The 107772-nt window shown below is 37.6% G+C and overlaps 2 protein-coding genes across 10 annotated transcripts in view; one reads left to right on the forward strand and one right to left on the reverse strand.

Annotated features, from left to right (window-relative positions):
* SEC24D (SEC24 homolog D, COPII coat complex component) overlaps window positions 1-6837 on the reverse strand; it is a 51215-nt gene extending 44378 nt beyond the window's left edge. For 3 of the 8 annotated variants that reach the window (XM_042812507.1, XM_042812503.1, XM_042812510.1), the window contains exons 1-3: window positions 6750-6837; window positions 3693-3890; window positions 2071-2188 (exon numbers count right to left, since the gene is read on the reverse strand). In XM_042812507.1, the coding sequence (XP_042668441.1) occupies window positions 2071-2188; window positions 3693-3846 (272 nt within the window). In that variant the 5' untranslated portion in view covers window positions 3847-3890; window positions 6750-6837. Of the gene's footprint in view, window positions 1-1995; window positions 2189-3234; window positions 3343-3692; window positions 3891-6341; window positions 6362-6491; window positions 6564-6749 lie in introns of those variants that run through there. The other 5 variants (XM_042812504.1, XM_042812506.1, XM_042812509.1 and 2 more) reach the window with 5 other exon arrangements.
* Window positions 6838-21157: 14320 nt separating this feature from the next.
* On the forward strand, window positions 21158-107421 carry SYNPO2 (synaptopodin 2). Of its 2 annotated transcripts, none has more exons than XM_042811915.1 (5): window positions 21158-21392; window positions 76361-76512; window positions 82317-83110; window positions 86274-88450; window positions 103041-107421. In XM_042811915.1, the coding sequence occupies exons 1-5, from the start codon at window positions 21264-21266 to the stop codon at window positions 103602-103604; spliced, it is 3816 nt and encodes a 1271-aa protein (XP_042667849.1). In that variant the 5' UTR covers window positions 21158-21263; the 3' UTR covers window positions 103605-107421. The 2 variants fall into 2 exon arrangements, with proteins under 2 accessions (XP_042667849.1, XP_042667851.1); XM_042811917.1 differs by lacking the exon at window positions 103041-107421 and adding an exon at window positions 93671-97786.
* The last annotated feature ends 351 nt before the right edge of the window (window positions 107422-107772 follow it).

Consider the following 107772-nt stretch of genomic DNA (forward strand, 5'->3'; position numbering starts at 1 on the left):
TGGATGTGTTTAAGGCCAGGTTGGACGGGGTCCTGGGCAACCTGATCTGAATGTGTGTGTTTGGTGGCCCTGCTAGGCAGCGGGGTTGGAACTACATGATCCTTGAGGTCCCTTCCAACCCGGGTGATTCTGTGATTCTGTGATTCTGTGATATTCAATGGAGGAGAGAACAACTGTATGAAAACTTGAAAAGTAAGGAACTTAAGTTTCTGAACACTCTCTCTTCACCCCTTCATAGAAAGGAAACTTCCTTCCTGAGGATGAATGAAGTCTACTCAGAAAACACATATTCAGTATCTCTGCAAAGAGAGAGCAATTAACAGAGAAACCGCTAAGGAGTTCCCTGCTGTAGAGAGAAAAGGAAGGTGCAGGTGGGAAAACCTGCTGCACGGTTATCAGACATGGGAAAAAATGAGGTACTGAAGAAAAGGAGGAGGCAATACACGTGATGCTGCTTTATTCTGGACAAATGAGATTTCAGGCTCTCTCTCTACAGTTTTACCTACAACCATTTCTAAAACTGAGGTGCGGACGTCCTAGGTATATCAAAAGAAAACTTCGATGTGGATATTCCCTTTGCCAGAAGAACACCACTCAGCAATCTGTGAATTAAACAAGATCTGGGTAAAAGAAGAAAAATTAAAAGCTTCAGAACAATGACTGGAAGGAAAATAGGAAAGAATCAGCATTTTTCTGGGCTGGTCGTGTCAACTTGATTCTCTCTTCCTTGTTTTCAGGTCTTCAGAACAACAGACACTTCTCCCTGTTCATTAGTACATTGTCTTTTACAATGGATCACCAGTCTCTGCAGGTCCTTTTCACACAGTGATAACACACAAACAAGCTTTCACATTTATACGCCTCATGAAACACACGTGCCTTTACTTAAACACAAGTAACTATGTCACAGCTAAAAAAATACAGAAGTAGAGCAGGAGTTCAAACAATTAGCTCACCCACTTAGAACCCTCTGAAAGACATACATTTTGTAATCAAGCTTATCCACCCAATCTCTTCAACTCCTCATACCACAATTTTTATAGCCCCCACTGTCCCTAGCATTCTCCCTTTACCCACTCCTGTCTTCTACATTTCTTTCTGTAAGCTCTGGAGATAGGAAAACAACACTTAAAGCATTGTCATTAATCTCAGGCCTGAGCAAAAAAGCAACAGTCATTAACTTGAAAGGCAAACCTGTATTATAAAATGTCTTTAAAGTAACCTGCAGAACTTCAGCGGAGCTCCCACAACAATGAAGCAAAGATACCCTAAAAAGGGGGGAAAAACCTACAGCTATACAGACATGATTACAGCGAGAGCGGGGTTGGTCTCTTCTCACTGGTGACAGGTGACAGGACGAGGGGAAATGGTCTCAAGTTGCACCACGGTAAGTTTAGGTTGGATATCAGGAAAATCTTAAAGAGTTGTTAAGCACTGAAATAGGCTCTCAGGGAGGTGGTTGAGGCACCATCCCTGGATGTGTTTAAAATCGTTTGGATGTGGTGCTCAGGGACATGATGAAGTGGAGGGTTGTTAGAGTTAGGTAGTATGGTCAGGTTGCAGTTGGACTTGATGATTTTGAGGGGCTTTTCCAATCTGAGCAATTCTATGATCCTATGTACCAGACTCTGGTCCAAACTCACTGACAACTATTAATTTTTTACAAACTTTCTGGTGCCTCACAACAAAGGAGAATTAAGACACCAAAAAATGACAAAAAAAGCAGCTTCTACATATTAAAAAAAATAGTAATAATCATAACATCTTACTGCTGCTTATGGACAATAAATCGAAAGTTGAAGGATGAAAAATAATTGAAAATAAAAAGCAACTCATGATAAAGACATGACTTTCTCTGACTTTTAAAAACTGAATTAATGGAATTATGGGTTATAATCTATGATCAGGCATCTTAACATCACAGGAACTAAACTACGAGATCCAGTTCAGAAGCAGAATGAGTAAGAACTGCCAAATATAAAAGAGGTGCCATACCTAAATGGCAGTGAAGCAGCCAAAGAGAGGAAACAGAGGTCAAACAAATCTCATGTACTAATTCTTGAAAGTCACCTATGTGGCTGTTGTCCTGCTGCACTTTGGAAGTTGTTCTGGCTGACTTGATGTGTACCAGGTGGTAGAGGCCCAAGAGGAGTTGAAGATCCAAGAGGCACAGTTGATTTCGACATACCTGCCAAACAAGAAGTACTTTTATGGAAGAATCCTGTAAAAAATGCACAAGATCACCAAGAAATACAAGTGTACAGCCCTGATCTGGCAATGAGAATATCAGCTATAGGTGGCCCTGCATGTGCAAGTGTGATCAGACAAGATAACCTCAAGAGGCTCTTTCCAAACTCAGCCATCTTCTAATTCTGTAAGAATAGGCAGATTTTTTATCAGCTACAGAAGCAGACATGAAAAGGGACAGTAAAAAGCAACTATATAGCAGTTGCTAAATTTCCAAAAAAAGAACACAAGGGGGACAGTAAGAAGGAAGTAAAGATGGAGGAACAGACCCTTTGATTCACTTTGGGTTACTGGAAATTCCCTATTACCCCGTTACCTTTGCAGAGAAAGCAAGAGGCCCCTTTGCTTTAAAAGACTTTTGCCAATAAGACTGCTTGGAACAGCCTTTAAAAAACGCCTCCATATGCAGATCCAGTAAAACTATGCTAAAAAGGTGCTATAACCCTCTTTCGTAATTCAGAACTTGAACATCAACTTATTATAATTTATGTTATTGTCAGAAGTAATTCTGACTGTATTCAGCATTGGGCTAGAGTCACAACTCCTGCTGGTTTTAATAAGAATTTTTAGAGAAACCGGATAAAGCTTTTTCTGTAATTTAATGATACCACAAAAATCAAGCAGACCACACTATTTAATATAGTGGATCTTTAGTTCTGTTATTACTGTATTCCAACAGTACACAACTTACGTTGAGTTTAATTTAAGTATCACCATATGTCTGGTATTAAAAAATTATTCAGTCTTTTTTATTGTTTTAATTGTAATTTTCTTCCGCAATACCATATGGATAACAAGAGAAATTAATGTTGCGTGAAGGACAGATGATAATAGGTTTACCTTCTGGCCATCAACTACATCATCTGCAGCACAATTACATTGGTAGAGATAAAAAGAACCCATTTACTTGTAAAAGCTACCCAATTCCCCTCCCAGTAGAAAGTAATTGTCCCCTAAGTGGTTAGAAAGCAGATGGGCTCCACTTACCATACATTATCCAAGCACATCACCAAGCATGCAAGACTAAGTAGGAAAATATCAACTTGTATTCATAGGCAAGTTTGTGCTCAAGAACTTGGTTGGGCACAGGTCCTACTGCGAAAAATACAACATATTTCTGAGAGCCTGCTTGCCATTAACATATCAGTTCAGAATTGCTGCTCTATTTCCAGAAATCACTTCTTTCTACTTTTCCGTACTAGGAGTTAACCACAGCACTGCTACACACTGCTTCTTGGACAAGAGTTCACACACAAGGGTCAGAGTTCCACTACCAGGCACCTTATATTAGCATTTGAACAACAACAATGCAGGCAAATGTAGCACAAGAGCCTGTTACACTAGCAGTGTAAAACTGAGCAGTGTGCTGACCTAAGTAAGATGAAGAGACACAAAACACCACAGAAATGTACAGTCTGAAGAGACATTCTAAGACAGTTATGTACCTGGTTGAGGTGCTGCTGCATGTGAGGAGTTCGGGTCTCCATAATGCCCATAATGAAGTGAAGAATTAGGTGGTCCAAAACCTGCAGAAAAGCCTCCCATTCTTGGCTGGGATTGGGAATATGGAGGAGCTGTAACATAACCCTGTTGACTCATGATGGCAATATTCTCATTCCAAGTTTGGAGTACTCTTCAGGAATCTGCAAAAAAGAAAGTGACACCTGCTATTACTCTTCATTCTTTGGAATATTTTAGAAGGCTGAGAATTACATTCCCAAAAAGACAGAAGACACATTAGAAGGTAAAAATTGACCTAGCAAGATAAACAATCCTCTCGTTTGTCAGGTTGCTTAGTTTCCTCAACAATGTGAACTTAAACAAATCACTGAAATTATCTGAACAAGATTAACCTCTCCCTGGCCCATGGAGAGAAAAACTCTAAGGACGCGTATGTGGAAGAAAAGTAAAAAGAAAAGTCTAAAACTGTTCCCTTTAACAGGAAAATCTAAACTTCTAATACAACCAAAAAAAAAAAAAAAAAAAAAAAAGACGGTAAGTCTAATACTCTAAATACTAATTATTCCAAAGAACAGATTGGAACATCAAAAAAAGCAGAGTAACTGGACTACCAAATTCCTCTAGTCAATCTGTCTCCTATCCCAGCAGACCTGTCTTAGATGACAAAGTATTCCACAGTGAAACTGTTATGGCCTCAACAGTATCATATGTTGCCCTTGCTGCTTCCATGCACCTTTTTCCTAAGCTTTCATATCTTGATTTTGTTGTTTTCAGAGAAAGGGAGAACAAACAATTGATTAACATATTTTCCCACCATGAGATTTGTTCTAAAAGATACTTTCAGAAAGCTTTCAAAAACAGGGAAAGCTGATGAATGCTAAACCAGATGATTCTATTTCACATGATCAGTTTTCAAATACAGAGCATTTTCCATCAAAGGTTTTAAAAAATTACTGAGGTAATATCCAATGAAGTCTTGACTGCTAACTTCCACTTTACCAGATAAAAGAATTTACTTTGATTTCATGTTGAATTAAAAACAACAAAACAAACAAACAAACAAAAACCAACCAAACCACAAAAGCAACAGAATTCCACTGATTTTATTTACGCCTAATTTAAAACTGTTTTGACAACTGATTAGGATCTGACCCAGTGAAGTACTTCCGTAAAAACCCAAGTACACAGGAGAACTAGAGATCAATTAAATAAACTAGTATTTCAGATGTTAAACATTCTTTTCATATAGCTTTCCCAACCATCTGTATTTCATGTTTTCTGAGTTGCAGAATGGGGTGGTCTCAGAGCACGCAAACACCTTAAGGAGTTGTGTTTCAGAAGCATGTATGAAGGCACTTCAGAATTAGATACACCTCCAAGATCACAACATATTCAAGCTGTGCTATCACATGGCAGTAGACAAAAAGTAGACAAAAAGTAGACAGAAAACCCATCTCTTGGAATCTCTGATTAACCATACTGGAGGGAAAAAAAAAAAAAAAAAAAAGGTTCTACTAATCTTACCCATCAGACAAGAAATCACTTTGAGCTGGGTACCCTCCTCACAACCTGGCCATAGTACTAAGTCTCACTTGTCAGCATGGCACTAAGTTGCTTTGGATGGGTAAGCCTGGGGGACTGCCTCCTATTTCTTAGTTAAGAAGGTAAGATAAGAATAGGAAGAAGAAAAAAAATGAATATGTTTATACAGAGAGGCTTCTTGCTGTCAGCCATACTTTTTTTCCTTTCCCCACCCCCATCTGAGAAGAAGTGTGTTTTAGTTACTCCAAAAGACAATAAATTAGTACTAAATTACCTACACAGTGGTGTAAACATATACATATTTTAAACCTATAAAGAGATTTTCACACTGAGCAACAGCCAACACCTTCAGCTATGACAACATCCAGGGGAAACGACTTCCTCCACTGCTTACTCACACAAAATCTTGCCACGTCGAACTTCCCACAGACAGCATAAACACATGCAGGCTGTGCTGACGAGAGGCAGCAACCAAACATAAAAAAAGCTTATAGAGCACAGTTCCAGATTCTATTTACAAGCAAGCACATTTAATCACTTCCAAAGATACGGACATAGAGAAACTCAAGATGTAACTAGCTTCAGCAACACCTATGATATCAAGAACTGACTGCCTAAGTTTTATCAAGTTCTAACAAGAGACATACAGATTCTGTCTGGAAATCAAACAAGAAAGATCAGAGAATCTGCTAAACTGAAAGCTCTCGCTGGGTTTATTCACTACAAGTATCAGTGCACAGGACAAAAGTTCTTGTCTCTCTTAGCCCCAGTTTACTTTGTTCCCCCAGGCCTATACACCACTAAAACAAACACTTCTCACAACAAACTGCTACTAGAAGACTGGTTGTCATCTTTTTATCCAGAGGGTTGCTCTATTTACGCAATGCTCTGCTGCACCAATACCACTATGAAGATGTAACACTACATTAAGTACACGTAGCATCATGATCTCAGCTACCTGCAGGGGATCTGTTAACTTCATATTATTTTCAAGATGCTGTGCTTGGCAATGTAATATCTGGAAAGAGGTACTGCTCCTCCCCAGGGCACTCTACAACATCATTTTTGCAAATAACGTTTGCTACGCATACCTGTACACATACAGACGTATAAAAGGAGGACAGCTACATGCACTGCGCTTACTTTTTATAACATACATTCTGGAAAGAGAAAGCAGAAGGCATCACTGACCCCAGCTCCGTGCCCAAACGGCACTCAGTTAGCACCTGTCTCCCCATTACCTGAGGCCGCACGTCAGTCAGCGCTGTACCAGGTGCTGCTCCGAGCCCAGAGTGAGAGACGCCCGCCCGCCGTGCCCCCACACACGGTCTGCCAGAAGCTCCCCCGACCTCCCGCCCTCGGGCCAGCTCGCAGGGCGACCCCTAAGCACCCCGGCACCGGTACGAAGCATCCGCTGCTCCCCACACGGGGCGCAGCCACGATCTTCCCTCCCTTGCCCCCAGCAAAAAGCAACGGCCGCGAGCCGGGACAGGCGTTACCTGGGCGCGGTGCGCAGCCCTCACCCGATAGAGCGCGCGCCACCAGCTCACCAGAGTGCCACGTCTGAGCCCGCCGCGCGCCACCGCCACGCGGCCCCCCCCTACTCGAGAGCGCGCCCGGCAGCGCCTGCGCAGTGCCCGCAGCGACGCCATGCCCTTAGCGGCTGGGAGGGAAACGCCGGGAAAGGGCGCCCACCTCACGTTTCATGACTTTTTTTTTTTGTCGCGTCTGCCGGCCTGAGGCGGGGCCTGGCCGCGAGCTGCCGGCTTTGAGGAACATCGGGAAGGGGCCCTTCCGACCCGAAGTGAAGTCCTAGAAGTGTGATAGGGAGGTCGTTCCGAAAGTAATGCCTCCTGCTTATTTCCATTGAAACTACAGCAGACACAAAGACCGCAGTAACACTATTTGATAGAGCAAATTTTCAGCTACACTGCTTTTGTTGCCACTTCTGAGCTGAAACGCCGGGCCCCACACCGGGCTCACATCCACTGTTTGGTCTCCACAAACATTCAGCAAGGGTCACTAAGTATCACTGAGTGCCACTGTTTCCTTATGGAGAAATTCAGTGACACGCCTTGGCTTCATATGCGCTTCCATGTCAGACACCATTTTGTCAGACTGCCCCTCTGCTGCCATCTGTCACACAGCAACAAGATGTAATGGAGTACTGTTGGGAACGTTCAGCCTCTACTGCCACACCACCACCATCTGCCTCTGATGCTGTGGGCCAGCAACATAAAACAGGAGGCATTACTTCTGGAGTGAACCTTATACTTGTTCTCAGATGCTTTTAAAACATATATCTCTGACATTACACGCATATACAAGAAATTATGCCACCTGGATATCTAGAGTAAAATGCAATATAGGAACATCACATATTTTCCTACCCCAGTTTCAGTTCCTGCCTTGGTTGCAGGATAAAAGAAATGTTTTTCTAATTAACAAATTAGAAACATGAGAGTAAATGAGAGAGATGTGTTGGTCCAAGTTAAAAAATATTTTTTGTGGGGTTAAGAGTAACAAAAGGCAGACAGACAAAAAGAAAAAAGGAAAGGGAGGGGAAGAGGTGAGAGGAGAGGAAAGGGAAGACCAACAAACCCAACACCTCATTCTGCTAAAGGCAGCTTCACAATTCAGATGCACCTGGAATTCAGGGTCTACTGGCTTTCTCATCCTTTGAATGCTTGTTCTACAGCCCCAGTAAAGCTTTTGAAAGGCAGATTTGGGGGCTGAACAGTTTTACATGCAGCTAAATCTCAGTAACATGTCAGGGCAAGACTGTCAAAAACATTTATTACTATACAAAAGAATTATGAAAAAACATCCAGTGCCTTTGAAATAGATGTCAAAAGAAGTCTACAGGAGTATCGTTGCCATGAATGAATTGACTGAAGCCTCAAGAGGCAACACAAAGTGACAAGAATAAGTCTTGACCTGTCTTCATACACTACTGAATGACAGAAGCGATTCTCTAGCCATTACTGGAACCAAGACTATTGGACATGTCAATAAAAATCTGCTGAAACTTTCCGATCTCTCAATCTGTCTAACCAGAATGGAAATGTAGACCAGGAGGTGGCAATCATCATCTGCATATGGTTTTGGCTCCAGAGTATCGGTGACTCTTCCATAAGCAGGATGCAAAACAGTGCCTTTCAGCACCGCTATGCTGCCATTTCACCAGTCGTCCCTCCCTCTTTTGCTGGTAATATGGACACATATAATTACCTTATGCAAAATTCTTTTGAAATCTCAAGCTACTGAGAGGAAAATAATGATGTTAAGTTTGGATGTCCCCTATTTTGCCGTGGAGACAGGCTCTCTTGTACTACCAGCCCTGTTGTGTCTAGCCTGCAGCTATTAACAGTAAGCAGCTGTGGATAATTCAGCACAGAAGAGCATTGCACTTACTTTGCCACTGAATACTTACTATCAGATTTCTCCTCTGTGAAATCAGCTTTAGTTAAGTTGATCAGCAAGAGATAGCAAGGAGAAGCAATGCTATGGTCAGTTCTTCCCCTGCTTCAGGATGACTCAGGATGCCTCTTTTCTGGAGAACACAGCTTTCCTTCCATCTGCATGGAATGCTGAGACAAAAGGCATCCAGTTTGCCATGATCTTGACATTCTGAAGCTACAAATAATACTCATCTACAGTTTCCACTTGTAAATATTAAAAGTAATTTAAGGTCTTCTATTTCAGAAATGTGGAAACATCATTAAAGATTTAAGTGCATTACTGATCCGGAAAGTAATTTCATAAAAAAAATGACACTGCAGGATTGCTAAACTGGTGTCACTTCATTTTAGTTAAATCATTTTAATTAAACTCTATCATAAAATCTGAGTCAGATTTTTCTTCTCTATAGGTGCTGAAGGTTTTGTAGGTTTTTAACCTACAAAGGTGTTGAAGGTTTTTGTAGGTTTCTTTAAAATCAGTTCATCCTCAAGTTGTACCTACGTAACCAATGCTATTGAAAAAGAATATGATTTCAGATACTTGAGATCTAATTTAGAGTTATCACAATTAAAGTAAAGAGAATAATTTTTCTAAATCTAGATGCTTTTCTTTTTCATTCTGATAAAAAAAAATAGCAAATTCTCTGCTTCCAAAACCTTGAATTTAAAGTTCTCATTATATTTTTTTCTAACAGATCTGAAATAAAGAAAACAGTCTTCCATCACTATAGGAGATATTGGTTACAGAATCAACAAGAGTACTCTAGAAGACTAACTCCGATCCTTCAGTGAGCAATATTTTTTTTTCTTTTTTTACTTCCCCCTCCCCCCCGATGACTTTAATCATTTGAGACTGATCTGTTCCCTGAAATTACTACCAGCAGCCAAGAAAAGCCCCTCATGGGCAAACAGACTCCATGTCTCTATGTTATAACACACTGCATTAAGACAATGTATGATTCAGCGAAACCTAAATCCTAACCTAATCTTCCCATTTAGAGGATGTCTTTAAAAAATGTCCTTAGCTGAAGCTGCCAAGAAGAATGAGAACTATATGATGCATTGGAGATACAGACATGTATCTCTCCGGGTGATAGCTACAGTAACACAGTTAACATTTATTGTGTTAATATACAGCTGTTCAGTTAACATCTGCAGTTTAGTGTTGTATCATTTCTTTTCTATCAAAATATATTCTAAACCCTTTCCTTAAGGCAGGATGAAGACAATCTCAAGTATGTTCTTTAAGAAAAGTGTTTTATCACAAGGAATGGCTCATAAAACTCCCAAAGTTCTACATATCCAAAGGCTTTTTTTTTGGTGGTGATAGTGGTACCAGCTTTCTCTTAATTTCATGTGTATGTTCTGCAGACATAACAACAGGTTTATTTTTGCATAGCATCTAAAACTCCTAAAAGGTGCTTACATGTTCTTTTCCTATGTTGCTTACAATAAATCACAAAAGACTTTAATGTTTTGTTTTCTGTATAGTTATGGACAGCAGTTTACTGTGAAGTGTTTTACTTTAGAAGTAAAATGGAAATGAAAATTTACAATTTTGTTAAAACAAAAGAAAAGGCAACTTTTTTTTTTTTTTTATTTTTTTTTTTTTTTTTTTTTTTTAAAAAGCAATTGAAGGGATCTTGTTTGGGTTGTTTTTTTTTTTTTAAAAAAAAAAAAGTGTGACTGAGGTCAGACCAAAAAATGTGAAAAAGAGGAAAGATTAGTATTTCAGGAAACAGCTCCCTACTGAAAGAAGAAACACATCAGTACTTTGACTTGTAGCATTTCTCATATAACAAACTAGGCACCTCATAATCACAAATAGGGTCACAATAGAAGTGAATACTGATCTCTCAGTTAAACAACTTCAGTAGCATTTAGAAAATATTACTGAAAGTACACCCTTTAATGACTGGCCTATATAAAACAAAAGCAGAGGCAGAAAAGGGATTTTAGAATACGAGGCTGATGTAGCTGCTGTTATTTGGGGGAAATAACACAGGCGATGTTAAAATCTTATATGCATACAGTTACTTATATACATACAGGCATACAGTTATTGGTACATAATTTTCTCTTAAATAATTGGTCTTAATTAGATACTTCCTGTGATAGTGACTATCCACATTAGTCCTATTTCACATTAAAGGACAAACTAACTTTTTTTCTTTTTTTTTTTTCCCTCCCATGATCAGACAATAATGAAGCAGTTGATTAGTCAGAGTACCTAGACCCAAAATCAAGCCTGGCCAAACAGAGGGGCCACAGGGACATAAGAGTTGTTGAGCACACAGATCACAAAAGAGATCCTCCTTTACTCCCTATCTGACTGAGGACATCTCGCTCCATAGTGATGGAAAACACAGTTCTACCTCAGGCTGCTCGCAGCATACCATATGCAAAGAGGTCCTGACCCCTCACACTCATTAAAGTTTCCCAAATATTTTAAAGATGTAAAGCTGTAAATCTGAGCACCCTGCTGAAATTCCAGTTCACAAAATTATAGCCTGTCTGTCTGAATTCCTCTGCAAATTCATTTAACTGAATATTAATCTCTGTTCCCTGTTGTGAACTGAAGACTTGCTGCACTTGTACAGTTGCTGGTGGCCTTTGAACAGCTGCATTGTTCCACCCTAGATATGGCTGCATTTTGTTACAATCTGTATTGGCAGAGGAGAGGAAGGGCTGGGAATGTGTCATTCTCTCTCAGTCTCAATCACCTTTAAACAACGGTGGCAAATGGTAAATCCCCAGTGATAAACCCTTTTGCTTTTACAGTCCCCAGCATAGGACAAAAACCAACCTCCGCAGAGTACAGTCCAATCCTTGCCTACCTCAAAAAACATCTGTAAAGTTTACTGGCACATTTGCAAACATAAAGTTACGTTTATAGATAAAGCATAATATGTAAGTGAAATGGTGTTTAATGCCATTATTTGCCTAAGAGACTCTCTTTGGGTCTTGTGAATAGGGCACCTGCTTTAAAGCTAAGTTTCTGATTTCTTGTTAACTTGGCCTCTTAGGTAAAACCACTCTTTCCCTGAAACTTGGCAAACCAGAAATGATTATAAATGTTCTAAGGACCACAAGATCTATGCAAGTCAAATATTATAACAGCAAATGTGCTTTTGAAAACTCACTGTGGCTGCTTTTCTAGGAAAGATTTTCTGGCTAGTTTAAGCCTCTGGATTTTTCAGTGTCTGCAAACTGCAAGGCTCATCTGCTTACTCTCAGTGGCTGTTGCTATTTTGGTTTTCTAATGAAATCAACATTCTTGCAACTTGATCTGGAACATTTACAGGAGATAGATTCAGTGTTCTGAGAAAACTGCTGTGATGTTTCAGTTGGGGAATTTCAATTATCATTTCCAATTAGTTCAGTACTGTCGAAGATGCATGAGAGTGGAAGACTGCATTGCTAGTTCTTAAGGAAAAGAACACAAGACTTGATTATCCTGCTGTAACTGCTACATAACAAGCTGTAACATAAAAACACAGGTGAGAACTTCTCATTATAACCTGATGAATAATGTATGATATATAAAGCACAGTGAATAAACATTAAGCCACTGCTGACAGTCTGAGAAAGGACAGCAGAAAGCTATGTGATCCTTTCCATGTTTGCTTGATTAAAGTATGGAATTTCTGAAACTTAGATACATTTCACTTTTAGGTTCAAAAGCATCTGAAGTAGCCTTTCTTTCATTGGCTTTCCTGTTATATCTCCTGCCAACGTATAAAATTTCTGTGTTAGTGGAGTCTTGCTAGAGAAGAGTACTCAAGTGTACTGTCAAACAAAACAAAACAAAACAAAACAAAACAGCAAACTATATCTGAGCGAGAAGCTGCCAAACACTTCATAGAAAACTATTTGATTAATTTTCTCTGCTCTCTCATTGGAAAACATGGGATGAGTTTATAAAGTGTCTTTTCCTTTTGCCCAGTTAATAACTCACTTTGTTTTCAGACAGTTCTAGTGACCATTCAACACAACTGCTGTTATTAAAGACGTTTCTGTGTCATATAATTGATTGCTGATGGCATCTCATATAATTTTATTCCCTTCCTCTTCCTGGTTGATATCATGAGAAGGGTTAAGTTGTTTTCTACTTGTTAGTACTCAGAAATATTCCTAACTGCTGAATGAATCTACTATATAAGAAAGACAGCTTTTCAAAATTGCTAAGAAAGCACTTGAGATGCTGATGGTTTTGTGTTTATCCATACTCATCTTCACTGTGCTTCTGCCCTACACCACTCTTAATGTAAGAGTAAGAAATCTAATACTTGAGCATGGAAAAGTAATGTAAGTACTAGGCAGCAGTAAAGGAAATCAATCATTTGTAAAAAATATCAGCATTCGTTACAGAAGTTTTGTTTTGTTTTTCTTTCCAAAACGCTGTTTTGAGGCTACTTAGATCTCTTATATCAACTATGTGATTCCTTCCCCGTCACCAGTGAAGAAATCTGTATCAGAATTAAATAAAAAAGAAATCAGGATTACAATTTAAAAATCCTTCACATTGTCTGTATACGATAGATCCAACAAAGGGATGGCAGCTGGCATGAAAATAGGAAAGGGCAGGACCAAAATGTACACTAGATTTGCCAACTTGTCCGATTTGCAGACATTTGGCAGTTGTCTGGAAACGCAGCAGGTCCATGCCAATACCAGCTAAGCGGCAGATTATCACCAAAAGCAGAAGCCTGCGTCAAAGGCAGAAGGAACTATGAAATCTGGAAACTGGTTCTTGGAAAGAAGATGTAGCGCAGCAGGAAAGGATGTAGGATCAGCAGGGGTTAAACATCAAGGTGTTTTTTGAGGGCTGACTTTTCTAATACGCTCCATTTGGCAAGGAGTTAGCTATCAAAGCAGAGAGCTGGGTTCTTGATCCTATAGCCATGAATGAAGATATCTGAATTGCTTTTTAATCTGTTTGCATGTTGGGTAAGATTTCATGCTGGGCGGTGCTTGCCGTATCCTCTTTGATGTTACTGTTTCTCTGGTAAAAATCTACACAGAACCATCCAGATGCAGAGAAAAAGAGAAGCTGGTAGCCTTACGCAGCTGTAACTTGATGCTGCAGCAACTCTGTGCGCTTCCCCCCTTGCTAGATGCTGCAGTTAGAACCACCAACATCAGGCTCACTGGGGAAGACTGAACAAGATGTTATACAACATTTGGGTAGTGCCAAATATTATTAAGTGCTTTGCAAACCTTAGAACTTATCCTATGCATGGAAAGAGGGAAGAATGGGGTACTATAGAAGGATAAAAACTCTCAAACCATTCATTGACATTTTCTGAAGTTCAAGCAGATTTCTCAAAGTTATACTGTAGATTGGCTATTTTCCCCATTTAAAAGGCCCAGACCATAACTTAGATGTTATCTCACTACTGTAAAAAATGAACCCAAGTTTCTTGAGACCCATACTATATTATAACACAATTTTCCTCTGATTCTCCTGTTCTTATTTTGATAAATGCATTCTTACGGGACTTCCAAGTAGAAAACAATGTGCACTTTAAACTGCAGTACAAAAGCAGTTGATTTTTTTGCTGGACGTGAGCCATGCATGCAATCACTTCTGCTTTTTAAAAGCAACTAGTCAAAGGGAATGAATCACTTTTATGCTACCTAACACGAAAAAAAAAAACCCTTCAAAAAAAGATGAAATTTGAGAAGTCAGCAGATTAATTCTAAATCTTCAAGATCTTCAATCTTCAGTGTCATGATAAACCATCCTTTCAAATTTTAACACACCATTGAAGCCTAATTATTAGCTCATGTGGTTAAAATCTATTTTTCAACTGAATATGACATGGTTGCTCTTGATTTATGCTACTGTAGCACATGAGAGAAGTGTTCAATATACCTGTTTAGTCCAATTAGTAGGTAAGAAATATCGTATACTTAGGTAAGGAAGAAAGGAGGTAAAAAAGCTGACTGCCTAAGGTGAAGTAATAGACAGAAATTGATGTATTAATTAACACTCATCTTTAAATGACATCTTTAAGAGCAGGGTGAAGTATTATGGCAGAGTTGATGGATTAAGATAAGCATACAACATCTACTTACATTTAAATTACATTCAAATTACATTCAAGAAACACTCTGTATGAACTGCTGCTATTCACTGTGTTATCAATCAGTAATCCTCAAGGATATTAACTTAGTTTCCATTCTCCATTATCAACTTCAGCACATGGCTGAAGTTACGATTGTGTAACTATTACTCATTCCACAAAGAACAAGACAGGGAAAGAAGAGGTAGTGGCCAGATAAACGGGCAGAGGTTTGACCTTTCCTCAATGTCTAAAACTTTGTTAACCTTAACTGAGGTGGAATGGAGGTGAGGTAATTTGTTTCCAGCAGAGAATAAAAACAAATCAGTTTTCCACCTTTGAGAGAGGTATGGCTGAGCACTATTCTTCATTGCCCCCAACACTTGGCAGATTGCAGACTTACAGTTTTTCACAAAGCTACAGGCCAACCCTGTGTACTTCAGTTTACAAAGAGATTTATCTCAGATTTTAAAGTATCACTGGATTTATTTTATGTTTCTGAGAAAGTGTTCTTTCAAATCAGATCCAGATTCAGAACATTTCTCTGCATCTTCCACTGCAATTCATTTGCTGGTTTTGAAGGAAAAAATAACAAAGCGTGGGAATAGTTCTGAAATTGTAACGACTACACAGTATCTAGCCTGATAATCCACAATAGGGATTAAAATTTGAAGCCTTTACCTTTACCAGTGAGAAAATACTCATGCCTCTTATGAGTGCAGGCAGATATTTCCTGCCTGGACTTAGAGGCATCTAATAAATATCTAAATGTTCTATCTTTAATTTCTTTTCTCCTCACTAAGGTCTTCATATTACTTTTTTACAGTATCTTTACCACCACATGTCTGTGCTTTCAGTCAGCAAACCCTATTTAGTTTGCAGTGCACAGCTAAGTTCCTCACGCAATCAAACATCTGGAGTCTATTAATTTCTCTTGTAGGACAAGAGAAACTTGATGGGGGAAAAATGAAGAGCAATCAGCTTTAATGAATGTTAGCTGGAGCTGTGCAGCTTGAACCTCCCGACAACATATTTCATTCACTTTGTCCATCATTTTAAAACTTCTCCAAAAATTAAATCCTTTCCATGTGGTTCTGTTTCTTGTTGCTTCTAAAGCCAAGGGAACAAAATTAAGGCTAGAAATTAAGCATAAACGTATTTTTCTACTTCCATAAGGTTTGGGGAAAATGTTATGTAGTTTTGCATTCAAAGTTTGCTTTTACCTTATATAACTACTGACTTATATTACTGTTAAATAAGGAATATTATTAGGCAGTGATTCAGGACAAGAACATAGGCTACATTGCCTTGTATTACTTTTAGCTTGCAGAAGCCACTTTGTTTTAAAAACTCATTTGAAGAGGCCATTTTCAATTCATTTGGAAGAGGCTGTATTTCATGTTTTCTTAAGTGGCATGGTTTGATTCTATTTTTGTTTTTCATTTAACGCAAATGTGGGTTTTTTTTCTGTGTAATTAATAAGCAAACAAAACAAACAGCATTGCAAATCTGTTTTCTTTCCCTATTTCCCTTTTTTTTTTTTTTTTTTTTTTTTTTCCCTGCTGATTCTCCCATTTGGCTGAAATTACATACTAAAACAAAATGTGTATTTTATTAGATTGTTTACAGATGATCCAGTTAGAATCTCCAAGAAAGAATTTTTAGGGAACTAGTTGATTTTATATGAAAAAAAAAAAAAAAATCGGATGGAAAAGAGTGAAATACATAAAAAGGAGAAAATCATATCATTGAGGTATTTAAGCACTAAAATGCTACCCATAAATTAGAGATCATGATATCCCCTTTCCCTCTCTCTATTTCTCATTACTAAGGAATGGACGGAAAGATTTGCATTTTTAAACAATCTACAGTTGTAGGGTACTTTTGAAAGAAACTATAGGTGAAATGACAGCTTTTCTTTTATTGCAGAATGAAATACTAACATATATCTTTTTTTTCTTACAAGTTTGTCAGATGTCTTCTGAATCTAGCTACACATTTTCTTGATTCACATCAGATTTTACAAAAAAAAAAAAAAAAATCAATGTCAATAAAACACAAAACTAAAAGCTGGAAACAATAATGAGGAATATTGACCATCTGGATAAATATGACTTATCTGCGAAGAGTTAAAATGGATTTCATAAAAGGAAGACTCACAACTGTAAGGCTGTCCTTTGAAGGGATCAAGAAACACAAGGATAAGAATGATCTAGTTGATCTTGGATTTGCACACGGCTTTCAACAAATTCCTTCACCAAAGGCTTTTAAGAAAACTAAACAGCCATTACTGTAACACAGCTTAAAAGTATAAAGGTGATGCACACTGGGGATTATGAATTTTTTTTAAATATAATTTTTAAAAGTATGAGACAGCTTCTTCTATAAAGAATGACTAATTATTCTGTTTATCTTCCCTTGAAAACACATGACTGAGGTGAATATGACAGTTGTCTACAAAATAAGTAACGTAGGGTGGCTGGGCACTTACTGTTGAGTTAATGGCGGAGAAGAAGCAGGGGATGTCAAATGAACCCATAGGATCCAGAGTCAAACAAAAAGTGATTCTTCATATCACGTATGGTTGGGGATTACTTTCTACAATCAGCTATCAATATCAAAAGTTATGTGGGAGCAAAAGCAAGCAGGAATAAATCATGGAAAAGAAATTCATAACTGTTATTAAATACACAGGAACTGCATTTGGCTGAAGAATTTCTTGAGTGGTACTTGCTGAATTTCACCTGAGGAAAGTAGTGTACATGTCCCATGTTCTTATTCTTTTCCATAAACTGTCATTTTTTACCCCTTGCCAGGATATACGTTCTCACTTAGGTCTAAGTACAACTACTTAGCTACTTTTACTTTACCATGGCTCATCAAAAGCTATTGCGCTAAATTTTTGGACTGGCAGTTCTTGAAAGTAGATGAGAGGTTGGGAGTTTGACCTGGGTTCTTTTTCATAAAGATCTTATCACAGAAGATCAAATTTCAAGCTGAAGTTTTGCCTGTATTTGGGCACAGATGAATGTCGGGTAAGCTCTGGCATTTGCAATATGATGACTTTCCAAAGTTAATTTTTGCTGCGTAACATTTTTACCAGTCTTTACCTACACTTGAATGTTTTGGTTTTAGAGAAAATGTTGGAGATGAAGGCAATGCTTAAATGTCTGTTTTTCCTTTAAATTTGAAGTTTTTGGTGATCTCCAAAAATTATCTCTGAAACGATGTAATTTATTTGTGCCATAGAGACCAAATATCAACCAAAATGTCATAAACCCCACAAATGACTCCACTTTTATGATGTGTCCCATTTCTGACCAGCATTTAGAAATCCCAAAGGATGCAGAGAATGCGCAAGAAGATAAGAATAATATTAAAAAGCAAGATAAGCTGAGGCATAAACATTTAAGAAAGTCATATATGGCAAGTGGAAGTAGTTAATGCCTATGGAGCATTATTTGATAGAGATTAGGACACAGGGAGCTTTGCATCTCCCCATTATGGGAATAGCTTAGTTACAGAGTTCAAATGTGGGGTTTTTTTTGTTTGTTTGTTTGTTTGTTTTTTAAGTTGAGGAACAAGCAACAAGTTCTCTCTGACGAGAAAAAAATATTAAACAGTAATTTGTTTGGAATCGTTGTTATAAAAACCCCTCAACAGACTAGTAGGGAAGAAATATATATTTTTTTCTATCTCCGTTCTCCTGTAAGGACCTTCATCCTTGTCAGTTGAAGCAAAGGACACCACAGTTTAAGTGTTCCAAGTCAAAAGCTTTGCCATCACACTTGATTACTCCTTTCATTTTTCAATATTATTTACACAGCTTGTTCTAGAGCTGTCAATACTACACAATATAAATAGAAACTCAGGTCCTAAAAAAGAATTTCTGTGTGGAGATCAGCGGTCTTAGTGCCACTGACATTATCTATTGGTGCTGCTTCCACTGAACTGTGGAGCACCACATGGATTTCACAAAGCAGAATTAAGTAGAACATTAAACAAATACTGAAATATTCAGCTTTAAGAATCCAAAAGCACTAGCACACAATTTTATATAGAACTTATTTTTACCACTGAAGAGAAATTTTTCCACTTTTCCTTGTGGTGATATTGGCCAAAATTATTGACATAATTTTACACATCAATTTTCTGTTGTCTTTTGCTATACCAATTTTGAAGTGCTTCTCTCTGCTCTTTCGCCTCAAGATTACAAACAGATTAAAGGTGGGACTAACATCAGAGAAGACCAACTACTAATATTTCACCAACTGTACGTAGATACTTCACTTGTCACATAAAAAAAAAAATCAAACTGTTCTGACTTATTTTTTCCAACTGAGTGATGATTAAACAAGCTTGTTCCACATTATCATTTTACACCATTCTCCCTTATGGTCAAAAGAAATAGAAGTATCTACATCTAGTAAAAGTTCCTGACAACTATGTGACCATTCAGATGCAGAAGAGTTTAATTATGGTACACTTTACCTTGTTTTCTACAGTAAGTTTTCTGAGACATTCATAAACAGAGATCAGATTTGATTATTCCTTTTTACCAAAATGATAAAAAATAGCTTAGCACAAACTCAAAAGCACCCTAGCAGTAATGAAACTATAAATTTTCTTACAAATAAAATATAAAAAGGGCTTATATTCTGTAAGACTTTTTTTCCAAAAAAAAAAAAAAAAAAAAAAAAACAAACCACAACAAAAAACACCAACAACAAAAAACCCACCCTAGTTTTTCCAGAGGACATTTTTTGCAGCTATATGCCTAAGAATACTGTCACAAAAGTATCTATAACAACTTCTATCAGTAAGAAAATGAGAGAATTTTATCTACAGCAAGATTTTGTTCACGGAAAAATTAAAAAAAATGTCTGCTATGGCAACAGATCAACATTGCAGAAGATAGTAAGAATCAGCTAGCCCTCTTGAACTGTTATTTTAAACCAGGCTTTTTTTTCACTCAAATGTTATCTAGCAAAGCCCCTTTAAAGACTATTCCCTTTCTGAGTATGGTTTGTCTGGCAGAGTTTTTTTGAAGTATTTAATTTTATGTCAGACCATGCTTCTGCTTCTCCTGAGCCTTTGACCTGTAGTCGATAAAAAAAAAAAAAACAAAAAACACTACCTTCAAATAGATCCTGACATTGAGATAGTGACATTTTTCCTGTTTGTTGAGGGAACTTGTCTCTACCCAGTCTTTGGGTTACCTTAGTGCCTTTACATGCCTGATGAAGGGCTCAAGTACCTAAAGCTCGCTTACTTTCTCCATAGTATTTCAGTCTAACAGAAGACTCTGCCTCTACCTCAGTATTTTGCCTAATGGTTTTTAAGGAACCCTGCTATAGCAATTGGAAGCATCACTCCATAGACATCGAACTGACGGACAAATAGGCTTAGTTTTAAGCCCTCAACAGCTACCAGATACTTAGTAACTTAAAAAACAAGTGTTTTCCACTGTCCCAACATCTCTGAATATGTTGAACTAGCCATCCAAAACCACTTTGCACTGAGACCTTTCAAACCACTCCAATTAAACCTACAGGAGCTCAGCTGTCAACAGTCAACTTAAAGTCAGCAACTATGAGCAGAACTGCATATAGGCCTTGTAATGCAGCAGCTAATAAACTTCACACAGAATCAGTTCTTTTTATACTTATGATAAGGTTACCTTTTGTTGCTACCTGTTGATAGCATCAGCTGTTGATAGCATCAGTAGAGAGAATTGGTATAACTGGTATCTCATTCCACCAGTTCCTTTCCTTTCCCCGGTGGAAAGGGCAGCAGTCTGCATAAGAACAGGTATTATTAGGGTCTAGCAATGCTTCAGATCATTGAAAAACAGCAGTACATGTTGAACTATGCTGAGGCTACAGAGAACCAGTGAAAGAAGCAATTTTAGGACTGGGAAATTGTGAAGCTTTTCCTTTTTTTGAAAGGGAGACATACCTATAGTGCTGCAGTCAGTGCATGCAGAATGGAAATGAAAATCCTAAAAAACCTTTCAATATCATTAATTCAGATGTACACAACGGTTCACTTGAAATTCTGCTTTCTTCTTTGTTTTGAGTATGAACACAAGAAGTGGGTAAATTTAAAAATGACTGGCACCATTTACTAAAGTAAACTTATGTCCTAAATCATCACTGGGAAATACACACTTCTTTCTGCATTTGTTTTGACTTAGCTGTGGTAAGAGACTCATGTTTAAATGCAGACTTTTCTGCCTCATGGCCAAGTCTCTTTGTGTGCATTTCCTAAGTGTTACTTACTTTACTTTGAAGGTGGGCTGAGCATAGGAATCTGACGAAAGAGTGGGCTGTGCCCTTGATCTGAGAGCTCTAACATTCTTCTGAATGAATACATTTGCTAGTGCAGTACTCAGCAGCAGCAACAGTGTGGTGCTCTGGGTCTCCAGCTCTGCCTCAGGCTCGCTGAACATCTGCAAGACAATTTTTTTATGTTCTGTAAATGAATGCTGCCTAATTGCACCAGGAAAATGGGCACAGGGGATTATATCTGCATTGCTATGAGCGGAGGGGCGCCTTGGGGCTTTAGATTGCAAGGTGGCAAGGAGCAAAAGCAGCCTTTGCAAATCGCCAAGGTAGGATCATGAGATGTTGTCAGTGTTTTGTGTGACATGAGTGAAGAGAATAGTTTGCTAACTACATATTGTCTCCAGTGAAACTGTTGGTGTGGATCGTATTGAGATGTTTGTTTGACTGAGCTAACATGTTTTGCAGGGATTATACAGGGGCTGATTGTGTTTGTTTCAATAAAAAGCATTGATTACTTTTTGAGAGTTAACAAGTATTGCAAACGTTTTCTTAAATGTAAAAGACCTAAAACTGAGATGATGTATGCCTTTCAGCTCCTATACGATTTGCCGTATGTTTTTGAGTGCACTCAGCATATTGCAAAACCGAATCTCATATTAGGAAATGCTGTTTCGGTCATTTATTTATGATACTTCTCCTCTCTAGGCAAAGAATAAATACAGCTTTATCATGAGAAAATGTCCTTACTATTTTGGGAATCCCAGAAAGAATTACACCAAGTTATCTCTGTTTTTGGAAAGTTATCCGATCTTAGGAGCAGCCTTAATAGAAGCCAAACATTTCCTTTTATATTTCATGAACAGCACTGAAAATTACTGAACGGCTCATAAATTATCTTCTTGTATAAAATAAAACCAAAACAGATAGTAGAAAAGGTCAGAAAAAATAAAAATAAGAACTGGCAACCCTCGGCCACAAAAGTAATACTTTAAAAGTGCTGTTAAAAATCAGTACTCATGCCATTGCAACAGTGACGATTTGTCATAGTTATTGAGGCTTATGTAACTGTATGGAGCTGTGTTCTGTTTTCCTAGACAAGGGGGACAATTTTTGTCTGGAGCACTGGGATCAGCAAAATACCATTGGCTGAGACCATACTGGGACTGCTCACCGTGCAATGAATTCTGCCCCATTAAATTGAGAGAGATTAAAATATATAAAAATAGGCTGGAAAACAAGATGCAGAGGGATTTGCAGATTTTAGTTCTTGGTAGTTCCAGTACACTCAGTGTTAAGTTTTTTGAATTTATTTATATTATTTTAGGTCAGCGGTTCAGTTATTTAAGCTCTAACTTTCTTAACCTGTCAACATACTTCTTTAACTAGTCACATCTAATTACTGGATCAGTTAACGTTTTCACAAATAGCACAACAATATGTGAAAATCTACTTCATCTTATAAAAGAAAGTCTTTTTAGCTGCTTTGTCAAGGAAACATCGTCTTTCCTAATTATTTTCAATGATTTTAAGTCCATAATGTTAACCATACTCAATAATAGAAATATTTTTATTGCGTTTACGTATTCCTTTCTTATTAGTGGGGTTTTTTTTGGTGTTATAATATCTTGCAAAACTTGAACATGTTTTCAAAGTTTTCCTATGGATAGGCAGCTGCTGCTTTGCACGTAAAGCTCCTGTTAATAGATAACAGTGGAGTCCTGCCATCTAGTGAAAATTTATAGCTAGAACTTCAAAAATTGTAAGTAACAGAAAGGCAACTGACATTGATTATGTAAAACTAAAAGTAAAAAGCATAGAAACTTGAACACAGATTATGAATAAGTTTCTCTGACAAGAAAAAAATAGGCTATACCAGATACTTTTCTCTTTCATGTTCACATCCCAGACAGCAGCCCTTAAGTCTGGTATCTCTCTTATCATTTGGGGCTTGAGAAAGAGATGGATGGTAACTGTTGTGACTTTGCGCTTTTTCCAGTGGGAATAGCTAAACTTAGGAAGATATTTAGGAACCAAAAAGCATGAGTTTGCTCTCATGGAAATGAAACCAATCAAAAGGCCAATATCATACTTAAGAAGATTCTTAGTAAAAGTTCACACATGCCAGCATATATGTGTTATAAGCATGGTGGACTTTGTGAACTCCAGATCATTCATTTCTCCACACTTATGAGTGGGTGAGATCAGTGAGACTTGAAAACTGACATTCGTATCTGGCCAAAAACCTGAAACTTAGAGCTGACAGGTCACAGCTTCTTTTGTAGCTCACCTTGTCAGCAGGCTTTGCCATCCTTCCCAGGGAGCTTGGGCTCTCTTGGAGGTACACGGACCTGGGTCTGCAGGTCAGGAACCCCCACCAGGCTGAAGCTCTGCGAGGTGGGTGGTCTGCAGAGGGGCAATGTTTTCAGCTTCTCTTTTGTTATCCATGAAAACTGACACTAGTAGCACATGGAAGATTGAATTATTCCCCAACTACTGCATACTAATTTTTGCCACTGGCTCTAAGATCCAAGGATAGCGTTTCCCAAATACATTTTATAAATATATACAAGTACTCTACTGGGGTACACGAATGTTGATCCCATTGCTAATGTACACCAGTGGAGATTTTGCCAGAAATGCGTGCATCTGCTTTCAGTATCTCAGCTCACAGATACTGGGAGAGCTGCAAAGGTTTGCTCTCGTGGTTGCCAAACTCAGCTTGAGTGCTGTAAATCTCTGGATCACTGCAGTGGGAAGTACATTCAGGCCCTGGTCACAAGCAGAGCACTGGCTGTGATAAAAATCTAAAGAGAGAGGGATATATCACAGAGGGAAGTGAGACAATCCAGGAAAGCATGGTAGGATACCATGATACCAGAAATGCTGAAGTCACACTTATCTACAATTTGGTGAAGGAAAAACTCTGTGTTTAAAACTAATAAGTCATAGTTCACTACCAGAAAGAACTTTTACCATCTTTACACATACTCCCTTTTAAAATTTCTTTTTTCATCAAAAATGTCTGGTTTTTTTGCCTACCTCTTAAAGTGTATATGTAAGTAGCATTCCCACTAAAATCAATGAGAGTTTTGTCTGTAGGGTAAAATACCATATAAAATTATCATGCTAAGTTTTAATAGAGAGATAGAGACAAATTTTTTGCTCTCCCAAGAAATATCTCGGTATTCTTTTCTCATCAGCACATAAAACAGGAAATTTTCATCAGCAAATGATTTTTGATTCAAGATACTTCCATAATTTGCTAGATGTGAGACTGACACAAATGGACATTTTCTTTAAAGTATCACAAAGTACCACATTACTTTTTCCATTTATAACTCTTATTCAAAACGGTAAGTTTTAAGAACATGTGATACCTCTTTCATAGAGGCATTCAAAATGTTAACCCACTCTCCCACTCAAACACTGGATCTTGAAATCAACTTACTTTGTTATGTCCACTAATGTTGCAGCTAATGAAAAATTATTTTCCATTAAAAAGAATTTTCATAATTTCATACTGACCAAATAGATAAAAATGACTTTAAAGTATCTTTTTAAAGTACAGTACAAACGAGACCTTGTGCTAAAGAAAAATACCTCATAAATGAATGTTCTGGAAATAAAAAAGATAACTAGGAGTATTACACTAAGGGAAGAAGCGGTAGAGCTGGCTATGCTGTGTACGCACCATGACAATACAGCATGTCAGTACTGCACCATAGGGTAGCTTCACCAAAGCAAGAGGCAGTTAGGAAATCTCAATACAGCAGTGACCCTAGATGGTTAAGAATTCAAAATACATAAGAGCAAAGTGACACGTGGTGTGCCTTCTGCTTCCACCATGACATACACGAAAGAATGCTTTTGGTCTGAACATCACAGATTTTTCTTTCCTTGTAAATATCTGCAGTTTTTAATTTATAGAATATATAAAACCAGTTGGTACAAAATGATAGACAATTTTCTGGACTTACACTTAAAAAAAAGTCCTATGAGTTTTTCCACTAATACTTAACAATATCAGCCACATAAATATATTGAAGCTGTATCCTTTAAGACGCATCTCTTTTGCAACAAGCAATCTAATGGAGTTTTCTACAGATGATATTTGTTCATAATTCAATCATGATGTATCTGCATTAAAATTACCTGGTTACAAATAGATACATTATGTTCAGCATATTAATTCATTACCTGCACCAAAGCAGCAATTTGATGAACTCACTGTTTTTAGCTGTCAAAGTATTGCTAATTTAAGATTGGGAACTTATTTGAATATTTCTAGCATTCAAAGTGATAAATCCCATTACTCAGATCTCCAATCACTTCAAAGGAAATTCAGTCTCCTTTCTCATATTGTTATCCTAAAAGCAAAAATGAGCAGGTGCTTAAAAATCTTTATGACTAATGGCATCACAGATTTTCATTCTTGAGACACTGGAGGAACTAATGAGTGGAGGACTGAGGAACTGAGCAAGGCGCCTCACTTGTTAGTGATTTCAGATACTGTCAGTTTCAGAACTATTCCAATCAATACGTACTAAACATACACATACATTTCTACATAAGTCAGCAAGAAATACATTTCCAAAGGGAATCATGTCCTGTTTTATGTCTTTGAGATATCACAAAGATACGAAGAAACATGCAGTGAATTCTTAAATTGCTGAGAAATCTTATATAATTTTTCAGAAACTTTTTTAAACTGCATTTTTAGAAAAATCAAATAGTAACATTTTCCTCTTTTAATTTCAACCATACCAGTTTGCTGGTGCAAATTATAATGTCTATTTTCTAACATTCCAAATTATTCGGAAAATCTTTATGGCTAAGTTGTTTTTTTTTTTTTTTTTTTTTTTTTTAATTCTTTTGAAACTCAATCTTTGCCATGCTCTGATTGAAATTTTCTTAGGTCAGAAGATGCAAAATATCATGTCATTTTCACTGTCTTGTAAATGTTAACCATACTCCAAATTAATCCTATGATATGCCTTCATGCAGGCTTCAAATCCAACATTCTCAGCTAGGCCTCATGCGAAACCTTTACCTTATGTGGCTATTTTGCCAGGTTCTGAAATAGGCTTCTGCTGCTGTTCAGTTAGTGGCTTTATTTTTGCCTTAGTAACGATATATGATAGCTGGCAGCCTGGTCATTTTGTATGCATGCATCTGATTTCAACCCTCTGATTTCAATCCAAGTGTCAGTTTCATCATTTTGGATTCAATAGATCTTGAAATTGAAAGTGAAACTCAAAGAATTGGCAACAACTTGAATGAACAGTGTGAAAGTGGTATCTGGATTTGATTAATGCTGGGTGCTTACAGAGGTGGGCTCTATTGTGGCCATTCGAGTTGTTTCATGTTTGAAATACCTGACACATGCAGAATGTGCTCAAGAGGTTTTCCTCAAACTAAGTGTAAAGGTCAATTTAACAGAGAAGAGGAACAGTATAAGATATGTCAGCACAGTTATGCTTTTGATCCTGAAGGAAAAGAGCGTCATTGTCATGTGCAAGAGAGCTGCATTAGCACACAGTTGGCTCATCCAAAAAGTATACCAGCGCTGCTAGATGTAAGGAAACTTTTTCAAGCCTCTATTCTGTTACATTTTCACCACTGACACATGTTCACACTGACAAGCAGAAAAAAATGGGTTAGTAGAAGCTGAGATTCTGCTTGTTAGGTTCCAGCTGAAACATGGTAAATACACTTGTTGCTAAACCTGTGCTCCCACCTCATTTCAGTGCCAAGTCACACAAATGGGAATAAACCAGCAGCTGCTGAAGAAGTGGTTTTTTGCTCACCTGTGTGCACTGATAGCATAAAAGCACCATCCTCCCCATGAGGCACAGGAAAGAATTTGTTTAATGCCATCTCCCAATGACATTTAAAATTATCTTTGAGTTGGAGTTGTTGCTTTGGTACCATTTGATTCTGAACTATGCTAGTTAACGCAAACTCAAGTAAGGTCTCACTGTATGCTAGAATGTTTGAAAAAGAAGATGCATACACTTGCAGACGCTCAGTACTGAACCATGACTCTGCTGATCGCTCTTTATTTGTATTAACTGACATTTTAAACAGAATTTGAATACAACTTTAGGCTAATATAGACAGAGAAAACAGTGTTTAAAACATGCTGACTAAACTTTGGCAGCAAAGGAGGGGAGTTTGGAGTTAACCCACAAGATTTTAAACACAACTTGCCTTACTTGGACTGTATTTAAAACTGTTTGTTTAAATTTGCTAGCTAATACATTTCCAAACATAGTTTGTTTGCACAGTCTGGACAAGCTCTTATTCTCAAATTCACCCATCAGACCATCTGACACAGCTTGTATCTGATGGTATTCAGAAAACCCTATAAGGCATATTTACATATTCTTTCACATAAGGAGTAATGAGGAAAGTTATGGTATTTTTTTTTTTTTTTCTATCTTTACGGAAAATAATTTTGAATCCTTTACAGGGCTTGACTCAATTTAATCGATACATTCTACATGTTTGGATGACATAGTTCAGCTTCTATTTAAGTAAATGACAAAACTTCCATTGACAAACTGGAAAGAAGGAGGATGTTATAGATGTTAGGTTAACTTATATTGCAAAATGAAGGAACAGTTTAAATTTCCCCAAATCTAACTAGAATACACTACCGCTTATGGAAAGCTCTCATTGCTAATTACAGACAGAAAAATAATTAGGAAAGAAAATTCCATATACCAGCAAAGGCTTATAAGTACTTCCCCCCAGGGTTAGGGTTCCGCACTTTCTAGTTCCAAACTTCTGCATTCCAGCTATTGTGCCAAGTGGAAATGTTTAGTACTGTAGTCCCATCTAAGTTGTTTAAAATCTGCTGGCTGAATTAGAGCATGATTGTACACCCTGGTTTGGATATACAAGACCTACATACCAAGCTGATTTTGGCATGCCTTCCACAGTATTTAGGCAAATACAAGCATGCTTTGGATACACAGAAGTATTCTTCTGTGTTTGTTTCTAACACATACTTTTACAGCTCTCATGCTAGAAGAGTTTTCAATGGAATAGAATGAACAACATAATTCACACTGATTTAAACCAAACAAGTTAAAAAACTCAGTGTATTCCTACTAAATTACATTAGTTGCTTTGTGTAGAGATTTGTTTTATTGTTTAGGTTCTTTGCTGGAAACATTTGAAGTACTTTGTATGACATTATTATGTTCCATTGTATCTTCTTATATATCCTATATTCTCATATATCTTATATTATGTTTCTGTATCTTCTGCACTGTGATTGTGAACATGAACGCAATAGTAAGACTTTTGGCTAAGTTCACCATAAAATATCACAACAGGAAATGCTGTTTACAAAACTCTTTAGGATTGTGTCAGATAATTTGAGAGAATACAGCTAAAGATCTATGCAAATCATGGAAGGGTTTTCTGCCAAATGCAGAATTTGGTGTGCTTCTTACTTGTTTTCTGGAGCAGAAAATAGTGTAAAGGACCGTACTTCAGTAGTTAAATGCTTACATACAGCTTCACTCTGTAAAGCCAGATTGATGCACAGAGACGGTTTATACTTCAAAAGGAATGATTCTGTGCATGGAATTAACTGTGAACAAAAATGATAACATTTAGATTGCAACCAGTACTGTTAGATGGAATGAAACTGGCAGTAAGGAAAAGCCCTGGATATCAGCTTGAAGGTTTTAAATTTCAGACTTATTGTACACAAGTTACGCAGTGGATTTTTTTTTCTTTTTCTGTAATTTTTCCCATCTGTCCCATTTCATTAGAATCTGCTGTCCATAGGCAGAGTGCATGGTTAGGATAAGACTAATGCACATTTAAAGCAAAACATTTCAGCATGCACCAAAAAAGAGCTATTCTTTGGTTACTTGCCAACAAGCATGAAAGGCAAAAATCTTCAGAATACCTCAGCACCTTGCTGACAGAGGGATACTGAGAATAGCAAAGCAGTTGTTTTATTTGTTGCTTATATGGAAGGTAAATTACAATGAAAAACTATATCTATGCTCTCCAGTGGGCTCCTAACCTGAGCTCTATTTCATGTGCTGCACTCCTGGGTACAGCACAGGAACCTTTGTTTTCTAGGAAGGGAAGCACAAACTATTCATCTCCTTTCTACTTCCGCAGAAAGTTATTCTGAATCCTTTAAGATTCCTTCTTTGGTGCCTCCCTACATCTTGGTCAGGGCATCTAATGCATGGGTATTTTCCTTCAAAGGAGTTATGTCATCCTGAACAGGGAAGATGTGAAAACTATTGTCTTATAAACCTGCCTTTTTAACATATATTTCAGAAATATGGTCCCATTTAGAAAGCTGGATGCTTTGATTTTTGTAAGCATGCTTTATATTACACTTCATTTGCAGAAGTATTGGCGATAGGTCAAAACTATGAGCAAATTAAATCAGCTGTGGTTTCCTATGCCAATCATTTGCCTTGCTGTTTTCATTTGGTATGTTCTTTCTATGCATAAACATGTCATTTATGTCATAAATTGTTACAAAATGGAATTTCAAGAAAAAAGGTCTATAAAATAAAGATAATGCAAGAGAATCATGTTCATTGTGGAACTTGGTAGTTACTAAGAACAGAAAGAAAAGCAAACCAAATGGCAGGTGAGTGTGATTTAATTAGACCAAATTTCCTTTTCCTAGTACTGTAATATAAAGAGCATCAGAAGATGCTTGCTATCTATAGGCAAAGGTGGCAAAGCTGAATCTTTGTTTTAAAAAACAAGCAGCTGAAATTGCTATAAAGGAAGCCTTAACAAAGGAGTTGCATTTTTCCCATGAACTCAATGGGCAATTTGCCACTGACTTTAAAGGGTAAAGGACTGAGCGTTAGTATGTATAATATAGTATAGATACTTAATTAGAAGCAGACGTTGAGAATAAAAATCCTCATTGGGAAGGGTGTAACAGTTTTTGCTAGAGATCTATTTCCTACAGTGTTCTGCGTCTAGCAGAAGTCATTCCCTTCAAAGGAAAACAAACCTTAATAAAAACAGACTTTTGGGTTGAATACTGTTGAACAGTGCAACTTTTTTCAGGCTATCTGGTACTTGCACATTTCATTTCCAAGCTCTCTTAGAAGTCCTAGTAAGCACCAAGATATTCACTTGAGTTTGAAGACATTTCAGTTTGCTTATTCATAAGAAAATGAAAAGAATGCTAACAATAGGTACAGGACTGACATTACTAGGAACTCAGGGCATTTATTGAAGGGCACAATATATAAGCATAAGCTAAGGGGGAATTTAAACTACGGACATATATCTCAGTTGCAAACGTACTGGGTGAAGGAACCTTGTAACTGCCCCTCTTGTTTCCTTCAGCTGTGAAAATAGATAGGCTTTTATTAACTGAAATGAGCAGGTATTTCTTAATATAAATACCAGGGCTTTGCAAACTCACCCCATTTTGTCTGAGAGCTTTGGGACAAATAATGTGAGCAGCTCTTCTGAAAGATCTGAAGTATAAAAATATCCAGAGGAGAATAGGGAGGAGCAAAGAGCAGAGTGCCAAGCAGCTCTGGGTGGCAATCTTTTCAACGTGCACAGCTGTGGCTAGACAAGGCAGGCAGTAACTCCTGGTTGGCACACTTAATGTGCAGAAGCATTTTCAATTGTCTATCTGACTTCATACTGAAGAGGCTCTAAATGCCCTGCAGAAAAATCCTCTGCTTTTCTTCTAGAAGAGCAGCATCTACATGGAGAATTGTGCAATGTTATTTATTAATGGTTGCGTATGTCTGTATAATAGCAGGTACTTCCTGGATGTACTGCATTCAAAGGGAATAATTTCATGAATTTTATTAGCTTTATTAGCTCAACCACTATTCCCGGTGTTCCTGAAGGCATTATATAACTCTTTATCTCTGTATACAAGCTTCAATCCTCTTGCACCAGAAATTCTTCCTCTGATTTCTCTTATTCTCTCAGAAGTACTCTTACTCAAAAACAGAAATACAGCTACTTACTTAGGCTCCATTTTCAGTGAATTTACTGAAAATTGAGGCCAAGTATGCCTGAGAATTTATAACCTTGCTACTCAGCTAGAATAGCGTCCATCACTCTCAGTCCATTGGACAGAAAGAAAAAAAACCTTTCTGCTTTGAGTAAACTCTCTCATCACTGAAATCTCTGAACTGCTAGAGCATAACAGATGTGGCTGGAATATACTGATCAGCATTTTGTTCCACAAATTTTCCTGTTGTGCAGAGATCACTTTAAAGACTTTCTGCCATGAGCTACTGATTTTATTACAGAGGATGCATATGGAAATAATCTGAAAGGGATAAATTGCTTTATATATTATCATGTATTCATTATGATCCCCCTGCACACTGGAAATAATACTTCCAGAATGCATAGTCTAATACTTGCTTACAAAAACCCTCAGATTAGAAAAGCTATCATTAATCAAGGATATTTTAAGCAAAGTCAGGCATTAAACAGTATTATATGTTAAAGATCCTTACAAAGAAGCAGCTGTTTCACATCTCTCACTGTGGAGAGAGAGAAAAAAAAAAAAAAAAAAAAAAAAAAAGCAGTTTTCTAACTTAGAAAAGCTGTTTTAGAATTCAGAAAAAAAAAAAAAGCAGGTAATGAACAAGAAATTAGCATGGTTTCACCTAAATTCTGTCAGTTTCATAAATACAATTATGCCAATTGATAAAAAACAAGCCATTAGCTTGCCTTGGAGGAGTTAGTTAGTTATATTAGTTACTTATATTTGTTAGTGCATAACAAAATTACACAAATTAGCTTATGAGATGTTATTTCATGGAACCCATACTGTCAGCCAAAGTTTGTATTTAGATGTGTTATGCATGTTTAAGAGAATCTAGGGAAAGATACCAGTCAAAAAAGTAAGCTAGAAATCACAACTAGGGTATTATTCCTTCTCAAGTCCCCAAATCCCTTTGTTGAATGAATTAGTGGTGTGCATTGCATCCTACAGTCCCAAGGGAATTGACTGACATAGTTGCCAACACACTCTCACTACATTTGAAAAATCATGGCAATTGAGTGAAGTCCCTGGTGAACGGAAAAAAGGTAACATTGCATCCATTTTTAAGAAGAGTAAAAGGGACAACCCAGGAAACTTCTGACCTGTCAGCCTCACCTCTGCGCTGGGAAAGACCCTGCAGCAGATCCTCCACAAAGCTACACCCAGGCACATGTAAAAGACGACGACGATATGGGAGAATCAGCATGGCTTCACCAGGTGCAGGTTCTGCCTAACGAATCCTGTCACTTTTTATGATAGTCTAACTGTGACAGAGGACAAAGGAAGAGCCACTGACATAATCTATCTGCACTTTACTAAGGCCCTTGACACAGCCCCCCATAACATCCTCCTCTTCAAATTGGAAAATACAGATTTGATGGGTGAACTGTTAGATGGACAAGGAACTGATTATAAGACTACCCAGAGAGTGGTGGTCAATGGCTCAATGTTGACAAGCCCAAGGGACAGGATACCATTCACAGAGGCCCTAGACAGGTAAAAAGTAGACCAAAAGAATCATGAGGTTCAACAAATTCGAGATCAACGTCTTATCACAACCCACATCATCAGTACAAGCTGGGGCCCTGCTGCAAGGGACCTGGGGATACCAGTGGATGGGAAACTGGTCATGAGCCAACAATGTCCCTCATAGCCCAGAAAGTCAACCATATCTAGAGCTGCATCAAAAGAAGCACAGCAAGAAGGGTGAGGGAGGTGATCCTGCCCCACTGCTCTGTGCTGGGGAGAGCTCACCTGCAGTACTGTATCCAGATGTGGACCTGTTAGAGTACATCCAGAAGAGGGCCACAGAAGCGATCCAAGGGATGGAACACCTCTCCTATGAGGACAAGCTAAGGTTGAAGAGAAGGCTCTTGGGAGACTGAGTGGCCTTTCAGTATCTAAAGGGGAGCTACAGGAAGAAAGAAGGGTATAAACTCCTTCGTAGAGTCTGCTGTAAAAGGACAAGCAGAAATAGTTTCAAACTAAAAGAGAAGAGATTTAGATGGGATATAAAGAATAGGTTTTTTTCCAGTAAGGGTGGTGAGGCACTGGAACAGGTTGTCCAAGAAGGTGGTGGAAACCCCACCCTTGGACACATTCAAGGTCAGGGTAGATAAGGCTCTAAGCAACCTGATTGAGCTGCAGGTGTCCTGTACACTGCAGGGCAGTTGGGCTAGATGACCTTAAAGAACCCCTTCCAACTCAATCAATTCTATGATTCTAAGACTGAATAACAGCCTTTTTATGATACTGGCATATTATTGATTATCACTAGATGGTGCTATTATTCACAATCTGCAAAAGCATAAATAACTAAACGTAAAGGTAGATACACCTTGGAGAAATTCTGGTTGCCAGTTTAGTGTTTTCTTACAAAAGCTCATAATTATTGTTCAGTTCAGCATCTCCCAGGTGAAATAATTTCAAAGTGCAGAAATAATTCCTCCCCGAAAAATATGTAAACAAATCAAGAATCACGTAACACCAAATCAGTCAAGCACTACCTCCCTCACAATGGCCTTTTTCAAGCCATTTCAAGTCTTTGTATCACACCTACTTAATAATCCGAGTGTACAGACAGAAAATATCTTGAAGGAGGGCTCAGTGAATTTGTGCTGGTTTTATTTGTGAGTTTATAACACTAGGACAATTACTTTGAGAAAGTAACTTTAAAAAGTAATATTCAATAAGGACTTAAGGAAGAAACAGTCATAATCCTTTAAAAAGAAAACAAAAATATGTCTACATATATTTTATATCATATTATGAATACTTGGTAGCAAAACTGCGTATTACTATTGAATACACATGTAGTGAAATAATAATAAAAAAATAGTTAAAAAAATAATTACATGAAATCTCAGTTTCTTCCAGCTCAACTTGTCGAAGTCCAGGGCTGGGAGCAAATGGAAATCTAAGAAGTTTTCTTACCAATCTTCTAACCAATTTAAATTGAATTTTAAAATATTCTAAAACATTAATTTTTCTAAACTTCTTGTTTCTTCTTTTCTTCGTCTTTTGTGCATGTGTCGGTTTCTCAGTCTGCAATATTAGCTCTTCTAAAATATGCACCCTTGAACAACATTGGATCTTGGAAATCTACCCGAGTTTTGCAGTTTCTGCCCATTTTCACTGCAATATTTTGAAATCAACAGAACAGTACAAGTCTGATCCAACCATTTTTCACTGACTGCATCATTCTTCTTTAAAGGCTCTGATTCAGCTTTGACACTTCCTACATTCTCAGATCACCAACACAATGTTAGTAAAAGATTTCTGAATTCACAACACAGTCCGTAGCTACAGAAAGGATTTGACTTTAAAAACTTTCATCAATCCATGACAGCATATATCTTCCAAACTCTTAGAATTAATGTTTTTGTTCTTCTATACCTAGAGCAACAGTGAGAAGCAATAATATAAATCGAGTGCAAGGACCATGTATGCCTCTTTTTCTGCACAGGCAAGAACAGTACAAAGGGTATGATAATTAAGCCTGTGGAGATAGTTATCTTTGTGGCATTTTTTTAGTCCATGAACAAATGAAGCACTGAAATTCACTGCCTGAGAACAATGGTGCCGGGCTCTGTACCACCCTCATGGGTCATTCAGTTGTTTGCTTCCAGTCCTGATTTGCATAAGAGGCCTGGAAAAGTTGCAGAGACTGACAATTAGCACAAATTGATACAGGCTGCTAATTGCTCAAGCAAAAGCTAAAGATGCATTGGCCCGTTCAAATTAGGCTTGAATTCAGGCCTTCTGGATTCCTGCATCATCAGGCTCTGAAGAATTAAACTCTGGCACAGTTCAACAGTTGCTGGGTCATGGGATAAAAATAGAGGCAGTGACTGACTGGACCACATTTTAGCACAGACTCAGCTGAAACTGAAAAGGGTGGGAACGTTCTCTTCCTCTTACGAAAAACAAAAACGTTTTCTTCTCAAGTGTTCTAGACTATAGCATGGCAATTAAGTACACCTAAAATAATAGCCAAACTAAATCTTTCCTCTACACCCTACTGCTGCTCTCAACCCAAATCTTTTTTAAAGGATGTAAAATAGTCCTTATTCTATGTTTTTCTGCTGGTGTGTTCCAGCAAGAACAAGCAACAAAATGTATTTCAGTGACCGGATGAACCACGTTAGGTGGACATGCTGAGTAGTCACAGTTTTTCCTCTACAAACTGCAAGGGCGGTTACTTATTGCCCCAGTCCTACACAGTACCTTTTCCTTGTCTGTCATTAAACTGAAAAGTTTCTTCTAGATTTCCACCAGCTGATAATGAGCAAGCCCTCAGGTGAGCTGTGTGTGATAGAGTACTGACAGCTTCCTAAGACTTCAGGATTTTTAGTAATCCACAGACTGCGGGATTGAGTTTAACATCTGGAGAAAACCATCAGTTTACATGTGACAGAAATGCTGTTCTAACAGGTTTCTTAGTGATTTCTAGTCCCTTTGGAATTGTAGCACTGCCGCCTACCTTAATGGGAGAGGAAAGGTTATGCTACAAAACTCTGTTTTTGTAATTTTGTAGTGCTACAGAAAGCAATGTTTTCTCCTAGGGATTCATATAATCTCATATTAAACCTATACATCACTTAAAGCAAAACCTACATGTTGGTTTAACGTGATTTAAAAAATTCCACGAACTTCCAAATTTTTCTAGTTTTACACTTGCAACATGCTCTCGGGCCAGATGATCTTAACGTATGTTAATGTATGTTTCACTGTGAGTATTCCATTTGGCTTCTTCAAGCCTTTTGTACCTCTATTTTCTCCATCATTTAACAGATTTAGCATCTGTTTAACATCTAAACTTTAATCTCCAATACAATTCCAGCTGCGTATGGACAGTCAAGAAAATATTCATATGACTGCTTTGCTTGGAGAAAGCTAAGGAGTATTTAAGGTGAAGTCCTAGAAGCAGGCCCCAGCCCCATCCTTCATCTAATAATGTTTACTGTTAACATGCCTATCAAATCTGCTGAGACTGTCTATTCTGAAACATCCCTTCCACCTCTCGACCCTCCTCTTCTACTCTCTTATTTTTAATGTGGAATGCTTTGCTGTAGCCCTGTGTTGTCGGTCACAGACCATTTCTTTCAAAAATATCTATACAGTACATGTAAGAACACTGTGGTTGGGGGCAGGTGAAGGTTGGACTTGGTCTTGTATTTCTTCTCACAAAAGACAGTAATCTCTGGCAGCAAGGATTCTTCATTCAGGCAGAGAGGGCATAAAGTTTACTTCATTCATGCAGAGAGAGCATAAAATTTACTTCAACGTGCAGCTTTCTAGTTCTTTCCATGCAGAAAGAAAATAACTGAAAAGCAATTCCCCCCTGATACTGTGACATGAATACACCCTTACTGAAGTGTTTCCTTTAGATTACTTATTAGGCTTAAGTTAATATGAAAAAGGTACGTTTCAGGACAAAATAATAAAAAAAAAAGAGAAAAGGAAACTGGACACCAATTCTAACACTGAATTTAATTTACGAAGGCATTGACCTATGACATCTGATGAAAATCTATACAATCCTTAAAAAGTGTGCTTCCCAGGGAAACTTGAGAAGATATTAGCAGTTCCTGTAGCAAGCCCTCTCCCTCAAAAATATATTAATAATGAAGATGTCAACAAAGTTGTAACTTTTCTAGGGCAATCTGAGTTGATTTTCTTTTATACTAAAGACGGCACTGCACGTTTCTACAGTTCTATTTAATAGCTTGGAATGCCATTCTTCATCTTCAGTTGACTTTTAAATGATTTCTTTTATGACCAGCATGCTGAAATTTATACCTGACTGTAAAGGTTTCTTAAAGAGCATGAAACAGCACCATGAGAAAGTAATCACATCACTCCAATTTCTAATGCACAAAGTAACATGAATTATAAAGAAGTACTTGCTCAAGAAACAAATCCAAAAATACAGAACTGATCCACACAAATACCTTTCTAGCTAGGCCTTCACATGTCTCCTAGCCTCTACTGCCCTTATTAGATGATTTGAATTCGGAAAAGTGCTGCAGTTTAGGGCTGACTTTACCATTACAAAGGTTTCCTGACATTCCTAGAAATCCTTCATGAATAACATACTCTCATGTTGTCAGATATTCCTTTAGATTCTTTTATATTTTCTTTCACTACTAAGCATCCATATGAGAAGATACAGTGATTTCCATTTCCTGTTCTGCTTGCTTCTCATCTTTTTAAGCTGCTATTCGACCTTTGTTGGGAGTTGGAGCCCTTTCTGTACATCTGAAGGAAATACGCCGAGGAGGATTTTGCTTTAGAAACTGCCAACCCCTTAATTTCTCATGTATTCACAAGAAGTGCCTCTAAACTCTGTACAAAGAATAGCTTTTTCCATTGTCTTCTTCTGTCAAAAAGGCTGTTCTTGGTCTCAAAACCAAGTTGTAAACATCTGGCAGTTTTGGATTTATACAAACTAAAGTTACTTGGAGGTTCCATATTCCATATGGCTGTAACAATGCAGCTGAGTTAGACTGACCATCTAAAAGTTGAAAAACATGCAAGGTATCTTGCAAAGAATTTGGACCAACAGGCACCTCACAAAATAAGAAGGAATGCTGTTGTCCTAAAATAATATAACTACAGATCTATGAAAAAGCTTTCTACAACTACATTAGGGTGAAATAGCAAGTAGGTATTTTACAGCCATACGTTAATCTTTTGAATGGGGTGCATTAGAAAATTAAATCCGTAGTGTTTACATGCTTACATTTTTCAGATGATTGATAAAAATGAGATTATCCTGCTTGTCCTGTTGTCATATGCTTGTTTCTTTCATTGCTATGTTCAGAAAATTCTTTAAAACTCAACCTAACATCCGGGCAAGATTTGAAAATCTTTATTTTAATCCAACAGCATTTTTCAATTATCTTTCTTAATTGTTACTTCTATTATTTATAGGTTTGGAAGAGGTAAAATGACAGAAGCTTATCATGACTTAAAGTTGTAGCATTTACTTCCATAACACCACATAGGATAGGCCACAACTCTGACACAAAAGTCTTTAAAAGGTGACAAAGAAGAACTGGAGAATTCCTCAGTATTATCATGCTCTTATTGCAGATTTGAGATCTTTAAGACTTTAAAATATCAAGGTTCAGTAGCAGTAAAATCCCGAGTTAATCTAAATTGATTAAGCAAATAGAATTTTGCCCTAGGTTTTGTCTTCACTAATCAGCTTTAATGCTTCTGGAAGTTTACTAAAGTTGCAATGCACAGGAACTATGATGTCTTAAAAAAAAAAAAAAATCAAAGCTTTTCACATGTGCTCTTCCATTATAATAAGATGTAAAGTACACTTTCATACATAGTTCCTTGTCTTTTGGTGGTGGTGATGTGCCCACATAGCAGATATGTGTGACAGTCTCATTGGTAGACCACAGTCAGCTTCATTTGTGAGCCATGCATCACTTAATGAAAATACGAACAATAGCAGCAAAAGTCGTCTTTCACATTCAGCAGCATGCTTTGATAAAGCATACATGTGTTTGATAATAAAAATAGTGAGATGCATCTGTGAGTTAGCAAGCATATCTTCAAGTTAGAACAGATTTTGGCCAAAGATCATCAAAGCACTTCAGATTGGGATGAGATGCCATATTGTGTTTGGGTTAGGAAATAATAACAGTATTTCAGAGAAAAATAATTAAATGAAATAATAAAGAACGTATGCCAAAGATCTGCTTGAAACAATACTCAGTTTCATTTATTACTCCAGAATTGTTAAAAATGGCAGTATTAAAAAACTGTTTTCCAATCTATGCACCTTTTGGATTTCCTCAAAAATTCAGTCTTTACTGTTTGTTAATAATGCAACCATTGAAATTCAAGAATGCTCTCCTACTGTTTTTGATTAATTTATTGTAACAACACGGATGCATTCTACTACAGCTCCTGTGGGAATACAAATCTGTGTAACAAAGAATATCATTGTCTCCAGCTCTCTAAAAATCTCTAATACCAGGTTCAGAGTTAAATGGATAGCAAAACAAATTAAAGCATCTCTACTTCTGCATCTGAATGTAAAAACAATTTTTCTCTCTTCAGCCCCTACCATTTTTATAATTTCATTCTAATTTCCTATCTAGGTGGCACATCCAATGAAATATTTTAATTTTTATACAGTAAATCTGCTTTACACAATTAAAATTAATATCCTGAAAAGAAAAACATATCTGTTGTGGTCATATAACTTAAAGAAAATGGCAATAATAAAAACACTGTGAAATAATCATGGCTATCTTGCCAACTTATAAAAAAAAATCAAGCAAGTCCCAGAATGTGCACCTTTTCTTATAATGGTATTAGCTACTGAAGTCTTGTTCTTAACTGATTTACTGCCTAAGTTAAAACTAGAATAGCCTCAAGTTCAAATGATTCCATCCAGAAAAAAAAAAAAAGGGGGAAAAAGAAAAAAAGAGAAAAAAACCCACCAATCAAACGATTCCAAGGTTTTAATGTTTGAATTATTTTACATGTGATATTGCAAAAATTTTTACTAACTAGTTGTAGACTAATAGAAGAAGCTTGGAAGGACCACAGTCAGTTTGAAAACATAATACACCTTCACAGCACCTCAAAAGCAATTACAGTTTCTATGGACAAAAACTGGGGAGATGTACAACAAGCTACTATTAAAGAAAAAACAACCAACCATGGTTTTCAGAGTCTACACCAATTGTCACAGTGGTATAAAGATGTTCTCCCACATTCTAGAAGAATCCCAGAATACTTCAGCATTCAAAGGGTATGTTGATTTTTGGAAATCCTACAGCACTTTAACAGAACTTGCTGTGTTAGCTTACTTATACAATTACACACTCTTGAATCATTTTCTTTCCACTAACAATATTATTATATGTGGATAATACTGTACGTGAATATTAGATACTTCTTTGTTAAACTCGCTCATTTAAAACATTAAGATGAAAGCAAACAATTTCCAGGCTGTTTCTTATGCATTTCAGCTAAACTAGATGCTCCTTTGACATGTCATGTGTAATTTCAACATCATCCCTGTGTGTGACTGTATATACAGATGCTTTAGGCTAACATTAAACAACGTTCTATAGTTATGAGTGTTTTTATAATCCAAATAGTGTAGGTAGTGTTTTTATAACTATCAATTCTTGGGTTATGGAGAATGTCTTCAAATAGAACTGGAGAGAGGTTTATCATTACAAACAGGTCTCATTCCCTTAAAAGGAAGTTGTTTCTTTTTTCCTCTGCTTCTTTGGAGATCTGGCTACAAACTAGGAATGGTTATTGTATGACTCATTTGAGAAGAATAGCTACAGTGTAAAAAGTTCAGAAAGGATTTTAATAAAATCAAACCCAATTATTTTCTGCTTTGGGCATGATAAGGATAGTTTTAAAGTGCAAAATACCAGATTTTTCAGAACGATATAAATCAAGATAATACAGTAGTGTTCTAAAGGGAGAGGGAAAGAAGTCAGGAAAAAAACATCCCTCCTAAACATCCCCTTCTACACATGAGACAGAAGTCTCCTATATGCAGACTTTACACATTGTTTATTCTGGTTTGGCCTGAAAGTGAGCTCCTTCACCCACTGATGCAAATCACTGACTGCCAAAAACACACAGCGATCACAGGACTCACTCAGCTATGCACAGATAATACTACTTTTCTACTGCACCCCTCCTCCTTCAGCTTCTTGGAACCTCCTCAAAACCCCAACACTCTAAGCCCAGCTGTATTCACAGCAATAAAATTATTTAAAATGAAAGTGCTTTCATGACAAACTGCTATGCTGAGGACATTAGTGACTGCAAATGCTACAAGTAAAAATGATTTTAATTCCTTTCATTGTTCTCCCGATGGCTTAAAGGATATAACAAAGCTAGGACAGAAAAAAGCCCTTTTCATCTTAAGTGTCCATTATCATTTATGAATTTGGCAACTGAAATGTTTGGCAGAGCATAAGGCATGAAAAAGGTAGCCTCATACCTCACAGTATTTGCTTGCCATGTCATTCTAAGCGGAGGCTGATCAGAAAGTAGATGGCAGCATTCAAGCAATCGTTGTATCCTTTCACCATAAGCCCCATCTTGGATTTCACATATTGTTGCTCTAGTCACACAGTGCCATGAACTATACAAGTCTGGTGTGTAGCTCACTCTTAAATAACATTCATCTAAACCCCAAATGAGAAAAGCTGGATAGTCTATTTACTGTATGATAGTTAAAGATCTGCTGAACAGTCTGTAATGGTTTTTGTACAACTCAGGCTTGCCTACTTGAAGTGTTCAATAGAATGGCAACCATGCTAATATTGCACTTGCCCATAAAATTCTGTTGAAACCATTTAGAGGGGAATGCAATATACCATTTTGCCTTAAAGCTATAATCCATCCTGAAGGAATAAAATTGAGACACTTCTCACTCTGCAGTCCCAAGAATATTCTGCATTAATAAATCACAGCCATTTCACTCTAAGCAGTGACAAGAATCACAAATTTGACTGTTAGCCCTTAGTGCACCTATATTTCTGAGTTCCCTTAAGTATCAAAGAACTGTTACTTGAGTTCACTTTGAAGTAAAAGTCCATGTACATATAGGCCACTTAATTAATGTGTTTAATTAAAGTGCCAATGGGATTTCTTCAACCTCTCCTGCTTTTAGCATTATGAAACTTTTTTTTGACTGTTCCTTCTAAGACTGAGACTGAATTTAACAAAATGTGACTGTGTGATTTCAATGGGAGTTTCACATTTCAAAAGCAAAAACAGTATTTTGGCAAGATTGTCAATTTACTTAAATTTCTTTTCCAAGGAAGTTTACAGGAAAACATGGAACATGTCACATTGTCATGACACTGCTTGCACTTGAATCTTCTTTCAAATACATGTAAGGACTGTGGTCTAAATACTAGATTTTAAAAGAAGAAATGGCTTTAAAGCCTTCCTCACCTCCCTTCCACCCTGCTGATGCTTGATCAGCTGAGAACATCTTGGCTCATACAAGATGCATGTACCACAAGTATGTATTTCTTGGAGAATCTAAGAGTTTTGCATAACTTCAGACTGCTCTGTTCTTTACAGTGTAGCTCAGGAAGATGACAGATATGCACTGTGCTGTTTCATGAAGTACCTTTATGATAAGAGACCTAACATTGCAGCCATAATTCACCATTGCATAGGAAGAAACCAAATGCAGCCAGTTGTACCTAGAGAGAATCTTAGAATTTGGGTAGTTTTAATATACTTTCAGAAAACATATTTGCAGGCTTCATGCTGAGAAACAAATGCAGGGGCAAAACTGTTACTGTCCCACAGCGCTGTTCAGTGTTGGGTCTGCATGGTTGGTAGCTGTGAGGGGACAGTACGGGGTCTGCCGCTGTGAATGGGAGACCAGGTGGGACAGGAGACTCCCCTCACATCTATCCAGCACTCTACCTGATAGCAATGGGAGTGATGTTGCAAACCACTGCAAAATAGAGCCTGTACTTCTTTAAAGGAATGTCCTGGACCTGGTTGCCAAGGAGCTGAGGGAGGGAGAAGGCTGGCAGGTGGCAGGAAAGAGGGAAATAATTCAGTTGAATTCAATTAGATTACATCAGCAGAAATAAGTAAACAAGTAAAATAAACAGGCTCCCTAAAGCAGAAGTGGCTATGATCACAGAAATCAGTCTTCAAAGACTTGTTTTGCAGTATATGGAGTTACCAGTGCTGTGTAACATGAGCCACTACATCACACATCTGCAGCACCTTCAGGACATGATTACATCTAAGACTGCACATGTGGCATTGGCCCACCTCAGTTCATTTGATGCTGGTAAAGGAAAACAGAAATAACAGTATGAGAGTATAGAACTGTGAGCACACCGTTGCTTCCCTGCACTACAGAGGACTCCTGTGAACACCCATAATGGTTGCTCTAGAGGAATGCTTTTGGATTTTCAAAATATCCCATCCAAACTACTGGTCAATAAATAACCTTAATCAAGCAGATATAAAGCAACAGTCCACTAATATCTTCAGATACACTAGATCATTTTTCCACTGAGTGGTAACTAATTGATTTAATGAGAGTGATTTTCATACTTAAAAGGAAGCATCCTGAGCATTTCCTGAAGCCTGTAGATTAAATTTGTTCAGGAATGATTTAGGCATTCATCAGCAAGCAATTATCTGCCTTTTGTTTATAACAGGCGCAGCACTAATACAAAAGCCAGAAATTCAGGAGGAGGCTGGGTGCAATTACAAAGTATTGTACTGTAATAGTGACAAGTGGATTTTTTTTGAACCTGTAAGAGTGTATTTACAGACTGCTAGAACATTTTTGTTTGACAGTAGATTTTGTAGATGTGTTTGACTGAAAAATAAATAAATAAATAAATAAATTAAAAAAATCACAGAACTAAGACATAGAAACTTGCAATTTGAAAGTGAAGTCCTGCTCCTTTCCCATGCTACATCTTAGTATTCTAATATAGAAATGTTCCTGAGTTCTTCTGAGCATTATTTTGCATCCTCAGCTCCCAGTACCATAAAATTGCACACAGCAACAATAAAACTCCAATTCAGTATATTTTGAGGTCTAAATGTTCCTCTTTGAAAAAAAGAACAATCCCTTAGAAGGTATCCCAGAAATACTGGTGAGAATACTTTTGTTCAAATTAATACACACAAATGTGTTCTCTATGGAAGAAAATTTCCACACTCACAATCCAAAATATTGCTTGCTTTTTTTTTTTTTTTTTTTTTTTGCAATCAGAAATATAAACTGAAAATGCTGGCAAGATTTCTTTTTTTTTTTATTTTTTTTTTTTAAAGTAATGCCTTTTTTGGTTATGGATCAGCATTGCTGACAAATACCCGATTCTTGCCAGCAGCTGAAATGTGCAATTGTGAAATAGCAAGCTAGTCCTAGTCCATTTCAGATAGACCACAGGCAAATATGGCCATATTGATAAAACAGCATTTTTCAGCACACTCCTTGAAATATCTAAAATTAAAATTGCAATGAACAGCATGACACAGAACAGCCTGACACACAGAACAAGAGTGGTAGTATGTGTTAGCAATCTAAGTGTCCTAAGCCGTGTACTTGAAAAGAACATCCACGGAATCCAATACAAAATGTCAGAAATATATTATTCAAAACTTCTCCCTTGATCCATTTCAGACTTCTGCAGCATGGGTGAGATTGCTGAAAAACTTGGCAGCCATGAATTTTCAGGGTACTGTTCCAGTAAATTCTTTCTAGATACATGTTTAGCTTTTCTATTAATGTAATCAGGGGAGTGATTACTATCAATGGAATTACGCCAAAAGCTTACAGTGGAAGCCTTCATTCCAGTGACCATTGCAGGAGACAGAAAGAATCGATGAAGGGTAGGGATGACTAGAGAGTCCACACAGAATAGTCCCATTTAGTATTACAAACCAGAATATAAGCTTAGACATCCAATACAGCTCATTTTGTACATATTTATGACTTCAGATTTCCACTTTCTACTGTTTTATCTTCAAACCTGACTTTCATCACATCTGAAATACTAAGTGGATCAGCTCCGAACAGACCTAGTCAGAAACTCATCTCATCTTTCATCTTTCCATCATCCCATCATCCCTCCCCAGACTCTTAACATCTGCAAAGTGCTGCTCCAGCTTCCTCTGGCATACAGAAAGACATGAAATTGCAACTGCTGTCTGTGAACAATCAACTTCTAAATAATCTTTGTCCAAAAAAAAAAAAAAAAAAAAAAAAATCTTTCTTCAAATACTTTGCATTGTTTAACGTGTTTGCATGTATAAAGGCACTGGAAAGCTACATTATGGCAGTTCCATCTGAGATTGTGAGGATTATCAAACACTGAAGATCAATTTCAGTTTTTTAACTGAATGTGTATGCTACACACACTGTATGCACAAAAAGATATAAATGATAATGACAGTAGATTAAACTTGGTTCACAAGCCTTCAAAGACAGTCAGTATGACATTCCTTTTCATTTATGCAGCTGAATAAGTTTACATCAGCCAGTGGGGGGAGAGGTCTAAGAAACTGTTTGGACTACATAATACAAACACATCTGTATAGTTGAGACAGCTTTGAATATCCATTAAAAAAAAAAAAAAACAAAAAAAAAACCAAAAACTTAAAGGTTTCCAAAAGAATCTTAATATTATTTCTCTCCCTCAAGCCAAAAGAACACCCAAACCAAAACAGCTTCAGAAGTCATGTAAGTACTTCTATATCTTAATACATAAACTGCTTAAACAGTCAAGTCACACAATAGAACTGTATGCACATAAAAAATGGAAAAGGATTAGTTTACATATTATGCATTCAAATAACTATCAGCCAAATACACCTTCAAAAACACTGATACACTAAACAGAATAAACACTGCTAGTTCCAAACAAAAATTACTTGTAACACTTAGCAAATAGAAATATCCAGTTATGGTATGCTTCAGTATTTAATCATGCTTGGCAGGGAGAAGTAAAAACAAAAATATATTCTGGCAATCTACAGCACATTGGATTCAAGAGCATTAACCAATGTACTCATCTTGTCCTATTTAGGAAATATTTTTGTTTAGATTGCTTTGTTTGCATTCAGTACGCAACTGCAAGCTGACACAAAATGACAGAAAGCTTTATTCCCTGCACAGTATTAGAGTGCAGTCACAGATATGCCACTTCGTTGTTTGACCATAATAAGGATTGCAAAAGGTCTGCTAGGCTAGAAAGAAAGCAGTGTGTTGGCAGCTACTTTTCAGACAGAATTTGCTACTACTACTGATTTAGTACACTTGCACACGAAATAGTAAGGCACTTACTGTAGAACATGTATGTATGTCTTAATGTAGAGTGTATCAAATTCTCATACATTATGAATGTTCTAAGCATACAATTTCAATAGGCTGGATTGTATTCAGTGCTCTGGGAAAAAAAAACAAAACTATAATTCCTCCTTTGCCAAGTAAAGAGCCCCTTCTGGAGTGTTTTACTTGCTTGTACTCAGAACACTTTGCTACTCAGCCTTAGTCAGGACTGTGACATCTCACAACATAAAGTAACTGGTTTTCATATACCTGAAGCACACACAAAAGTGAAAACAGAGTTTGGACAAGGTGACACCAGCACTGACAGCATCATCCCGAACAAGGAACCAGGCATGGCTGGGATTTCCTCACTACTATGCATGGTAGCTCCCGTAGAATGATAAATAAGCAGAACTATTGGGAAGAAGCACATCAGTTTCCTTCTATTTTCTCTCTGTTACACACCACATAGTAATAAATATATTCTATTTTGAGATCTGGATTCTAAGGAACCCAAACGTATAGCTACCATTCAGCCTAATCTAGCTCCTTTGCATTCCCCCTCTGAGCCAGATTTATTAGCCTAAGCTTGGTGTTATTGCTGCAGGCAGCAAAGGCAAGAGGACACTGCAGCAGACTTTGGGAGCAGTATGAAGTATGAAGAGGCTAAATCTTGCCTCTTTTTTTTTTTTTTTTTTTTTACACAAATTATGGCTTGGCTAGAGAACTACTGGGAATCATTACTGTATAATCTGTTAGATATACTTGAACAAGTTAATTTTTTTGTTTTCTTGGACAATTAAGTGATCTTCTTTAAGTTACGATGACTACTGTAAAATACAAATTGAGATATTTTGTTGACATGTGGGTTTTCTTTCATTTCTTTCTGGTTTTATTTGGTTTGGTTGTTATGCTTGGTTTCTAACAAAGCATAACTTTCCATCCACATTCATGTCAGCAATGGCTTTATTTGAAACAGCCATTCTTCTCAAGGTGCCTCGCAGGGTGATGACCCTTAATTCCAGACATCCCAGCTTTGATTAAAGCCACATGAAACAAGTTCATTTTTGTAACTCTGTACTAGTATATTGTCTGCTCTCCTTAAGCACACAAAAAGCCTTTTCTAAGACTACACTAATCCATCTTTATGTTGGTCACATTTTCTTGAACTCTGTCTCTCTGTCACAGTTCAAGCCCTGAACCAGGTACAGAATTGTCAAATTGAAGCAAGATCAAAAACAAGATCAAGTATTAAGTATGAAATATTACATATATTTTCCTTTTGTCGAACATTTTATATATATACATATATATATATATATATATACACACACATATATATATATATACAGACATATACGATGCATCTTATATGTGCCCTGCCTATAAGTAAATCAGAAAAATCCTATCACTTGCAGTAAGAATCTCAGTAAAGAAAGGAGTAGAGACTGTTAATTTTCCCTAGTTTGACTCATACACAAGACCATTCTACATAGGAGAATGCATGGTGTGAAGCTTTATCTAACTTGTGAGTTAAGCAAGAAAAAAATATTCAGTGTTGACTCTGAAGTTAGAGATTTTCCTCTGTACTCTCCCTCAACATCAAGTACGCCTGCTGTTAAGAACAACTATTGCAAAACAAGCTTTCCTCCTGAATGAGGAGTGGTCGTTCTCCTTTTGAATCCAAGAACTAAATGATATTTTCCCATAAGCTGGATCTCCCACTCTCTTCTTCAGAAACAAATGGCCTTTTATTTTCCCCGTAGTTATAAGAGGGTGGCTACTCCTGCCCCCACCAGTCCCTCAAAAGTAGATGGTTAGGAGGGAGAAGAGGAAAACAGAAAGGAACAGATATTGCAAGAGCAAAATCATGAAGCTCTCTGGGGAAATTGGACAAGTCATTAAAAGAAAAAAAGAGAAGAAGGTAACACATGACTGTCACCACCAAATCTTTGAATGATTATTTTCAATAAAAAATCCACTTCTAAATCGGTTTTGACTAATTACAGCGTACAGAACAAAACCTCTAAACATATTAAGCACAGCCACAAAAATTATCTTGAACTCCCCTGCCCCTAAAGTTGTCAGACACAGACACTCTTCTTTAAAGATGTAGGCAGAAGACTCAATTGATAAAACACTGATCAAAATACTTATTTTCTGGCTTGTTATCTGTCCATAAGCACAAGTGAGTTTTCTCAAGGTTATGAAGAAAAAACGACTCCCAAGGTTCAATGCAAATTCCTCATATAAGAAGTCTAAACACAATGTTGCCAGTGTAAATTAGAATACAGCTTATACAATCTGTTGAAACCCTAGTAGTTCTAGTTGCAGAAATACTTCTATACACTGAATCACAAGAGAGTAACACATAACGAATCCCAAAAAGAAATTCAATCTTAATAATTTTCCATCACTATGAAGAGTGAGTTACATCGAATGTATGTTCAGAACGTTGAATTCTGAATTTAAAAAATGTAAAAAAAAAAATTTACACAATTTAAAGCCAGTAATTCAATTCTTTTTAAAGCTGTGGTTTCACTTTCTGTGGGAAACAAATTTTCCTGAGGATGGGATCACCTGAAGGAATGTCAAATAGCCACAGTAGACTGCACTGTATATAGTAGACCAGATTTTTTCCCAAATAAGCACCTTCACTCGGTTTCAAATGAGCCTGAAATGACTGTTTTTTCCTTCATTTTCCAGGTAGAAACAAGTGAAATTTTAATTGAATTTTGCCAGGATTTTTGTTTTAATTCATTCAATTTCAATGTGAACCACCGGGAACGCAAATTATTTACATAGGCATATATACAGAAGGCAAAACTAAGTTTTCATGGTCATACTTGAGACTTTGGAATGCAAGCTGCAGAAGCTACGCATTAGAAAGTTCATATTTAAATAAGTATAGTATCTATTTCCCTTTTCTGAATACCCATACAAGATAGAGCTGCCATTTCAATTTCTTAAGCTTTAACATGAGTTGGAATTACAGAACAAGCATCTTTCCACAGGTCCTACAGTAGCATCTGTAGAATATACATTCAACAATGTATGGGCATTAACTGTGAAAACATAAAATCAGAGCCTGGACAGTTATGCTGTTCACATAAATGAGAGAATTTTTTTCCTCAAAAACTGTAGGGAATTTTGTTTTTCAGATTTTTTGAGGCTGACTTCATCTCTTGTACACTTGTACTCTTGTACTGTACACTTTTCTATCTACCTTCTCAGTCAGAAGTGGCATATGATATGCTACAGTTGTCACAACCCAGCAACATGCTTCAGCACGTTATTTTGTATAAATAGATGAACATTAATTAATGCAAAGGCTATCTGTTTAGAATTAGATTCACTCTGAAACACTTGGGTAAACCACAGCAAATATAACTATTAGACAGTACATAATCAGACATTCCTGTAAAATACTGAAGCATAAAACAGAGCCAAAAGAAATTTAAAAGATTTGTATGGATTAAACTGCCACAAAACTGAGCATTTTCATATAATCATGAGACCATACAACTTAAAACAGGTGGTATTTCTTTTACCAGTCCAACAAGCACAGCATTTTAGTGTCTCAAGTATTTACGAAAGAATCATAGCTTGAGTTCTAAACTTAATCTCTTAAATTGATTTTAAGTGTTAAACTCCTTCAAGTACTAGAGAAGGAACAGGATAGAATAGAAAGCACAGAACAGCTCCACAGAGACCACCAGGGAATTGTTGAGTCCTAGAGATAACAACTTCAAAAAAGTACGTTTCTATAGTAGAAATCCAAGGCAATTCAGGTATAGACATGCTTTGTAATCCCAGCCACGAGAATTTAGAGAAACCTGGGAATTCCCAGATCTATTCATAAGATTTAGAAAGGGAGACGTGGAAAAAGTAAACTCAAAAGAATCATAATAGTTATTTTGCACAGACAGTTAATCAGAATGGCAGGTTTTCTCATTCATTATCATTCACCTTCAACATTTAAAGATGGATTCTTGTGAAGAACTCCATGCCATAGAAATATATTTCTTTAGCAGAGCCACAAACTTTATCCCACTCTCAGGTTACAGTTCAAGAAATTATAATTTTAAGGTTACTTCCTCCTTTCCTCCCAAGCCCAGTCCTGACGTCTAAATTCATCAGCCCACTGCAGTAGTTGTTCCTTTCACATGCCCCTCAGAACTTGCTATTCTGGCTTGCTATTCACATAGACAGGTCCCGAACACCAGGTTTTTGTCAGCTCCCTCGCAGTTTTATGTGCGTAAGCACCTACGGGAAAATCAATGACTTGGAAATGAAAATATGAGGTCAGAGGTGAATGAACATGCAGAACTGCAAAACTGCTCGGCTGGGAAATAATTGGGTTCTAGAACGAAAATTCATAATAGGGGTTGCATTCAGACCTTTCATTTACCAGTGCATAAGCACTGAAGCACTGACTGCACAGTCATTGCTAATATCCATGTAGGAAAAGCCACCTTTCTTTAGTTCATATAATACAATATCAAGGCCTAGGTCACCTTAGCCCTTTCTTCCTTTTACACTACGTTTGTTTCTTCACTATTGCTTGTGTTAATTATAGTATCACAGAACAAGGACTGGAAACTTAAATCCTCACAAACTCGAAAGTGTAAGGTGTAAGCTATGAGCCATGTAAGCATCCTCTGTCTTGGGCATCTCACATAGGTCATCAGTTGTCGAAGAAAGTAGTCAAATAGCTCCGTACCTCCAGGCAGCAATGTTGCTGACCTTTATGGCATGGAAACCTTAATAAAGCCCTGTTTTTACCAGGGGTAGGAGACAGTAAACAGCCACTAACTATTGGGTCTCTAAAGCAAAAGAATTCTGCCTCTACAGATATTTCAGCACAAATCTGCCAGCAGATTTCTCCAAGTTTGTGGCATTGTGTTTCTAGGGAGTTGTTGAAACCATGCCACTGAAAAAACATTTTGGGACAATATAGTAACGTCTATATTAAGGTATCTTCACGTGCTTAGCTCAGGGAGGATTTGTTTTCTTTAATTCTATCCAGAATACTTCTCCAAAGTTCATTGCACGCTCCAATCTGAAACTGCTGTTGAGGATATAGCTCAGGACAGTCCCTTCAAAGGGACTGCTTTTTCTAAAGCTGAGTACCTGAACAGAGTTACACATGAAAATGTTCACTGCATGTAACATTAACTGCAGTTGTTTAAGCATTGAAAATTACTACAATGGAAGCTTACACAAAAGTTTGGAAAGAATTGTTTACATATCTCTAATCCACATGTGAAAACCAAATGTGTACCCAAGGCAGATTCTGTTCCCTCTGCAGACACTGCAAGCTTCCCTTACATTTCAAGGCTGATGGCTTTTATCTGATCTGAAGAGAAAGAAACCATGCTAATGAAGTAACAATGAGTTTTGTGCACGATGTCATTAAGGATCCCCAACTTGCTTTGCTTCTTGACATGACTTACTCCTCCAGCTGTTTAGCTTTAATGCACTGTGAGTAATCAGCCTCCCAAATAAACAAAGTCTCTACTGTGTGTGACACGGACAAGAGTTTCCCGTGGACCTGCTTTTTCTTGTACACTGTATTTTGTAAAGTGGGAAATTAAAGAAGTACTACTGATATCCGGTCAATACAATTTCCTACTGAAGGAAACTATTTCTGTTATTGGTTTGCACAATTGTTTCCTTTTTTTTTTTTTTTTTTTTTTTTTTATTCCCAGGGGGAAGTGAGGTAGGATATGTATAACAAACAGTAAGCCCCACTCTAGTGAAACTCAGAATATGAGCTATGAACAATTTAGAATGGAATTATAACCAAGTTTTATAGCCTGCTTTGAAAGAATCGGCATTGAGTTAGATTCAATTCTAAGCAGATTTGTTGGAACCATTTACTTTTTGGCAACAATTGAAATGATCAGAAATTGCGCTTGGGTGTTGAGCGTCTTTGCACTCCGTATTTTTCTACTCTTACTTGAGAGAGAAATTCTCCCTCATAGGTTTAAGCAGTTATAAGCAGTCAAAAATAAAGTCAATAAATCTCTTGATCATCAGGATAAGTCACTTATTTGAGGATCGAGAGATCTTGGCATGTTCTGTAATCACAAAACGACATAGGACAGGTAACGCTGCTCAAGACATTCACTGTAACTATAGAATAAAATATCTGTTCACTACATAATCTGTCTGCCTTAAGAGCACATCACAAAAGGGGATATATGAGGTCAAAAAATGATCTGATGAAAAAATTACCTTCAAAATTCAATTAAAATAACAATCCAACCTGTTCAAACATCCAATACAGATGCTGTAAGTTCACCTAAGAGGTGGCACCTCTACTTTGTGGAGAAAGGAAGAACTGGAAAAGTGATCAGTTAAATCTGTTTTACTTGAAGATAAAATACAAAGAAATTCATATACAGGGCTGCTGTCCATGTGTGTAGAGATATGATTAGGAAAGCCAAGGTGCAGATGGAGCTGAACTTGGCGAGCGATGTGAAAGATAACAAGAAGGGGTTCTACAAGTACATAGGTAGGAGGAGACAGGCCAAGGAGAGTGTTCCTCCTCTGATGAAAGGTAATGGGGAACTGGATTCTTCAGACATAGAAAAAGCTGAGGCACTCAGTGAGTACCTTGCTTCAGTCTTCACATATAGTCAGGCTTCCCATGTCTGTCAGGACCATGAGCCTCAGCGAAGGGGTGGGGAGTGGTTTCTGTCCCACTGTAACAGTGGAACAAGTCTGAGCCCTCCTCTTAAACTGAGACAGGGGAGGTTTAGGTTAGATGTTAGGATGAAGTTTTTTCACATAGAGCGGTGGGACACTGGAACAGGTTGCCCAAGCAGTTGTGGATGCCCCATCCCTGGAGGCATTCAAGGCCAGGTTGGATGTGGCTCAGGGCAGCCTGGTCTATTGGTTGGAGACCCTGCACACAGCAGGGAGGTTGAAACTGGATGATCACTGTGGTCCTTTTCAACCCAGAACATTCTATGATTCAATGATATTAATATCATCCTTCATTAAGAAAAAAAAAAAAGAAAAAGTATAGGCCATGAAGCACACGGAATTTAAATGACAAAGTTTGTTTTAGGATAATGATCTCCAGAGACTTTCTGAAGATATCTTTGCTTGGCTATTATTCAGTAAGTGTGCAGTGAGATTTCAGGCCAACCTTTAGCTTTCCTAAATTTAGCCTGAACACAAAAAGGGGAAAAAAACAACTGTTTTGTTACAGGGCTCACTCCTTTGTCTTTAAGAAAGATATACTGCTGACTCAACAAAAGTAACTAGAGATGCTTAAACTTAAAAGCAAGGGAAAGGCTAGATCCTACAAGCAGAATCTGAGTAAAGAGATATTTTCCTATTGATAGCTTACTGTAGTTGCCATCACATAGCTTTTGGTCATTACTGATCTTCCTGCCAGATCTGCATTTACAACACCTCTTTCTCAGGCTTTACTAAGAACAAACCCTATAATCTTATTTGATGATCTCATAATCTATAGAAATGACAGTGGAATGTATGCAAAAGTCTTCATCAATTTCTTCTAAACTAAACTTCCTCTAAGGACAAAAAGCTAATAGTCATTTCTTTATAACCAAATTCAATCCTCTTTTGAGTTCTCACAATTCTACTTAAAACTTACTAAAATTAGAATGCTGTCCTTTTAAATTAAACAAAACTCAGTAGCTTAGGCTGAGACAATGGCAGTGGCTTTCAGACCCACTCTTCCCAGTAGACTGCCTTAAGGGACATTTGTATGGGTTCTAACTAACTTCTTGTTTGTTCTCATAGCTGGCTTGGGACAGCAGAGTTCCAAAAGAAACAGGAGAATAATTTGTTTATGTTAAGACACAGTTCTGCTCCAAGATGTCATTCCATTTCTGATCTCTTCCATAGATTTAGCCTACCCAGAACCAGATGTTCCTTTTTCAGAGTGATTGATATTAAGAAAATTTCATGATATCAGTGTTTAAGATTTCTCACTGCATCACATTTGAGTGTGGAAGCAGGCAAAAATGAAGTGCAGAGAACAAACACTGTCCCAGAAGAAAGTGGAATATTTTTCCAGTTTACAATCTGAAGAACTCATTCTCAGCTCTACTAAGCACAATACTGTAGCGCAGTATTGTCCTGAATTAGCAACCGAGATTGGCTTAAACTTTCCATACGTCTTTCGAACACTAGTGAAATAATTTACAATTAAAAAACTCTTGGTACTTTGACATGATAGGTTTCTGAATAATAACTTACTCCATGTCTGATGATAGGGAGACTGCCTTCATGACTTTGCTCATGGTTTTTTGTTTCTGCAAGGCTAAAAAACATGTATATTGCATCCTGGCTTGCATTAGGATGGGGAAAACCAACAACTAGCTGCCATGATCCTCATGCCTTCCTCTATTTCCATCAGAAATTAAGTATTAGTATTAGACTGTCTAAATAGTAAGCCAGCACTGCCATTATGACACAAGGCTTCTCAGGGCAGGTCTAGATACAGATGAATGGAGAGCAGTGCTAAGCAAAATAGTTACAGGCCTTGAGTTACCCATACAAGGAAGTGTTGGTTCCCCCCCTCCCACACACACACCTTGCTGCATAATTACAATAACAACAAGACATTCTCAAAGGTTCTTTGTATGTATCTGCCTGCTGTCCCTTCAATATTTCAGTTTCAATGTTCACTCAGTGTAGGACCTGCTCACTAGAGATGACTCAACGGTGAAGCATTCTCCAAATGTGAGGAAACTGGCATATCCAGGGGATTAGGCTGAGGTTAAAAATCACTCCAGACTCTCTGTATTAGATACGAGTTTGGGTCAGGGAAAAAAAAAAACAACAACCAAACTCTTGTTCATTAAATCATTCTGCCACTTAGTTCATATTAGCTGTACTTTAAAAGGTAATTACAATCCCAAGAACGTGGAGAGTTCTGAGGTCAATTAACTTACCTGGCAAAAATGTACTGATACAGACACTATATGATTCTAACTTTTCATAACCAGACCTTGCTATAATCATCCACAGGTTTACTAAAGCATACATATTTGTAAGTTGGCTGCAGGATCCCCACTAGCATAGAATATAGCTTCCTGCATTGCCCCAAATGGGATGGGAGAAAATCATATTGTACCCTCTCCTTTGGCTGCTGCCTTCTCACATAAAATCAGTGTGGACCTTATGAACTCCAAAAAGCTCCATGCTACTTTATTACAGAGAAGAGTGCATATACTTATTTTTATGCTTATTTTCTCCAACATAGAAAATAACTGCTTTGGCTGTTATTTTCAAGGATTTTATATTTTATATATTTTTTTATTTATTATTTTATATTAAAGGCACTCTTCCTCTCCAAAAAAAAGCAAAACAAAAAAAACAAAAAAACCCAACCAACAACAACAAAAAAAAAAGCCAATAAATTACTCAAAAAGAAACCAAAGATGAAATGCAGCTATATTTAGAGTTCAAGATCTGTTTATGTTTCTATGGTACTGCATGGCCTACTCTGTAACTGTGGCAACTATAGATTTGATAAAGTCTGCAGACTTGCCCCCTCTTTCCAGTCAAGTTATTTAGGTGAGCACTGAGGTGCAAGCAGACCCACATATCAAGGGATTCTTTGCATCATAGTGCACTAATTTCCTGCAAAATCACACCATATCTACCAACTTAGACTTTTACTCCATCAAAATCGTAGCTACCATGAATTGTGGCTAGTCAAAGTCAAGATTTGCTTGAGAACCACCAAACACCAGTCTCTAGCCCTAAGGATTAAATAATCTTAGTCTATTCTTGACAGAAATTTGCTTAAAAACCCTCCATTGGAGATCCCAGGACTCATAGGTTAACTAAGCTTCTCTTTATCATCAGAAATATTTAAGATTCAAATTTTATTTGCTGTAAAGTTGATTTCTTACTCCTTCTTAACCTACATATGAGAACAAACAACTGTTTTTTTCAAGTTCTCTGCTGTGAAGAGGTTAAATTCTACACCCCCTCCATCTCTTTTTTTTTTTTTTTTTTTTTTTTTTTTAAAAAAAAGGAAAAAACTCCAAACTGAATGCTAAATTCTTCCAAAACTTCCTCATAGGTCATGTTTCCAAATTCTTTTAGCATATTTACTGGCCTACTTTGCCAGCAAGCACAAATCTGCAATTTGCCCACATCTTTCTGACCTTGACAGAGTACTCATAGTGCCAAATGAACACAAATAATTGCCTCCTGTGTTCTACAGATAGAGCTATCCTATTAATACAGCCCAGGATCATGTTTCCCTCTTTAAGAAATCAAAACACAACCCAGGAACCACAAGAAACTCTACTCCCTGAACCCCAGATTTTCCCTTCTTTTAGAAACATTAAACATCCTCCAGCAACTTTGCAGCTGAGATCCTGTGTCAGCAAGGTACTTATTGTCTTTATGAATGCAACTTCTCTTTCTCACATGGATACATTTGCATTATTCTAATGAATTATATTATTTCACTTTGTCTTCCATTTTCCAATTCATCTTGAATGTTGCTTTTTCATAATGCTAGCAGTCACACCCACTTGGTTATCATTAGCTAAATTTATCTGTATATTTCTTCAATAGAAAAAAAATGGAAGAAGTGAGTCATAGTGGAATCATGATATAAGCCTATAATACTTCTGGAAATATCTTTTTAGTCTCAAAGTAGAATACTACTTTTTAAAACATGTAACTTTCTAGAGGACCTAACCTTGCAAAGTACAGCCAGACAATAAAGATAAATGATTTGAAAGAGTTGTAACAAATCCTTCACTGGCTTTCTTGAGTAAAACATTAATAGTTGTTTTATCAAAGACAGAATGTTGTTGCAATAAAACGAGACATGCTTTGTGCAAGAGATACAGAAACTCACAGGAGATCTGTCATTAATGACAACAGCTATTTTTCAATTCCAAGGGGACATTTTTTTCTACTTACAAGCACTGGTGAAAATCCTAAAAACCCCACATCAAATAACACATCAGAAGGCAAAGCAGCACAAAAACTGCTGTACCAGAATGAACTTAGGATAAATTTAAGAAAGGAAAGAAAGAAGTGTTTATATATATCAGCTATATCTATGCCTCTGTATATAAGCATCAAGCTTCTAATTATTACCGCTAGCTTAAAGGGACTCTAAAATTCATATTAAGACATATGAAAATGGTACCAACTGAATAAATAGCAGTACTTCTAATAGGCAATACAAATAGTGTCTTAGAATAAGGCTATATCTCTATCAGAACTTACTTCAGGACAACTTTTAATACAGCTGTTTGATTTTTCTTTTTTATAGAGTTTACATCAAAATATTGCTCTATGTAAAGCTAAGACTTAAAAAAAAAAAATCAGTGTTCTGTAGGAAGTGTCTGCTTTTTCATAAGAAAAAGTCCTGAGTTTTCTTTTTTCATATTTCAGTTTTATCAAAATATATTCAGATATGGCAAATTAAAAAAAAAACCACCCCGATGTATAAAATCATCATAGTAACTATACAGAGAATTGCAATTTAATTTGCAAATGCCCAACAATAGCCATTTCTGATAAAGCACAACTAGAAAGTGCAATTGTAAGGAAAGAAAACAACCATCTTCCTATGATAAAACATTTTAGTTTTTCTTCAGTGTATTCACTGCCCTCTACTGCCTCAGAAGTGAGCAAAAGCCACAAAGGATCAATTTAACTTCTCTTGACAAGTAGACTGTAATACAATTTGATTTGGGAAACCTGTAATGAGAAAACAGTGATCTCATCTGCTTCCTAAGAATTCGACTTTACTATCAGTACTATCAGAAAGGTTTTCCATTAAAATATGTAATTAGAGTGAAGACCTTTGTTGTTATCTCATTAAACTAAAATGTTTGAACTACATTATACTGCTTTGTACAATGGGCACTGTGTATGAACCCAAGCAAGGAAAAAAAAAACAAAACAAAAAAACCAAACATCAGTAGTCCAGAAGTTGTGACATGCAAGGTGAGTATCACAAGTATATCACCAAGTTAGCAGCTGCTTAGCTGCTTACAGTGCTTTGACACCTACTCCAACAGCATAATTACAATTGCAAATACACAAATCTCAATTCCACAATCTGAGCACTTCTCACTCTTTCAAAACATACAAGTAGTGTCACATTACAGCTCCATGTGTTCTGGGGATCACAGTAACTTCTCAAGAGAAACTGATGGTGAAGAGGGAGACCAGAGAAACAGTAATCCTTGGGATTACACTAAGGCCTGTCTTTGTGCATTTAGAAAGCAACAAAACTACACAGATTTCACTACAAGTAAATAAAATCTAGAAGTCCTCACTGATTTTGCCAGCCTGCTTAATCAGCCACATTCAGACTATTTTGGAAAATCCTCTTCATTTGCCCATACTGAACATTGTCCATTCCCTATTTAGTAGTTATAAGTCTTTCTCTAATTGTTATCTTCACTATTTTAACAAGACACATAGTCTCTTCCTTAGACTTTAGTCTGTATCTCAGCTTGTTCATGTGGCTGGTGAAGGTGAATTTCAGCCACATTCATTACCACTACCAGCTACTTCAACTATCTATATTGTCACAAGATCTTCTAAAAGAGTTCAGTCGAGATCAGTTATTGTCCTTACTTCAATTACAGCATACATATCTGCATCCAGACCTCTACTATAGAAATTCATACATTGATGATTTTTTTAAAAAAAAAATGCACATTAACATACAGTGAACACACTGTGACTAAAATCATCATGACCACGATGGCTTACACGCAATCGTTACTGCTATTTTCATTTTGGCACTCTCAAAGATGTAATATGGTTCTCATAATAAAAATACAGCAGCTTCCTTAATTTAAGAAAATTATGATGCTCTGTCCAAATGTTCAGTATTTGCATGGCTGAACAAGAAAGTCAGCTTTTCAGTAAGATCTCAGAATATATCCCATGAGTATAGTTCTGACGTATGGTTTTTCTGACTACTACATTGCAGTCAGTTACTATACTTAAAAGGCCTCTGTAAGACTAAAGATAGTGTTAGTAGTTAAAGTACTGTTTTAATAGTGTTAGCTGTGGTTTTATGCATATACCTCATGATAATCCCATACAACTTTTATCATAATTTTTTTCCATATCACAGGAAAGCAAGAACAGTAAGGTGAAAGACATACACACTCCCACATTTACCCTGTGGTCATTATATATGATATCTACATATTTCATTTTAACAAGCACGACGAACAAACATACACTGCCAGAAGGAAGTCATTGAAGATCACACTGATGTCAGACACTGCAAATCTGTGAGAACAGTATAGGAAAACAAACAAACAAAAACATCCTTAATCCAAACCCAAAAAGACTCTTCTGCTCTTGAAAGAAACACTCAGACTATCCAAGAAATTACCAGAAATCTTCATTCACTCTGAGAGAAGAAATTTGAAAGGGTGAATACTTGAGAAATGGGAGCTGCTACAGTCTGGGCATAGTGAGACCACCAAGTATAAAGACATTGAGTAACACACTCATGAGACCGGTCTTATAAAAACCTGAGTACATCCCTGGAGGCGTTCAAGGCCAGGTTGAATGGGGCCCTGGGCAGCCTGGTCTAGTATTAGATATGGAGGTTGGTGGCCCTGCCTGCAGCAGGGGGGGATGGAGCTTCATTATCCTTGAAGTCCCTTCGAACCCACACCATTCTATGACTCCTTTGTAGACTGGCTAGTTAATTCAAAGAGATTGTAGAAGGTTTTGAACTTCACCATCCTGGTAACAGGATAGTACAACTCCTTCCAGTCCACAGTCATATCTGGACCCCCCAAATTTCTTTTTAAATTATCATCTGCCTATATTATATTGATCACAATCTTAAACAATTTATTCATTCTGTATTAATATTAAATTAATGAAGGAATTGCAAGCTTTGCTTGGACAGTTCATTTTTTCTGTACTCTTATAGACAAATAATGACTTAACATTTTCTATCAGTTTCATTATTTTTCCTCAGTTTGATTCATGCATTCTGTTTTGGATTCTCCATAAGTACTATGATTATTTTTTCTAAAACACATAAACAGAAAATATTTCCAAGATTACTAATATGTTTATAAATATTTTGGAAGTGAGTGGTTTTCCAAGCAAATTTCTGTATTTAACTAAATTCAGGTTTACACGCATGCACACATGACAGCTGTTTCCTATAACTCTGCATTTTCTGTGGCTGATTTAACCTTAACTATTTAGAGGAGGCCTGATCAAAACACTGTACAATCATAACTTACAGAACAGTGGTTCTGTAATGTAATGCTTACAGCATTATGCTGATGCTCAATCTTATTTGCCTCTTACAGCAGTATTTCACAAGAAATGCTGCTATTTTCAGAAGTCCCAAAGAGCAGACTGGGTTTGACTGGGTTCCCACCTCCCTCATTATGAACTTTAAATGATTTTTTTCCTTTAGTTTTACAGAATATTTTATTGCCAGTCATGAGAATACTATGAACTAAAAAGAGAAGTGTGCTTATTTAGAGACATATGGAAGACAGACATAAAAGTTTAAGAAAACACTTCAGAAAAAGTTTCTAATTGTATTTAACCAAATCTTGAAGTTAGTATCAAATAAGTATCTGCAAATAAAAACAGATTTAAAAAAAAAAAAAAAAAAACACAACAGAAAACCCATTCAAATGACTTCACACATATCCTGCAAGGCTAGAACTTACAATTTTAGATGTTCAGTCAATGAGGACTAAAATTTCAAGTCATGTCTGTTTGCTTTCACCTCTCCTTCAACTCTCTCAATATACCCTCTGATATAGGAAAATAAACTTGGCCATTGAAAGATTATACATTTCACTGCGAAGAAACAAAAAGAACTTAACCCACTTAAAATTTCCCTTTCTGTGATCAAAAAGTTACGCTAGCAACTCATATACCTTTATTGTTACGTTGGTTTAGGCGTCTGCATGATATTAGTGTGTGTTTTAAATTTAAAAAAAAAAAAAAAAAAATGCAAGGATGATGTGATATTTGTGTCTAAGCTGTTAGTGCCCATCAAATTATGTAGCAGTAAGCAGTTCTAGTCTTCCTTGTATGACAGATAAGGAAATGAAAACAAATTGAGTGCAGAATAGTATTGCACAGAGCATGAAGTAGTGGAAATGACACTAAAAAAGTTAACTGAGAATATATTCACACAACTGACTGACCAGATGTACATTTAAAAATTCTCAATATCATAAAATTGAGGTGTTTATTAATAAAAAGTATAAAGTCCACTGCCATGTGAACTGCATAGTCAACAGCAATCTGAATTAATTTCTATAACCTTAACCAATCATTATTCAGTAGACATCGTAAAGATTTGTTTAGCTCTAGAAGGAGACTGTTCAGGAACTGGGGAGGGGCAGCTTGGGATTCCTCTCCAAGACAGCTGCGAACTGGATCAAATTAGGAACATGTCTTCACTGCAGGGCAAGCCAGCAGTACTGATGACATTTTGGAAGGAAGAGGAGACTACCATGGGAATGTTCTTTGGGTGCTTTCTCAGTCAGGCAAGGGAACATAAAGAAGCACTTCATAGGAAGGAGATTAAACATTTTCAGCTCACTGCAGAGTTAAGAGCTTCCGCACAGGTGGAGAAGGATGAGGAGCTAATTTCTGATGTAGCACTCTGGAAACAATTGAGAAAAGGTCTTCATCAGAACCATATAGTAAAAGATATGACCAAATTACTTAAGTTTATCATGCAACAACAATTAATTTAAGTACCTGAAAATTTTTATTGCTAATCTCTGGCTTCTAGATGCCCTGCTGATAAAGTAATAGAGTTCGGTTGTGGTGCATTTACGCTATGAAGAACATTCAAGTTATACGGATGGCATTCTTTTTCCGATGTGGCCGACAACTCAGCCACTAAGGGGCAGCGTTGCTTTGCTAGAAAGCGCAGGGCCCTGTTACCGCTCACCTCCCTCCTCCCAGCTAGCTGATCGCTAATTTCTCCTTCAAGCGCAGTTCCTATACTTCCAACGTAACAACGAAACGTTAGTAGGGACATTCAATCCTTCTGTTCCTGCCCAATATTCAAAAAACAATATAGATCGTACATGAAGCAGATTTCACCAATGAAGGTGAAATCAGCTGCAAAGGCACTCACATGCAAAAGTTTGACCGGAACATAGCTTCGCAATTTACTTTAACTCCATCTCATACCTTTAATAAGCCAAGACTGGCACGCCAGCTTATTCAAAAGAATTTGAAAAGCAAAGAGTATTGTTTCTCTTGTTGTTCCCAGTTCAGTGTACTGGGTAGATAACAAAATTCCAAGTATGAACTATTTGGCAATTGTTTTGCCTCTCACCAGTCTGCCTTGTCTTGCCTTCTGCTTTTTCTGGAGTGCAGGCATCATTTCCAGTTGCTATGCTCTGTTCATGCACAATTCAGATAATCTAGCTCTCCATAATTTTATTCACCCAGAGCCCAACAAGTTACACCAGAGCTAGCTACACAACATAAAAACAAAAGCATAAAGCCAAGGCAAGTTAAGACTAAAATCTGCTTGCTTCTGTCTCTATTTAGAATTCATGTTATGAGCCATGTTGGACTGCAGCAAACACAGACCCAGAGTCCTTAAATTAGCACTGCTACCTTATCTAGTCCTCACTCAAGCAAAGTCATTTTGGCCTCAAGTGCTGCGCTAACATTTGCGACAGCTGCCAAAACCAATTTTACCTGGGCTGCCTCTGAAGACTCCACCAGACCTGAAGGCCTCCTTTGCTTTACAAACAAGTTATTTCCTGCAGCCGAACAGCAGCAGAAGCAACACTGAGAAAGTTTATTGAGAACAGTTTAAAGAAATTCTGTTCAGATCCTTTTTACTATCTACTCATAATAGAATTAGGTACTAAAGGTAACACAGTTATGTGTTTGCTGAATTATTCTACAGCAAGCAGGAAGAAATGAGCTTCAGTAGAAGGCTGTCTAGCAAGCCATGCTTAATGCCTGAATTTCAGACTCTTCCTTTATTCTCATTTAACTGCAACAGCTACTCTTACCCCACCAGACTGCTTGGCTTTTCTTCAGCATACAATCAGCTTAGGTGCATTTTGTACTCTGGATAACCAAGGAAACTATAAGTTAGAAAGACTGAATCCATAACACCCAGTTCTACCTACTTCCTCATGAGGGACATGACACCAATCTGCTGTATTTTCCCAGTGCTGTCATCTGCTTGCACACTAAGTTGCTTTTTGGCACCAGACCATGCTTGGAACCATTCCTTCCCTCTTGCATCATCAGCTGTGATAAAGAGCCCTCCTCATCATTTTTAATGGCTATAATGATATTTTCAAGAACCTGAGAAACGTTCCGAGTAGCATTAAAACCCAAATATTAGATCTAAACCTTTGATCTCTATTACCCCTCCCCATACAAGATATCAAAAATCGGAGTACCTTTCTTTTTTTTCAGTTTTACATAGACAAATCAGGTTTTTTTTTCGTCCCTCAGTGTATTCTCATATATTATCAAAACATACATATTATTAAAACACTAATGATCTCCCCAGCACGGCCTTATATAGCTCTTTGAGTAGAATATCTCCCTAAAAATAGAAATCTCTTTGACACTGAAGTGCCAGGCAACATGGAAACTGCTGCATTTCAAGCTGAAGCTTTTGGAAAGCCACTCTGTATATCTACAAGTGTCCCACAAATATGCAACATGTGCAACCTGTCCTGTTGTGAACTTTGGGTAAAAGATTTTGTTTGCAGCCAGGGCTGCTGCAGCAATAGCTTCTTTGAAGCAATAAAAAGAAAAAAAAAAAAAGCAGCACTGGCAAAAGGTGCAGGATTTACAGCTCTGCAAAATAACACCCTTTCTTTCCCCCTCCCTCTGCCCTCATACACAACTGCCAAACGTTCCCAGACTGCCTGACTGGGCAAGGTACCCTGAGTTTAGCCCAACACTTGCACTGAGGACAGAAGGGCAGATGAAAACAAGCAGACAAATCTCATATGTCAGCATCGCAGATTTTCCAGTTCTCAAGCAGACATTCCCCTTGGGAAAAAATAAAGAAAGGAAAGGGCAGAAGGAACACAAATCCTCTTGGTTGAGCTTCTGAAAATGCTGACAGATTGCTCTTACGAAAGAGAGAGAAATTAAAAGTCATCAGCTTTGCCAGCATGCCTAAACTGGAGATTGTAGGAGTAAGTCTGATTCCTCAGAACATTAAATCCAGCAGCATTAAACAGAGCTCAGCACCTCTATCAGACTTGTTCAGACATGACTATGCTACAGTCTTCCAGTCTTCAGTTCTATAGAAAGTCTCATGCATTCACAGCAAGATAATGCATTTTTCCTCTGGTTGGCCCCATGCTGGAATTCTGGTACACAGCCTTATGTGGTATTTTATTAAGAGCTGAAAGTCAGTCAATGAATACTAATCTCCATGTCAATTTTATGACACATGCACAAGTTAACAAATAGGTTCAAGGAGATGGTGCTAAAGTAAATAACTGCAATAGACATACGCACTCTATTTTTCATAATTATTTTAGGTTAAAGCCACATAAACAATCCACTGAAGAAGAATTTTATGTGAGGACTTGATCAATTCAACTATGATTTTAAAGCTTGACAGAATTAAACTAAAGTAAAGTTTGAATAAAAAAGAAAATTCAGATAAGTAAATTTCCATTCCTAATTAGGAATAGGCCAAATTAATTGAAAGCACAGGCCTAAATAACACACTCAGTGATGTTATCAGATGAGTGGCAAAGTCCACAGAGGGCATCTGTCTTCTAGTTCCCTGTAGGATCTTGGAATAATACTTGGGAATCCCCATCCACCATTTTCTCCACTATCTGGGCCTCCTGCACAAATACAGAAGCCTTGCCTCCTCTGTAGAGGGCAAACCGGAGGACGACTGACCTCCTCTGGTAGGCATGTATATTCTTGGTGTCCACACACTTCCTGAGCCATCACTTCTGCTGTCTCAGCCAGCTTTATTTGAGTCACAAGAGAGAGATAAGGCTGATGAACATCTCAGCTCCCTGATGAGTCACCAGAAGCTGTCCAGGACAGCAGGCATATGACACTGGAAGGCATCTATATGAACATATTTTGTGAGTGTACTGGCATTCAGAAAATTCACCTGGATTTGTAGAGCTTTCTTTTGTAAACAATAAGATGAATAGGTCTGTTACTGCTTTGTCTTGAAAAGTTATTTCAAAACATCACACCCAAAGCGTGAAGGACACTAAATAACATAGCAGACCAGTGACAGAGTTTGTGTGCTTTTTTTTTTAAAAGCTAAAAAAATGACCTAAAGTAATAGCAACTGCAATGCTTTCTGCATAGAATTCTTAGCTGACTTTGAGCCACTGTCTGATTCAAACTTCTCCAGCAAGTTGGAGCTCTGTGCTTTCCTTTTAAGAGTAGGCACTGGTTCTCAATTTGTGCATATTAAAATAACTGTTTAAATTATCTAGATGCTGCATTTAGTAGATGCACACGTTATTGGGTTTCTATGAACAATCTAATTCATTTGCACTTAAGGAAATTCCAAAAGCCCCCACGCCTTACAATTTGAGATGTGGCCCAATTGTACAAAGCACTGTACAAACAGAAAGCTTTCTTAATAAATGCACTGCTGTTGCTTCTCCACTGGAAGCAAGGCAGAGCTTCTGCTTACCTCTTCACGATCCTTTTGGTGCTGACTGAATTGCTACCAAGGCAGTGAGACAAGTAGCAAGAAATACCTCATGGGACACACATTTCAGTATAATCTTGACATCACTGGCAGGGATAGCTACAGCTCTCACTGAAACAGAAAAACCTGCAAGACAGCATTTGTTTCTTCTTACTGCTTTCGCTGTTCCTTTTGAACAGGTGATCATATATACCATACTTGTATCTTTCCAAGCTCATGATATAATGTTAAGAGGTTGTCACAAAACCATATCTGGAAATGAACTGATGAGACTGAATAATGACTTCATTATAACTGCCACTGGACTAGTTTTGCTCTAAGGATTCAATATGTTGTCTACTACCCACATTTGTAATGAAAATCTTCTCTCCTTCCTCTTTCAGCCTGTTTCCCCTCCCCCTACTTCAATAGAATTTGGGCAGATGACCAATGAAATGAAGATGAGACAGGGTAGCCACATAGGACTGTAACTGATACAGGATATGAAGCTAGGAATGAGTGGGTTTGACAAAGCACACACTAATAGCCGAGTGGCTCATTTGCCTGATAGCAGAATGGATTTATGGCCTGTATGTCACTAATTAATAGGCCAGTTCCCCATGCCCCCTCCAAGTAGTTCCCATTTGCCCCCATTGCTTAGTCGGAAAGGCAGATCATAGGAAAAAACATCAAATTACAAAAACCCCTCGGTCTAAACTAAACAAAGCACAAAGACTTCCAGCAAGCTCCTTCCCTCCCACCTCACCATTCTTCCTTAAGACATACTGATTTCACACTATTCCTACCACAGTGCTAGACAGCATTCTAGAGGATAACAGGCTATTCTCTTCTGCCTTTTCTCTTTACTACTTTTGATACACAGAAATGCCAAAAGTGGTCTGAATCTCCCAAAGATGTTCCTGAGATGATGTACCCTCTGTTGCTGTCCAGGTGTCTGGTTGAAATCAGATAAATGGTGTACTGCAGGAATATTACCTATTATCAGACCCAGTTTAATAGCTATACATGCTCTGTCACCACCACAGATGAGACCTGCAAATCTTCCTCAAATCTCATTCACAAACGATTCTCAGAAATTCTACATTATAAAACTTATTTTACATATTTCCAGGTGCAGGAAAGCTAGCTGTAGCTGAAACTTACAAAGCAGCTTCAGTTCTCTCAAGGAAGACAACAGCTCTAGACTTCACAAAAACCAACAGAGTAGTCCAGCCAAAGCTGGAACCACTCATTTCATGATGGATGAATGCCAGCTTGCTCTGTCTGAACACTGCTTTGCTCTCTTGTCCAATTGTACAGAATATAGTTAAAAATCAATGCCAACTTGCCCTCAAGTTAGAACCTCTTGGCAATAATGTTCCATTAGCCAGAGACAGTAAGTTGGTACCAGCATTGACCACAGTATCAGCGCTACTAACAATTTTAATGGCTGTGGAGCCCTTAACCTCGAATTCAGTCACCACTAACTGCTGGCCCGTCCAATCTCCACCACAGGTAAATGAAAACATCCTGCATTTTGCAGCTTAAAGTTATCAACTATTAGCCAAAACAGTACAGCTTGGAGGAGCCCAGCTCTTAATGAAGTCTCCAGTACTGGAACGGGGCAATCAGTAGCCCAGTTTATGAATGCAGTGTTAAGCTCTGAGGCTGTGCCAGCCATAAACCCCTCTCCAGGAGGAATGTTCTTTTGCCATTTGATGTCCTTATTCATTACAGCAAAAATACAAGTTGAGCTGTTCCTTTAATCCTGAGTCTGGAACCTTGGTTCCACAGTTACATATAATTGAAAAAAAATCAGCATCCACATCAGCAAATTTCATACATGATGAGGCTGCAAAAGCAGTAAGAGCTTCTGCTCTTTAAGTTATTTATAGAAGTTTTGTATACTGCCTCAACTGGCCTCTGGATACCTAATGTTGATTTTCATTGTCAGAAAATAGTCCTCAGTGTCAGAAGCCTAGAAAAATTGAGTGTTTCAACTGTATTTTAGAAATATAAAAACAGTAGTTGTATGTTCTGGTATAAGCTCTGTGTTAATGGAGCAGCCTGTAGAGTGACTCAAAGAATCATGAGCATGCAATTAACAACTATGAAGGGTTGCTCAATAGAGGACCACATACTTGAGCTGTCTCTCGGCAAGATCAACTCCATCAAAGAAACATAATCATGTAGATGTAACATGCTTTATCTAAGGGACTTGCCTTGGCACCACAGATTTTGCCTGAGAAATTTCAAACAGCTCATTCCTAAAACGCTTAACAGTATGTACTCATTCTAGTTGACAGTTAAAGCCACACAAATGTATTTTAACACCAAGAATAGTCTCCTGACTCCAGCACTCAGTTTCTGTCTCCTCTTTGTTTTCCTCCATTTGTCTCTAAGGACCTGCAACTTTTCTTTGAGAGGCTGGCAGTTTCTGGCATGGGTCAGGCATGCCTGTTCAATATCTTTCTCATACAGTTATCCCACTCTCTAGTTCTGCAGATATCTTGCGCATCTTTATTACAGTGATGGATGATACACAAACTCCACAGAATGAACTAAAATTTTTTTAGTTGATATACGATATCAAGACTCAGTTGAGCAAAGAGGAAGCATACAGCCTGTTATTCCCATTCCCTCACAATCACAGGAAATAAAAGATACTGTCTTTCTGAAGAAACGGAATTTCAGACATGGAAGTGCACAAGTTTTTTAGTTTCTTCTCCCAGCTGTGATGAGCCTATGCTAGAAAAGTTGTTCTCTTTGTAACTGTGTACAAACATTCAAGTTCTATCTTATTATCATCATATGATGCCTACTTTCAGGTAGCAGACTTTTGTATTTACCTTTCATTTACCTGCCTTCTGATTGCAATTTTAGAATAGGAAATGAGATGCTTTTTCTGCTGGAAACAGCTAGCCTATGGTCTTTAAATCATACTAATGGTGCAAATATATGGCAGTGGAACTGCTGTATCAGTGACAAGTTCATATCAAGATTATGCAGAAGGTATGCTTACCATAAGCACAGTCTGTTGTAGTGCTTCTGTTCTTATTACCAACTGCTCTGCAGTGGTTGATATAGACATTTCTCAAAGGTACGCAACCATATTAGCCTCTTGTTAGTCAAGACTCACCATAGAAGTTCTTTTTCCAGACCAAAAGATACACTGAATGGAAAAGAATTTTGATGCTAGCTATATAACAAAGAACCCAATAAAGAAGCACTGACAATCCAATTCTCCCTCTGCACATGGGAAACACAAGGAAGAAAATAAAAAGAACACAGCTACAATGCTCAAGAAAAAAAATAAAAGTTGATTAAGATTTAAGAAGCCAGAAAGCATTCAGTCAGTCACCATTTAAGCAGGGCAACAAGGAAAACAGAGCAGGAAAAGAAAAGCCACACTACTGAGGTGGCATTTCTCTTGTCACATATTCACCAAATCATACACAGCACTAATGAAAAAGAAAATAAACATTTTAATTCTGACACGAGGTACTTAGTACAGAATAGTACACCCCAGTGAAAGTATAATCCATAGCTAGGCAGGCCATATGCTAGAACTGTTGTGCAAAATGAGTAAGAACGTCAAGCGCTGTACCCAAGCTTGCTATTGGGAAATCTGCTGTGTCGCCAGCATACCAGATCAATATTTCAGACATCATTATCTCATCCCTTCTTCAGCTGCTATTTTTGAATTTCTGCCAGAGAACGACTAGCAAGATGATACACTAGTGCATGAGTTTTGGGAATTTGAGCAAGCCTTTCTTTTCACTGAGATTAGTCAGCTCTCTGGCTCCAAAAGTCACAAGGACTTGGTCAAGATTTAGATGGTCAAACATGTTATTTAACTCTGACAACAGCCTGTAAGCTGTACCAAACAAATTGATTCTTCTGCATTTGTCAAAGAAACCATGAGGAGAAGTGAACCTTTCCCTACATAGGCCCTTTAAAAGTAATGCTTTCTATTTATTTCCATAGAAGCTACTGCAGATACAAACAGCACAGTAACACTATCTCTGAGAGCTCAAACTCTCGTTTACAAAACACTATTCCTCAACATAGGCCCAACATCAGCAAATTTTCACCAGTGATGAACAAGAGCCTACATACTGTGCTTGTAACCATCTGCACCAGCAGAGGTAACCTGTTTAAAAGTACACTGACCTCAAACACAAAAAGCAACAGAAGGACTAATTGGAGACAGCTGTACAACAAGTAAATCAATAATCAGATCATATATCCTGCATTCTCTATAAATTTGACCCATGCATTTGTACATGACTAAATCTTAATTAATATTTTGTTTGAGCTATGGGTTGGTAGATGAACCCAGAACCTTTCAGGCAACCAGACTGATTATAAAGTTATAAAGTTAAGAAGTGCCTTCATTTAACATAGCGTAACATCCTATGCCACATACTTTGCCACAAACTAGCATAATCCTATAACATCATTCAACTTTTCTAGAGACAATCCTGGTAAAAATCCATTGCAGCACTTCTATGAGCTTGAAAAGCAGTACCCTGCCCCACCTCCTGGAATTACCAGAATACCTTCTTGGTATAATTGAGAGCACCAATAGTCACATATAGGAAAAAAGTTGACTCACCAAGATGGTGATGAGGGTCTGTGGCTGTAGAACATTCCGTCTCAGGAAGCAGCCAGGAGACACTTTCCCTCCAGAGACTAATCCTTAAATGAGCCCAACAGGGGGTTGGTGGGAGACCAGGCTCCAGCCCTCCCAATCGCATGGAAAGCACAGGTAAATTGTCGGCACCTGGGCCAGCCTCTGTTGGGTGCTCAATCATCGATTCAGGCCATGATCCAACAGTTCTCCTACAGCAAGGGACTGTTTAAACCTATTTAGAAATATCAAAAGTCACATAAAGAAATGACTCACCTGATGAGCAAAGAAGGTTTCTGGCTACAGGACATTTCTTCTCAGGAAGCTGCTTTCAACCAGGAGACCTTCTCCCTTTGAAAACTAGCCCTTAAATGAGACCAGGGAGGGATACACACAGGGGCCACCCCTTCCAGTCACATGGGAAGCACAGGTGAATTGCTTGCAGCTATGCTTTCTGGGCCAGTCACTCCCTCCACCAGGTGCTCAATCATCAGTTCAAGCTGTAACAAACCAGTTCCCCTGCACCTGACTATTGGAAAGAATTTGGTGAAAGGTAATATTTCAGTGCTTATCTTGCAAACCAAAGATACTTAATTATTCAAAAACATTCATGAGATAGTTAGCATGTTTGTTCAACCCAATTATTTAACAGATTTTTGCATGATCTCACTAGTCTTATGGTACAAATTCTACATATATTCTCAAAAAATAAGACTCGGTGAATTACAACATGCAGGAAACTGGATGATTTGTACTACCTAAAGTCACAGCATTCCAACTTTAACATCTAACATGCTCTAGAAACAAGCACCCTTACTGCATGCCCACGATTTCAGAGAGGTTAGCAGGAGCAGGAGTTTGGATCTCATACTCTTACTGAATTTGCCCTGCCCAAAGGCTTTTTATGGTGGCTTTTTCTGTGATTGAACCTGAAAGAAACTGGCTCATCTAGTGAGGAAATTCAATGCAGAAGAGAGGGGGAATGTTATCAACTTGATATAAACTTACCTTCAGGCAGTGCAGATACAACTGGTTTGAGCCATGTCGTGCAGCAGACTCAAAACTCAGATACAGGTATGGCTAATGAAAACACTGACATTTGATGTGCCATCTAAAGATATTTTTTATAAGAATACAGTTTATGTAGCCTTTATGGATTTTGATAATCCATACACTGAGTATCTCTACAAAGACAAGACATCTCAGTCTTGTCTGCACCATTAGTGTGACACCATGCTATCTCGATGGTATACATGCTTAAGATCTGACCTGTAAGCTTGAACTCTGGCCTGCTAAAAATATCAGGCCCCTTTGTTTAGAATAAAATCCCAAACCCATTATCAGGTAGGCTTCAGTTACCGTGTAGATGTTTCTGTCTCAAAAAATCTTGCTAACTAAAGCTTACTTTTTTTGTCTAAAAGACTTCCATGTTGTATAAACAAAGTAAAACAAAGTCCTAGGCCCAAATTTTTGATAATCAGTACTGGAAGTAAGTGCATTTGTAGCTTAATATTGAATTTCTTAATTTCATACTACTAGAACCACTAACACACTAGTAGTTGTGCCACTCAGTGCTTCTGCTTCCTAAGAAAATATTGTACATTGTTAATTCTATTAGACTGATAGACAACTTTTAAATATATTTAAATATGATTTCAAGCCTCTGTCTTTGCTGTGGAAATTATAATAAAATAGATGAAGTGCTTTTTCATTCTGTTCCTTAAGTGCTATACCTTTGATTCCTGATCCTGAACTTCATGACTAATATGAAGCTGATCAGTTAATGAGGAACATAACTTCTGGAAAGTATAAAATAAAAAAATAAAAAATAAAAAAATAAAAAAAACCAATGCCATGTGTATGAGAAAAAGACAGTCAGTAGGGGAGAAGTGCACTTCCACTACATCCAAGGGCAATATTTTCTGTTTTGTTATCTGTTTCCTGCAGACAAACTGGAAAATGATCAGTAGAATGCCGTGAAAATAATTTAAGTTCCAGAAAGCTTGCTTTAAATTGAGGATATCTCTATGCAAACATACGTGTGTTTTAAAGCCACAAAAAGCATACTTAATAAAAATAAAGGTAGAGAGTAAAAGAATTATGTTCATGCCCAGATTGCTTATTTTCTCATTCAGAAAATGGTTCAGTCAGGCTACAGCTGAAGCACCTAATTTAGATTCTCTAAGATACAGGACTGTAATCCCAACAGCACACCAGAATAAGATTTAGATATACTTCCAAGAAGTCACTGGTAAAAACAAGATTATGAAATCTTCTACTACATTTTGTATTTAGGCAATTGAAAGAACTACTGAGTGTCCTCACATGTAATTACCTTATGATACGCTACAATCCAATGATGTTATTAACAGACTCAGCATACCTCAACTCTTTGATCTGCACACTATACACTCAGATACACAACCAAGACTGTCAGCTGGTAATTTGAGCCCAAATTGCTTTGTATGCATGCACCTGCAGCCCACAGTAAATAACAGGTGAATCTAATTTAGCTTCATCAGGGCTACATTTTTTGCAGCATGTTTCCCTGCTATCCTTCTTTACCACATGTTGATTTGCAATGTGGAACGCTTTTGAGTTGTATAAACTGAACTGGTTTCAGATAAAATGAAAGGAGCACATCTAATACACAATAGTTAGGCAAGGGGTCTGGAGGTCATATAACGAGACTAGAGTTTGTCTAAAGTAAAAATGCTATAAGGCACCCTGTATTAGCTTTCTCTACAAAACCTCCCCTTTACCACATACTACAGCAAAAACAGCCACAGTGTGGCTTGAACTCTGGCCTGCTAAAAATATCAGGCCCCTTTGTTTAGAATAAAATCCCAAACTTCCTGCTGCTGTTGTGCCACTTATTTTTTTTCCCAACAAGCAAAAGAAAAAGAGATAAATGTACTTTCTGCTATCAGCCTTTCAGACTAATAATCTTGTATTAAGTCAAGTTTCTGACAATCAGGATCTTCCCAAAATCTTACTCACAGTTTCCAGCTCCAGGACAGACGATCCTGAACATGCTGGTAACAGCCCAAGCCCCACCCCCACGGGGTGATGAGGTGCCAGGTGAAGGGAATGAGAAACCCTCCACCAGACCTCATTGCCACTTCACTGGAAAAACTGTGATTTAAAAGAAAAATAAAGCAATTTAATCACTGCTCTATATACAACTTGAGTAATAAATAATAACATATTGAAGAATATTACTATATTACTATACAAATCATATGCTAATACTGTATTATATGTAATACTATAGTTCATAGGTTGCTCCAAAAATAATGCTTCTTATTTATTTCCACGGAAATTACTATAGATACAAAGAGCACAATAACTTTATTTGATAGCGCAAACCATCAGCTACAGAACACTCTTTCTCAAGAGAGGCCCAACGTTAGCTATGCATTTGCACCAGGTATGAACAAGAGCCTGCGTGCTGCACTTGTAGCAATCTGCACTAGGGGAGGTGACCCACAGCCGATGTCACCACTGCTGAAGCACACCACCTCATTGTGCTCACAGCCACTATTTGGTCTCCATCAACACTCAGCAAGTATCAGTGAATGTCAGTAGATGCAATTTTTTCCTCATGGAGAAATTCATTGATAGACCTTTGCTCCATACACACTTCCATATTGGATGCCATTTTCTCAGATTGCTACTTTGCTGTCATCTGTCACACTGCAACAACATGTAACAGAATATTGGTGAGAAGGTTCGACATCTACTGTCATACCACCACTTCCTCCCTCCGACATCATGGGCCAACATAATAAAACAGGATGCATAACTCTCAGAGCAGCCCTCTGTAGTAGTATACTATATATAATATACAGTATAAACTTCAATAATAAAAAGTCCTGGCCGAGACAGGAGCAGAAAAGTAAAAAAACAAGTCTGAAGTGCTTCAACATTCCCCAGGAGCAACTCTTCTCTAGACAGGTTCAGCACAAGTGTTACAGGCTCAGCATTGCAAGCACTGAAAAATGAAGAAAATTTTTCCAGTAGATCCCATTCACAAATTTTAGGGTAAAAAAGCCCCACCTTTCCCTCCCAAAGAAAAGTCCAGCCCAAAGAAGAAAGAAGCAACAAGTAACTGGAAAGGCCTTGGCTGCAGTGCAACACAGGAAGAATCTCTTTGAACAAAAAATCATGTTAAAGGTTTGATGTATGTGGATAAACCTGGAAATAAAATAATGAGAGAAAATTTGCTCTAATATGCGTATGAACTGCAATGCTACCAGATAATGCAGAATAATGACTTACAGCAATTTTTTTCCAGCATAGCCAGTGCTGAGTTCTCCTATATAGGCCCAAGTATCTCACAGCTTGTGATCTTCCAAGAATTCAACAGGGAGCAAAATGGACTAAGGGGCCCTTTCAAGAACAGTAAAAAAACCTTCACTGTCTCTATTTTCTTTGAATGCTACCTAGGAGACTATTAGAAATAATGCAACCGTCTGTGCTGTCCAATAATTGACAGAGATATATTAACATTGTACATTTGAACTTTCTCTTTTTGACATACATCACTGAAAGTATGGAATAATGGGTAACAATTTCTCTTCTGAGACAGTTGCAAAGATAATCTGTGGCAGACTAATCCCAAATTCTCAGGCACTTAATAAAGAAACAGAAACAAGTTTTCTTCTCACATTGGTGGTATCATCTTACATTATTTCTGTATTCACATGTTGCTGTGTCTTTTGAAAAAAAGCCATTCTAAATTCTTCTTAGTGTACACATTAAATATTTACGTACAGGCCTTGTACAATTTTAATAGTATACCTTCCTATTTCAAAAAACAGCAACAAAAAATCAACCAAAATCCTAGCTCATATATAAAGTAAAATACTAAACACTATCTAAACTGTCATTTCTTCCCAAAGTACAAGGATGTTTATGCTCTTGCCTAGGGGAAGATAAACATAGCAGCATACCACTCCATATTTGTAAATGTTAACTCCCCTGCAAGGTAGTAACCAGCTTCTGTATGCATGAGCCATCTGTTTTTTCACTGCTCAAAAAGCCATAATATGACATACAGATATGCTTAAATTGAAACAACAAAGATCTATGACCCCACCACAGGGGAAAAAAAAAAAAAAGAAAAAATGCAATCTCACTTATTCCACACATTGTTCGGACTCCAAGAAACTTCAGAACAGCCTTCAGAAATGATTCCTAGGCACTATTCTAGTGGCCTGTTAGGATACCAGGGGTAATTCTATAAGTCCATGGGAATACGTCACCCTCAAGTCCAGTATATATGAGAATGTGCTCTTCTAGAGTCAACGGAGATTGACTCTGCTGCCTTAAGTGTGGTAGATCTATGCTACTTCTAAAAAAAATTCCAAGCAAATGCTCTGATGATTTTATTCACCCTCATAACAGACTGGATAACATCTTAAACCATCGAATGCCCTTATAAGAGTATAAGTCATAGTAAAGTACTCCTGTAAGCATTCTGGTTAATATAATGTACTGTTTGCCAAATATGTACTTTAAAACTAGTAGTCAACTGTGGGTATAATGTGAGTGGTGATGAAGCTATCTAGGTTTTGTTATATAAAAACTATGATAAGCTATAACATGCAGTGGAAAAAAGGAGTGAAACAGGAAAAAACAAACAGTGTAGATTCTTGAATAAGTACTTAATGGGAGAGGTTAAACCATAACAGGAATCTTAATCTTTAATAAATCAGGGAACTTATTCAGATGACTAAACACGGATTTAGGATCTTCAGCCATTCTTCAGCCATATAATTTGGCAACTAAACCTTTAGTTGAGCATCTAAGGAAAAGTGTCCAATATACCAGGAATTTGTAAACCTGTAGCTTTAACAGCAAGCAGATATTGAAATTCTGCCCAGAGCAACCTGAAGTTAAATACTCTTCTTTTGAAATCTTGGCTTAGCAGTCTTCCATTCTGGGAGAAGCTAATGAAATTTTTGCCTTTCTGATAGATGCTAACTGACTGCTGTCCCTAACTTCTGTGTGTGTCTCTTTTTTTTTTTTTTTTTTTTTTTTTGTACAAAGTTAAGTTGGGAACATATTTCCTGCTGTTTTCAAATGAACAGTAAATGTGCAATATGGAATTTTGTTTTTGACTCATAGGTTCGCAACAAAAGCAAAGCAGCTAAGGCTGGCCTGTGTGAGGGGGATGAGGTGGTGTCTATCAATGGCAAACCCTGTGGAGACTTAACCTACGCTGAAGTTATCGTTCTGATGGAAAGCTTGACTGACGTCCTGCAGATGCTTATCAAGAGGTACAGGAATGCTCAGAATACTTTGGTGCAATTCTGTTCAGCATGCCACATAGAAAATGTTGGTGTTGAATGCAATTATTTTGCAGATATACAATGTGAGCTTCTGATAGTCTTACCGTTTGTGTCTTTAATTCTGTTTGTCTGCACTGAAAAGAGAGGGAGGACAGTATATTTGAAGGAATTAATGTACAGAATTCAAATGGCACAGTTCATACACAGAAGGTTAGAGTTTCCAAACATAACAGTTGTATTTCTTATTAACAATATTTGGTACTTAAAAGGAGTCCACTACCATATTTGCACACTGCAGAGTCTTGAGTTCAATTATTCTTTCCACTCCTTTGAAGTAGTGAAGTGTTGTTATTCCCCACAGATAGGGAAGTGAGGAATATAATAAACAAAAGCTGTATACATGGAGAAAGTGTGTTAGACAGATATGCATTGATGGTGACATGGCAAATGGTCTTCTTGGGTAGCACAATGTGTAGCAGCCAGGACAGAGAGAGGGCCTGGAAATCATGAATTATATTTTTGTAGATAATATACTCCACTAAATGAGGCAGGGAAAGTCACTTACGTTTTTCTGGGTCTCAGATTCTCCACTTACAAAAGTGACAGTGAAGTTCATTTTTCTTCAGAAATGCTTAGAGCATCTTACAATAGAGAACTTCCATGTAGATGTACAAGGAAGCCAGAAGACTGCTCATCAGTGCATCTACAAGTTCAGTCCTATAATGATCATCAACTTAATATATACTATCTTGTGTTCAGAACCACTGATAGTGAACACGTACTCACCAAATTGTGCATTCAGACAAGATGAAGTCTGTATTGCCTTCAGCGCGGTTAAGAAGAGCAAGAAAAGACCTGACACTTTTTTCTTCCATGTAGGGACCTGTAGCTGCCTCCAGAATTACTGTAGTCCTCCGTATCTGCTCTCACAAAGGCAGGAGCAGGAGGACAGGCAGGGTCAGGATTCCTCACAACAGCTAACAGCATCATTGGAAAGGCTGAAAAGACTGCTACAAAAAAGCTTCCCTGTTATTACCAAGGAAGTCTAAAAAAGCAAGTGACATTTCTCCATGTTTTCTGCAACCTGCGCAAGGGAAAATTCCAAAGTGCGTAGTGGTTCGAAGTCACTATCTGCCTTCAAAACAAAATGCTCGGAAAGAATATTCATTTTATTCATAACAGACATTTTGCATGGCCTGCCTGTGCATCTTGTTTAGAGCTAAGCATTGTATCAATGTGATGAGATCAGGGGAACAATGACAGCTGAGCATTATAGCTTATTTTCTACATGTTATGTAGCTCATTTCTGGTTCAGTAGCATATCATTTGAGTGTTCCTTGTGTGGTAACTACATTCCTGTTTTTAATTCATCAGATGACAACAATAAATGCACTTGTAAAAATGATATTTGTGGTTAACCAGCTGCCTTCTCTGCAGCCATACAAATACCTCCATATGCTTTGACTCCTGGCTGTTGCTGCTCCTTAAGTGACATTTCAATTGGTCTGAAGGTCCAATTACGCTCCAGCTCAAAGTGGCAGAATATCTACTCACTCAATTGCTTCTTCTTGAATGTATGGCAAACAATAAGACATTTCCTGAAAATCAGAGCTGAGCCAAAGTGTTAAGGACCACTGTTTCATGGAATGAAACTCTGTGCCTCTTAGAAATTTTAAGAAAATTGCGGTTGCTCAACAGTGTTCTGAAATTTTTAATGGAATTCACTATGAGAATCTGAGAATTACTTCTCGTCAGCTCATCTCCCAATTCCCAGCACTTTGTGTCAGTATCTTTTCTGGTAGGGAAGATTAAACTGAAACCCTTCTCCTCCTTTGCAACCCCTTTTGTAGGTAATATCCCTCTTAGTATTACCAACAGAAGGATTTTTCAGTAAGTGCCTTAGCACACTCAGAGCAATGAGAATCAAGTCATTTTTTCACAAGGAGCCACTTGTTAGCCATCTCAAGAAAAGACCAGGAATCATAAGAAAGGACTAATGCCTAATTAAAGTGGCTTTCCAACAGTGATCTCTGCATCTGAGCTTCTCTTGCTGGTAGAAAAGCCATCCCTTGTTAGATGCCAAAGGCAACATGGTGACCAAAGATCAGGATAAGGCTGAGGTACTTAATGCCGTCTTTGCCACAGTCTTTAATAGTAAGACTAGTTACTCCCTGGGCACACAGCCCCTTATACTGAGAATTAGGGATAAGGAACAGAATAGGCCCTGAATGATTCGCGATTAGATGATTTTGGACCTGCTCACAAGTCCATGGGACCAGATGGACTGCACCCTAGAGTGCTGAGGGAGTTGGGGATGTGGCTGCCAAGCCACTCTCCATCATCCTTCAACAGTCCTGGCTAATCGGGGATGTCCCCGCAGGTTGGAGACTGGCAAATGTGATACCCATCTTCAAATAGGGCCGAAAAATGATCCTGGTAGCTACAGACCTATCAGTCTCACCTCGGTGCCAGGGAAAGTTATGGAATGAATAATGCTGGGAGCCATCATAGACTAACTGAAGGTCAATCAGGGAATCAGGCTCAGTCAGCATGGGTTTATGAATGATAGATCCTGTTTGACAAACCTGATTTTGTTCTATGACACACTGACCAGCTTAGTGGATAAAGGTAAGGCTGTCAATGTGTCTATCTGGACTTCAGTGAAGTCTTTAACACTGTACCCCACTACATCCCTGCGGAGAAGCTGGCTGCCCACGGTTTGGATGGGCATACCCTCTGCTGGGTGAAACACTGGCTGGATGGCCAGGCCCAAAGAAACTCTTTGTTAAATCCAGTTGCCAGCTAGTCATGAGCGGTGTCTCCCAGGGCTCGGTTCTGGGGCCATTCCTATTCAGTGTCTTTATCAGTGATCTTCACGAGGGGATCGAATGCACCGACAGTAAGTTTGCAGATGACATCAAGTTGGGAGGGTGTGCTGATCTGCCAGAAAAAGGCACTACAGTGGGACCTGGATAGACTGGATCAATAGGCCAAGGTAAACTGTATGAGTTTCAATAAGGCCAATGTCGGGTCCTGCATTTTGGTCACAACAACCCCAGGCAACCATACAGGCTTGGGAAGGAGCGGCTGGAAAGCTGCATGATGGAAAGGGACCTTGGTGGACAGTTGGCTGAATTTGAGCCAACAGTGTGCCCAGGTGGCCAAGAAGGCCAATGGCATCCTGGCTTGTATCAGGAATGGTGTGGTGAGCAGGCCTAGGGAAGTCATCCTGCCCCTGTACTTGGCACTGGTGAGGCCTCACCTCAAGTACTGTGTTCAGTTTTGGGCACCTCACCACAGAAAGGAAATTGAGGTGCTAGAGCAGGTCCAAAGAAGGGCACCAAGGCTTGTGAAGGGCTTGGAGAATATGCCCAATGAGGAGCAACTGAGGGAACTGGGGTTGTTTAGTTTGGGGAAAAGGAGGCTGAGGGGAGACCTTATTGCCTTCTTCCAATATCTGAAAGGTGCTTACAGCGAGAGCGGGGTTGGTCTCTTCTCACTGGTGACAGGATGAGGGGAAATGGCCTCAAGTTGCACCAGGGTAAGGTTAGGTTGGGTATCGGGAAAAAATTCTTTACAGAAAGGGTTGTTAAGCACTGGAATAGGCTCCCCAGGCAGGTGGTTGAGTCACCATCCCTGGATGTGTTTTAAAATCGTTTGGATGTGGTGCTCAGGGACATGATTTAGTGGAGGGTTGTTAGAGTTAGGGCAGTATGGTCAGGTTGCAGTTGGACTTGATGACCTTTAAGGTCTTTTCTAATCTGAGCAATTCTATGATTCCATGATTTCTTCTTGGAAAGCTTCTGACTGTACCTGAACTACGTGCACAAAAGATCAGATTTTCAAAAGCTTTCATCATTGACCTGACTCTGCTCTTACTGAACTCACTGGGAGAAAAAATAGCTTTTAAATCAGGTTTTAAGATGCTACTTGGGCTTTGATGTCCAGAAGTTTTTCTAATCTGTAAGCTACAGTTACTGACCAGCAGTGCCCAGAAAATCTTTGGTTTGCAGGGCAAATACCCTCCAGATACCATGTTGGGGAGCATCTTACTGAGTGGTGCCAGCCATGCTCCCCTGCCCTTTTCACATCAGCATTAGCAACTCCTGAGCTTCAGCTGAGTCTAGAAAGAAAATTTTCTAGGGGAAGCAGGGAGCGTGCTCAATGCATACCTAAATGAAATACACCATGCAGGGAGTAAAACATGACTCTGAGACAAATCCTGCTGTGCTGACTCTGAATTTTGCTTCCTTCCTGGAATTATACAACGGGTGTTGTTCCTACAGTGAACTGTAAAGACATGAAATAAAAGTAATAATTTGTCCAAATAAAATCATAAATGACAATTAAGAGATCAGACCAAGTACTCTGCCTCTTGACACATGGACACACATTTATGTCTATATAGAGTAGAAGTATATCCATAAGTAGCAAGGGCCTTTTAAGGTGGAAATCTTTTCCTCTCACACAATCACTCAGCTACCAATAAAGGCTAACATTTAGCTGACCCATCCCCCAGTCTTATATCCTACATGGAAATGTTTATGGATTTCTGTAATTTATCTGTAGTTAAAAGCAGTGCAATTGATCATCCAAATAACATAACATGATGGAATCCAGCAACACTCACAAGGAGCTCCCTAAATCAAAATCTGTCTGACCATTACGTAGCTCCATATGTGGTGTAATGGATGTTACACATTTTGTGCTATTTGAGGCAGATCAAGACTTCTACAAACAGTATACCACATGGACAAAAATGCAAGTGTTATTGAAGCTTCTTCTATATACTGACAGATTTTTTTCTTCTATCTCTTCTTCCATGTTTTCTTTGTAGTGGTTCCAAACTTTCAAAATACTTGGGACTTGCTTTTGATTTCAGAAATCACTGTAATACTTGATCTGAGTACTTTACTGAGAATACCTATCACTCCTCTCATTTGAAAATGTGTTTTGCTACCTTCTAGTCAACAGAAAGCCTTAATAGCATACTGCAATTTGTCATTATGGCCCAGAGTATTGAAAGAGGAAGCTGGGAATCCTAAATTCAGTAAAACAGCCAAGTCCAGGGGAATGAATAGTTCAGGAGAGTTACTCTGAAGTATGTTGCAGACTTAATAAAGACACAGTAACATTTGACAATCAGGAATACATTTTCCCTTTAACTAGAAAATGTTGCATGGCTTCACTAATTTTTCTTGTTGGACCTCCGAAATGGGGCCAGAATGTTTTAATTATTCCATCGTATATTTGGATTATGATCCTCACAGGAATTCTTTGAATGTGTATTTTAAGTATCCATTCCCTCCCCCTCCCTGGCTTTCTCTGTCTCTCCTTATTCTCATCCAGTAGTTTATTCCTTAGAGAGTAAACTATTTGCTACAGCAACTATGCGTGAGTATGGTGCCTAAAACAGCTGGGGTAGTAGCCACAGTGCCAAAAATTAGGCACTGTTCTGGTGTCATGCGAAGTTAATTTTCTCATGCACATGTGAAATACGAAGCATTGTCTAAGAAGTCTCAGTAGAATCATTATAACAGAAATGTGTCTGAGAAAGCATTTCACTTTTCCTCTTACTGAACTGCTAACTTGAAGAATTTTGAAGTATTCATAGATGTTCTGAGACTTCTGCATTCTGGGAAAATTCTTCTCCTTAAATGGTCCTGCTAGCAGGTACAATTAACAGAGGGGGGAAAATACTATACAGAAATTGTTTTTCTTTGCAATTGTGTTTACAATTACTGTACTTACAGCAGCTTAATATCTTGAATTACTTATTTATGTATGTGCAGATCCTCCAGTGGAATAAATGAAACTTTGAGTGCTGAAAGAGAAAATGGAAAGCATGATAACGTAAAAAATGAGGACTATAGGGAGAGCACTACACTGCAGATTAATACAGCCAAAGAGATACCCCATGGAGACTTGTGCATCACAGAGATATACAGTGAGACTCACCAGGGAGCAGGAGAAAGCAACATACACTTTTCTGAAATGAAACAAGAGACCACACAAAGCCACAGAATTACTCCTAAAGTGATAGGCACCTCCAAAGCGCTTGTGACTGATGAATCTGTTTTCAGAGGGAAGATAGAAGAAAGAAGGCCAGGCAATATGGTTGAGTTGCAGTTATCCCTCTCAAATGATGGTCACAAGAGTACCAATGCTCCTGCTGTGACTCTCTTAGGGGCAGAAAAATGCACCCCTTCAGGAAGAGGACTCAGTGTACAAGAAGATGGGACCAACCCTGTAATCGCAATTCCCCTGAGTGTAAAAGAGGGCAACATCCAGTGGTCAAGCAAAGTAGTCCAGTTTTCTAGTAGCAAAGAGGTCAAGATGATCCAAAGTGCAGCTCCATCTATCCCCAGGGTGGAGGTGATCCTAGACTGTTCAGACAGAGAAAAAGAAGCACCCAAGTCTCTGGCTGAAAGGGGGTGTGTTGATTCTCAAGTGGAAGGAGGGCAGTCAGAAGCACCTCCTTCTCTCCCCTCCTTTGCAATCTCATCAGAAGGCACAGAGCAGGGAGAAGACAACCAGCACTCAGAAAGGGATCACAGACCTCTCAAGCACAGGGCAAGGCACGCAAGTAAGTACATCCCATCTAATCATTTGCACTGCCTGAGGATATGCCTTGTAACTTGAAACATCTCAGAATTTAGACTGCATTAGAAAACGTAGTTAGAGCTTCAGTCTGCAGTTTTTTAACTTTCTGTCTTCTAAACAATTCTTGCTTTATATAATTTTCCAGGGTAATGCAACTGGTAATGAGCCAAGAGTAAAGCCATGCCTTAACTGTGCTGAATAACTTTGTTTAGTAGACTTCCACTCTGAAATAATTTAATGACTTTGTCCAATTAAAAATACTTTTATTTCCAGAAAATGCTGAATTCTGCTGGCTTTCTCATACACACTAAGAGGCAATCTGTGGAATATTAACAAAGAAAAAAACACACAAACAAACAAACAAAAAACAACAAACCAGGTCGCTTGCACATATCTAAATGAATCCTGGGGGTTTCTGTTCACAGCAAAAATTTTGTGCTATTATTTGCATCATCTAAAATCAAAGCCATGGTATTGCTCTTAAAAGTTGATAATAAAAAAGGCTATTAGTAAAGCTTGATGTTGCCTGCAGACGAGATTTTGACAGACACTAGCATGTGTATAACTGTTACATGATCCTTTCAGCTTTGTCAGTCTTCTCTAGACTGTAAAGTGAACTTACTATTTCTTCTGACTCCTGTATCCAGAGGTCAACTACAAAATCCGTCCAAGAAGTTTACATGAAAGCTATTTTGAAACTGAATCCAATGTCAGTTTATTGAGTATAGATACGTAAAATTAATTTATTATTTTATTAATTTGATACCTTTTTATTAGTGGGTTGTTTTTTCCCAACAATGTTAAGAATCCTGACCAGGGATTTAATAACAGTATGGCAAAGCTGCTTGAATGCATGCAATGATATACTGTAGCAACAAACTATTTCATATGTAGTGTTGGAATTAGTCTGCTAACCCTTTGCTAATTCCTCTGTAAGCATATTTTTAGCATGATAACCATTTGTATCTTATTTGCAAGCGGATTAAGCAGTTACTTATGCTTAAGTGTCTGCTTCCAAACCACATATTTTAACATTTTAAATGGAGCGTATAAGAAGAGTGCACATACTTTACATTTTGGCTGCAAAGTTAGAACCATCTGTGGGACTGTGCCCGTATATCTTAGTGAACACAGTATTGCCCTTCTAATAAGGCGAGTTTGTAGAGCAAACTACATATTACTTCTTTCAAGTAATACGTATACTTTGCCTTTTTCTCATCCAAACTATGATAGTCCTAATTCTTTTTAACCTACTGGCATGCCATTATTTTTAGAAACTGATGCAATCTATCAAAATATTTGCTTTTATTATTATTTTTAAAATGTGATTTACACATTAGAACTATCACGTTGCTAAGCACAGAGGAATAGGCTGCATGCAGCAAATACCGTGCATATGACTTTTTTTTTTTTTTTTGTCAAATTAAAAGTTACAATGCAGCATTTTGGTCTAAACTACCAAAGAATATTTATTACAGACTTTACAGGTAAAATTTATGGTAAAGAAATAAATAGTAATTAGACTATATGTATCTGATTAATATTTCTTCTGGAAGCTTCTAAATCTATTGATTAAGTAACTGCAGATGAGTTAAGAAAAGATACACTAGCAAAACGAAAAGTTTCAGTTTTTGCTTTCCACAGTACTATGGGTTCCTGTTGAACTCCCCTCCTAGAAAAATACTCCCTACTGCTTGTGCAAAAGCGGCTTATTTGAAAGTGTGGAACTTAAATGCTGAAGGGTGACCATATCTGTTTGCAGAATCACTCTAAAGGTACAGGCCATAATTTCAAAACTGTCCCCGGTAAACACTGTAAGCATTTGACTTGTCAAAAGACTGAGCCAAGGATTTGGTGATTTGAACCTCTCAAAATAAAATACTACAAATTGCTGGTAAAGGCACCGTGCTCTTTTTGCTCTTACGGTGTTTAGAACCATTTGCTCTTATGGTTGTGAGAAGCACTGGTCTAGTCATGCTGTCATCTGGCATAATGGCAAAACTCCAAGTGTCTTTAATAGGAGAAGTATCAGGCTTCATCCTCTGACATAGAGAAAAGAATCATTAATAGAAAATACATCACAGTGCTTTCTTTAACAAGTTTGCTTTATTTGTACTAGCAGAAGATAATGATTAACTGCTTTATTTTCACAAATCAAAGGCACACCTCATCCTTTTGAAAATAACTGGAAGGGAGCCATTGATCTAGGCAGAATTAGCTTTTTATTTTAAAATCTAGCTTTTTAAAAGAGAGAAACTAGTGAGGTGGTCATGCTGATGTGCAGTGCATCTATCAGCTTTATAGATGCAGATACTCCTGTGTGCTCCCCACAGCTTGATGAAAACCAATAATTTATGCTTTAAGAAATATATATTATTTTGGTAGGAGCCTTCTCCACTCAGTTCTTAAATGTGTATTCATTCTTGCTGCATGGTAAAAATAAATGTTCTGAAGATGTTATATCCTATACAATTTGGGATTATGTTTGCACTCTCACTGTCTTTGAGGGAGCTGAAAATTAATAATTTCTTTATATATTTCCAGGGATATATATTTGCTTTTAAATAGCTAATACATATAAATATACCTATTTTTATCAACTACACAGCTTCTATAATGCAATAAACTCTTAAATGGTAGAAGCTGCTACCACTGTCAGACACAATACACAGTTTCATTTACTCTCAAATGTTAGACAGTCATGGTCCTGGCTGGCTGGGAATCTGCTGTAAGCCTAGCAACTGTGGTCAAACACTTGCTAAACACCAGATCACAGAAATTGAGTAAATGAGAAAATACTGCCTTCCTATTGCTGCTGAGATGACTGCTGGGAATGAAAATTGTGAAAATTAGAAGACACACCTACCATTCCTGTTGAAGTAAAGAAAGTGATGTAGCCTTCGAGCTTCTCTGGGTGTGGCCCTAAGGAAGGAATGCTGGATATGGAATTTGTACCACAGTTGTTATTGCGGGCAAAGCTTATGCATAACAATCCCTCCATGCACAAGAAAAGAAATGTTTTAATATGAGGGAGAGAGGCAGTATGCAAACTCCACTACAGACAGATGCATAACCACTTGCTAATAAACTGCATCTATTTCTGTGGGCTGCATGCAATTAAACTTGCATGTTGATTCTTTCCACAGGACTCCGGAGAAGTGAGAGCCTGTCAGAGAAGCAGGTTAAAGAAGCCAAATCTAAATGTAAAAGTATTGCATTGCTGCTGACGGCAGCTCCCAACCCCAATTCCAAGGGGGTGTTGATGTTCAAGAAGCGTCGGCAAAGGGCGAGGAAATATACTTTAGTCAGCTACGGGACTGGGGAGCTGGAACGTGACGAAGACGAGGGTGAAGAAGGTGAAGTTGAAGACGGAGACAAAGAAAATACTTTTGAAGTGAGTTTACTTGCAACAAGTGAGTCAGAAATAGATGAAGATTTCTTCTCTGACATTGACAACGACAAGAAGATTGTGACATTTGATTGGGACAGTGGTTTACTTGAGGTTGAAAAGAAGACAAAAAGTGGAGACGAGATGCAGACGCTTCCAGAGACAACAGGTAAAGGAGCCCTCATGTTTGCCAGGAGACGGCAGAGGATGGATCAGATTACAGCTGAGCAAGAGGAGATGAAGGCACGCACAGTGCATGCAGAGGAACAAAGGGAAGTCACGGTGTCAGAGAACTTCCAGAAAGTAAGCTCCTCAGCATGTCAAACAAAAGAGGAAGAAATGTTAAGACAGCAACCCTGCATAAGCAAAAGCTACGCAGATGTGAACCAGAATGATGGTAAAATTGTACAACAAAATGGGTTTGGCTTAGCACCAGACACAAGCCTCTCTTTTCAGTCTTCTGAGGCTCAAAAAGCAGCATCTTTGAACAGAACAGCTAAACCCTTCCCTTTCGGGGTTCAAAACCGAGCAGCTGCACCATTTTCACCCACGAGAAATGTCACTAGTCCTCTTTCAGATTTACCAGCACCACCTCCCTACTGCTCTATCAGCCCACCACCAGAGGCTTTATACAGACCTCTATCAGCTCCTGCAGCAAGCAAAGCTGCGCCAATTCTCTGGTCACACACAGAGCCAACCGAACGCATAGCATCCAGAGATGAGAGGATTGCAGTGCCAGCCAAAAGAACTGGGATACTGCAAGAAGCAAAGAGAAGGAGCACATCAAAGCCTATGTTCTCTTTCAAAGAAGCACCCAAAGTAAGTCCAAATCCTGCCCTGTTGTCCCTTGTACACAATGCAGAAGGCAAAAAAGGTTCTGGAGCTGGTTTTGAGTCAGGACCTGAAGAAGACTACCTCAGTTTGGGAGCAGAAGCTTGCAATTTCATGCAGAGTCAAGCATCTAAGCAAAAGGCCCCTCCTCCTACTGCTCCAAAGCCTTCCCTCAAGGTCTCTCCTGCTGCTGGTACCCCAGTTTCACCCGTTTGGTCACCAGCTGGGGCTTCTAACAAGGCTCCTTCTTTCCCAGCTCCAGCCTCACCGCAGGCAGCATACCCTGCACCACTCAAATCCCCACAGTACCCTCATTCTCCCTCTGCCAATCCTCCGAATACTCTCAACCTATCAGGTCCTTTCAAAGGGCCACAGGCAAACCTAGCTAGTCCAAACCACCCAGCCAAGACACCAACCACCCCAAGTGCTGGAGAAACAAAACCCTTTGAGATGCCGCCAGAGATGAGGGGAAAAGGAGCACAATTATTTGCCAGAAGACACTCTCGAATGGAGAAGTATGTGGTTGATTCACAAACTGTGCAAGCAAACATGGCACGAGCCTCATCTCCAACTCCATCTTTACCAGCTTCTTGGAAATATTCATCTAATGTCCGAGCACCTCCACCTGTTGCTTATAATCCCATACATAGTCCATCTTATCCTCCTGCTGCCACCAAGCCTTTCCCTAAGTCCACTGCTGCTACTAAAAACACCAAAAGAAAACCTAAGAAAGGTCTCAATGCTTTGGATATTATGAAACATCAACCTTATCAACTTGATGCATCGTTATTTACTTTTCAACCTCCTAGTAATAAGGAAAGTCTAGCTATTAAGCAGATACCAAAGTTGCCCATTTCAAAGCAAGCTACACCCTTACGACTGCCTGGTTCTGCATCTCCTACAAACGTCCGGGCATCTTCAGTGTACTCTGTGCCAGCCTACAGTTCGCAACCATCGTACCAATCAAATGCCTCCACCCCAGTAAATGAATCATATATGCCGACAGGCTATTCTGCATTTTCTAAGCCAGAATCCACTACATCCTCTTTGTTTACTGCTCCGAGGCCAAAATTTTCAGCAAAGAAAGCTGGCGTCATTGCACAGGTGTGGAAGCCATCTGTTATTGAAGAGTAAACACTATAGCTAAAACTTAGTGTCCATCTTGCTTGCAATGCATTATTGTTTGCAGTAGTAGCTGGGCACACAAAGAGTGTCAAGAGTATTCCTTAGCTTATGTAATATCTTCAGACGTATCACCTCAAATCTGGGTCCAAAATACTTGAACTTTTTTAAGGAATCAAAATAGATACAAATTCTAGCATATTTATGCACATTATCAGATGCTTTATACACATAAAAACCTGCAATAAATAGACACCATTGTGTTAAGTAAGCAGGACACTAGGTTTTTGCTTTAAGTTGACTACAACAGAAACAACAGTAAGCAGTACTCTTGGTTTATCAAACTAATAGAGAAGAGCTTTATTTCTATCCCCCACCCCAATTATGTCCAAATGACCTAGGGATTTGAGGACTCTTTTTTTTTAAGTGCCTTATTAAATGCTATTAATAATAACATGTATTACTAACATACATAGTCTAAAATAGGTGAAGTATTAGACTCTGACTGATCACTAGCAGAATACAGCAGGATATACCTTTGGGTATGCGTGGAGTCCCACCAACTTCAGTCAGAATCTGTCTTGGCTCAAAGGTCCTTCCATAGGAATCTGATCAATCGGTCAGGGGCTTAGTTTGCAAGTTATGTGGATCAGCTGTGATCCAAAATCATGAATTGCCTCTGTGATTTCACAGAGAATGTGCTATAAGAGATGCAAGAATATTCTGTGGAAGACTAATTTAAAGTAGATGGGATGACAGCTGGGAAATATTGTTAAACATTTCCCATTTTGGGGAAATTTGACATCCTAAGTGCAGACATATATTTGGACAAAACTTTGCCTAGAATCCAGTAAATAACAAAAACTACGAAATCAAAAATATTGATTTAGAGAGATGAGATGGGTTTTTGGGTTTTGCAGCTGCAATATAATGCAATAGTTTCTTGTGAAATCATAGCGACTGAGAAATGAAGGGATATGTATAATTGAGAGTCTTGCAACCAAAGTAGCGTATGCCTCAAAAATCAGCATTTAACATTAAATCATAAATATTACCTTGTCTTCCTATCAGTCTCACACACATTTTCTTAATTTCAGTTTGGGCTTTACAGTGCTTTTTCCCACTCTTAATCTTTTTACTCTGGTTTTACACTTTCACCTTTTACTTGTATTGGATATAAGGATTGAAATACTGCTACAGTAGAAAATTCTTAACAGTCCATAGTCTTGAAACCTACTGCACAATAGTGCAAAAAAATACACAGTCTTGCTGAGGTATATTTAACAGTTAACAGTTTAGCATGCTGTTCTGTAAGGAGATTTGTTTACATCCATACAAAATGTTGTGTCACATAGCTAAGGTTATCCAAATTCATCCTAAATGCAACACTAAAGATTAAAACATTAATATGTGAATAAAGGTGGCAGAATCTGTTGGTATATTTACTTAAACTACCATCCAGCTAGGTACAGACACAAATAATGATTTTTATATTATAATGGTGAATACACTTCTATTAGAATTATCTATTTAGATGAAGAAGGTGTTCCCCAGTGTGAACAAAATCACCTACATTCAGTCTCATTATGGTAACTTAAACCACAATAAAGTTTGAAATGAATAATTTCATTGTAAATGTGGAAGGCAGATTGGAATCAAGTCAATAGAAATCACTCGTTTTAATTCTGGACCTTCAAAATTCCACTCCCACTTCCGGATTGGAATACTAACTGCATTAAAAGAAAATGACCAAGTGATCCACCTTCCTCTTAAAATTCAGAACAGTGATGGGAAATCTTAAGAAAAAGAGTTTGGAAAACTCAACTAAGAATTACACTGCATTTTCCAGGAAATAGAGTAGCAATATTTTAATCCTCTGGAGATCTCCCTTCTATTTTCCACTGCTAGTATCTGTATTATTCTTCCATCATTAAACTTGACCCTTTCTTCTCTGCCTGTTTGGGTTTCTTTTCTTTCGTTTTTTTTTTTCTTTTCTTTATTCTACTTATATATACAGACAGAAACATATTAGAGGAAATCTGTTTTCTAGCAATTCTGTTTCTATGCAATTCTTGCCCTTTTCCCACTTCCACTTCTTCTTCCCTCTTCCCTTCTTTTCCCCACCTTCCTTCCCATTCATTTTCTCAGTCTCCTCCTTTCCTTCTGTCTCATCTCCCTTGGAATAAAGATACCCTGTCAAAGGTAACAGAAGTGCTACTGGAGAGCTACACAGAAATCTAACTCCTTCCAGATAACCTCTTGTTGCCTTATATATTTTTACTTGGCCCGCTCCTTTAAATTCTAACTTTAAATTACAACCACACTTCTGTACTTTTTCACCACACAAGTGTTTCCCTAATTAGGTAATTTTTAGCAGTTTTGCACATTCACCACAGTTTTGAGGTTGATGGACATGTCTGTTAAGGAGATACAGAATCTTACACAGCATGGTGACCTGGTCACATCAAGCTCAGGTCAGTATCTTGGGGAGGTTTTCACCATCTCCAGAGCATCCTGTGTGAAATATGTGAATTACTGAAATCTAGTTTCTAGCGTAATATATGCCCGTGTGTCACTTTCCAAGTAAGAAATAATAAGCAGTATTATTCTAATTATAAGCATGTGAAAAAAAGGTAGATTTGAGATACCATCTCACCCAAAGAAAAGCAGCTCTCCAGAAAGACAAAAGTCAAGTTAATGGGAACTAGAGGAGAGCTGTGATTAGAACAGAGCATTTCAGTTTCCTAAAACATCTGTCTAGAACTGAATTCACCTGAAGGACAGCAGTGTGCACTTATCAGCTTGTAAAATATTTATGTATCCTTTTCATTTTCAGAAACCAAAATTCCAGTTAGGACACCATGTAAATTATTTGCACATTTACAGCTATATGCTAGAAGTCAGCTTCTGTGGCAGCTGTATAAAATACAGCAATTAGCCTATCTTCCCTCTACTTTGGCCAGAAGGAAAGGAAATTAATATATGCTAAATATTTGGCTATTGATTAGATTTGGATTTTTTGCTGTTATTCAAACACAGGTATTTCATATGGCCAGTAGCAATGACAGAAGAACTTTTTAAAGCATCAGTATGTTAAAAGCAACAGCCACAGTGACAATAGTGCTCTTAACTCAGTTAATCTTTTGAAAGTCCCGATCGAAGACCGAGTCTGAGATCAATTTTTTACACATACACTATTCTACATGCATAGTGCTTGGATCCAGCTTGGCTTCAAGGCTTTTATCAATCAGGTAAGTCTGTAATTCTCACTAATATTTCAGAAGACTGCCCTACTTAAATTCACAGTTTTACACGAAGTGTAATCTCTCAAGATGCAGATTAAATTTAGAGGAACGCTGAGCTGTTCATTGCCATGAGTACAAATTGAGAGCTAAAGATAACATCAAGCAGAGCTGAAAGGGGAAGAAAATGAACTGTTTGCAGAGAGGAGTGAAGACATCTGAATTTCTCCATAAAAGAGAGAGAAATTTTTGCTTTTTCCCCCTCCCCCAAAATCCATTAGAACTATCTTAATATAATATGATAATTTTCCAAGATGCAATGGTTGTGCTTCATATATGGGAACATTTACCAGTGAATTTTAGGCCATTCCTAATAACAATACTTCTAATGCACTCACATTAAAAGATCTATTTAATTTCTTTTAATTATAGTCCATACAAGAGGTATTATAACTTACCAGTTTGGATTTCACATTTTGAGATAGCCTTTCTTTGAAAACAGCCATGCTAATGAAGGGTTTATATTCTTCCAGTTCCAGGCCTCTTTACAAAACCTGAATTTAACAGTTTTGTTTTGGAAATGAATGGCTTTTAGACAAGAATTTAAATTTTTGTTACAAAAGTAAACAAAATGTGGTTACTGGAAATAGAACTGTCAAGCTTCTCTTCTCTAGGGGAACTACTCTTATTAAGTTCCTAATCAGCAAAAGATAACATATTATGAAACAAACAAAAAGATAGCCAAAGTTGTTTGTTTGTTTTTTTGTTTTTTGTTTTTCCTGTGTTTTTTTTGTTTGTTTGTTTGCTTTTCTGTAGGGACATTCACGGAGTAAACAATACCATCTTTTACAAGTACATCTTAAACTTTTGCTTTTGCTCTCTTATGGAAGAAGTTATTTAGTTCAGTGTCCTAAGATGTAACAACATCCAGTGACAAGCTGCCTGGTATCAAAAGCTCCTGGCCTATGAACTGGCACTTTATAAAACATTCATATTAACACGTGTAGTAGGAAATGCCCATTTCTCTTCTAGATGTGTAGACAATTCACTACAAGATCAAGCCATTGCCATTACAATATCAGCCACCAAAAAGTTTCCATTCATTTTTGTCTGAAGTCCTATTGCACTCACCCAAAATATACCTGCTTTTATTCAAGAATAAAGTTCCTGAGACGTTCAAGAGTTGAGACACAAAGCCAGCCCTAAAACTGTTGTGACCTGTTTTGCTGTCACCATAGCAATCGTGCAGCAATAAGGTTTTTAATAAGGGCTGTTAGTAATCACCCAAAAATGAATGTTCAGAATTCAGTGTGTTTGTATTTGAAGAAATACTAAGAGGCTAAGGCATCTCCAGGCTACAGCAATTAGGAAGTGAAGGGCTGGTACGTGCAACATATTGGTAAGTTACTCATAAGTGACAGCGCAGCAAGAGAAGATTCTAGGATCTTCTTGGATCCAAGAAGTGATTCTTCTTGGATCACTTGGATTCAGTGATTCCCTCATATCACTGGGCATGTTTTTTTTCCTCTATTTACAAATTGTGAAAGAATGGAAATGCAGCAAACCCAGCAAAAAAGAGAAAAGCGAGCTTTTTATGAAAACAGACCGTATCAATAGAGTATTGAACTGAGAGGCAACATACATATAAACGTATTATCCTAGATAGCTCCTATACACAACAGTCTTCAAAAATGCTAAAGTAAACTTTGATAAAAGATAGTAAAGTGCCCTTCAGCCCTGAAAAGCAGCCACAAACAGAAATCGGTACAAGATGATTTAGGAGGAGCAATATTTACCAAGTATCCAAGACAACACACCAGCAAACGACCAGCTTTACAATGTCCTGCTGCTCCAGCCTCTCCACAGGGAATTGCACACCATGAGGTAGGGAAATACCAGTGAAACAGCAGCAATCTTTGCATCTAACAATTTGCAAAATCTTTCTCCTCTCTTTTTCCAGGAACCTCATCCAGATTTCCTAGCTTGCAGAATGCAAAGCGATTGGTTATAAAAAGATCCACTTTTCCAGTATTACCTTTCTCAAAATACAATGATACAACTTTGTCTGAAGTTAAATGCCCAGGATTCCACTGATCGTTTTGTGAGTTCAGCATGGCAAGTGCAAACCTTAATTACACAGCTTGGCAAAATGCTATTTTAAAATGAATCTGCTCAGTTTGAACGAGAAATGTTATACAAAGAAGAAATTCGATGACAAGATATTAAAAAAAACTGTGGATTCAGATTCTTTGAACTTACTGCTGGTAGAAATGTTTCTTGGGAAAATATGTGAGCCTGGTATTTACTTGGTGCCACCTTCACAAGTTCATAGTACCCGTGACAAGAACTGCTCTTGATCATAAACATTACTTCTGTGTGTTGTTACAGTTGGGAGGAGCTGGAATCATTCAAGAGCTATGCTTGACAAGTGCTTTTTAGGCTGGAGCCTTACTCCAGAAAGAACTTCAGGATTTTTATCAGATGATTAAAAAGTAATCCTGAAGCTGAAGGAAATACTGTGTTGGAAGGTTCACTACAGAAACAGATTTGAGCTCTTGTTTTACAAGCTAGGGCTAACCACAGAATGATGTTTCTGTAGTTTAACTGTCAGCATCCTTGAGTAAGGCAGGCAAAGACTTTTATATAAGATGCTAATCAATTCTCCTGGTGCTCTGTAGTTTCCAGAGGAAAAAAATCTATTCTTGCTTGTAACGATCTTGACAAACAGTTTTTAATTTCAATGCATGTGAAACCATCACAAAGTTATGCGGTGGTTCTGTATAACAGTAACCGTATGCTCCCGTAAGCTGAGGAAACAGCTCTGAGAAAAATAACTTACTGAACCATGCGTACAGATGGACTAAGTAGATGAGGGCTTTGCGAGCAGGTTATTCAGTATATCAGGACAAAGAGTTTTCAAACTTGTTTGAAGAATCCTTGATTCTTTCTTATGGTTTGAGACTGACATCTTGAAAAGGTAATTCCAGACAATTGAAAGATACATTGCTGCAAAAGTAACACTTTGCCTGCCATTGTTTTTTCTCATAGAGTTTCCAACTCAATTTAGGGCAGACAATGGTACCACTCACCTAATGAACAGCCCTTCACTAATTTGTATTGACCTTGTTTTGTGCATAGCACCATCCCTTATATAACACAAGCTCTTCGAAGTATGCTCTTCATGCTGAATGACTTATTTCCACAAAGCTTTTTTAGTTTGCATTTAGTTGATTCAGAAGCTGTAATTCGTTTTTCCGCTACTGCACGAATGAGTAAATGAAGATGGAGGCATTGGTATTAGGATGCTCCTTAGCATTAGCTTCCCAGTTCAAGACATTTAGCATCAAGGCCAATAGGATGTGAACCAGTCACTGTGCAAAAGCATAGTTCTCCTTAACAGTCTGTGAATGTTCACAGACTACACTTCTCCAGGTGGAATTCCAGAAAAGGGAATCCTCAATGACCAGACAGTGAAAATGCCTTTCCCACAATAGTGTAATGTTACTTTGTTACATTACCATACAATTTGCTAAAAGAAATGCTAAAACTGCACTGGATGAGGCAGCGGTGCTAAAATTTAATAAAAATTTGTATGCACTGGGCAATTATGTTTACATTTCATAATTTTTGAATACTTATCTTCCATATTTAATTCCATTGCTTCAAGGTAACTTTGTGTTTAAGATCCAAAGGGTTTTTTTTAGAACAAACCAAGCCTCAAAATACTATCATACACGTCACTGTTACCAGCAGGGTCCTCCAGCATGGCTTGGACCACCAATTGCCATCATGCTACTTAAATCCTAGAATGGCCTGGGTTGAAAAGGACCACAGTGATCATCTAGTTTCAACCCCCTGCTATGTGCAGGGTCGCCAGCCACCAGAGGCTGCCCATGCCCCCACTTGTTGACACCTGGCTGTGAATCTGCACCAGGAGGATGGCACACTTTCCAGTGGGGCTCTTAAGTTTTTTCTGACATCAGTGAGATCAAGGAAGGGCACACTCCATCCCTCTGGGGAAGAAATTTTTCTGGAGTTCTGAAGCAAAGTACACAGCAGTAAACACAGGCTCTTTTCCCCAGGTATACCTTCATGGCCCCATTTCGTTCTATTTTTTTCTTGGCCTGGCCTCCTCCTCATAGCCTAATTGCAAACTAAACAGGTCAATTTTCTATTCCTTAAGTTTCTCATCAAAGCCTATGAAACTTGGCCAGTACGACAGCCAGGTGTCAACAAGTGGGGACATGGGCAGCCTCTGGTGGTTGGCAACCCTGCACATAGTTTACCTAACCTCATCACTCTCCAAGCCAGTCCTGAATACAGTTTTCCTTCTGTATCAAGTATTACTATTGTGTAATTTTGTTTTGGCCAGACTTTCCTCAGTCCTTCACTTGCTGGTTTCTTCCACTCTGCTGAAATTATTCTTGCCCAGTATATTCCGTTCAGATGTTTTCCCTTTCAAAGATGCTTTGGCCCAACAGGAGGTCTTGAGTTATGTCAAGAGGCAGGTGTGATGTGAAGCACACCTCAGTCCTTAACAGTGATTGTGCAGAGCCCAGTATTCAGACCCAGTGTTGTGAAGACAGATATGCATCATATGTCTACACACAGAACTTTTTGTGAACGAAAACACAGCTGCACAACAAGTGCCAGAGCTATGATACACCTCAGTGGCTTCTCCAGTCTGTGGAAATACACATAGCCTGCAGGTCTCACAGGTAGAGCAGGACACTGCAGGAACTGGGAAACAGATAAGGCATTCCTATTGAGCCTCACATTCCTGATGAACCTGTGTTACCTAAAATTACTGGACTGCTTGGTCTGGACATAGATAGGCAAGCATTAGATGTATGAGACGCTTCAGATTCAAAGATCAGTCTCAAAGCAGTTCTAAAGCATAAAGCAGTACTACTTTTAAAGGAAAAGGAGTCTAGAATTTTTTTGCATCTGTATGCCTTTTTTTCTTTTCTTTCCTCTTTTCCTATTTTCACTCTTTGAAGTGATTGAGCCACACGGGTTCACTCGGTTAAAATGTAATTCAGGGGGCTGAATCATTTGAGATGAAATAAATAAGAAAAATAACCACAAAAAAGAGGATTTTGGTTTGAAAGATTTCATAAGGAAATTATATGGACCAGGATAAATTATCTTTTCACTTGGAAATGTTCAGAAGAAACAATGCCACCATCTCCAAGAAGTACAATAAATTCAGTATTTACTTGATTTCATTTTAGAAAAAATATCAGTAACCTTCCCTTAATATTAAACGCTTTTGTCGTCCATACAAAATAGAAATGTAAGAAACTGAGACCAACTTTGCACTTGTTTTCAAACTTCTATTCAAAAGGAAGCAAGGCTTCGTGCTCTAAGGCCTTGGGAATTGTATAATATTTAAGTCCAGAAGATGGCAGCAAATGTTCTTCCTTAAGGGAAATAAACTGTCCATTCCAACACCCAAGGACCAAAATGCTGCATTCCAATTTTATTAGTTTCATTTTGCCTGCTACAAATTATTTCCAGCATTTTTAATTTTATTCCCTTTTTAAAAAAATAAAAACTGTAGTTACATTGTAAAGTAGCCATGGCATTTACAGCAAAGTTGGCAGCATTTCAAAGAAGTTGTTTTTTTCACTATATAAAGTTTAAATCTTAAATGCTTTCAGACAAAAAAAAAAGCAAAAATAAGCTTAGTAATGTCTTCTTTCTATATATTGGTCAAATTAAAAATCTGAAATGCTTGTTCTTCAAAAAATTGGAAAGAATGAAAGAATTGAAACTATATATATATGTCTAAATCAGGTATTATTTATTTTGTCCTACCATCTTCTCAATGTTCTCTAACTGTAGTAGCCATTACAAATCAATAAAAAACAAAGTGACAAACGTAACCCTCAACTTTTATAAAGACAGAGTCATTCCACAGCAGCCAATTGTTTTAACCACTTCCTTTTCCTTTGTTCCCCTTCAGTGTAAACATTAACCAGATGCTAACTTTAACTCTGATTTGAACTTGCTTAAGCCTCATGATTAAAATGAAAAGAAAAAATAAAAATGCCTTAATGATTTAGAAACCTAAGTCAATCATACTACATTTATTTTAGTTTTACTTATTAATACACAACTCTTAAGTACTAACAATGCTTACAATAAATGCATCCTTCACTCACCAGTTTATAAACATCTTGCATTTTTTTAACCAGCATTAGCTTGAATCTTTTTGCACAGACACCTGGTCAGCAGCTCTTGCTAGTGTTCTATGGCTACAACGGACAGTTCTGAACTGCCTTTCCTTTTATTGACATCCAGGAATCATTTTCCCTTTAATAGCTACAGTAGAAAAAGCCTTGCCTTTTCTCAGAAGGAGGAATAGACGAACGCAAGTTAATCACAGTATGGCATTCCCTTTTGTTTTGTAGCCTAACAACATCTTGTGTTCTGGTACAGTATTATTTTTAATGTTTTACAAAAAGAGTACAGTAATACAGTGTGTGATAATTTAATAATTCTGCTATCACATCACTTTTCCTTCCCTTTTCTTTTGACTGTGAGAAGAAGAATAGAAGATCCTTACCCCTCTTTTTATAATCTTCTTATATTTTACAGTGATGGGATAGAATAACCTTCCTCCATTTGCACTTCCCTCTGTCTGTTTTGCCTCTGTCTCATTTATGACCAAAGGTTTATGCATTCTTATTAGTGTATGCATGTCAAAAGACCTATTTTAACATATTTAATAGAAAGGGATTAAAGCATCACCATGCCTGGCCACTGCTGTCTAGTAAAGGAATGATGAATTCTGGTGATTAAATGTTGCCTTGGTTTCACAGTATGTTAGAAATCAGTTTATGAATATCAAATGTGGTCTGCTATGAGTTTAGAGATTTTCACACCTAGATTTTCAGTCTAGGAACTTCACAACCAATAATAAGAATTAAAGGCAATGTTAACCATATCTCAGTTCTTACATTTGAGACATTCATTTTGAAGGAAAATCTTATTTTTCCAGAAGTATTTTAAGTATGGAAATATGCCAAAGATTATAAAAATTTCAGAATAAAGCTGGGGTAGGTATAGACAAATATTAGACTACTTAGATTATTCCAGTAGTATGTCACTATGTGATGTTTATTGATTATTTAATCAAGTGCACAAAAATCTGCTGTGCAGCACGCTTCTGAGTTACTTGCATTGCAATAGATACAACCATAGCAATCTTATCAGTGAGTTATCTTAGAGACTGAATTCCTCCTCCTTAGGGTAAACACTGAGGCATTATGGCACAGTGCACATAACCGATGCAATTGCTTTATTTCTTTCATGGGTGATGAAAGAAATTGAATGATTTTCTGTGGAAGAGCCACAAGAATTACAAATGAATCCTGAATTCAAAAGGTTCTGCTTCAAGGTGCAGTCACTTCACAAAACTTGGCAAATTGCTTCAGGCCCAAAGTGATTTTCCTATTTAATTTTCCTAAATTAAATTTTAAAATAAAATTGGAATACCAAAACAAATACTATAGTTCATCATTTTCATCTTGCAGAGGGAACTTTGTTGCTGTCATTCGGATACAGGTTGAACATCCATCCAGAATGCAGCAATCGTTGATTACCTTCTGTGATAAAGATCTCACTGAGTGCATGCACTGTATTCATTGTGTCTAGTTTCCAAGAAAGATACTTTGCACCTAACAAAGCTGCCCACATGGGCAAGAGAAATCAGACTTTTGTCACCTGGTCTATTTTTCCATCTTAGTTAAATCTCTGACAATAGCTATTAATATTAATAGCTATAAAATGATGTCTAGAACTTAACATGATTATGTGAGATCCAAGAGTCCAATGAAAAAATGCATAAACTACTCCAGCAAACTGAAATCAGTGTAAAAAATAGTTTGGCAAAATAGACAAGACCTGAAATAGCTATTCTTGGGGTTCTAGAGTAGAAAAAAAGCATACTTATCAATTTTTAAAGAAATAATTTATTCCAAATTAATTGGAATGATCTCTTATTGCCCAGGTAAACTGTTACTCCAAGTCACCTGGGAACCTAAACCAAATTTTGTTGGAAAAATTTATCACAGACATTTTCATCTACTAGAGTGATCATCACTGGGTACATTTCTTTGGTAGCTAAGGAAATGTTGTTCATCTATGAGATGGTATGAACTACTTGGATTCTTATGTAGTCATTTTATCCCTGAGAGCATTACTAAAGTTAAAAATGAAATAAGAAAACGAGTTCAAGTAATTTTAGTATAACTAACCTCATTCCCAAAGTGCTACTCACACTCCAGCTTTACTGACTGTTATCTTCCATCAAGACCTAACATTCTTGTCAAATATAGACCCACACTACCAAAAAAAAAAAAAAAAAAAAAAAAGAAAAAACTCAGAACTAAAATGAGAAAAGATAATTCCTATGAGAATAAAATCTTTCACATGCAAGTTTCTCACGCTATTTGATTTTTTCCTTACAAAGCAAATACAATACTCTCCAGATTATCAACATGTCTGAATGCAGGTGCTGTGGACAGATATGACTTGAAGTACAAACATTTGTTCATTGAAGCCTTCCAAATTAAGATCCTCAAGGCAGTAAAGCATTCTTTTTCAAGTTTGTCCAAACTGTGCTAGTCCCTTTATACTGCATTGATCGATTCACGCTGAGAATTTTTCTAGGAATTCATCTAGATCTGCTGTCTCAGTTCCCTTCCTTTGCCTTTTATAATAACAAGGAATTCCTAGAACACTTTCCAGCATCGCAAAATATTATTTTATTTTTCATTACTGATTTAGATTATCTGTCAAGTCTGATACAGTGGTAACTTCTATATAGGCATACATACAAGTACAAGTGGTAACTTGTGCTAATGAACTCCAGAACTCACCACATTTAATTTTGGCTACTGTATTGCTGCTTTTACAAGCTTCTGCCATTGTAAAATAGTAGAATGGCTTATCTGACAAAATACAGAAATACTTTTCCTAACTCACAATTCTCTAATCAAACTGTCAAGAAAAATTAGCTCCTGCTTTATTACTGATAGTTATGCCTAAAAGATAGCTCTGCCACTTGGTGAAAACCAGAAGTTTTCTCTAAACATAACAGACTACACAGAGCATTTCATCTGACCTGCCTTGAAATGTCAGCAACATTCAGTGATAACAGTTCTGTCTACATTATCATTTCCCTCTGCATCTCTGGAATCCCATGAAGTACTACTAGCAGGGCTTGGAATCTCCATTAAGAGGCTTTCCTATTCAGCACAGACTACAGTCTAGAACCACTCAGAAAGCAATTATGACAGGTAGGCTAACTAGCAGAACCTGTTTGATCAACTTATTTCATCCCTCAGTACAATCCTATCTTCTTAGTTTTGTGGCTCTGGTTATTACATTACTTTGTAATAGAAACTGTACCTCACTTTACATGCTTACTTCGATTTCATACCTTAAAAAAAATTGTTACTGATAACTTAAAAGGCACTATTCAGACATGCTGAAGAAGCTACTTTTGTAGATTCAGTGAAGAAATAAATTGCAATACATTAGAGGAAAGAAAAGTATTCAGATAGGCCTATCTGGGACCTGGATTTTTATTTTCTATGGAAGTACGAATCCCTCTCCTTAGGCAAAAATCTGGAAGAGGTTAACTCATGCTTGATGGCATATCACTTCATCTGTGTGGAAAAAAAATATGTTCTGCATATTCTTTCATTCACCTTCCAAACATTTTTGCTTTTTACATGCTACCAGTTTGCAGTCTGCTGATAGGACCACATCTTAAACCATGATGTGATCAAGCATTAAAGAGAAGATTTAAAAATTAACTGTTAGTTTGCCCAAACCTAAGTACTTCTTGCAGTTAAATGTAGAACTTAAAGAAAATGTACCAGAAGGATGTGGTGGTAGGATTGGTAATATTAGGAATTTCCTCTCTGGAACCGCAAAATGGGAACAGCTGGTTGTGGCTAAGTGGTGAAAAGATAGTCCTATTGTAAAGCATAAGTTGTGAATCTTGTCAAAGCTATCACTACATGATCTCTTTGTGTCACTATACACTTTTAACAGATTCAACTACGCACCAACAAACTGACTGAAAATAATGCAATCAGTAGTCTTTTTCTCACTATCTCTCATTTACAAGCTTACATTAAAACACAACATAAAAGCACATGTGGAGTAGAGGTCATTTAATTTTTTAATTAATTAAATTAAGATCCTATGCTGGAAAAGTCTGTAAGACACAAAGTTGCTATGTGAACTATTGCTGGATAAACTTTTCCTCATATGCTCAGGCACTCACTGACTGACATCTGGATCATATTCTCAAAATTAAAAGTTTTGGAAGCGAATTAGGAAAATTAACATACATCAACATTGTTACAATGAAATTTTAGCACAGCCTTTGTCAACAGAGCCTGGAATTTCACACCAGATTTCAGAGCTAGAGACATTTAAACCTCAGGATATGAATCAGTGGGTGTAAATCAATTACTTGAGTGACCACTCTTGGTACGAACAATGTGATTTGTCCAATACAAAGAACGTATCTGGTTTGGGGAAAAGGCTGTTTTGTATGCCAAATGAAGACTGCTGTGGGCAGGACCTTCTCACAAACAGAGTTGCTGTTTCAAAGTGCTGCATTACTAAGAAGATTAGGATTTGTCAGATATGAATGGATTGCTCCCATAAATGGGTCAGAATGTTCTGAAATTTTGAGGGCACTGCTTTCTAAAGAAGCCAGGTTAGTGTCCTGTAAAGGTATTAAGGAAATGACTACATTAACATTTTTAATTTTGTGCGTTCTTCTTTGACCCACCTCATCCAAAGTTTAATAATTCCAGAGTAAGAAATGTCTTTCTTTAAAGGAGACTGCCAAAGATATGCTCTTGGACAGATGTCCTAGACAGAACCTGTAAGTAAATTAGTCTGCGCCTGCATGAAAACACACAAAGAACTGTTGCAACACGACTTCCTTTATCATTATCAAAATGAGGTTTTTTTCAGACCAACACATACTAGCTAAGTAGTGGAGATGGAAGTAAAGCTGAACCGCTGCTAACAGAACTGTACCTTTTCAGTAACAAAAGCTTGCCTTTGGTTCATTTACTTTTCTAAGAAATGCAGTTTGCTCTTTCTTTCTTGATTCTTTACCTCCTTTTTCATACCTCATCTCTTTTCATTAAATTAAAATACTAAAAAGTAGATATAAAACAGGATTGCTAGGATGCCACGTGCTTACAGAGTTTATTGTTCCACTGAGGAAAAGAAGCTTCTGCTCTTCTTGTTTAATGACTTCATCCATATTTGGTGTTTTGTTTTCCTAGGAAAGAAGCAGTGGACGTTCATTATCACTTCCTGGGAAACCTTCATTCATTTCTCGAGCCACATCTCCCACTTCTCTTCTTATATTTCAGCCTGCCCCTGACTACTTCAGCAAGCCAGACACAGCAGCTGACAAGCCTGTCAAGAGACTGACTCCCTGGGAAGCAGCAGCAAAATCCCCTCTTGGTCTAGTGGATGAAGCTTTTGGGCCACAAAATATGCAGGAATCCATTGCTGCTAATGTAGTATCAGCTGCACACAGGAAAACACTTCCTGAGCCGCCAGATGAATGGAAACAAAAAGTTTCTTATGAGCCTCCAGTCCCAAGTGCTAGCCTAGCCTTATTAGGAGGGAAGCAATCGGGTGTTACATCAGCCCGAAAAAGCACCCTGTCTGTGTCAAATGCCACCACACAGGCTGGCTCTCAGCAGCAGTATGCTTTCTGCAGTCAGCGGTCCCAAACAGATCCTGATATAATGTCCATGGATTCCAGGTCTGACTATGGCTTGTCAACAGCTGATTCAAACTACAATCCACAGCCAAGGGGATGGAGGCGTCCAACATGAACAGCAGAAGGGCCTGGCATATTTTCCCTTCTTCCAACTTCACAAGTTTTAGATTTGAGTTGGAGAAGGAAAGTTTCTTGCTGGCTTCACCATCTCTGAACTAAAGAAATGAGGAGGCAAGACTGAACGGAGCACAGTTTTCACATGACTTCAGGGCTAGCAGCAGCTAGAATAGACTCAGTTTTACACCTAACCTAAGATAGTTCTGTATGTAAAAGGGGAAAATTGCATATTTCTTGGGGGTGAGATGAGAATGAAGGTGGGACAACCAATGTCCTCATTACAAAAATTCAGAAAGGAGTTAGATGGAGACTGTACAAGCATTTGCAGTTAAGTTAATGTGGAAAAGAAAAAAGAAATTAAAACGAGGGCATTTTAAAGGCAAGAAGTATTTTACAGGATCTTGCAGGTTTTCTGGATGTGTTAGATACTCGAGTTCCAGATTACTGGATAGAACCAGCCTTGAGAAAGTTCCAGTGAAAACTGAAGGTTGAGGAACATTAGACTATTGGTCTTAAGATTTCTTCACTTCATTTTACAAAAGAGCTAGCAAAGTAAATAAGTGAATAGTTACTCGATGGTAGCGTTTAAAATACATCTGTGCTCATGGTACCTGAATTTCTACAACATGGAGGCATATGCTTGTTTTACAGTTGTACATTTCAGATTGATTTCATAACTGTTTCAGTGAATTTTTACATGTTGTAATTAACTGAGCAATCTGAATACAAAGGAAGAAAGGTGTTAACAACAGAGACCAGTACCATGATACTTGAATAACAACAAAAGGGATGATGAAAGTGTTTAGGTTGTATTTAAACTGGATAGTAAGGCAATTTTGTAATAAACTCACGTGGGAGTCTGGAACAGCATTTACTCCTCTGTGAAATGCACTACTCGCTGAACATTTACAGCTGACTGGCTGGGTAGTTATTCTTAATATCTAGGTAGTATCTAGGTAGCTCAATGTTTAGAAGGCTTTTGATTTGTATTCTCAGTTCAAAAACATTAAGTTGATTGTGAACATGAGGTTGATGAACGTAAATTGTTCATCAAGCACAGTATCTGTGTAGAAGGCGGTTTGTGAAAGAGGGTTTATGATATGTGTTACAATGGTGTGAGTCTATATGTCAAATATTTGGACAGTTGGCTAGAGTTATCTTGATGGGTCTGAAGAGATGGCAAATAATTGTTGCTAATGAGAAATACCTTGCATTTACAGCTTATTTAAACAATAATCATGTGTGTCTAAAAATATACGCATTGCAAGCTTATGGGTAGTTTAGATGTTGTTAAGGCATTAAATGAATACTCCAAGCTTTACAAAGCTCTCTGCATCCTCCTCATTTTTTGGGGCATTCTCCAAGGATCTGATGGGCACAGCCAACCACAACTACTACAGAAACACTGTTAACTATCCCTATTTTCAAAAAAGTTGTCAGCTCTGCTTAAAGTGGTTAGATTAGAAAGAACTAAAACAGATATATATCTAAGAAATAACATACTACAAAATATTCCCATCTGCAAACAGTCTTCCATTATAGAAATTATGAAATAATTAGTATAAAGAAAAGAAAAAAGTAAACCAAGTTCATTTGAACTGAAATTTCCTGTAGGAGCAACTAACTGTGAGAAAAAGATACCTTCAAGGAGTTTAAGGTGGCAGTAATTCTCTAGTCAAATATAAGACTCTTTGAAATCAACTGATCCTTTTGACCAATCAGGAAATGGAGACATGGAAGCTATAAATCTTTAAATTTGAGTCATATTGCTATAGCATCTTAGAAACTCATTCCATAACTTATGAATATGTAGAACAAAGATGATTTAGAAACATTACATGAACAAGGCTGCCATGGTGTATCTGAAAATGAACTTCGCACCTGAGAGTCATACACTTACATAGTTAGTTACATAGTTAGAATAAGTTTTCCTGCCACATAAAACAAACATGACATTTTTCTCTGCAGCACTCCATAATGCCCTTTTTCCATCACTACTAGGAATATTGCCCCCGAAACCATTGGGACTGTAGTAGTTCCTTAAGAGTATGCGTTTGGATCCAGGCCTATTTTCCTAGAAGTACATGTAAGCTTTCACCTGATTTCAGCATAATTGATATCTAGCAGTTACGTTTGTAAGTCATTAAAGTCTTAGGTATTCAATAAATGTTAGTGTACATGTATTTTACAGAACGAGTACATTCTGAAAATTATTCAATGCTTACGTATTTTGCTGAACTGTGGTATGTATTATAATAATAAAAATGATTCCCTGTATCAAGACAAGTTCAGATTTTTGTTTGAAACGGCATCCTTTACACTACTGAACTAGAAACTAGATTAATGAGTTGCAGTAAGATTTTTTTTTTTAACCAAAAGCAAGTATTTTAATTCTCATAATCGAGAGTTTGTCTTTTGAAGTCTCACTGAAAATAATGTTATGAATACTGAGGTCATGTGTAGAAGAAGAAATTGAGTGCTTAGGAAAAAAAAAGTCTGCTTAATTTTTTGGTACATGCAATTCAAAATTGTCAAAAATTGTTCTAAATTTTTATATTTCAAAAAAGTTGAGAAATAGAATGCTTTTAGGAGGGATTTAACGTTGTGATCACATGGCAGTTTAGGAAGTCTTACTTCAGGATCAGGCTTTGCAAAAAACACCCAAGTAGGCACCAAGCACTTAAGAACAACAGAAGAAGAGAACTTCAGACAGAATCACTAACTTTCTTTCAATGTCCCAAGAAAAAAATAAAAGAAAACATGACAATTTTCTTCTATTGATAAGAAGGGATTCATCAGTAAGTACTTCTATGAACGTGAGAATTAATGGTGCTGAGTTTCTTATGAATTTGCATTTTATCATAGATTAATTTGGGTGTTTTATGTAATCTTCTACGGATTCTTCTTTCCTGCTACTGAAAATTTGCTAGATCTCCTTCCTATATGGATTCTCTCATGTCTAATATGGGATAAGTTCATCCTATAGAATTTCCCTCAATAGCAACACTGATAAAGCATATACAACCTCCACTCAGGTGCCTATTTTTAAGAAATCTGTGGGAAATTGATTATTTTTGAGGTCTATTCCACTGCCACATAGACAGAAACAAACATTTTAAATATTATTAGTGAGAAGACAGACGCATGGAAGCAAGACAGATCATGTAGCCTTGTTTACAAAAGAAATCAGGCCAAAACCAGATTGAGACAATGAACTGATTTCAATGGAAGCAGCAGGCCCAGACTACAGACCACTAATTCAAATGGTAATGCATACACAGCTTTATGAATAACCACAGAGCATCACTCACTCTTCTTCACCCTATTCCTCCACTAGCAAAACATCTTTCTATCACAAATATTTGTAACTGTTGAGTGTGAGTTCTGAATATATTAATACAAGTATTTCTTACATTTGTTTTTGAATGCACAGATCTGTTCAATAAATGGGAAAAAAAAACATCTTGATATATTAAATGTGGTTCTTCTGTTTACTCTCCATTGTTTCTGTTACTATGGAAAGGATTAGAATACATAGTAGAACTAAAAATTTACTTTCTTCAGTTACAGTAGATGATGACAATCACGATTATTGTTCATAATTGTTTTCATTTTGGTTCCCTTTAATGCAACCAAATATCTATTCACATTGCATTTCTGCTCAGTCACAAAAGGCTGCATTGTCTTTATAAGAGGCTGTTCATTTCTAAAGGCTTTTTGTTCACTGCAAAAGACACTTTATTTGAGAATGTACACCAGAGATGTAAATTGTATCATTTAATAAAGTGATTTGATCAATCAGATGATAAACACAATTTTGCTTTCTCTAAATTCTTGTCTGCTTGTTTTGAATAATCTGAACCCAAGTAAAGCCTAATCTCTTTTTTTTTCTGTACTATTTTTAGATTCACTGACTGCCTGTCAGTGACCTTGGGCTGATATGAGCTTCTAAAAGCTTAAACCAACATCAGGTCAAATGGCAGCATGTCAATTCAGCAGAATTTCATTTTCACACTGAATAAGCAGAGAAAGGCAACAGAGTGAAGCACAGTCTACCAAGGTAAAATAATATGGTCAGACTTTTTAATCATTTGAATGTTTTTACACATCTAAACTTCTGTTCATTCACTGTAGGTTTGTTTAGAAGGGCTGCACTGCTGTATTTT

The sequence above is a fragment of the Centrocercus urophasianus genome, unplaced genomic scaffold (genome assembly GCF_019232065.1).
Source record: "Centrocercus urophasianus isolate 14NV4802_14NV808 unplaced genomic scaffold, USGS_Curo_1.0 seq_13, whole genome shotgun sequence".
NCBI classification, from domain to species: Eukaryota; Metazoa; Chordata; class Aves; order Galliformes; family Phasianidae; genus Centrocercus; species Centrocercus urophasianus.

Bases quoted from the DNA above. Each gene is read 5' to 3' on its own strand.
- SYNPO2 (XM_042811915.1), top strand. From the start codon at position 21,264: ATGCTGCCTAATTGCACCAGGAAAATGGGCACAGGGGATTATATCTGC. The intron at 76,513-82,316 runs GTACAGGAATGC...ATGTATGTGCAG, and splicing joins CTGCAGATGCTTATCAAGAG to ATCCTCCAGTGGAATAAATG. The intron at 83,111-86,273 runs GTAAGTACATCC...TTCTTTCCACAG, and splicing joins GCACAGGGCAAGGCACGCAA to GACTCCGGAGAAGTGAGAGC.